This window comes from Pistacia vera, unplaced genomic scaffold (assembly GCF_008641045.1).
Source record: "Pistacia vera cultivar Batoury unplaced genomic scaffold, PisVer_v2 Contig566, whole genome shotgun sequence".
NCBI classification, from domain to species: Eukaryota; Viridiplantae; Streptophyta; class Magnoliopsida; order Sapindales; family Anacardiaceae; genus Pistacia; species Pistacia vera.
This window is the reverse complement of record NW_022196408.1, coordinates 1185038-1319926: the sequence shown is the minus strand read 5'-3', so window position 1 is coordinate 1319926 and position 134889 is coordinate 1185038. Positions and strand designations below refer to the sequence as shown.

At 35.9% G+C, this 134889-nt stretch overlaps 8 protein-coding genes across 9 annotated transcripts; 2 read left to right on the top strand and 6 right to left on the bottom strand.

Annotated features, from left to right (window-relative positions):
• The first annotated feature begins 3762 nt into the window (after positions 1 to 3762).
• LOC116108604 (putative ABC transporter B family member 8) lies at positions 3763 to 9942 on the top strand. Its single transcript, XM_031394846.1, has 9 exons — positions 3763 to 4086; positions 4198 to 4252; positions 4573 to 4751; positions 5014 to 5471; positions 6586 to 7126; positions 7209 to 7388; positions 7514 to 8800; positions 8894 to 9309; positions 9405 to 9942. Exons 1-9 carry the CDS (start codon positions 3835 to 3837, stop codon positions 9754 to 9756), a joined length of 3720 nt encoding a protein of 1239 aa, XP_031250706.1. The 5' UTR covers positions 3763 to 3834; the 3' UTR covers positions 9757 to 9942.
• Positions 9943 to 11865: 1923 nt separating this feature from the next.
• LOC116108519 (pseudo histidine-containing phosphotransfer protein 2-like) lies at positions 11866 to 13196 on the bottom strand. Its single transcript, XM_031394756.1, has 6 exons — positions 13143 to 13196; positions 12631 to 12761; positions 12483 to 12551; positions 12309 to 12380; positions 12010 to 12082; positions 11866 to 11889 (listed from the first exon to the last, which is right to left on the bottom strand). The coding sequence occupies exons 1-6, from the start codon at positions 13194 to 13196 to the stop codon at positions 11866 to 11868; spliced, it is 423 nt and encodes a 140-aa protein (XP_031250616.1).
• Positions 13197 to 15999: 2803 nt separating this feature from the next.
• LOC116108536 (probable protein phosphatase 2C 6) lies at positions 16000 to 20298 on the bottom strand. Its single transcript, XM_031394774.1, has 4 exons — positions 19773 to 20298; positions 17894 to 18181; positions 17446 to 17551; positions 16000 to 16657 (listed from the first exon to the last, which is right to left on the bottom strand). Exons 1-4 carry the CDS (start codon positions 20247 to 20249, stop codon positions 16350 to 16352), a joined length of 1179 nt encoding a protein of 392 aa, XP_031250634.1. The 5' UTR covers positions 20250 to 20298; the 3' UTR covers positions 16000 to 16349.
• A 16391-nt stretch (positions 20299 to 36689) lies between these two features.
• LOC116108537 (2-oxoglutarate-Fe(II) type oxidoreductase hxnY-like) lies at positions 36690 to 40894 on the top strand. 2 transcript variants are annotated; one of them, XM_031394776.1, is made up of 11 exons: positions 36690 to 36770; positions 36859 to 37054; positions 37148 to 37246; positions 37342 to 37393; positions 37560 to 37681; positions 37788 to 37888; positions 37965 to 38023; positions 38791 to 38847; positions 39588 to 39633; positions 40317 to 40396; positions 40572 to 40894. In XM_031394776.1, exons 2-11 carry the CDS (start codon positions 36916 to 36918, stop codon positions 40660 to 40662), a joined length of 846 nt encoding a protein of 281 aa, XP_031250636.1. In that variant the 5' UTR covers positions 36690 to 36770; positions 36859 to 36915; the 3' UTR covers positions 40663 to 40894. The 2 variants fall into 2 exon arrangements, with proteins under 2 accessions (XP_031250636.1, XP_031250635.1); XM_031394775.1 differs by having other exon boundaries at positions 37145 to 37246.
• An 11207-nt stretch (positions 40895 to 52101) lies between these two features.
• On the bottom strand, positions 52102 to 56612 carry LOC116108533 (NADP-dependent malic enzyme). Its single transcript, XM_031394772.1, has 19 exons — positions 56247 to 56612; positions 55909 to 56029; positions 55712 to 55786; positions 55376 to 55527; positions 55195 to 55300; positions 55007 to 55072; positions 54779 to 54874; positions 54605 to 54676; positions 54433 to 54516; positions 54266 to 54364; positions 53992 to 54039; positions 53806 to 53859; positions 53624 to 53722; positions 53454 to 53543; positions 53252 to 53329; positions 53036 to 53110; positions 52838 to 52928; positions 52514 to 52642; positions 52102 to 52425 (listed from the first exon to the last, which is right to left on the bottom strand). The coding sequence occupies exons 1-19, from the start codon at positions 56396 to 56398 to the stop codon at positions 52337 to 52339; spliced, it is 1776 nt and encodes a 591-aa protein (XP_031250632.1). The 5' UTR covers positions 56399 to 56612; the 3' UTR covers positions 52102 to 52336.
• A 2091-nt stretch (positions 56613 to 58703) lies between these two features.
• Positions 58704 to 74099, bottom strand: LOC116108518 (probable RNA-dependent RNA polymerase 5). Its single transcript, XM_031394755.1, has 19 exons — positions 73557 to 74099; positions 73289 to 73460; positions 73078 to 73218; positions 72783 to 72852; positions 72010 to 72175; positions 71679 to 71877; positions 71511 to 71598; positions 71234 to 71374; positions 70737 to 70811; positions 70547 to 70618; positions 68937 to 69043; positions 64443 to 64591; positions 63918 to 64140; positions 63182 to 63410; positions 60399 to 60544; positions 59755 to 59920; positions 59501 to 59645; positions 59200 to 59366; positions 58704 to 59086 (listed from the first exon to the last, which is right to left on the bottom strand). Exons 1-19 carry the CDS (start codon positions 73879 to 73881, stop codon positions 58850 to 58852), a joined length of 3018 nt encoding a protein of 1005 aa, XP_031250615.1. The 5' UTR covers positions 73882 to 74099; the 3' UTR covers positions 58704 to 58849.
• Positions 74100 to 91389: 17290 nt separating this feature from the next.
• LOC116108548 (golgin candidate 1) lies at positions 91390 to 103862 on the bottom strand. The gene is made up of 20 exons (XM_031394785.1): positions 103510 to 103862; positions 102994 to 103074; positions 102284 to 102333; positions 101506 to 102195; positions 100494 to 100571; positions 100167 to 100370; positions 99774 to 99830; positions 99582 to 99656; positions 99430 to 99501; positions 98463 to 98525; positions 98257 to 98355; positions 97699 to 97776; positions 97431 to 97499; positions 96120 to 96167; positions 95939 to 96034; positions 95707 to 95783; positions 95015 to 95060; positions 94840 to 94938; positions 91961 to 92005; positions 91390 to 91461 (listed from the first exon to the last, which is right to left on the bottom strand). Exons 1-20 carry the CDS (start codon positions 103535 to 103537, stop codon positions 91390 to 91392), a joined length of 2127 nt encoding a protein of 708 aa, XP_031250645.1. The 5' UTR covers positions 103538 to 103862.
• An 11820-nt stretch (positions 103863 to 115682) lies between these two features.
• On the bottom strand, positions 115683 to 116761 carry LOC116108554. The gene has a single exon (XM_031394792.1). The coding sequence runs from the start codon at positions 116630 to 116632 to the stop codon at positions 116009 to 116011; it is 624 nt and encodes a 207-aa protein (XP_031250652.1). The 5' UTR covers positions 116633 to 116761; the 3' UTR covers positions 115683 to 116008.
• Between the last annotated feature and the right edge of the window lie 18128 nt (positions 116762 to 134889).

Below are 134889 nucleotides of genomic sequence, written 5' to 3'. Positions count from 1 at the left end.
TGAATTCACGAGTTTTAGCTTATTATTATCAAAGTATGTTGGAGTTGGACCAATCTGGTGTCCATATCCCACCTTCCAAAGCTTTATTTTCATATATTCAATTTCTTTTTCTGCTTTTATTGGAAATTAGAAAAGCCATCGATGACCACCTCTGCAGGTAGTAGTTGTTCTTTTACTTACCAACTAAGAAACATATAAAAATTGGAAATGAAGCACTTTACCTAACCAACTATTTAAAAAAAATGCTTCTTCTTACTAGGGATTGCCAATATAAGTGTTTGAGGTTGACTGTCTTACTTAATGCCTTCAAATTTAGCATGCGGTGACCACATTATATGTAATATCAAAACACCAATTTATATAATAGCATTAAGGAATATTATGTGCGTATAAGTTAGGCAGATAGGTAAATAAATGAAAGGATTAAAAAAGAAAAACCAATACATGAAACATGTGTTTCACGTGGTTAACATAAAATGTAAGATGTCGGGATTGTTTTGACCAGTTTTACCTCAAATTATTTAGCTTTTTCGTAGTGGTGATCATTTTAAGATGTTAAATAATAATGCCTTTAACTTAAACCGCGTTACTGAACCTCCTTTTGATAGTACCTTAATGTACAAATATAATTAACTATTAAACCCACTTATGTTTTAAAATTAATTAATTTATTAACCTATATTATATGTGCTGTCTAATCCACTGAGTTTAAGCCGAGAAAGCCGGCCCTCAGCTTCCCTTTTTATCACGTTTATGGTGTGAACCGAATGTGATAATGATGGATTCGGTTCACTGTTTTTGTAGTTCGATCCAAATTCCAAATGAACATGTTCTAAAATAAAATAAAATTCCACGTAAAGTAGATAATTAAAGGTTCTTGTGTTAATCTTTTGTTTCCATTGACTAGAATAAATTTAATTTAATTTCTTAGTTATTTTAAACAAAACTCCTGTTTATCATGTGATTGATTTCCAATTGTTATATCAAAAATCATTATAAAATTTAATTAACTGAAAATTAACAGACTTGATTAATAAACTATTAATGGACATTAATATTGTTGAACATCATCTTCATCCTTTGAATTTTCATTAGACTTTAAGACTTCTATGATACAGATCGATGAATAGGTTGATTTTGATAGATGCCAAAATGAAGCTGATACATAAAATAAAATATAGTCACCCTAAAGTAAAGAGATGTTGATGGGCCTATAATGACACATTTTCAATGTTAACATCTTATAATATTTTCTTGTGGCCATATTTCATGATATAGACCAAGAACAAGATTCATGATCATGATCCCTTGTGTAAATTCTGCTTCTGATTAAATCTATTATTCATGCTAATCTGATTAATCATAATGGTATACTCATGTGTCCTATTAAAGTGAATCTTTATAGTAAAATGATAAATAACAGATGTTATTTTACCATTTTAAAATTAAATTAAAATACTTGTTTAGAAAGATTTTTAACGTATGTCCTTTATGCGTACATTAATACAGTTGAGAACTGTCAAATGTACAAAAGGAATAAAGAGAAGAAAATCAAATTGTTGTAGAACATTGTCACTTTTTTGAAAATAAAAAGCTATTGCTTTTGTGGGTGACCATAATTCAACGGTATCTTCGTTTCAAAGGTATCCTGTTTTTCCTTTGATTTTTCATTAGAAAATCTCAATAAATGTATATATATACGGGTCATGCATGTTCATGGATCGATCTACATTGAGAAAAAAAAGAAGTTAATTTAGATATTCATAGATTAATCAGGAGGGTGCTATATCAGTGCACAACTATATCATATATTTCATGATTGATGGCATGCACATGTATATGATGTATCAAAGTTTTTCTCCTTGTCTTGGTCTTAGTTAATCAATGCATAATGATAATTAATTTAAATCCGACATGATTTATGAAGATTTATTCAACTAAGAATTTATACCGGGGCAATTCATATATAATAACAATTAATTAATAGGAATCTAATTCGTTATTGTATCCTCATTGAAAGAAGATATGTAAATGCAGATTTTGCACATTTTCATTGCTGGCTGGTAAGGTCAAAGTTTTATGTGGAGATGGCCTTCATTAAGATGCCTGCTTTAAATTAGCATCTAAGACCACAAGAATGGAAATGCATACGAAAATAAAAGCTGGATGCGAATAATATAATGGTTCTTCTGGATGCAAAATATATATTTGTCAAAGGAACAATAAATATTGCAGATATTAATGAATATATTTTCTGTGACAGCGGCTCCACCAATTAGAACAAGGATAATATATATGGTAGCAGTAACGGCATCTTTAATTTGTTGGAGTTAAATTTGCTGAATCAATTAAACATTATAACTTGAAATTAATTGGAAGAGGCAGAAAGTACAATTAGATTCCGGAATCCAACAAGTAAAGATGACCTGTTTAGTACTGTTTCAATGTTCCAAAACAGGAAAATAGTTGGTAATGAAACAAAAATTAATAAAAAGAATTATGGCCCTTAATCAGCAGTGTAAAGAAGACGAAAAAAGATCCTATCAAGAAGATTTCATATCTCCTTAAGATCTCAAAATCTTCAAGTATCCAACCTTACGATGATGATCTAAATTATCAATGGACCGCAAGGAATATATAATTATAATGATGTAGGTGATAAACAAACAAGAGCAGAAGGCATAGCCAGGTGTCCATGGCAACATGTTGCCGTTTTCTTTAAATCTATGCATTATATATATATATATATATATATAAAGATTCTCTATTTATATAAAAAGAAAAAGGATGAGGATCAGAAATGATATTAATTTGGTGCTCATGTATCGTTAACTGTGATTTGCTATTGTACTATGTATATTCTCATTTCTAAAACATCGAACAAAACTTATGGAGAAGATATATCTGAAGAGTGAAAATGGTTGTATGAGACTGCGAGAGAAATAATCGATTTCAGATGTCAAACATATACAGCTAATAACGTAATGAAAAGACAGAAGAAGATCTGTGCATGCAACTTGAGATAGGAAGGAATATGCTTTCATGGATATATATTTTTTTTTAATCTCTACCAATATATTGATTTTTTTTTTTTCTCTTTCTATTAATTACTTTACGTTTCTTTTGGGATTCTTTTTAATTAATTTCTTCAATTTGTTCATATATTATAGAAAAAGTTGCTATCGAATCCCTTCTTTAAAAGGCTAATCTTTGAATAGCTAGGTATACGCATGGAGAAGAAAAAGCAAAACTCAGAGAGAAATATATCTACACCCAGTAGAAATTAAATAAACAAGTTGAGAGCTAATTAATAGATCTATTTCTTTCTCTCGAGTTTTGATTTGTATAGAATAATTAATACAATTTCTAGGGCTTGGCAAATGAATTGAAATCGATCTTGGAATGCCCCAACAGTTCTCCTTTTTTCAAAAGGACCATTTCAGTGGTTAATATAAAAGTAAGACATAAAACGACATGTGCTCAAAGCAATCTCACATCACAAATAAGTAAAAAACTAACAAAAAGTAAGAGAAAAAGAAATGCACAATAACAAAAATGGCCCATTTAAAAAATGATTTATCATGGCTCGATCGCTCTGATGGTGTTGAAAGTGACAAGCACCCATTATATAAAAATAATGTCTTTAACAACCCCACATAAACCTTAATGGTTGCTTCATGGAAAATCATGACATTCAGTACATCCCCCTCCTTATAAATATATACACTCGAGTCAAGTGTAGTGTTGATTGTTATCTTTTATTCGTAACCATTTTTTTGTTTCCAAGTAGACCAGTGACCACTTCTTTCTGCACTAAAAGTTTTCAAGTAAAATATGAGTAGTTCTTCAGAGATGAGAGAGCAAGAGAAAGGAGAGATCAGAGGAAAGGAGAGTAAGAATAGTATAGCAATAATTTTAAGATATGCTGATTGGACAGATATTTTGTTAATGATGTTGGGAACTGTTGGAGCTATTGGAGATGGCATGTCTACAAACTGTTTACTTGTCTTTGCCAGCAGCATAATGAACAGTTTGGGATATGGTCATACCCAAAATCATGATAGTTTCATGGACGAAGTTGAAAAGGTTAGCCGTCAAGTCGTCAACACACTATCTCTCACTCACTCTTTTCTTTTTCTTGTTTCAACTAACTCTTTCTCAGCCACGTTTTTTTTTTTTTTTTTGATCTGGTAACAGTGCAGCTTATATTTTGTGTACTTGGGATTAGCAGTCATGGTGGTGGCTTTTATGGGTAATTTTTAAAACTTTTATTTGGTTTTTCTTTTTATGGATCTTTGATTTAATTTGCTTTTTGAGGATAAGGGCATGTTTGGACACTTAAAGCTAATTAGATCAAGAGTCCTTTGTGCTCCAAAGAGCATTGAAGAACTCAAGTTGGTAAAAAGGAGACAACAACTGTCATAAGGAAACGAGGTCATTTTATGGAACCCTAGAATGCCCAAATTTTGAGTAAACTACTCATTTCAATGCTATAAAACAAAAACCCTCGTATAAATTTAAGTAAAGAAAATGGCTCCGAGACTAATGAATATTTATAATTTGTTCTCACAGAAGGTTATTGTTGGAGCAAAACCAGCGAGCGGCAGGTGCTGAAGATCCGCTACAAGTATTTGGAAGCTGTTCTGAGACAAGAAGTCGGATTTTTTGATTCACAAGAAGCAACAACTTCGGAAATCATTAACAGCATATCAAAAGATACGTCTCTCATACAAGAAGTTCTCAGTGAAAAGGTAAATATTTTGTAATAGGAAAAGGATCTTAAGCACCTTTTCTTGACGACCCAAGAACGTGATATGACTCATGCACTCTATAAGAAATAAACATTTGATTGCAATCAATTGAATTCATGAGTTTGATTTCCAGATTTTCTGTGAAAATCAAATGGATTCATCGGGCCTAGTTCTATGTTCATCTTCTTCTGTTCTTCCATTTAATGGTTTAAGATATCTGAGTCCTTAATTATTTTGAAACGTTTTCTTTTATGTTTTGCAGGTGCCCATGTTTCTTATGCACGCTTCTGTGTTCATCTCAGGACTTGCATTCTCCACATACTTTTCATGGAGGTTGTCTATAGTAGCCTTTCCAACGCTACTTCTCCTGATAATTCCTGGAATGATTTATGGAAAATACCTTCTTTATCTGTCGAAGAAAGCCTACAAGGAGTATGGCATAGCAAATAGCATTGTAGAGCAGGCTCTAAGCTCGATTAAGACTGTGTATTCATTCACGGCTGAGAGGAGAATCGTTGATAGATATTCAGATATATTGGATAGAACAACGAAACTGGGAATTAAACAAGGCATAGCAAAAGGTTTGGCTGTGGGGAGCACAGGGCTTTCTTTTGCAATATGGGCTTTCCTTGCTTGGTATGGAAGTCGTTTGGTGATGTACAAAGGAGAAAGCGGCGGAAGGATCTATGCAGCTGGCATTTCCTTCGTACTGAGTGGACTGTATGTGCTTAACTTTCGTTATATATATAAATCAATCTTTCTAATCAGTAGATTCTAATTATATATAAATACAGATTGCTCGTATGTAAATATAATGAGATTCGGTATAAAAGCCATCTTTATATATTGATGAATCTTAAAGTAGCTAGATTTTTCTAAATGATTTTATCAATAAACAATATAGATGCTTCATAAAATACTCATCTTCATCATCATCTTATTAAAGCTTTCTTCCTCTTTAATTTACAATTACATGCCATTGAAGCCTTACTACAACTATACTTCACTATTTAATTATATAACTAGCTTTTCAGCCTTGTAATCATTTATATATGGATTCATAATTGAAACCTTCATCTTTTATAAATCGTGAAAAGAAGAACAAATACTGGTATCTAGGACTTGAGGATGGGACCTCCATGCTTAATCCCCTAGCTAGCTTGAAATTCATTTATTGGGTGCCTCTGTTTGAGGTTTAGTTTTTAATCCTGTAGTATATTTAAATACACTTTGTTGTAGAAAGGTTCTTCCACCAATTAACATATACAAGTTCCATGTTCCTTTAAGCAAAGATCTAAGCTTCTTCTACAAACTCCTAAAGGTTTAGTTCATATGCTCTTATAAATTCATTGCTCTATGAGTCATATTCTGTACTTTGAAGAGATGGAAACTAGCTATATTATTTGATATAACGTTTTTCCCTTCAGCCAAAAATATCGAGTCTCTGGATTCTCATAAAAAGCAAGTATTTTGAACCTTATTTTGCCATGAAATGTGTCACTTTAAAGGAGAGACTTTATTAAATATTATTTTTCTTAGAAGGAAATTAATGGCATTTAGTTAAGCAAGAGGAAAGAAGAGATTGAAATTGGAGTCATCATTTATGCTGCATTTGCGAATATCTTTAGTTATTGTAGTCAAAAGCATTAATTATTTGGTGCAATTTTTAACTTAAAAAGCTTGATTTGAATTTTCAACCCTTTCTCTCCTTTGATCCAACGGTACAAAGTATTGATGTAATACTTTTTGAATAAAAGAGACGTTGATTTATTTTTGTAAAAAAGAAATTGATGTGTATTTATTCTAAAAAAGAAGGTGAATATGATGCATGCAGATCCCTTGGAATGGCACTTCCTGAAGTAAAGTACTTCACAGAAGCTTCAGTTGCAGCAACAAGAATATTCAACAGGATAGACAGAATTCCTGAAATTGATGGTGAAGACACAAAAGGACTTGTATTGGAACAAATTCAAGGAGAAATAGAATTTGAGCATGTAAAATTCACCTACCCTTCTCGTCCTGACTCAATTGTACTGAAAGATTACAGTCTCAAAGTTGAAGCAGGCAAAACTGTAGCTCTTGTTGGGGCAAGTGGAAGTGGAAAATCAACTGCAATTGCACTTGTGCAGCGCTTTTATGATGCAGATGATGGAATTGTGAAGATTGACGGTGTAGATATCAGAAAACTGCAGTTGAAATGGGTTAGAGGGAAGATGGGTCTAGTTAGTCAAGAACATGCGTTGTTTGGGACTTCAATAAAGGAAAATATTATGTTTGGGAAGCTTGATGCCACCATGGATGAAATCATTGCTTCAGCCATGGCTGCAAATGCTCATAATTTCATAAGACAACTTCCAGAAGGTTATGAAACAAAGGTAAGTGGCTCTTAAATTTCATCATGAGTAAGTTGAAGAAAATTTAGTCTTCACTAATTAAGATAATCAGCTGGTGTAATAGGTTGGTGAACGTGGAGCACTTTTATCAGGTGGACAAAAGCAGCGAATTGCTATTGCTAGAGCCATCATTAAGAACCCTGTGATTCTCCTACTTGATGAAGCAACAAGTGCTCTTGACTCTGAATCAGAAAAATTGGTGCAAAATGCCCTTGATCAAGCCTCTATGGGAAGAACCACACTGGTAAATTTGACTAATTTAACTGATATTGGCTACTATATATTACAATAAATAGGTCATTTATAATGTTTGTATACAGATTATGCAATTGCATCATTTTTCTTTTTAACAATTGTTTGATATGTCAGGTAGTAGCACACAAGCTTTCAACAGTGAGGAATGCAGATCTTATAGCAGTCGTAAGTAACGGTTGCATCGTCGAAATAGGCTCACCCAGTGAACTCATCAACAGAACAAATGGCCACTATGCAAAAATGGCAAAAATGCAGAGACAATTCAGCTGTGACGACCAAGAACCAAACCCAGAAACGCATTACTCATCAGCGGCAAGAAGTAGTGGTGGCCGGCTTAGTACATCAAAATCGAGCCCGGCTGTGTTTGCTTCACCACTATCCGTTATTGATAGCCCACAGCCGGTAACTCACGCGCCACCGTCCTTCTCTAGGCTTCTCTCTTTAAATGCGCCTGAATGGAAGCAAGGTCTTGCTGGAAGCCTCTCAGCTGTAGCCTTTGGCTCAGTGCAGCCTATTTATGCCCTAACCATCGGTGGCATGATTTCAGCTTTCTTCGCAAAAACCCACCAGGAAATGCAGGCTCGAATTCGTACATATTCCTTAATTTTCTCTTCTCTTACCTTGATTTCTCTTGTTTTGAATCTTGTGCAACATTACAATTTTGCTTATATGGGTGAACGGCTAACGAAGAGAATCAGGATAAGAATGCTTGAAAAGATTCTGACATTCGAAGCCGCTTGGTTTGATGAAGAGCAAAATTCCAGTGGAGCTTTGTGTTCGAGATTGAGTAATGAGGCTTCTATGGTCAAGTCCCTGGTTGCAGACAGAGTATCCTTATTGGTTCAAACTACTTCTGCCGTTACCATTGCGATGATTTTGGGGTTAGTTGTGGCTTGGAAATTAGCAATAGTTATGATTGCGGTCCAACCTCTCACGATTCTGTGTTTTTATACTCGAAAAGTATTGCTCTCAAGCGTTTCAACCAATTTTGTGAAGGCACAAAATCACAGTACTCAAATTGCTGTGGAAGCAGTGATTAATCATAGAATTGTGACTTCATACGGAAGTTTGGGAAAGGTTCTTCAACTTTTTGATGAGGCTCAAGAGGAACCCAGAAAGGAGGCAACGAAAAAATCATGGCTTGCTGGAATTGGTATGGGGTCTGCTCAATGCCTAACTTTCATGTCATGGGCTCTGGATTTCTGGTATGGTGGTACTTTGGTGGAAAAGGGAGAGATTTCAGCAGGGGATGTGTTTAAGACATTTTTCATATTAGTAAGCACTGGAAAGGTTATAGCTGATGCAGGAAGCATGACTTCTGATATAGCCAAGGGCTCAACCGCAATTGCATCCGTATTCAACATTCTTGATCGCCAATCTCTCATTCCAGGCTCTTCACATGTAAGTAACATACACTTTATCCAATTTTACTCTTTCAATTGAAATGGTAGCCTCAAGTATTACTTTGATAGATGGGTTTGTAAATTTTATCAGGCAGGGGAAGGGTCAAGTGGAAGCAAGTTAGAAAAAATGGCAGGGAAGATAGAGATGAAAAGGGTTGATTTTGCATACCCAAACAGGCCAGAGAACCTTGTGTTGCGACAATTTTCCTTGGAGGTGAAACCAGGAACAAGTGTTGGACTCGTAGGAAGAAGTGGGTGTGGAAAATCAACCGTTATTGGATTGATTCAAAGATTTTATGATGTTGAGAGGGGGTCAGTGAAAATAGATGGGGTAGATGTAAGGGAGCTAGACGTTCAATGGTATAGAAGATACACGGCGGTTGTCAGCCAAGAGCCAGTGATATATTCAGGCAGCATTCGGGATAACATCATGTTTGGGAAGCTTGATGCTTCAGAAAATGAGGTGGCGGAAGCTGCTAGGGCTGCAAAAGCTCATGAATTCATTTCGTAAGTATGCTATGCAAGCTTTTAGTGTTTGAAAATTAACCTAATCTAATTGTTTTTGAGCTAATTTTTTACTACATTATGTTATTTTATTGTAGATCACTAAAAGATGGGTATGAAACTGAATGCGGTGAAAGAGGAGTTCAATTATCAGGAGGGCAGAAACAAAGAATAGCAATTGCAAGAGCTATAATCAGGAACCCAACAATACTGCTACTAGATGAGGCAACCAGTGCTCTGGATGTGCAATCTGAGCAGGTTGTGCAAGAAGCGTTGGACCGAATTATGGTGGGAAGGACAACAATTGTGGTAGCTCATCGACTCAACACCATAAAAAAGCTTGATTCCATTGCCTTGGTTGCAGATGGGAAGGTAGTGGAACGAGGAACCTATGCTCAACTCAAACACATGCGCGGTGCCTTCTTTAACCTCGCCAGCCTTCAATCATAGAGATACAAAAATGGCAAATGGGGAGAGCTTGTTGTTGAATTTATGTCCTATATATGCCAGATTATATTCCAAACCTCCCAGTTAAAATACCTGTATAGTGGTAATTATATCAGTGTAATTACACTAAGAGTTGTGATGAGCAGACTGGACGGTTGTTAATCAGTACTAAGCTTCAATCTTTCATAACCCATTTGTCAATGATTTGTTCAATGTTGGAAAATTTATTAATTATGGGCTAACATGAATTATATTTTGATTTAATCAAACCGGAAAAATACATAGTTCAATGAGATATCCTAATAAGCTTATGTGATAATTCCAAAATTTGTCTAATACACTCATTTTGAATAATCTAGGTTTGACGACTAATATAGGTTTGAGACTATAATAGGCTTCAGGGTTTATTAGGTCTTTGATGGGCAGACCCAATAAACTAATATATAAATTGGTTAGGTCTCATTTTTAAACGCAATCTGAATAATTTAATTAACCCATTTGTTAGTCGTATTAAGCGTGTGTTATTGGAAAGAAAGACCTACACTTTTTGGACATATGAAAAACTGTCGCTTCTTCCATAAGGTATCCAAGAATGACAAATCATAAATAAATCAGGTTTGTCTTAAACTCTATACTCTAAATTCAATATTCTATAATCCATATATTCATCTTTTGGCATATTGATAATCATATTGTTTGATTTATTTTTGATAGAATAATTTATTAACTTTGTAACAGACAACCGATAAGTTGTTACATTAAAAAGGATTTGGTAAAAGAGTAAACGACACATTCCCACCCAAGGTTTGACGAAATCCCAGTTGGTACCTCTGATTACATTTATTCCAGATTCTCACCCTTAAAGTGACGGCAAAGTAGATCGCCGCCTGGCCCGCCTCTAATAGTCCTGCAGCGCACGTTAGCAGACGGCATCCCTAACATTTTTCGCCCTTTTTCTGGCAATTCTTCCACCCAAAATCACCCTTGTCACCACCATTTGAACCTCCATCCTCCCCTTTACAAAAAAAAATTACACTTCACAACCCCTCATCACTCGTCGATCGCCAGCCACGACAGTCGCGACATGCAACTAGTTTTTGCCGATTTTTAGCCGTTTTGAACAGCGAAAACCTCAACCACCACCACCATTTGCTCCTCACATCCTCCCTTACAAAACCCCTAACCTTCCTAGCCACGACAAATCATCGTTTGTCTTCCACCACTTCACCAGAAAACGATCGATGAACACAAACTCTCGGTCAGCGAACGATGACTAAACGGTTGCTAAGGACATAGAGGTTTTATAAAGTTGGAGACGTTGGTTGCAGTGGTGTGTCCAATTGGATTTTCGCCATCGGAATCGACCGGCATCCGGCAAAGAACAGCGAAACCCTAAGCCTAATGATGCTGGCGATTTGAGGGGTCAATGAATCAGGAACTAGAGGGGTTTTAGACGACAGACTACGTGAAAGGTGATGGAGGTGACCAGGGGGTTCGACACCATCGAAAACATCCCAAATCAGGCAAAAGTCGAGAGGGTGTGAGTGACCAAGGGTGTTATTGAGATAATTTAAAAATAAAATGGTAAGTTATAATTCCACTAATTTAGGGGTTAAAACATAATTTTTTAATTTATGGTTAAGGGCATTATGATAATTACACCCTTTATACCCTAAAAATTGGTAATAGTATTATTTTAAAGATGGAAATTTTGAAATAAATGTAACTAGGGTAGCAATCGGGATTTCGTCAGACGTGAGAATATATCGTTTACTCTTGGTAAAATGAGAAGGTTTTCATAACAGAGATTGAAAATTTTATTATAACATGGAGAACTGACACAAAGCACCCTTCAGTTCAAAATGAAAACTGAAGCTGACAAGACGCTGAAAGAAACGAAGTACGACTCGACGTTATCCAAAACATAGATAACCTTTTATTACATAACAAGACACAGGAATTCAGTTTACCAGAAACCACCTAGAAAATCTAGTTGTCAGCCCATTACAAATCTAAATTCCAACAGACTAAACTGGAAACCAAAAACATAAAACAACACCAGCATAACTGAACTTCAAATAAGCCGACTGTCACCGCGGGCTCCCGATTCCTTCATGGATCAACTTGTGCCACCAGCTAAGAAATTCATATTATAATATTAAGAAAAATAAAAAGTTAATCAAATGATGTTTCATTTATAATCAAAATTAAGCTACATCAAATTAAAGACAACTGTGTTTATGGTTAAACTTAAACCTCATAGTAGGTCTCGAGTTTGGCCTTGAGAGAGTTGATCTCCATTCTTAGCTCCTGCAAGGAGGCCCTGGCACTGCCCACATTCAACCCAACGTCAATAATTTCATATGCAAACTTATATATATATATATATAATGAGTTGAAAGTGTTTTTGTTATTTTGAAAATAATTTTAAGATGTAGACATGTTAAAGCATTTCATTATTTGAAAACTTTTTCAAAACAATGTCAAAACTACTATATGTCTGTTCATACATATTATGGGATAACATTTTAATTAGATAAAAGTGAGAAAATCACCCTTCCATATCTCCTTCCTTGCAATCTTCTCTTGTTCTGTTAACTGCAATCTTGATTTTGTTGGCACCAATGCTGCAATTTATGACGATCAAGAGTAAAGTTTATGTATATTTTTATATTTATTTAAGATGATTTTTGTAAGAATGATCTAAAACATTTCTTGTTTTCATTTACCTGGCGCTGCTACCTTTGAGCTGATGAAGGTACCTGTCTAACTTAAGGTAATCGACAGGAGATTTGTTCCTGTATCATCGATCAAACCCATTATTAATTGTAGTATTTTCATTATATATAGAAGAAAATTTGATATTGTTAAACTTACATTTCTTCCTCAATGATAGCTAAATGGTTGAAGGAATCACTAAAGAACACGTTGACGACTTCCTCAACGAAATTAGGATTCTCTTCGTTTTCCAGTTGTTCGAGTTGAATGAAATAGTTATCCAGAATTTCCTGCAATAAGAAACGTAGAAATCTTCCCTTATTAACTTGGCTTTCATCATTTTAACTCTTTTATGTGTGCGTCAAAATCATCAAAATTCAAATTGCATGTTCCTAAATAAGACAATAATTACTTTTTCCAAAATAAAAAGCAAATGCATGCATTTAAATCATATGACAAAATCATTTATGTAACCTTCACATAAACATTAATGTAGTATAAGAATTTCCATGAAAAATATGATAAAGATAGAAAAGATAATTAATTAATAAAGGTGACAAATTTTATATAATCTATCCATTTTGCTAGGAAGATAAACACTTCCAAAAATCTAATTTTCTTGTACTAAAATGGCTGGCAGGAAATTGAACCAGTGAGGGAGAAAGAGGAACCTCATCGAAGAAGGATTGCCTCATTGCAACAATCTGTTCTTTCAAATCCGCCATTCTGAAAGAAACAACGGAATCAAAATAATTTTAGCAGCGTTAAAAGGAGGAATATCAAAAACAGAAAGTGATTAAAAACAAATGAATATTTCAAAGCAATTTCTTCAACTCAAGTTAAGAAGAACTGGAAAAAATTTACTTAGAGAGAAAGTGATTGAAGTTTTGGATACAAAAAAGACGAGCCAAATGGGAGTATATAGAGCCAAGAAGAAAACTAACAAGAGTCAGCCTATGTATAAGCATACCATTCTTCATTCTGAACACTCAGATTACAGTATTGATTGTTAGAAATAATCAGTTGTAGACAATATAAACTTGTTACTCATATTACGTTAACGATAGTGGACACGTTGCACCATAATAACCGAGTGATTTGTGATTAAAGGAAACTAATAACTTGATTTAGAATCGTATTAAAACTAATGACACGTGGTGAAGTAAGCGGTTGACGCGTAACCGTTAGCATTGTAATACTTTTTTATACTAAAATATTGAAGTATTTCTCTGTAAGTAATGAACTTAGAATTTTAAATCTTTCTCAAAAGAGTCTCAGATTTTATATCTATAACTGTAGATATTGAATTTAATGAATTGGATTCTCTAAAATTTCCATGTTATAGTTAAACAACATAGAGGAGATTACCTTTCCAAACCTTAAATCACTCTGTGGATTATACTCTTATATCACTAAATACCACTTACAATTGAAAGTTTTAATGCCAGTTGTAGCTTGCTAGTTGTTTTGGAAGATTATGATAAGTAGTGGTATTAGAAATAATAATATTATACGTAATGTTGTAGGAAAGTTGTTATATTAATCATAAAATATAAATTTTAAAAAGAACTCTTAAAATTTGGACTTCAATTCTTCAGAAAACGAAGAGTTCATTGAAAGATCAAACTTTTATTTAATATACTAATCCCAATTTTAATATATTGAGTGAGATTTGATTTTAAGACATCTTGTTAATCACAAAATATTTTAAACAACTAACCACTAGTGTATTAATACTTGAGTCATTTCTATTTTCAATTTCTCTACTCGATTAATTATTTTCAGTGATCTAAAAGACTACCTATGTGTTAAATGATTTTCATTTCAATTTGAAGCAAAAACATTGTTAACAAATTAAGAAATTGTGTACAGTGAATATATACTTGCGTACTTCTTAAAGTGTTAATAAAGATAGTCACTGAAACTTTTATCTGATCGATAGTTTCAAGATCTCGAGAGATTAGTTGAAATACACGTAAACTAGTCCGAACACCCCAGATCATAAAATATATATATATATAAGTGACTTTTCCTAATCAAATAATAGTTTAATGACGTTTTCTCACCCACATCCTTCTAAAATATCATTTTACTATCTAAATTTATATTCCGTTTTCGATTCTGACATCGTTACGACCCTACACCACCACCATTCTCTTCCTCAATCATCACTCATCAAAACCCCTAAAACCCTATTCCCGTCGACCCCGTTAATAGCCCGCAATAGAGCGATTAGGGTTTGCACAACCACCCCTCCCAAGTCAAATTCCGATCAATCTTAATCACCAAAACCCAACCTTCTACCATTAAAAGACTCATCGACCTCCCCTCTTCAAAAACTTTAATAGTCTGGATCGAGTTTACTCTCTGTTTATTGTCGGAATATAAATTTAGGTATTAAAGTGATATTTTAAAAATCTGTGGGTGGGAAAGTTCTTAAACCATTATTGGGGTGGGAAAAAGTCATTAACTCAAATATATAAACGTGATTTGCGATAGTGTTTGCTCCCAGTTCAAAAATATTTACGGCTGTGTTTGTTTTGTTATTTCTACACTATCCTATCCCTATCTTATCCAAAATATATATTTGTTTCCCTATTCTGAAAATTCAATTATATTTTATTCAACAATTTTTAAACCCCATATGTTTGTTAATTTAACTAAACACAAAAAAAAAAAAAAAAGGTTTAGAAATTGACCAAACACCCCCACCCACCCACATTTGCCAGATTCTGGCCACCACTCTTGGGAGGTGACTGAAATCTAGTGTAATGGTGCACTACCAGCTAGATCTGGCTGCTAACACGTCGATTTAGCCATTTCCGATGGATCTGGCTAAAAAGACCAGATCAACGACGGCCAAATCTTGGTTGTCATCGACGACCAAACATGACCATATCGACACACGATCGGTCAGATCCAGTCGATTGTGCGCCATTACAACGACTGTCGATCACCCTCCGACGATGGTGACTGACTGCCGACATTTAATGAATGGGTGAAGATGTTTTTGTTCATTTTTAATGTTTTATTGTAAGAGTGTTTAACTGAATTAACAAACCTAAATGGGTGTTTTTGCTAATTTCCAAATCATATCAGATAATAATCACTAAACTCAATTTTTTCAAAAATTCTATCCACATAATAAAACAAACACACATTCCAGATTAAAAATTACTGTAGAAACCATTTATGCAACGGCTGTCCTAATAAAAAAAGAGATATTCGACACCAAAATAAATTAATTAATAAATATGAGAAGAAAAGGGACAAACTACAAAGCTTCGTTGTCGCAGCTTCTCACACAAATAAACTGTATATATAAATTAAAAGACCAATATTTTCTGCAGATACAACATGCTTTTTTCTCACCAATACCAGTTTAAAAAAATAAAATTATAGTACTATATATAAATAAAGAAGAAATTAATTAATAAATCCCTTCACGCTTGAGCTGAAGGAAGAATTGGAGCTGAAATTGGAGAAAGAACACAAGACAATGGTTCAGAAGAAAGATATTTAGCACCGTTTTTATCCTTCTACCATGTCTTCATATTCATGTATATACTGGAACACCTCTAATTTGTTTTTAATACTTGGTATTTAATTTGCCTTGACCAAACCGACAAAAATTGAGGATTGATCTACCGTTTTGTAGTAACAATCCTATTACGTTTGTTACTAAGAAACAGTGTTATTTGGCGGTCAGCTCTGTACAGGTCAAGAATGGCAGCTGAAGGAGGAACATGCTGTCCTATGGGGTGTATCGTCACTATGTCATCCTGCAAACCTCATCTCTGAATTAACTTCAATGGGTCAAAGAGAAATGGATTTGAAGTAGGAGAGAGAGAAAATGGTTGCATTACTCCCTTTTTTTTTCAGTGTCTTTTCTGGCGCCTTCTCCTAGGTTTTAGATCAACAACAATGATAGAAATGTTATCAGAACTGTTTTTTCCATACGCTATATCCTTGAGATTATCAGCCACAGCTTGTGCCGGAGAAACCTCTTCATTTATCATCCTGCGTCTCCGTCTTAGCATGCGACGAGCAACCTCTCCAACCTCTTCGTTTGTCATGACATCCCAAAGCCCATCACTTGCCAATATCAGACACTCATCCTCATCACTTCTTGTCACGAAAGTTATCTCTGGCGCTGGAATTATCCATGGCCTTAAGTACCAATCACCTGCCCACACCATTAACTAATAAGTACTATAAATAACAACCCAATCATCTCCTGTTCACAAGTCCCATTTCTTTAAAAATAGAATAGAAACCAGTAGCATTTTAATGTTAAGTGCTCACAACCCAACAAACAAACAAACAAGCCTATCATGGACGCACGTTTCAATTTCCTACTGTAATATATAGTCCATCATCTGAAATGATAAACCCAAGCAAAAATTATCAGAGGCTTCAAGTAATATGAACCAACAACTAAATCCCTATTAAAACATATGGTCGTACTTATAGTAATGGTGGTTTTGTTGACAATAATCTTCATGCATGTGTTTTAAATTTGTTGTTTATTCATTTTCCTAAATGTCAACAAAACGTAATTAGATTTCCTGCAATGACAAGAACCACAAAACGTCCACATGACCACAAGATGATGCAAGGGAAATAAGAAAATCGGGGTCCAGGTGCCAAAGCGTAAGACACCAAGGAGAAATGCATAACACTATTAGAACTTAAGGTATTCTAACACGCTTATGAACTAGCTTCTCACATTATTATGAACTAGCTTCTCAAATTATTAACAGTCACTTTGTTTTGTCTTTTCCAGAAGATCACTTAAAATTTCAACACTAATGGTAAAGGAAAGAGCTTAGTTATGCACATCCTGATGATGATGGTGGTGGAGAGAGCAAAAAGTTATATGCTTTTTATCAATGATACCATGGAAGCCAAAGCTTCCAAAATTGCTGAGCAAGAAATCTGAAAAAAGTGTGAGGAATAGAGTAAAAAAGAAACCTATAGCTCTGGACATAGCAAGAACTCCAAAAACCCTAGCACCATTCCAGTTTATGACTTTCCCTCCCTCTCCTTCGATTCTCAAGAGTTCGTCGTGCCTATCAGGCTGTAAAACCAACAAGAACAATATCTTCTCAGCTCTATGAATAAAACATACTTCCGAGAAAACCATAACTTGTCAATAATTACTAAAGGGGCTTCTTCATTCTTTTTAAGCCCTTCATATATATGTATAATAAAATTCATACCATGTACTACTCCAGGCTACATTTCCTTGGACCAAAATATGTTTTAGGTATTAAAATTGTATTTTTTTTTTTTTAGTGTGAACATACAACAGTTAAAAGAAGTGTGTCAATAAAATAAATCCAGCAAAAACAAGTAAATAAGAATGGAACATCCTGGAAAGAAATTAAAGAGAGAGGAGCAAAAAGAATTTTGATATGACCTTCTGATCGACGGTCAAGGGTATTGTTTCAGTCCCGCGACACAGCACAGCCCTTGAGTCGCCACAATTGGATGTAATAATCTGACAACCGGATAGAACCGTAACTACAGCAGTTGATCCAACCATTTCTGGTGCTATAGCTTCCGTAAGGACCTCATTGTCAGTTCTCTTAAAACCACTAGAAAATGCCATTTCCCATTTCTTCTGCCACCCACATCCATCAAAGGCTTCTCGATCCCACTCTTCAGCTATCACCTCGTGCATTCGCTCAGCACAAAATTTAGCCACCTGACAGTTACCATCAAAATTAAGGGTAGCATCAGATGTAAATAAAAATTTCCCAACATTAATGTTTCCTGGTCATTTAACCAGTCACAAAATGAGCAATGCTGCACTTAACAAGTGTATATCCTATTTTGCAGCCAAAAATGATAAAATAATTATAAAAAGAATAATTATATAATTTATGGTATCCTCTTTATCATTATATCACATTTTTAGATCAGTTATAATACCTACAATGCAAGTATAGCATTATCGTTACAAAAATTTAATTACAATGTCAAATAGAAGCCCACAACAAATGATTCAATTTAGGGCTCTCTTGAATCCTAGGATTCGAATGGGATGATTTTGCTAAGAATAAAGATACAACACCAAGTTATTTATCTATTCCGAATAACATACAGCAACAACTCCAGAATACATACCCAAATCCACCAGATGGCTCTACAATTGGATGATTTCAACCATTCAATTTGTTTTTCAAAATTAAAGAAAAAAGAATTAAATTTCACTCTAATTATTAATACTTTGATAACCTGTCCAAGCCTCTCTTTTTAGCAAATTAGAGCACACATTGTCTACTGATTAACTCCAGTACTGTGTGAATTTATGTGGGTTAATAATGCCGAAGGGAAAAATGAAAATATTTAACCTTGACATGTTTGGTGAATAGGAAGCCACTAATCAAGTATACAGTACACATGAGTACATAATTTATCGCATTTATGAAAGATAATGGTATTTTTGCTTTCTAGTCAATCAACAAAGATATTTTGATGGTGTGAAGGCTATTGGGTATTGACACGTTTCAGCACCATTACCTACCACTTAGCTGTATGAAAAATGACACGCAAACTTTAAAATCTGCAGTTCCTGCCCACCATTTAAAGGAAAATAAACTAAAAAAAAAAAAAAAGAAATACAACTTGCTTTATAACTGATGCCAGCCAGGTGGCAAACAGACGAACTGTGATCCCATCATAAGTCATAATCTTCAGAAACGAAACCAGTAAACGTGTCGCAAGATCAAAGGTCTAAACCCCACTAGATTTTATTTTCCAACAAAGAAAGGAAAGATCATGATCTTGTCTGAACACCATTGATTTTTCTTTCATTTTCAACAGAAACTTGATGACAATTAATTTCTGCTTTTTTTATAATGAATCAGACGGTGATGATACGTCTGTAACGACGATTATCACGCATAGTAGTGACGTTACACATACCTCACATACAGAACTTTCCTTAAGGTCACCGGCTTGGAACTTAAAATAATATCTGGACGGCTACCAAAAACACGTGTCTATGAACGGTCCTATAAAATTCTCCTATACAGCCACTGTTACTATTACACGTGTCTTCACTATTCAGAATAAATTATTGCACCCTATCTAAGGAGATAGAATAATTTGATATATGAACTAAGAAGCCCAAAGAAAATACAAATATATACAATAAAAAAGAGTAATGCTACCTCCAAGAATCCAGGTCCTATAGTTTTTAATTATTCATTTCTTTTAATTGAAAGGAAATGGTAAATACTAAATAGGAGTGGTTAAATTTTGAATTTCACAAACATCAGGAAAGCATTTACCTGCGAGCCACCATGGCCATCATAGACGCCGAAGAAATGGACGGGAGAGATCTCAGCAGATGTTCTGGAACCGGGAGCCGTACAACCACCAACGTGATCGCACGTGCGAGACATGAAGGCTGGTCTAACGGCGATGGCGTCTTCCATCTCTCTCCGTCTCCCAATCACGGAAGCAAACCCCCAGTTAAGTCCTTGATTATTCCTTCCCACACACTTTGGCCTCGCAGTTACCATCGCCGTTAACTCATTGTTGGAAAGAACGGGGTCCACCAGCCTAGGGATTACCGCTTCCTCCACCAGAATAACCGGGATCTCGCCGGAACTAGTGGAGATGTCTCCAGAGCTAGAGGTGCTTCTAGAATCTTCAGTGGTGAGTATGAATGATAGGCTTGAACTGGTAGAAGCGAGATCAGTGTCAGGGAGTGAATCGATTCGGTCGAGTTGATGCTCTTCTTCTTCCTCTAATAAAGGTTCCATGTAGTAACTAGTAAGTGGTGAGAGAAAGAGAGAGAGAGAGAGAGAGGGGAGAGTGAGAGAATAGAATGAGATAAAAGAAGAGAGAAGGGAGTGATAATAGAGTGACACGTAATATAGAGATATGAGTCGATGACACACGCATTTGAAATGAGGAAAAGAGGCATTGATTGTAAGTCGTACTCATTCGCTTTTTGAAGCACCGCCACGTGTCTTTTCCTAATCCGGCGCTGCCACGCTGGTGTTGTGGTCGAGGTTGGGACACCGATTTATTATTTAATTTGGTAAAGTTTCTCTGGTGGCCTGTGTTCAATTAACAGTATGTACCCGCAATCAACGCATGATGTGTCAGCTTGTGGGTGAATAGATACTGAATTGTGTGATCCAGTTGTCCAGCATTGTCTGCAAAAGATCTGGGCGGTGATAATTAGGATAACTTTTTCCAGTGAGTATGATGTACTAGATTATAGACGATATGGAGACTTTATTATGTGGCACGTTGCGAGGGAGTGGGTCCTATCCGTTAGGTAGAATTAGATAATCTGTGTTAAATAGGAACAGTACTTACCTACTGTGAAGTGCCACGTCCAAAAGTTTCGTATCATTAGAGAATTGAAAAGAAGTCGGACGGCCAGTATTAGCACATCATTTGCCAACACTTCATCACGGATTAAGAGAGGGATGGTGATCCACGGCAAGCAAATGGGACCCACGATAGACACAGAATCGGTACTCCGGTGGAAGGGTCCCACTCATCACTATCAAATCAGTAGGGTCTTATGGGATTCCATTAGATGAAATGGCACTCCGTTAAAAAGCAAAATAGGAATCAACACCTGGGATCCGACCCCACTTTTTTAATTGGCCACGTATCACTCCATCAGGGGTTGGTTCTTCGGTCTTCCACAAGACTTGGATAAATGTCTTGAAAGGAGAGATTCCTTGAAGTCCCTTAATTACGGTGTTATCCTAGCCTTATGATTCTCACATTACGTGTCAACGTAATAAAATAATTATTTTAAAATTTATTAATCTATATAGTCATATTTAGTTTCAGATTTCTCTTTCTTTTTTTATGTTAATTTTAAAATGTGTGGGTTGGAACCAAAGATTCGGGAAAATCAGAAATTAGAATAAGTTAATCACGACACCTAATCCAATTTTGTACTTAAAGCTGGAATGATAAATAGTCAGCTTGCTATCTAACTTTGTAGACAGAAGAAAATAAGGAGATGTTGCGTGTGGAATATCGTATCTAATCTAGAGTTGTTTTAAGGGGAGATCTTAGCGTGGCTAATTGTTGATTAGTTACTTGTTGCCGACAGAAGTTGGTAGAAGAGCAACTTAGTTGTAGCCACAATCAATCTAGGACTCCCCTGATTTTATATTTATTTTAACTTTTTTACTTCCTCAAGGTTGTTGAATGCACCAAACTCTTTTTTGAACCATCTCTAAAATTTTCTGTTTGGTTAGATTCTAAGTTTTTAATGGGTATGTAAATGTAGCCATAGTGTTTATCAGTTTATGTGAGAAGCATTTGACTCCATTTGCTTAAGTTTTTAAAATAGTATTCAATACTTCAATAGTGAATAAGATTTAATCAAATAATATACGATTTTGAGAATGTGTTTAGTGCATTTTTGGAAAATATTTATATTATTTTTTAATCTCTTACATTTGTTAATTTAACTAAACACCTCCCCACAATAAAAATTTATAAACTAATAAAAACACCCTCATCCACCCAACTATTGCCTGCAGCTAGCCACCACCGTCAGACGATGGTTGAAAGTTGCCAGAATGGCGTACGATCAGTCAGATCTGACGGATCGTGCGTCGATGTGACCTTTTTCGATCAGATCCATGGCCAAAGATCTAGTCGTTGCAACAATCATATCTTAGTCGTCGTTGACGACCAAACGACTACCTAAAATCTAGATATGACTATCGTCAACGGCCAGATCTTTGGCCGTAGATCTGGTCAAAAATAACTAGATCGGTACACGATTGGCCATATTTAACCGGTTGTGCGCCATTCCGGCAACTTTCGACCACTATTCGGCGGTGGTGGCCAGCAATAATTGGGTGAATGGGAGTGTTTTATTAATTTATAAACTTTTATTAAAAAATGTAATTGTTAAATATTTTGAGCTGAATAGTATATAACTGAATTTTGAATTAAATAGTTAATATTAAAACAAATATGTATTTCACTAGATTGGATAGGATAATAGGGAAGGATCGAGTTTGAAAAGTATACCAATATATATATATATATATATGGTTTTTAACCCCGACCTAATTGATAAGTGTATCTCACTTATATATGTATTTTTTGTTTTAACAAGTTTAGCCTTATTTGAAATTATTAAAAAGACTATAATTTATAAATACACTCAGGGACGAACCCACCCCCTTTGAGGGTATGGCATACCCTTAAATGTAAAAATAAATAAATAAAAAAAAATAAAAAAAAATTAATAAATTTGGGAAAAGCTAAACTACTGTAGAGAAAACCTAACCTCTGAACACAAACTCACGCTCGCTCTTCTCTTTAACTTCAACCTCTGAATTCTAAGGTATTTGCTCTTTCAACTATTTTGTGCCTATTTGGTTGCCCAGAAAATAGGTTAATTTTTCTACTTTTTTTTTTTTTCTTTTGATGTGTTAGGTTTTTTCACTTTATTTTTGTGGTCTGAATTCTTAGTTTTTTTTGTTTAACTTTTGTTCTGTGTTTCATTGATGAGAAAATGAGATAAAGTTTTGTTCATTATTATTTTTGTAATTGTCTTTATCTTTTGTAGTTTGCTCTAAATTCTACGGTTTTATTTTATTTTATTGAGCTGTTTTTAGTTTGTTAGGTTGATGAGAAAATGTGACTAAGTTTTGTTCATTTTTTTTACAATCCTTTTGTTTTGTATTTTGCTCTGAATACTACGCATTACAACCAAAATGGTCTACGGTAACACTGGATAGTAACACTTTTATTTAAAGTGTTACGTAGACTATTTATGATAACACTTGATGTTAAAATGTTATAATAATAATTTTTATTTGTAACACTTTAACTTTTTATAACACATTTTATATTAATAGTAACTTTTTTTTTTTAAATGTCACTAATATATGTCTACCGTAGCAATTTTAAAGTGTTACAATAGACTTAATAATATAGTAGTTTTTTTATAATGCTACCATCTAATAAAAATACGATAACATTTTATAAGTATTACTATAAACCCAATTATTTACCGGCAAACAAAATATTATTCCTGCCAATATGAAATGAGGTTGATTTTGTCTCCTTTTTTTTTTTTTTTTTTTTTTTTAGGGGTCAAATTCATATTATTAGGGGTTTACTTTGTCACTTTGTATTCATGTAGGGACCAAAAAATTGTTTTACATATACCCAAATATTAACCGGGAAAATACACTTAATACCGCCATTTTTCATTAAGGCAAAGCAAAAGTTCCCACCCATTTTCCATCAAGGCAAAGGCAAAAGTTTCCAAAGGTTTCAAATGTAAAATATTAAAATAAAAAATAAAATAAAAAATCTTTAAACTTTTCATACTCTTCGATTCTAAGATCTCACCCGATTTTACAAGTTTGTTTTTGTTCATTTATTTGTGCATATTAGTTATGTGATGAATTTGAATAAAACATGGTGGGTCATAGTTGGATGATGCGTTGGGCTCTTGTGAACTGGTCGCATGGTAGTCTTGGATTCAGAGTGTGGTTGATGTGGTTGGGGTGCTACTGGGTTGTGGTTGTGAGGGCTACTTGGGGTACTTGTGTGGGTGTTGGTTTAAGGCGATTTGCTGGTTTATGAATGAGATTTTTCCATTGACTCCTGTTATGTGGCAAGAGTGGGCTCGAGACGAAGCTCGGTATGTTTTAGCTTTTGCAATTTGTGTTCTTGTTATTGATTTCATGATCAAATTTTGATCGCTTAGGGTTTATGGTTACCGAGAGAAAGTATAAAGAGAAAAATTAAATTGATTCATATGAAAGGAGGAAGTGTTTATTGTTTGGGGTTTAAATGGTGAAAATGATGTCCAATTAAAGTTTATGTGACTTTATCTATTGAACCTTAGCTCAAATGTTCGCTTAATTGAGTAAAAGAAATGACGTTTTGGGCTTTCTTTCTTTCTATTTTGTTTTTTCGTATGTTGCAACTAGGAAGCAGTGAGGGTTGACTTGGGAGGTTAGTTTTTGATAATTTGCTGTTTTCTAATCTTTTGTTTGTTTATAGATTATGAGTTCCCTCTTGCCATTGCTTTAATAGACAGCCTACTTGCCCTCTTGCAAAACTCATTTCTCTTAGTATAAGCGTATTTGTTTCTCTAATGTTGAAAACCAGTAAGTGTACCTCCTGATTACAGTTACCCCCAAAGCAAACAAATAAAAGGGAGGTCAGCTAAATTTTAAGATTTTGATTTTTTCTTGTTCTACATGACTGACACTAAAGCTTTGGATGTACTTTAGTATTTTATCGCTTTGTATAGCTGAAGGTAGTTTCTTGTTGATTCTCTGCTCTAAGGCATTTCTAGGGATTGAGAAGATTTATGAAAGAGGAGTTTCTGATTATCTGGTAGGTTCTTGTTATCATTTTGGATTTTGAATTACTTTATGCATTGATTTATGGATTAAAACATAGTGATCATAAGAATTCTCACTTGTGGTATTTTTAGAGATTTTCCTAAAAATAATTTGTTGATAAAAATAAAGGGTCCGTTTGTTTTATTATTTTGGATAAGATTTTGGGAATAATATTGGGTAGTTGAATAGGGGAGTATTACAAGGTAAATTTTAAAAATTTACAAAAAAAACAGCCTAGGTTTTCTAATTTAACTAAACACCCCAATATATAAATTTTTTGTAAAATGACAAAAACACCCTCACCCACCCACAGTGCCAGATTCCGGCCACCACCGCTGGAATCTGGTCAGAAAATGGCGTTACGACACATATCAGTTGGATTTGGCGGGTAAGGCATCGATATGGCATTTTCCGACCAGATCCACCACGAATCTGGTCGGAAAAGGCCAGATCTACAGCCAGATCTGGCCGTCGACGGCCCAAAAGTTCAGATCTGGCCATCAACAACGGCCAAAGATATGGCTGTCGTTGACCGTCAACGACGACCATTTCTTTGGCCGTCGCTGACAGCCAGATCTAGCCTTTTCTAACCAGATCCACTGTGGATCTGATTGGAAAAGGCCAAATGGATGAATTATCGGCCAGTTCTGGTCGTTTATAGGCCGTTGTGATAGATTTCGGCTACCACCGATGGTGGTTACGGGAATCTGGCAAGTACGGGTGGGTGTGGGTGTTTTTGTTAATTCTTAAACTTTTTTTGGGGGTATTTAATAAAATTAATAAACTTAAGGGGTCTAAAAGTAATAAAAAATATACTAATAATTCTCAAATAACAAAACAAACAAGTATTTTGGGAATAGGATTGGGAATATGGGTAGAAATAATACAACAAACGGAACCAAAAAGTTCAGCTTTGCGAATCTATGACTTTTGACTGGCTGAATTATTCCAATAAGTAATTACTAATGACAAAATGGCTCATTAGTTTCATTTGTATGGTAGAGATGTTTGTAGGTCTTGCAATTCAGAATGGATATCAACGGGTCCGTTTGTTTTATTATTTTGGATAAGATTTTGAGAATAATATTGGGTAGTTGCATAGGGGAGTATTATGAGGTAAAATTTAAAAATTTATAATAAAAAACCCCTAGGTTTGCTAATGTAACTAAACACCCCAATATATAAATTTTTTGTAAAATGACAAAAATACCCCCACCCACCCACAGTGCCAGATTCCCACCATCACCGTCGAAATCTGGCCAAAAAATGGCGTTATGACGTAAACCGGTCGGATCTGGAGGGTAGGGGGTCGATATGGCCTTCTCTGGCCAGATCCACCACGGATCTAGCCAGAAAAGGCCAGATCTACGGCTAGATTTGGCCGTCGATAGTCGCAAAAGTCCGGATCTGACTATCAACGATAGCTAAAGACATGGCCGTCGTTGTCGGTCAACAATGGCCATTTCTTTGGCCGTCAGATCTGGCATTTTCCTGCCAAATCCATTGTGGATCTGGCCGGAAAAGGCCAGATCGGTGAATTATCAGCCAGTTCCGATAGTTTGTAAGCCGTTGTGATAGATTCCGACCACCACCGACGGTGGTTGCCGGAATCTAGCAAGTATGGGTGGGTGGGGGTGTTTTTGTTAATTTTTAAACTTTTTTTATGGGGGTATTTAATGAAATTAATAAACTTAAGGGGACTAAAAGTAATAAAAAAATACTAATATTTCTCAAATAACAAAACAAACAAGTATTTTGGGAATAGGGTTGGGAATATGGGTAGAAATAATAAAACAAACGGAGCCAATATTCTTACATTCGTGATAGTGTTTTATGACACATGGTTCCTTTTTGATGCACCATCAAATGTTTTCACCAAATTGTACGATAACTTCTTCGAAATGGAAATCTATTTTTTGAAGTGGCAATACATTTTGGAAGTTTCAATTGCGAGTTGTCATCTTTTCCCCTACTGTTTGTGGCAAATTAAGTTCTTTCTACTTCTAGTCAGATTTTGCATATATGTGGAATCAGGGGATAAAATATTAATTCCTTTCTTTGGAGTTCCTTTAACTAAGTAGTTCTTTAAAATTGAATGACTAAAACTAGTTCTGACGCAGTTTGTCTCACTTGGGTGTGACTACTTGAAATTTGTGCAAGAATATGATCCATCTGTACATGAATTTTCACCTGTTGGTATTGCAAAGGCAAGAAATCTTTTCAAGCGTGCTATAACTGCTGCTGGTTTGCATGTTGTTGAAGGTAGTAAAATATGGGAAGTATACAGGGAATTTGTGCAAGCCATTCTGCTTACCATAGATGAGACCAACATTAAGGTGAGAATTTATAATATATATATTAGAAACTTATTAGAAAAAGTGCCTGAAGGGGATGCAGTCTATTAATCAATTTACTTGATTATTAAAGACCAACATTTACTCGTCTACAAATAATGCAATTTGAAAGTTTAATGCATAGGTATTCTTCGTCCACAATTTGGTATGTGTTTTATCCAATGTGGTTTCTATGTTTCACTTTCTTCTTAGGATTTACTTTTCTATTACTAACACTATATATTTATGCACATGGCATGTTGTGGGCCTCTTTGCTGGCATGAATTACTCATCCAAGCGTGCTTTAGTAGACTACTGAGTTAAGAAATTCGTGTTTGCCTATATTCAGGCTGTACATCAGAATAGGTACGTAGGTGACCTGGAAACCTTTTTTTTTTTTTTTTTTTTTTTTTTTTTTTTTTTTTTTTTTTTTTTTTTTTTTTTTAAGTTTTGTATTCTCTATATTTTTTACCAATTTGCTAGTGCATTCAGATTTTCTGAATTTGATTGCTATTTGTATGAAATAGTACCATTTATTGTGCAAGCTTCTTACGGTCAGATCGTTATATCTGAGAGGCATCCCATTTTTTGGATTTACTCCTTTTAACAATATTATTATATTAGTTTTTTTTTTCACTATTGTAAGAGAGGTTCATCCACTTCTCTTACCACAATAATCCTTATGTTTCCTTGTATGGTTCTAACTTTGGTTGTCTTACACTATGTAGTGAAGTAACCAAGGTTTCCAAAAATGGAAAAGCTTTTTGCTTTATACTCTTTCATTGGCTAGGAATGATTTTGTGATACCTTATTCTTTATAACTAAAATTTGATGAGCCTCTAAACCTGGTGTTTGATAAATGAGACTTTGCTGGTGGAGAAACGTGATTAACTTTGTAATTTGTACCATTTTTGTGCCATTGATGACAATGTATCATTAACGAGGCTTTAGGTTTGTTTCTTGTTTATTACAGTAAAATATGTATTTCTCATGACCATTGTTTGTGCCTATGTTGACAATATTTCATTAACAAGGCTTTAGGTTTTTCTGCTGGAACTGTTATCATAGTATCCTCTATTATCATAGTATGCTTGTGAAGTTGAAGATTTAAACATATTCTTTTCCTCTTTGTTTTACATTAAATATTTGGGGTGCTTTTGTCTTGATCTTTTCTTGAATTTACAATATATATGTGTTGTCATCTTTGAGAATATACATGGAAATTGAAGATGTTTTTTATATTAATGGTTTTGTAGGTTATGAAAATGCAAGAGTACTTTTTTGGTAAAGCACAATTGGGAATGGAAGATGATATGCATGATGGTTTTTGTTGTTAGAATTTTTTGAATGATTGGAAAGTATTAACTATTGTTCATAGTTAAATTTCCAATCATCTAGGTATTATAATGTAAAAATGATTGGTAGATATTTGTTAGGCATATGTAAAGCTTTTTGTATATGAAAGTTTATATGTTGCAAAATATGACATGATATATGAAGCTTTTTGTATTAGATTTTATGGATGTAAAAGATGTTGTGTGCCTATTTATTAGGCATATATGTAAACTTTTTGTATATGGAGATTCACCATCAATGAAATGTTCTTTGAAAAATTAGTGTATCATTGTTTATAATTTGTATTATTAAAATAATAACTGTAACAATTTTTATATATGTTATAATAGATATATTGATAACACTTTCAAAATGTTATGAAAAATAATTTTGTAATATTTACTAAATACAATTAATGATACTTTGGTAGCACTTTTAACATGTTACTAAAAACTCTTTTGTAGCATTTTAACAATATTAAGAAAAACAAATCTACAGTATTGTAAAAATGTTGCAAAAAACTAAATTATAATAGATTAAGAATGTTACGGAAAACTTATTTATAGCTTTTTGAGAATGTTACAGAAAACTAAACTATAATAAGTTAAGAATGTTACATAAAACTTATTTATAGCATTTATACAGTGTTATCAAAAATCATTCATAACTATGAATAAGTGTTACAATATACTTAACAATAACATTTTATGGCAGTTACTAAAATGATTAGTAACATGCAAAAGTGTTACCAATGCCTACTTTTTAGTAACATGGGTTGTCACAACATTCTTATAAATGCTACCAATTACTTACAGTAACACTTTTTGCATGTTATAGTAGGTCATTTTTCTTGTAGTGACGATTTTTTTTTTTTTTTTATTTATTAAAGTGTTTTTAGTATGTTAGATTGATTAGAAAATGAGACAAACTTTTGTTATTTTTTTACCTCCTTTCTATTCAGTAATATTGCTCTGAAATCTAACTTTTTTTATTTAAGTATATTTTTTGTTTTGTTAAATTTTTAATCTAGATGGTTGAGTTTTGATTTTAACAATTGGATTTGGAGTTATATAACTTGAAGTTTGACTATTTCTCTAGTGATTTTAATCCATCTCTTTGTAAACTCTTATATATTTTACTTGTATTATAGTTGTGATTGAATTCTAAATTTGGGTGAAATATTTTTGGTGAATTGTGATTGTTGTAAACTCTTTTAATTATATTGAATTTAAGTAAATCATTAGATTCCCATAGTTTTTTGCTCTCTTCACATTGAAAAGGTTTTTCACGTAAAAAATTTATTGTGTTTCCTTGTGAATTAAATGTGATTTTCAACACATTTACTCAAGCTTTTGTGTCTCGTAGATTTATTTAAGTGGAAAAGTATTATGTTTTTACATCATTTTCTTTCAACTTCTTGATATTATATTTTTTATTCGCCCAAAGTTCGGTAGTTTTTTAAAAGTTTTCACTAGTTAATTAACAAACAATTATGGAGCCACAAAGGCTCCCCTGGGTGAAAATAATCTTGGGTCCGCCAGTGAATACACTCATACTTATTAACAAATTTTTGTTTTAATTTTTAACATGTAATCTTACATAAACCATAACTCATTTAACCTTTTGTTTTACTTCAAATATTTGTTTGTTGAAGAAAATATAATAATAAAACTATTTGTTTGTTGAAGAAAATATAATAATAAAACTATGGAAAAAGTAATTACACAATATGATGAACTTGATCTCAAGAAGAAAAAATAAGTTCTAAATTTGAAATTAGGAAATTGGGCGTAAAGGTATGAACAAAACTACCCAATTAAGTTTGAAACTGGGAAAATTGTGTAAAATGAAAAACCTAATTAAGTTTGAAATTATGGAAAATAAATCTAATTAAGCATAAGAAGGCTATTTCCGATTTTAAATAGGGTTTAAGGAGATTTTTAAAATTATAGAAGACGTCTATTTAATAACAGTGGATATTACTGTGAAACAAAAGGGTTCACAAATCACTCACTATCAAGGCCACCACTATGAAACAAAAAGGAGACAATAACTTGATATCGGGTCTGGGTCTGCTATGATTGGTCTATAATAAACTCACTACAATTGTGGGCTTGATTGAATGAGAATATGTTGATGCAATGCAGGCCTGTAAAAATACTAACATTAGGGTTTACCTTTGAAATGGGTCATGTCTAAGAAATCCAACGGCTATCCATACCACCAAAATAAAATAAGAATAAAGAAAATCTCATTAAATCCAATATATATCATTATACATTTAATTTTTGGGAAGAAAAATATATTCAATTAGGTGAAGGTGCCAATTTAACCTCATATTATTCGGTCTAACCCAGATCAAACGAATTAGCTTCTAGACTCAGAAATATGTATTTTCCACAGCTAGCTCATAAAGTTTGCACCGCTGTATAGGATGCCTTACGCAGGATCTCTACACGGACTAAAATATAAAAATACATATAAGAATTTTTTTTCTTTCTTTTTTATTAAATGCCGATGGATAAGACGTTTGATTTTTCAAAAGATAACAAGAGGGCATGGGCATTGACTGGATTATAATTCAACTTAATACGTGCGTGCCTAAGTAATGCCGCCGCACCATGCCAAATCAAAGGTGACAACATCATTTTTCATCCACTTCCATTCTACTTATAAGTTTAATTTCTGAAAATATATCATCTTACTTCTAATTGATTTGTGGTTTGAGCAGCCAATTTATTTTTATATCCATTCAACTCGTTGAACAATATAAATTTATACACAGTCAAATTCCAACAAAATCAATATCTACTTTTAGATAATAATAAAAAAATGCTTTTGTTGGCTGCTTAAACTGGTACCCTGGGCCCTGGCTGGCTAGTATGGCTGAAATACCATTTTGCACTCTATGTTTCGTGGAAGAACCCTTAGCCTCCCCTGGTTTTGGAAACTGACAATGTGGCACTCATTATTAGTCTCCATCAAACTATATTTTTCATTGTCCAGTTTTGACAGTGAAATACTCTTTTTACCCTTATTTCTGCATTGCCCCAATTAATAAGTATTGTTGATGCGTGATTTTGACACCAACGAAGTGCATGTATGAAACGCTGAGCTAGCTCAAAAGACATACGTGAATATAAAGAAAAGAGGATAAATGCAATGAGAAAAGCGTTTTTAAAGTGGTTTGGATGCTAAGGAAGCAAGTCTTACGTCCACTGTTATATTATTAATGATAGGGGTCAGGTCGCGTGAGCTGACTGACCTTCAAGTGATAGTACAAGAAAGAGAATGCTTTTGTATTACAGAGAAAATAGCTAATCAAGAGTAAAAATGAGCGAATCCTTTGAATGAGAGAGGAACTCTCAATTTATAGTGGGATGCATTGAGTTAATGATTACTGAATCTGTGAGTTGATGAGATTATCCGTGTAAATCCTTCTTTATGTCACATTGCTCACCTTCTATAGTGATTTGTGCGATTTGGCGCAGAAATTGGACATGTGGGATCACCACAACTTCTGGCTGGTCTGGCGCACACCCACTATTCTGATAGAAGCAGGCTGCAGGTATACCCATGTTCTGACTTTTGCACGCTGATTGGACCTTACATCAGCCCTATATTTTTCAGGCATAACAAGTATTAAAATCCAAAATTAATGATAATCTCGATTATTCAACTAAGAACACATAAATCTCAACCACATATTAAGAAGAACTAACAATCTTATACCAAACAAAGACAAAAACTAATTAATAATGATCAAACTATTAGTTTAAAATGGTAACCTAGTTATCATCTAGATTAATCTCCACAAAATTACCTCTCTTCATCTCAATTAAACAAAATATATTAAACTATATTCATCTGTTCAAATTAATTGAAATACACAAAATCATAACATATTCATCCACCACCTCCTTTAAACTCACAAAATTATATACTTATAACAATAACAATAATAAACCATGAATCTATAATAAAAACAACCAAAAGAATACAGTAGGCAAACAAAAAAGAGTCGTTAGAGGTTTAAGTGGAGATTATAGATGCAAACTGTTTAGCATGGCAAATTGGCAATGGGTGTATCAGATGAAAAGCCCAAAAAAAAAAAAAAAAAAAAACTACGCATTCCCAATTCATAATTTCTAAAAATTTTCTTTAATCCTAGAAACCATAAATTAAATCAGGGGGCGGATCAAAGTACATTGAGGGTGGGCGATGGCTCACCCTCAAATTTTTTTTTTAAATATTAATATGTAATTTTTTTTCTTTTTGTGACAATTTCGACAAAAAAAACAAAATATAAATGTTATATGTGATTAGTTTTTATTTTGACCTACCCTAACAGAAGTTTCTGGATTCGTTACTGAATAATCAATGCTTAGTCTCAACGAAAAGAGCGACTTGACTATGAGATAATTTGGTTTTATTTTTTTTTAAATTGTTTCGTGTTTAGGTAGGGTTAAATTAATTTTTAAGGTTAACCTTATACGTGTGAAGTAAAATTACATTAATATCTATTTACTGTTAAACTTACCGTTTGTCTTTCTGAAATAGGTGATACTTTGATAATTTCTAAATCTAGGGTTGGAAAAATTTCACGAAACATGGGGTGGGAAAATGATATTCAGCCTATATTATTAAAAGCCAACTTTGCTGGTTCCAGAAATAAGTGTCAAACTTATTTTAAAATCTATATTACAAATCAGTTTCGAGTTTAAAGCTTTTCTATAAAAAAACCCAACCAACAGCAAAATCTATTTTCATTGATCCTATCTCTCTCTACATTCTCTTTCTCTCAATGGCCACTCCATCTTCAGCTTCTAATATCATTCTAAACTATCCAATCGATCAAATTTTCGACCTGGACGAGGCTTTAACTATGACTGCAGCAAACACTTGGTCCCCAGAAGAATTGTCAAAGGATTCAAGCCATCGAATCACGGAACCGAACACCAGTTTGACATCAAAGTTGCAAACTGTATCAACTGCAGGCGTTTGTGCGGTGTGCATGGAAGGTTTTGGGTCGGAATTTCCCGGTAAGCAGGTCATATGTGGGCACGTGTTTCATGATATTTGTATCGCCATGTGGGTTTCCAACTGCAATTCTTGTCCTCTGTGTCGGAGTATTTGCATAATCTCCGGCCAAGATTAACCAGAAATCCATCAGTGTTTCTTTCAAGGTATGTTTCGGTTGAATAAATATAATATTTTATTGTTGTCAATGAAAGTGACCCCCCGACTGTTTATGAATGCACAATAAATGGGGAGCATTATTTTTTTGAAGTCAATACGTGCTACCTTCAATTTCGGTGTACTATTATTTATAATTATGTTTATTATTCCATTAAATATCCAAAATACGAGTAAGGGGTTTCAATCAAGATATGTCATGAATATAATGTGCGTTTGGTTAAAAGAATGTTGAATTACTCAAAAGTTTAGGGTATATTTGACTTATTATTTTTGTCTATATTTTTAATCTTATTCTTTAAATAATATTTGACACATTATTTCAGAAATATTATCCTATTTTTTTAATTACTTTTAGACCTCATAAGGTTATTAATTTCATTAAATACCTCCTGAAAAAAAAGTTTAAAAATTAATAAAAATACCCATATGACCCATACTTGCCAGATTCTGGCAACCACCGTCGGTGGTAGCCGGAATCTGCCACAATGGTGAATTACCGACCGAAACTGGCCGGTAATTCACCGATCTGACATTTGTCAACCAGATCCACAGTGGATCTGGTCGAAAAAGGCCAGATTTGGTCGTCAGCGACGACCATATCTTTGGCTATCGTTGACGGCCAAAGATGGCCGTCATTTTGGCCTTTTTCGGCTGTCGATGGCTACAGCAAGCCGTAGATCTGTCCTTTTTCGGTCGTCGATGGCTACAGCAAGCCGTAGATCTGGCCAGAAAAAGCCATAACAATGCGTTACGACACAGATCCGACCAGTCTGTGTCGTAACACGATTTTCTTGCCAGATTCCGACTGTGGTGGCCAGAATCTGGCACTGCGGGTGGTGGGGGTATTTTTGTCATTTTATATATTGGGGTGTTTAATTAAATTAGTAAACCTAGGGGCTTTTTTTAAATTTTTAAATTTACCTCGTAATACTCTCCTATTCAACTACCCAATATTATTCCCAAAATCTTATCCAAAATAATAAACCAAACGCACCCTAGAATATCTTGAAGTTTATTGAGAATCTTTAGGAAAATGTGTTTGGTTAGTTGATAGATATATTATATTAATATGTTTGGTTGAGAGGAATAAATTAGTGGTTATGTTATTTAAATTACTAAATTATCCTCTAATTAATTGGGGTGGGGGTGGTAACTTGGGTGGATTGCAATTTGTTTTGAATTCAAGAGTAATTTTATCAAAAAAGTTAATTAATTAGGGTAAAATAGTAAAAGCCATATTCATGTAAATTAATTTACAAATAAGAGTATTATTGTCCAAAAATTTTATTAATAAATGATAGAATTGTAACAAAAAAAAGATTATTTTGATAATTTTACAATACCTAAGAAAATTGAGGTAATCAGATTACCTTCAATATTACCAACAGTAACTATTATTAGTATTTAAAGATTACTAAAATCTTATATTACTTAACAATTAAATATAATAATCAAGTAATATAAGATCACATAACTTAATAATCTCATATTTGGTTTAATCCTCGTGAAAATTGCGTGGGAATTCTCAATTCTATACCACTGAATTGGGCTGAGTTTAAAGGTCTCAAGACTAGCATTAATATGGCCATATGTATGAAATGATATTAATTGGATCCAACTACTTTTAAACTCAACCTGGAAGCATTGGGCTGAATAACATCGAGCCATTTTTCTGGCTTGGATCCATCTCATAACCTAGCTAAGCCGTCCCAGCAATGCATTTTTACAGAATTTTGTCATCCACTTATTTATTTATCAACTAGTATGTGATATAACACCAATTCAAAAGATGAGTTTATGAATTGTAAATCCCCTTTTTTTTTTTTTTTTTTTTTCAGAAGAGTGTTTTCCATTTTTTAGTTATTTATGTGATTTTAAAAAACAAATATAATAAATGAATGAACATGAAAATTAGTTATTTCAAGTTGTTGAAGCTAAACATATGTTAGTAGGCAATACAAAAAAAAAAAAAAAAAAAAAAGGGTAATCTCCTTTTTTTTTTTTATTATTATTATGATCGGAGGTTTTTGACCGCACCCCAAACTCATTTTTTTATAATCGGGAGTGCTTAGGCCAACTTAAACGCACCTCAAACTCGAAGTTAGAATCTCTTGAATAATTTATTCAAGACAAAATTCTCTCGAACCTCTCGATCACCCAGAGATAATTAAGTAATCTCCTTTTTCACAGAATCCCCACCTGGCCACCTCTCTTCGCTTTTTATTCTATATCATGAGAGACTTTAACTCTCCTTATCAATCAATAAACTGGTTTCAAAGGTTTGCACATTCTTCTTCTTCTACTTAATTATAAACCCTCCAATTCAGTTTCTTATTTGAATTGAAGATACATTTTTCTTTGAAATGGTTAATTGAGACAATTTTATATCTTGTTTGGGTCAATAGTGGGTCTCATTATCTCAAACGTAATTATTGCGAAAAGATTGATAAATTCAATGATAATGACTCGTGATTGATTCATGTGTTGGTTTTAAAAAGAAGGGTGTTTGTGTTTTGATCTCCCACTTGAACGACATAAAAAAAGGTGGTTATGGTTACAATCCATTTGGCCATTTCTAGGAAAATTACAACCAATTTACTCTTTAATGTACATTCTTTTTCAACTAGCTTCTGCTATTCTCATTTCCTAGAAACACAACAACGTGTCGAAGGGTCAAAGACTTGCAAAGAATAACAAAACCACTCAACAAACCTACCCTCACCATAATCTTCAAATTTTAGAATATAAATTATTCAAACGAATAAATGGAGGGGCCATGGCCATCATAAGCAGGCAGGCAACGCTTAACCCCACGACAACGCTTTCATTACACTCTCTTTTCTATAAATTTTCATCTTCAGCTTCTCATACTCTGCTCTTCACCTACAAAAAACACACCACCTCACTAACAAGAATTACCAAACCATAAAATGGAAAAACAGGGACCGGTTAAAATGGCGCTGAACCATGTCCCGCCACTGACAGAGTCTCGCTCCTTAACTGCATCGATCTCTCCAGCTCTGACATTCCCCAATCCTTTTCTCTCCTCAAACAGGTCCTCTTCATCTCATTTTTAATAAAAACAAATCAATCCATACATTTTCTTATTCTTTTTAATTTAATTTGTGTATATGATTTTCCAGGCATGCTTGGATTGTGGATTCTTCTACGTGATTAATCATGGGATAAGTCAAGAATTCATGGACGAGGTTTTTGGTATGAGTAAAAGGTTTTTTGAATTGCCATTGAATGAGAAAATGAAGCTTTTAAGGAACGAGAAACACAGAGGTTACACACCTGTTCTTGATGAGCTTCTTGACCCTGATAATCAAGTACATGGTTAGTTGTTTTCCCTTCAACTTCTTTCTTTCTTTTTTTCAGTGTCAATGAAAGTTCTGATCGTTTATTTTTTATATGAATTTTTGGTAGTAGGAGATTATAAGGAGGGATATTACATAGGTGTTGAAGTACCTGAAGGTGACCCTGAAGCAGAAAAGCCCTTTTATGGTCCAAATGTGTGGCCTGCACCAGGTCACTTTATCAATTCACTGGTCTGGAGTAAAATTTATTTAGATGACTTTTGTCTAGAAACAATTTTGATTTTTTGAATATTTTGCTTTTCTTAGATGTTTTGCCTGGATGGAGGGACACAATGGAGAGATTTCATCGAGAAGCTTTGTAAGTTGTGGCAAACATATAGAAATCTTTTAATTTACATGCATATGAGTTAATTTTTCCTGTCTGGTGTTAGTAGAGTTTCAGATACTAAAGGCTATTTTACAGTCTATTCATTTCTGTTTTCAACTATTGAAATATACTTGATCTATTATTTATGTGCATTCAGAGAGGTGGCTAAAGCAGTTGCAAGGATAATAGCCCTTGCACTTGATTTAGAGGTTGATTTTTTTGATAAGCCTGAAATGCTTGGAGAGCCTATTGCTACCTTGAGGCTACTACACTATGAAGGTGAAATTCTAAAATTGGAAGGCCAATGAATTCCATTATAGACCTGACACCATTGCGCTATTAAAATGACTTCAGTGTTGTTAATTTATTCTTTTCTTTCGTTTAGGTCGAGTTTCTGATCCTGTGAAAGGAATATATGGAGCTGGGGCACATTCAGACTTCGGTTTGATTACCCTCTTAGCAACAGACGATGTGTTAGGTCTTCAAGTATGAATAATGCCCTAAAATGTGACCATATTTTTCATTTTGTATTAAGCTACTGACAATTTTAGATTAATCATAGATATGCAAGGATAAGGATGCTAAACCTCAGATATGGGAATATGTAGCACCAGTAAAAGGGTGAGTCAGGTTAATATATGTTTATTTAATTGTTAACACTCTATCGGTGATTAGTGTATTACTGCATGTTGAATACTCTTTCAAGATTCATGATTAGTTGTCATGATCAGATTTTCTGCTAAGAGCCCCTTCACATCTCCTAGCAGTAAACATCCAAAGGGAACATAATTAAACCCTGGGCCCTGAAAACTATTCTTCTTCTTGGTTGAAGAAGTAGTTTACCGATGTAGCACTATATGTATCGTACTTTAACCTTTCTTGTTTTTCATCAATTATGTCTTCATTTTGAGTATCCCTTCCATGAGTGATTTTTTGTTATTGTAGATAATTTTTTTCTTAAATTGTACTTTGATCAAATTTTCCTTTTTGAGATTCTTATTTTTTATTTTGTAATAATCTGGTGGAGATCCCGTATATATATGTACTGCACTGGTTGTGATGCATACCAGTAATTCTGTAAATCATGATCTTTCTTTAATAAAAAATCCTTTCAATATTCTGTTAAATTTTGGTTTACAATGTTTGGACTCCAATTCTAGTACTTTCCCTGTTATCTTTCTAGGTGGTGTATCTTTAGATAGTTGTAAAGACTAATGTACAGACATTAAGGCATACATAATACTAAATGCATTCTGTTAATACAATGTGATGTTTTATCAAAATGCATACTGGTAAGAATTTTAGATTAAACTGCCTTGGTGACAGTATAGTGACAGGCTTTGTATTTTGGGGTAATGACATCCTTTCACTATGGCTTATCTTTACAGATCATTTATTGTGAATCTTGGTGACATGCTGGAGCGGTGGAGCAACTGTATATTCAAGTAATGGTTTAGATTATTCTTACATTTTATTCTTTACAAGATATGAGTGAATTTACGGCTTCACAAGGCATTCAGGCCGACTTACCTGTAGTTACATTAATCATGAATAATAATTAACCTTAAACTTTGTTTGTTTTACATTTGGGTGTCTGGCTCTTATGGCCTTTTTGTGGTTATGGTCATCGCTTATGTTGCAATTCCTCTACTTATGACATTATATATATATAAATGTGACTTGTGAATTGCTTTCTCCCAGCAATTTATGTTAATATAAATTGTGATTTATATTGCTTAATTTGTTGCATTGCCTTCTCATTTGTCTATGAGAAAATTCAAATGAGAGATTTGGTATTAGGCATTATGTTGCTCCAAGTGTAATTTTTCAGTAAAATATTCTAATATTTTCATGTAAAAATCTTTAAGAACCAAATTTTCTGCATTCACCTTTGCTCTATATATTGAGCTATGCCAAATAATTTAGAGATATTACATACTAATGCTGTTGTCCTAGTTATGTGCATGAATTTAAGGGTATAAAGAAGTGGAGAAAGTAATTATTGCTGAGTACACCACCTTGTCCACAAGTGTTGTCGTGGTTATATTATTGCCTTTACTCGTTTGGTAGGTTGAACATAAGTATGGATACTTGTTGAAACTATAATTTTTGTACCTCTTCCTTCTGTTCTGGTAGACTGGCAACCATCTTATGACCTGCCTTTATTTTCTGTGTTTTTGCCCAGGTCCACTCTGCACAGAGTCTTAGGAAATGGCCGTGAGAGATATTCTGTAAGTCTACTTTCTTTTTGTATATTTATTTTTCCAGACTGTGAGCCCTTAAAATCTTTTAGATGATCTATAATTGCAATGTAACATGTTCTGGAATGTATTTATATGATAAAAGTTTTGCACCAAAAGTTTGTTAGTTGATCTCTATATATGCTTTTCTGCATGAGCATACAACAATTAAACTTTGCTTTTATTCACTCAAGATGCTTTCTACTTTAACTATGTGGAGGTTGTGCCAAACATAACCAGTTGAAAATTTCCTTGTTTCAAGATTTGGGTCCCCTCTGTTTTCATAGATGATGATAGAATTAGTTGTAGCTACCAGAAGGTTAAATTGGGTTCTTAAAACTTCAAAGTTTCTTATGCTACTTCTTGTTACTTGCTGAGCCTACTTCATTTAATTTAGATTATTAGTGAGAATAATAACACATGTATGTCTTTGTTTTCGAGGACAATTTTGATGACTTTTAACTGCTGAGAAAGGGTTATTGCAATAGAGGACATTGTTAATTTAGTGAGATTATCTTCCCAAGATATGGATATATCTTTTCCTGACACCTATATTTAATTTCCTAAACCTCTTTTTCATATATATTTTTTTAAATTTACTTGGTATTTTTTCCCCCTTTTTGATCATCCTATTGCGAAAGTTATGTGCCTGAATTTCTACATTCTGGGGACAGATTGCGTACTTTGTGGAACCTAGTCATGATTGTCTTGTTGAGTGTTTGCCAACTTGCAAGTCAGAGAAAAATCCTCCCAAGTAAGTTATGATCCCAAATATTTTTTTATGGAACATGAAGAATTTGATACCTTTTCTGTTTGTGATGTTGGCATTGACCTCTATTGCTCTGTTGAGCATGTTTAGATTTTGTTACTGAGCTAGACATCCATTTTGTGTGCATTTATTTTGACTTTCTAATGCTGCATTTGGCCAGGTTTCCCCCAGTCAAATGTGGAACATACCTGTGCCAACGCTATAAGGATACTCACGCTGATCTGAACGTATACAACAAACTCCAAAATTGAGTTTGCTACAGGAATTCCATACAGAAGTCCAGCCGTAAAGGCTCTTTCAGATGAAGTGTCACAGAATAAACCAGGGGTGCTTTAACTTAATTATGCAGTTGTATTATTAATTAAGGATAGACTGTGATTCCCCAAGAAAATTAGATAAGAAACAGTAGAGTTCCTTCAATTGAATACCTATGAAGGATGGATAAGTTATACGAAGTAGAAAATAAATTGTGCCCTTGTGATATCATGATGTGTCTGATCCAGACTAACGGAATAAATTTCATGCCCATAAAGTTTGTTCTTGAAAATAGCAATACAAGATATATGGAACTTTGTCAAATTGCATCATCAAATGTTGGCCAAGTTTTTGAAGAGGAACATTCAGAAACAAGTTAATAAAGTAAAGTTTAATGTCATTGATATTATTATTATTTTTTTCGGTTGATTATTTTGTATTATAAAATGACCAACTGGTTACTGGTAAAGATATTACTATCCATCCTCCTTATGTCCACTCTTAGCCGTTAAAAAAAAATAAAAATCTAACTGTAACTCCCTTTCCGTTAATCTCTGTTAGGATTTTAAAGCGCAATAATCTTGTATCATCTTACTTTTACATAAGAAATAAACAATTATCTAGCATTTGAGTTTGAACCCGTTATATTTCTTAACTCCTCTAACATTATTTTATATTATATATTTTAAAATTGTCCCCTTTAACATGAAATCTTGAGTTCATCCGTTTCTGGGTTAGCTTGTCATAAGCTAATAAAATTTACATGGTCCAACTTCAACAAGGGTTTGGGTAAGGTTGCCAAAACGTAATGAAATTTGCATGGTTCAACTTTAGCACGCTTTGAGTTGGGTTGTCGGAACGTAATGGTTCAACTCTTCAACTTAGTAGCAAGATAAGAAAGTGACAACCTAATCTACAATTATTAGTTGTACAATGAATTGTTTAAAATGTGTTTATACCTAATTCCCCAATAATTTAACACAAATTGCCATCATATTATTATTATTTTTTAAATAATGGAAATTGTTATGCCTGGGAAATCAAGGGTTGACGTAGGAAATCACGTGATGGGGTGTGACCTGCTCTTGTCAGAACGGTAAACACACGTCAGGCCTACAAGACGCCGTGGAGCTCCCATGTATCTATTCCCTGCACCAAATCGCGTAAAATCAGCTTGGAAGGTGGGCAATGTGACGTAAAGCCGGATTTAGCCCTAACATTTACACCAACCCACGGATTTAATGATGATTACCTGCACTCATCTCACTATAGAAAGGAAAGACCCCTTCATTGAGGGGATTCGGCCTTTTTACACTTTGAACTAGCTTTCTCTCTCTCTTGTATCTTTGTATTTACTTTTCCTAATCATTTGTAAGTCAGTCCGCTGTTGCGACCTGACCCACAATACTAATACAACAATCAGTGGACGTAGGACTTGCTACCTTAGCATCCGAACCACTTTAAAAAGCTCTCATTATTGCATTTACTCTACATGTTATTCATAATCACGTGTGTCTCTTGTCCAACCAACGTTACGCACGTGTCAATTAGTTGGTATCAAAATCGCGCATCAACAGTTTGGCGCTAGAAGGAGGGCCCAGATTTAGTGTTCATCCTTCATCAGGAGAATCTTCAACCTACTGGTCCTACAGCAACAAATGGCCCGCCAATATGAACCTGAGCAAGCCAATCAGTGCACTGAGGGAGTTCCCCTAACCCAGGGGGATACCTTTTCCAGGATACTTTCGGTTCCGCAAAATGCTGCGGTGGATATCCCAGCAGCTTCGCAGCTTGACCCCGCCATCAGAAGCTACCTGGAGAGGTTCGACAATACTCTCCAGACGGTCAACCAAAGGCTAGACCGTTTGGACCAAGGCGTGCCATCTAGAATAGTCGGGGCGGTGCAACCGCCAAAAACGCCTGCAGGTCGTGCGAAAGCGCGGCAAAGGGAAATAGCCCGTGCCACGAGCACTGCAGCGCGTAGATGTAAGGGTAAGCAAGTGGCAAAAAGCAAGCCTACAGGCTCCAAAGGGCCAGCGAACACAAACCGTGCCCCAAACAGGGTGCCAGCAAAGCTGAGACTCCGTGAAAAAGTGAATCCCGAGCTGTCCCATGCCACGTCGTAGGTGAACTCAAGCAAAAGTGCTGGGCGGGTTGATTCTTATCACCGCTAGCAGAACGATCCCGATCGCTATCATGAGGGTGATCCCCACACCTCGCGGGGCGGTTCGTACCACCGCAAGGGTCGTGAAAATACCCCACACCATCCATCGCCTTCACACTCCTCTAGCCAGCGTGTGTCGAGAGCGGTCGGAAGTGCCGGCTGAGGCGAAGAGGAGTTTGACCTCCGGACTTTCCTGAACCGTAATTACGAGGGCCGAACTCGCATGGGTGAAAGCAATCCCCAACTGGCTCCGTTACCACAAATCGAGGAGTTGCAGCTAGCTCTAGACAGGCTGAGAGAGCAGCAAAACGAACAGGCCCAGGTCGTCTTTGCATCCCCCTTCTCTCCCGAAGTGTTAGCTGCTCCACTCCCACCAGGGTTCAGAATGCCCGACATGCGGCCGTTTGATGGGAACCATGACCTGCAAGATCATCTGTATGAGTTCAAAGACCTGATGGAGCTCCACCAAGTTTCAGATCTTGCAAAATGCCGTTGTTTGGTCGTGACTCTAACTTCCCATGCCAAACGATGGTTAAGGTCGCTCCCAGCGGGATCGATCAGTTTGTGGCCTCAGATAAGCACGACGTTCCTGCGGCATTTCCAAGCAAATCGAAAGTTTTCAATGCCTTTGAGCTATCTCAGCAACATAAGGCAAGAAAGGGATGAATCCCTATAATCCTACATTGACCGTTTCCACAGGGAACTCAACAAGGTGGCTCATGCCCCCGAAGAGTCCATCCGAACACTTATAATAATTGGAGTTCGCCCGCAAACCGACCTGTAGAGAGAATTACAGGCTGAGGACGGTGTTTCTCTCACCAGGTTTTACAACCTTGCAGAAAAATATCTCCGAATAGAGAATTCATTGGCGGCACTCCGCCGTCGCGATCACGGAACTTCGAGCAGTATGTCTGGTCGGGGAGAAAGTAGGAGAACTGATCGCAGAGGAGACATTGACGATCAACGAAAAGAGAAGAAACCCCGCTACGAGCACAAAAAGTCCTATGCTCCTGTTCCCCATCGTGATCGCGACAAAATCCAATACACTCCGCTGAATGTGTCCATCTCTGCAATTCTTGACAAATCCGAGGAGGCCAGCCTGCTCGGTGAGCCGGAACCTATGAAAACCCCTGCTACGGCTAGAAACAGCAAAAAATACTATCGCTTCCATCGGGACAACGGGCACCACACCGATGAGTGCTGAGCTCTAAAGCAAGCAATCGAAAAGCTCATCAAGAAAGGGCACTTCAAGGAGTATATTGATGACTCTGCCCCAAAAGAGAAGAACTAAGAGGAGCAAGGGAAAAAGCGTCGTGATCGCAGAGGGTACAGTAGTGTTAACATAATCTTTGGAGGGCCACACCTCGCGGGAAACACACGAGGTGCGCAGGAAAGGTACGCTCGCGAAGCATATCACGACCCGATCAGGGTAATGAACACATTGCAGCGACCGCAAAAGGCTCGAAAGGAGGAGCCGATCACCTTCTGCGAAAAGGAAGCAGCTCGCCTGCATCACCCTCACGAAGACGCCCTTGTGATCACGCCTCTCATATGGCACCATAACATCCGCAGAATGCTCGTGGATAACGGAAGCGCTGTGAACATTCTGTTCCAGACCGCTTTCGAAAGAATAAACCTGGACGAGGCCAACCTGAAGCCCGCCTCAATCCCTCTCTATGGCTTTACAGGGGACCATTTAATCCCCAAAGGGAGAATCCAACTCCCGATCACGCTAGGCGACTATGACGAGGTAACTAAGGTAACTGAGTTCTTGGTCGTGGATTGCCCATCCGCCTTCAATGGGATCCTAGGGCGACCTCTGCTAAGAAGCTTCAAGGCAGTAACTTCCATATACCATCTCAAGATGAAGTTCCCCACCCCAACGGGGATAGGGGAAGTGAGCGGATCGCAAAGCGCATCTCGCGACTGCTACATAAAAGCGGTGCAGATGGCAAGTAAAGGAAAGGGTGTTCCGCGAAGTGCGCCCCGCCAGGCCATGGCGATCAGTAGGATCGAGCCGCAGCCTGGCCTAGCAGAGGATAATATGGATCCTCGAATTCAGGAGACCTCTTCCAGCGGCCTAGTTGGGGACTTGTCTGAAGTATCAGTCGACCTAAAAAAGCCAAGCCGAGTGTTAAGGATTGGGAGCAGTCTCAACCCTCAGCTCGCGTCCGAACTGATTAGCTTCTTAAGAGAAAACATCGATGTGTTTGCCTGGTCGCATGCAGATATGGTCGGGATCAGCCCGAACATTATTTACCATGCGTTAAACTTCGACAGCGAAGCCAAGCCAGTTCGTCAGAAAAGAAGAGCAATGGATCCGGAGCGGTATGCTGCATTAAAGTCAAAAGTGGAGAACCTCCTCCGAAATGGGTCCATCCGAGAGGCACTCTACCCAACCTAGGTTGCAAATTCGGTCCTGGTAAAGAAGCCAAATGACAAGTGGCAGACCTGTGTTGATTTCAACGACCTCAATAAGGCTTGCCCGAAAGACAGCTTCCCTCTGCCGAGAATCGACCAGCTCGTGGATGCCACTTCGAGGCACGAGCTGCTAAGTTTCATGGATGCATATTCGGGATACAATCAGATCCCGATGTATGGGCCAGACGAGGAGCATACGTCTTTCATCACAGACCGGGGGCTATACTGTTACAAAGTGATGCCTTTCGGCCTCAAGAATGTTGGCGCAACCTACCAGCGGCTGGTTAACCGGATGTTCTCCGACCAGATTGGAAAAACAATGGAGGTCTATATGGATGATATGCTGGTCAAATCCCAGGTCGCCTCAGAACATATTGCGCATCTCGCTAAGATGTTTGACATCCTCCGACTGTACAGAATGAAGCTGAATCCTCTCAAGTGTTCATTCGGGGTATCGTTAGGAAAGTTCCTAGGGTACATGGTTAATCAGCGAGGGATAAAAATAAACCCCGAGAAGATTCAAGCTCTGCTCAATATGGAGAGCCCGACCAGTAAAAAACAGGTCATGTGCCTAAATGGGCGAATAGCTACCCTTAGCCGCTTCATATCAAGGCTGACAGATCGCTGCCTACCATTCTTCAACGTGCTAAAGGCTAACAAGAAGTTCGAATGGACACCCGAATGCGAACAGGCGTTCCAAAACATAAAAGAACACCTCGAGAAGCCACCTCTCCTCTCTAAGCCTCTTCCACAAGAAATCCTGCTCCTCTACCTGTGCGTCTCTCAGTTCGCGGTCAGTGCAGCTCTAGTATGGGAAGAGGAAAAGGCGTAATGACCAGTGTACTATGCGAGCAAGCGTCTGACGGATGCCGAGATGCGGTATCCAGAAATGGAACGACTAGCCTATGCTCAGCTGATCGCATCCAGAAAGCTGCAACTTTACTTCCACGCTCATACGATCCACGTAATGACTAATTACCCCCTCAGGCAAGTCCTCCAGAAACCAAAAGCCTCGGGTAAACTACTCAAATGGGCCATGAAATTAAGCCAGTTCGACCTGAAGTACAAGCCCAGGACGACCATCAAAGGCCAAGCTGTTGCTGACTTCATCTCAGAATTTTCCTATCTTCCAAGCGAGCAACAGCTTGGCGAAGCCATCCGGGAAAGTATTCAAAACCTGTCGACCTGGAACCTCTACATCGACGGGTCATCAAACAGAAAAGGGCCGGTGCGGGTCTTCTCCTTGTAAACCCCGAAGGGGCTCGAATTCATGGTATTCTCCGGTTCGGATTTAAGGCGACCAACAATGAGGCTGAGTATGAAGCCCTGCTCGCTGGGTTGCGACTGGCCAAAGAAATGGGTGCAACCGCAATCAATGTCTACAGCGACTCCATGCTAGTCGTCAACAAAATTTTGGGGGAGTATCAAGCCAAGAAAGAAAACATGGTCCGCTATCTGAAAGAAGCTAAGGCCGCTCTCGGGCCGTTCAAACACTTTGAAATTACTCAGATTCCCAGAGATAGCAATTCTGTAGCAGACGTCCTGGTAAAAATAGCCTCGTCGTTGGATTTAGAAGCTCTAGATAGCATTCCTGTTCGATTCATTGATGCTCCAACTATCAGTTCAACCGAATAGGCCGTAAATGTGACTCAACCGGACTCCTGGATGACTTCCATTTTCTAGTACCTCAAGGACGGGACCTTGCCAGACGACAAAGTCGAGGCAAGGGTCCTGCGAACAAGATCTGCTCGTTACACACTCATCGGGGATCAACTGTACAGGAGAGGATTCAGTGCCCCTCTCCTCCGATGTGTAACCAGTGAAGAAGTAGACTACATCATGAGGAAATTCACGAAGGGATCTACGGTAATCACACAGTTGCTCGATCTCTTGCGAACAAGGTTGTTCGTCAAGGGTATTATTGGCCCTAGATCCAAGAAGATACCTGCAATTTTGTCAAGAAATGTGACAAGTGTCAGCGGTTCGCGACCATTCCGCGAGCCCCCTCTTACGAGCTGATAGCGATGTCTAGCCCCTGGCCATTTTCATGTGGGGGATCGACTTTATCGGTCCCATGCCTTGGAAGAGGAGTCAAGTATGCCGTGATCGTGGTAGATTATTTCACAAAATGGGTGGAAGCTGAACCGCTGGCCGTGATCACGACCAGAAAGCTGAAAGACTTCGTTTTTAAATATATAGTGTGCCGCTACGGAATTCTTCACACCCTCATCTCGGATAATGGAAAGCAATTCGATAACGAGGAGTTCAAGCAATTCTGTGACGAGCTAGGCATCCATAAAAAATTTGCCTCAGTCGCCAGACCGCAAGCAAATAGCCAAGTCGAAGCTGTCAACAAGACCATCAAGCACACTCTAAACGCCAAACTTGGGGCAGCCAAGGGAAACTGGGCTGACGACCTCCCCGAAGTCTTATGGGCGTACAGGACAACCCTGAGAACTTCCACCTCAGAAACGCCCTTCTCGCTAGCCTATGGTTGCGAAGTGATGATTCCTGTGGAGGTAGGAACCGGTTCTCTTCGGAGAGACTTGTACGATGAGGTTGAAAACAAAGCACTTATGAGCAAATCTGGATTTTGTTGAAGAGCACCGCAGCAAGGCTTCAAGGATAGCAGCTTACCAGCAGCGTGCGAAGAGATTCTTCGATTCAAAGGTCAAGCGAAGAGACTTTTAGGTCGGTGACCTTGTGCCAAAAGAAGTTCTCCTCGGAACCAGGGAGCCAAGCGCGGGGGTATTAGGACCGAACTGGGAATGTCTGTACCGGGTCGACAAGGTGATCAGACCGAGGACTTACCATCTTAAAAGGCTGAACGGTTCCAAAGTACCCAGAGCTTGGAATGCCGAGCACCTCCGGCCATACTATCAGTAATCCCGAACTCAGCTCTCATTGTAAATTAGGTTTTGATTTTGTTAGTTTCCTTTTTATTGTAAATTATTATAATGTTCGCTTGTAACAATTAGCATGTAATATTGCCTATGTAAACAAACTAAAATAAAAACTGCACTCATGTATGATTAAGCGAACAGCAATTGAAAGCAAAATGTATCTCATTTATGTACAACAAAAACTGTTAGAACCTATTAATTCCTATGTAGTCGGTCTCATCACTATGCCTGGTCAGTGGGGGGATCCTTTGAAGCAGGACCCGAACCCTCTGCCTGGTCGGATCTTCGGGCGGCTGCCGCCGCTTCATCATCTTCCCTCGCCAAGATCTGCAAGGTCTCTTGCCACTCCCTTGGGAGGTCGGACATATCCAGATCTGGATTCTTTGGTCGCAGGGTATAAATAGACCCGATCGCCCAGTCGGCGGCCTTATCCTCGAGCTCCTCTGACTGGATCCGCATTTCTTCAGTCAGGGAAGCAACTTTTCCCCGACTCTCCTGGAGTTCGGCCTCAAGAGCTAGCCTTCCCTTTTCGGAGGCCTCCCTCTCTTGTTCTGCTCGCTGAGCCCGTACTAAGGTTGTCCGGAGCTTTTGGTCCTTCTCTCCGACCTCTTTGGAGAGTCTAGCGGTTGTCCTCTGAAGCTCTTTCACTTCCTTCGCACGTCGCTCAAGCTCCGTCTTTTGAAAGTCGACTATACACATAGCGGCCGTCTTTTGGTTCAAATATCTGTTCGCTACCTCATCAGACAGCGCTCTTTGTGCTTCGACGTCCTGCAGGCTCTGTTTGAGCTTCGCAATCTCCTCTTTCAAATCATTTTCCCCCTTCGCGGCCCCCGTCGAGCTTTCTCCATGGACATCCTCATGGCGAGCAAAGCCTGCGAACAAGAAGTGTTAGAATGAAAATGACGGACAAACTCTTCAAGAACAGTTCGTTTACCTTGCTTAGATGCTGGAACGATGTGGTCATCAGGTCGTCGCCCTTATCGACGAACTCATCGTATGACTCCGATAGCCCATATTCAAGTAGAGAGTAGACTATCGACTGCAGGTATTCGGGCAGGTTCCCCAACGAATCCAGCATTGGTGTGTCCTTTGCCTTGTCAGTAGCAACCGTCTCGTCCGCAGGTTCCTTGCCTGACCTCCTTCCGGCGCCCCGCCGCGAACTCAGAGGTTCAACCTCTGATTCAGTCTCCGACTCATCGGCCTGAATCTGCTTCCTCTTCTTCCATTGTTGGGTCGGAGCCTTCCGCCTCGGACGAGCAAGCAATGTCTGAGCGAGCTGTTCTGTCCTGGTCATTTCTTCCACAGGACGGGGTTGGGAAGGCGCCGCAGTTCGCACTGGTTGTGCCGCTGTGGAGCGAGCAGCTTTGGCCTCCCTGGCTCTCCTCGATCGAGGGAAGTTGAATGGCGCTCGCCGGGGCCGCTCGGACTCTTTCGGAGGCATGGTCGCTGCATGCAAGTACGTTAGTAACTAAACAAAAATTATTATTCTACGACCAGAAAGGAATCAGCGTCCAACTTACATTCTGGGGACTCTAAAGACGCGTTGTCGTTGAAAAAACCGTACTTTCGTAAGTTCGCGGTCGTCATGAGCTTCCTCGCGTCCCGACTTTCTTCAAGGAGAACCCCAAAAGACACAATCCTGTCCGGGTCGGTGAGCAGGTCCAGGCTGGTCGTCTTGTTAACTGCAAAAGAATGCAGGTCGTTAGAAAAAGCGGGCGCACAGTTAATGAATCTAGTGAAGGGAAACCTACTTGGTTTCTGAAAGCGGCAGTAGCCATCGTAGCAGAAGAAGAAGAACTTCGTCTCGTAGGCCCCCGCGTTGTTGGGATAGCTATGTATCCCTTCAGCGATGGTAGATCGCCGAGACAAGTAATAGGAATCTTTGTCCTTACTCCTTTTGAGGAAATACGAATAGCCGAGATCCACCGCTATTAGCTCGCCCAAGCCGCTCTCGCGGCACGCGATGTACATCGCAACAGCGATGACATACGTGTTTGGCGTTAATTGCATTGGTGCGATCCCGAAGTGATCCAGGACCGACCTAATAAAAGGGTGGAGAGGAATCGTCCCCCCACCCTTGAAGATCTTTTCGGAGATCGCAGCTAGGCCATCGGAAGGATGCCGCGACGACTGGGTGGCGTCAAGGAACACCTCCGCACGAACGTCAAACTGTCTCTTTATCCTCTCGAACTCTTCTCAGGTGAGAACTGAGAAGACCTCAAGGGATTCGTCCATGGGAACATCCCGTGAAGACGAATCAGCTCCTTCTTCGGATCTAGACGCTGAGGGTTCCATTCCATAGTCTGCAACACCGACAGACAGAATGTCATTTTAGCCATCGTACGTCACCCCGTACGGCGGCTTGGAGCAAATTCCCTAGAACCTAACTGTGGCTCGAGCCGCCATTCACGGCAAGAATCCAACTCCGGCGTCGCGTCTCTGATGAAACATCAGATGACCCAACGCCATTGCATCGCAAAAAAAAAAAAAGAGGAACAAGAATAGAAAACCCTTACCTTTTGGGGGACGTGATCGTGAACGGTTCTTGCTTCAGGTGTCGGAGAAATGTCAATTGGAAAAGAAAGGCTTCCGGTTTGCAGAGAGTTTTCGCTCGAGGCAAAAGGAATTCTGGTGGCCTCATCTGAAAAATCTGGGTTTTTATATGGACTACGAACCGGCGTTTACCACCCCTCGGAATCAAAACGACGCCTTTCTCTCTCTCTCCACATTAAATGCGCCCCACGCCGCATTTATTGTTGTGATAAGATTTTTCGTTTCGGGTGTGTCATGCAATTAATGCTCTGCCAAAGCAATAGCGCGTCAGCACACAACGCATTTAATGCGCCTGGCAGACGCCTGACACACGCAGAGTGCCTGTCAACGCAAAAACGACCTCATTAAATCTCCATCCCTAAGGCACGATGAGGAACGCCCGATGAAGCCAGGACGCTTGGGCAATGGCTGTCAGGTCATTCGGACGAGGTTCGCACGAGATCATGTTCGCAAAAGGTCCTATCCCGAGCTCCTTTCATTCAGGTCGGAATGGTCAGAACCTCCAATCGCGGCATGACTTAGTTTCCAAGGTTTGATCCTCAAGCCTTAAAAACTAGGGGACTTCTGTTATGCTTGGGAAATCAAGGGCTGGCGTAGGAAATCATGTGATGGGGTGTGATCTACTCCTGTCAGAACGGTAAAAACATGTCAGGCTTGCAAGACGCTGTGGAGCTCCCACGTGTCCATTCCCTGCACCAAATCGCATAAAATCAGCTTGAAAGGTGGGCAATGTGACGTAAAGCTGGATTTGGCCCTGACATTCACACTAACCCACGGATTTAATGATGATTACCTGCACTCATCTCACTATAAAAAGGAAAGACCCCTTCATTGAGGGGATTCGGCCTTTTTACACTCTGAACTAGCTTTCTCTCTCTCTTGTATCTTTGTATTTACTTTTCCTAATCATTTGTAAGTCAGTCCGCTGTTGCGACCTGACCCACAATACTAATACAACAATCAGTGGACGTAGGACTTGCTACCTTAGCATCCGAACCACTTTAAAAAGCTCTCGTTATTGCATTTACTCTACATGTTATCCATAATCACGTGTCTCTTGGCCAACCAACGTTACGCACGTGTCAATTAGTTGATGTCAAAATCGTGCATCAACAGAAATCTTTTTAAATGGTACATAATTTATTACAACAGACAAAACAAAGCAGATAAGGGAAACCCCAAAACATGACTTAGGGCAGAAGGAAAAGAAAAGAAGAAAGAGATTCATATGTACCGGAGCATGTTTTACCATCTTATTAAGCCAAATATGAAAAATGAAGACAGGAAAAAGAAAGCTCTTGAACTTCTGTGCAATTTCACATGCATATGTAGGCATTGGCATCAGCGTTTGTTTGGGTATCTGGGTGGATATAAATATTTGTCAAAATCTGGGGTGAAATTTACAGTAGATAGAATCCATTCATCTTATTACTCGTAAAAATACATGAGGATTACAAACACGTTCATAACACACCCCATACAGCACAACTTATTACATTTTGATGACATTGACACGTTCATAACACACGCCATACAGCACAACTTATTACATTTTGATGACACATTATTTTTTCTTAGGGCAATATGAAACACAGCTTCAAAACACAGGTCACAAGTTTAGATAAACATTTATCGGTAACTTCTGTAGATGGGAGTATACATGCAACTTTCAGCATACTTTACAAGATTCTGTGGACGTGGGAGTCGTGTAGCCAACCCTACAAAAAGAGAAAAAGGAAAACGGACGTTTCAGAAATAAGCAGTTAAGCATTTATACAGCAAGTATCTGCAACACGAGTCACTTACCCAGTTCATACGCCTTCCCAGCTACATTAGCAGCTATGCTGGCTGAGATTTTTCTGATGTTAGAAAGTGGTGGGTAGATAAGTCCCTTCTCATAGATCTCCTCTGTAACTTGCTTCGCCAAGGCTTCCGCTGCCAGAGGAGATAACATTTTACAATTAGTTCTTTGTCAAGTTCTAAAAGTTCTCTGTTCTCCACTTAATTCAAGTAATCGTCAACAGACTTTAGCTGTTGCACTTATACTATATCATTCTAATATGATAAAAAGAGAAAGAAAAACGTAGACCAGTTTGCTCCAAGAATCATTCTGATATGAAGCCTACTTACAGGCTGCCAAAAGCATGTCATCATGTACACGAATTGCTCCAGAGATGACCAAACCCAAACCAAGTCCAGGGAAAATGTAGGCATTGTTGGACTGGATTCACAAGGAAAGAAAAAATTATGTTGGAAAAATCATCATGAATAAACAAAATCATCATTACAGAAAATTGCTACAGATACAAAGTAATTAAGATTATACACCTGGCCAGGCACGAAAACTTTGCCATTGTACTCAAAAGGATCAAATGGACTTCCACTAGCAAAAATGGCACGGCCCTTCAAATCAAAAACACAGGCAAGGAATGTAAATTAAGAGTCAGCATACTTGCATATAAAAGAATCAAACATATTCACCAAGTTGTATCCTCAAATAATTGTAACCTTCAAACACATTGCAGAAATAATTGTTAGTTTTACCTCACTCCATGTGTAAGCTTCTTCAGCAGTACATTCAGATTGCGAGGTTGGGTTGGAGAGAGCCAGGATGAGAGGTTTCTGCCAGTAATTTATCCACAGCAATGTCAATTTCTTCCAGTAAAAATATACTTTTGAAAAGAGAATGAAAATGAAAATGTCTTGCAAGTCCAAGGAGAGAAAGCAAGTGAACATGATAGAGTACCTCATTGAAAGAGGCCATGGCCTCAATGATTTCCTTTGTAAAAGTTCTTCCAACTCCAGATGATCCAATCAAAACTGTTGGTTTAATTGCCTGAGAACAAGATAAAATTAAACTAAGGACCCAGAACCACTCAGAAAATTGGAAATCAAACAAAGAAACAGTTTCCACACCTTGACAGCATCTAAGAGACTGTGGACAGGTTCATGTTCATGAGCCCAAGGCTTCTTAAAATGTTGAAGCGAATCTTTACGAGAGCTGACAATCAGTCCCTGAACAGAAAACATAAATGACACTGAAGTAAAAGGGATAATGTATTTATCTGGCAATGAAGCTTGATTAAGCTCTCTACTACCTTTGAGTCAACAAGCCAGATCTTCTTGCGGGTCTCTTCCAAAGGAGCTTTTACCTGCAAAAGGCATATGAAACTTTATAAATCAATCAAAAATATCACTCATTAACATGTCAAGGACTACTTCAAATCCAAACAGGACAGTACCAAAGTTCAATACTGTATGCACATGATAACAATAAGTTGTACCTGCTTGGACATCTCAAGGGCTATAAGTTCTGCAATACCAGTCCCAGCCTACAATAATGGTATAAGAAGCAAGATAAAGTAACTTGATTGATAGGATGGACAACTGGAGATCAGAGGAATCAGTAAATAGGTAACATAGGCAAAAAGGCTGGAATATAAAACAACAGAAATCAGAAGGCAAAATGAAAAATTGCACATTGTTCATGAAAGCAAAACAAACAAAGTTTCGTCATAAAGTTAGTTATTTTGCATCTTGTCAATGAACATGTCTTACTTCCCCAGCACCAAGGAACAAGAATGTATGCTCGGCCAGAGTGCCACCAATCAACTTCAGTGCGGAAACTATTCCAGCAAGAACAACAGCTGCTGTTCCCTGAAACAAAAGAGAAAATAGTTCAGAAAAGTTCTTAAGCTTCACAATTTGCAAATGCTACATCTTACCTGTATATCATCATTGAAGACAAGATGAGTTGTGCCATATTTTGCTAGCAACTCAAAAGCATTGTGGTTTGCAAAGTCCTCAAACTGCATAATTCAGTTTCAAAGAACTAAAATCAGAAACATGCAATGAAATTCATGACCTCCAAAAGGTGAAATATAATTCATATCTAACCTGTATTAGAACTTTTTCTCCATAGTTCTGCTTGACAGCACTCATGAACTCTTGTAGAAGTTCAGCATATTCCTGGAGAATAGTCAAAACTGCCTCAGTACTAAAGTTAATTTACGGTTCCTCAATTCCAAATTATGAAACTGACTTAAGCAAGGTACAAAGACATTATGAAACCTCTCCAGTCGCTCTCCTTTGCCTGAGCCCAATGTAGAACTCATCCTTCAACAATTTCTCATTATTTGTACCAACATCAATGGTTACAGGTAAGCACTACAAAGAGCAAGCAGATGAGAATTGGTTATGACAGGAACAGGGTAGATTTGCAGGGCAAGATTTGAAACTAAGATTTCATGAAAGTGACAATAGAAATAAGCAGAGATATTTTATCCGAGAAATGCTTACTGCAGAAGGACGAACTCCTCCAAGTGCTGCGTATAAAGACAATTTCCCAACAGGAATTCCCATTCCCTAAAACATTTCCAGCATGGTCATGTCAAATAAAGTTTACCTTTACATCCTCATTAAATTCAATTGTACACTTGTTTCATGATGTAATTCAACAAAAGAAAATTGATTATTGACATAATTACCTGGCAGCCAAGGTCCCCAAGTCCCAAAATCCTCTCCCCATCTGTAACAACAATAACCTGAATACTCCTTTCAGGCCAGTTCTTCAAAACCTCAAGAATCTTTCCCCTGCATAATTATTAAATTTAGGCCAGATCTTATCCACTAACGTCGCTGAACTACCAAAGAAAAAGAAAGTCTTACTTCTCTTTCAGACTTATGTATAGACCCTGTGGGCGCCTGAAGATGCTTCCATATTTCTGGCAAGCTTCACCAACAGTTGGAGTGTAAACAACTGGGAGTAGTTCCTCAACATTATCAATCAGTAGCTTGTAGAACAATCTTTCATTCCTCTCCTGTTAACCTCAAAACATAGAACCACTCAGTCGCTATTTTCCCAAATTGACGGGACAATTTAATATCATAGAAGGTTTATGTCTAAGCTTTATTCCAAAATAAAGTAAGGAATTTAGTCATGAAAAAGATATACCATCATCAGCTATGAATCTAGATTATCTAAAATGTGGGTAAGTCAGGTACCTGAAGTTCCATCAAGGCCATATATTTTTGCAGTGGAACTTGATATTGTCGAATACTGTTCATAAATTTCTTCTCCTGATATTTAGAATCTTAAAAACATTAGCAACAACACTAAATGAAGCTAAAATTAAAATTTATTTAGTTGATACAAGGTCCTGAACAAAAGAGGTCAAGTGAAGTGAAGTGATTATCATAACCTGAAGCTGTTGATTCAAAACTACTGGAGGCAAAAGGCCACGAAAGTAGTGGGCATCTCTCTCTTTCTCGGTGAAAGCAAGCCCTTTGTTATGGTGTGGATCCCTCAACAACGAGTATCCACTGCATCACATTCAAAATTTCAACCAAACACAAAATTTAGTAATATTACCATTACCACATATAACCAATATTGGCTATGTACGAACCTTTTTATTATCTAAAAATCTAAAGTAAGCATTATAATATGATAATAATAATGAATTATGAAACCAAGAATCCATCAGTTATATGAAACTTCCGAAATACAGAAACAAGACCAAAACTTGGAGTAGGTAACCTGGCAACAGAGATAGTCCAGGGAGTGACAAGTTGATCTTCGGTGGCGCGATCCTCACCATAGACGTCTTCAACGCCGCCACCGACAGTGGAATTGGGGTCCATGTCGAGAACTGAAGCGCCATCTCTCATCTCCTTCATTGTGCTCTCCATTTTCAAATCACAAAACCTACAACTGCTTTACTAACTCACTGACTCTTCTCTTCTGCTTCAACAAAGCAAATCAGATACTAAATTTTATAACAAAAGAACGTCAACTTGGTTCAGTATAGTACTATTTCCTAGGACATGAACCGACTGGCGACTGTACATACAAAAAAAAAAAAATCAACGTCCCTGTCAATGTTCCAGTTAGTCAAATAGAAAAGTGTAACTCTACGAGCCCGCCACGACATTAAAGTAGTTTATCAATATTTCTTTAAACGAAAAATAATTTATTTTTTATATACCCGTTGCGTTAAATAGATAAGTCATAAGTGGGGAGGGTCATGTTTGGTGGGGGAGGAGGTTAAATCTTTTACGAAGAGAGCTTTTATTCGGTGTGATAATTGCAGAGTTTGCGCTTCTGCAAAGAGACACAGAAAAGTTTGTTACTTTGGCGGGCACAACGCAGAAGGGATTTTTTTTTTTTTTTTTAAGACGTCGAATGAGATAAACGTTTTGGTTTTTGAGAATTAAATACCCAATACCATCAAGCAGCTTTTTATTGCAAAAACAATTACAATAAATAATATTTCTATGTCTGAATTAATTATTTTTTAATGATAAAAAAAAAAAATTGTAGAATGAATCATCATGAATTATTGAAGGGTGATGGTGACAGGGTGTATAAGATAAGTGACTTTATTTAATAAATCAAACTAAATTAGGCATGTCTTGTGGAGGCTTTGACTTAAGGGGACCCGGTTATACAAGGCATATCCATTTGCTTTTAATTTGTCCACAGAATAAAATATGCGGCTATCATGGTGCTTTTACGATCAGGTCCCTCTTGAACTGAAATGAATTTTCATATTTTATTGTATAACACTCTAAACATATTTCTTTATTTCAAATTTCCTGAAATTTGTAATGTTTTATGCTTGTAGACGTCCCCTGTAATGGGAGGGAGTCACTTGACTCTCCTGAACCTTGCAAAAATTTTCTTTAAGTGTATATAATATATCAATATAAATTATATACCCTTTAGATTTTAAAATTTTCACACAAAAATATTTAAATAAATTAAATTAATCCTTCTAAATTTTGTAAAGTTTCCAACAGGTGTCTCTCAATATACCCACTTATATAGTTCCAATATCAAATATTTGATCAACTCCAACAAGTTCTTGACCTAATTTTACATTTCTATTGCATTGTTTTAAAAACCGAACCGGAGGGCAACCCGCTCTGATGGCCGGGTCACGGTTCAACCGGTCCAACCGGTTGGATCGTCGGTTGAATTGATGGTTTGACAGGTTTAAAATCTAACAAAAACACACTTGATAATTACCATCAGACCCTATAGGTTTGAAATCTAGCTAGCACAACCCTGGCCAAATGCAAATCGACGATCGATTGGGAGAGCAGCGGCGACACACCAGGGAGGGTAGATCGGATGATGGGGAGGGCGAATCGACAGCTAGCAAGTAGAGGCATCGCCAGAAAATGACAGATCGATGGTGGAAGTCAATGGTCGTGATGGTTTTTTTGGTGAGATGACTGGATCTTCGTGAACGACGGCAAGGGAGCTTGGGAGAAGGTAGATCGGTGGCTGAGGAAGCCTGTCGATGCCGGAGAAGGTTGATCGACACCGAGAAATGGAAGAAAAATCACGCGGCGAAGGTGGACGACGAAACGTCACGCGACGGCTAGAGATGAAGCATGACAGCGCCGGAGAAAGTCAGAACTCAGAAGGTGGTAGAGATGAAGCATGACAACGCCAGAGAAAGTCAGAACTCAGAAGGTGGTTTCCGACAATAAGGAAAGGTGAAAGGTCGCCAGAAAAGGGGAGGTCATTGCCGATTTGCATTTGGCCAGAGGACGTGTTTGCTAGATTTGAAACCTTCAGGGACTGACGGTAATAATCAGGGGTGTGATTGTTATATTTTAAACTTCAAACAGTTAAAAAGAGTGACCCGACCCGGAGAAGGCCCCGGGTCCCGGTCCAACCAGTTGGACCGGCCGATCCGGTCCGATTTTTAAAACAGAGTTCTATTGTAGCTTAATTTAATATCATTGTTTGTGTTAGCTCTATGAAGTATTTATTAATGAATTTCCTTCGATGCTTATGCTCATTAAGTATAAAAAGAATATTATAAATGATTCTATTTTTTTTTTTTAATGATTGGAGATATCCGAACTAACAAAACCTATTATTAAACCGTACCACACTTTTTACTGGTTATAATTTCATTTATAATCATGTTGTTATTTCCTTCCCTATTCAGCTTTATTATTTATTCATTTCACTCAAGGAAATAGCAACAAACCCTTGAAGAAAATGATGATTGATGAGGAAAAGATTTCTAATATGAATACACTAGGGCCCTAGGCTATTATATTACACAAGACTTGATTTGATTTATATTACAACAGGGATACATTATTTATAGCAACATTTTTTCAGCCAAAGATTTCTTTAAGTACTGAAGGTAAACAAACCATAGTTCTTTCGCCCTGTTTCATAGCATAAAGTTTGCATAGAGCTGAACCTGCAACTTTCCAAGCAAAGCTACAATAACCAACTGCTGCCAGTCTCTTAGCATAGTCATAAGCCACGTTATATATGGCAAGAGCCTCATCATAGATCTCCTGTACCTTCCTTGTGCTCTGTTCAAATTCCGTCGCCTCATATAATATCTACCACCAAAATGACAGATAAGCAAACTAGCGACGGAGAAAAGGATTTACAGCTATTGAATTTTATACTGGTAAGGATTAATGTTATACAAAAATTGGAGTAGAAAAGTAACCTTTTTATATTTTTTAATGACTTCATCGGCGGCCTCATCTTTGTCTTCCCCACCATTCTGCAAGGCCGCTCTCATATCCTGCCTATATTGATCATATAGTCCATTCCATTTTTTCTTGCATTCTTCGGGGACTTCATCATCATTGAAATAGGGAAGTTTCCAAACTTCTAAACAGATTTAAAACCAAAACAATTTTGTAACTCCTGCTCATTAAAACTCATACATGGTAATTCAATAATATGCATCTACTATCTATTATCGCCATATGATGTATAAATCTTCAATTTGAAAGAACACTTACCTATCACGGATACTCCTTGTGCCACATATGATTTCACTGTATTGTAAATTTTTCCCAAGACAGATTTGGATTCAAAAGAACTTGAAGCATCCCTTCCCATGTGACAAGGAAACATTTCTGCCTTCAATTCTTGTGGAACTTCTATCTGTTATGTAGTGGGGAAAATGTGTTACTGATAACTTCATATAGGACCAATATTTAAATTAGAGGATCCCTGGTAGGTCAAGGATCATGAATTTAAATTAACAACTAACCTTTCTACCACTCTTCTTTGGGGCATCCAAAGATTCATAGTATACATCAATCAACTGGCAAATGTTTTTTTTCATAAGAGCTTTCTCAGCTGCACTCTCATCTCCTAGTGTTAGGAGCCGATCCATTATTGCTAGCCAACTATCAGCTGCCTGACCTGTTGCGTAACTAAGGGCAAGCCAAAAGTACTTCAATCATTAGCATCATGGATTTTAAAGGAAAAGGATTTTGGATGCTTACACTGAAATTCCAATATAATAAAAAACTTATTGGGAACCATTGCAAAGGGATTCCTTCCTGGGTTCCCAAAATAGTTTTCGTTCAGAAATGGGGAAATCACAGATTTAAGCTAATGAAGTTTTATTTTAATTTTTTTCTAAAATGAAAAATATATGGCTAAGGTCCAGCTTTTTGACGCCTAACAATTTTTAAGCCTTAAAGAAACAAATCTTTTGACGCCCATAGTTGAACTTTTAAAGGGGTAACAAACTGTTGATTTTGGAAAGGAAATTTCAGAACAAAAGATCAAGCCAATCTAATCCTTATCTGTTTACTTCTTCAATCAAGCCCATGAGAGTTGCATTAGCCAGAATTTGATCATTACAACGAAAAAAAAAGTTATTGAAGAACACAATCAATTGCACACCTGGGCCGAAATCTTGTACTCAAGAAAAGCTCAAAAAGCTCATTCTCCAATTCCTCGGGCGAAAGGTCACTTGGTCTTTTAGTGGACATGTTATTTGTTGAAGGATTAGATGTCCATGGTTCACTTTCCCTGAAATGTTTCAAAAGCTGAAGAGATATGGGAATAAGTACCAGATTATTTAGATCACCAAAATTATATCAATCATAAACAAAATCCAGAATTAAACACAGCTTTAATTTCAAATTTGTGCAGATATCTATTCAGCACTGGTACAAGACAAGGAAGAAGCAAGATGGACCAAACATATGCTACTGAGTGTGCGTTTGGTTAACAGAATGTTGGATTACAAGAAAGTTAGATTACCTTGAAGATTACTGGGAATCTTTAGAAAAATATGTTTGCTTAATTGGAATAAATTAGTGGACATGTTTTATTAATATGTTTGATTGGAAGGAATAAATTGGCGGATATATTATTTAAATTATTGAATTGACCTCTAATTCAATATTATTATTATATTATTTTTTAATATTGATTATTATTTGGATTATATAAACCACCTGCATTTAAAAACTTGGCAAAAACAATCCCATAAAAAAGTTTGGAAAATCAACAAAGCACCCCCACAACCCAACCACTACCGGCCGCCGGCAACCATCGCCCGTCGTCGGGAACCTAACGGCACACGGAAGGCAAGAAATGGCCTCCGTGCGCCGTATGGCCATTTCTAGCCAGATTCTAGTCGTTGACAACCAGATTGATGGCCGTTAACGGCTGGCCGTCAACGACCAGATTTGTCATGATCTGGCCATTTCCGGTCAGATATCTGGCTTGAAATGGCCATATCGACGCACGACAACCATTTCTAGCCTTCTATGCGCCTTTCCGACGGTCGCGGCGGTGGTTGCCGGCGGCAGGTGGGTCGGGGTGATGGCTTGGGTGGGCTGTAATTTGTTTTGAATTCAAGGGTAATTTTGTCTAAAAAGTTAATTAATTGGGATAAAATAGTAAAAACAACATTCATGTAAATAAATTTAAAAATAAGGGCATTATTCTCCTAAAATTTTATTAATAAGGGATAGAATTGTAACAAAAAAAAAATTACCCTGGTAATCTTACAATACCTAAAAAAATTGAGGTAATCAGATTACCTCCAATATTACCAACAGTAATTACTATTGGTATTTGAAGATTACCAGAATCTTATATTACTTGACAACTAAACATGGTAATCAAATAATATAAGATGACATAACCCAGTAATCCCACATTATCTCTAACCAAACGCCCCCTAAAAACATATGAGTATAAAGATAACACGTAGGCATACATGTCTCAACATGCATTAAGTAGGTTTTTTAGCATATAAAGAAAACACAATCTGATATTTATGGAGGAAAACATTATCCCAAGGGAAAGAATAAATATTTGTATAGTTTTCATAAATATTCAAACAGTAGGCAGTTGTAAAAGATAGGTCCTGGTTTTCCAATAACATCTAAATATTTACAGTCTAGGTTATTCAATTCACCATGGTATTTAGACAACAACAAAAGAACGGGAATTGGCAAGTAATAATACTATTTTTAGCCATTGGATCAACACTCCCTGACATGATGACAGTTAGACTATTGGACATGTTAATGCTAATTAAACTGCAATTGTAAGGGGAAAAAAAGAAAAGGATATCATGAGGCACTAATCGACGATGTCTATGGCTAACAATGATGTTCAATGTAAAGCTATTAAATTTCACCTGTTTAAAGATCATGTAAAATTTCAATTTCCTAAACTGCCCTTGACATTTAGACAATGTGATAATTGATGCTACACAAAACCAGCAATGGGTGAGCATGGCTAAAACTTAGACTTGGATTCGGCAGGTACCCAAACCGCCGGTTCCGGGTAGGAATCGAAACCGACCCTCACAAAGTAGGCCTTGGTTCTAGAAAATTGGGAATTCCCAAGTCTGGTTCTAGTTCCTGAAGTGCTAGAATCGGGGACCGGAACCAAAACCTACATTCGGGTACCCTGCTGCGAACCAATTTAGGAACTGAGGGTGTATGTGTTAATTTTGTGAACTTCTAGGGGTGTATTTTTCATTTTTTTAAATTAATAGAGGGTAATTTTAATTTTATAGGGTACCCGGGAAAAGAACCAGAACCTGTATTTCTGGTTCTGGTTCCTAGCAATTTCAACGAGTATCCAGAACTGCTCACCCCTAACTAGCATGAACAAACGATATGGAAGAAGTGAATAAAACAAACGCAGGAAGTAAGAGGTTGATAGGAATTGAGCTGGGCATTGGTCCTTTTGTGGGCTTTGGGTATAACTCTACTTGAAAAACCAACTTGTCAAGGGAGGATGCCCAACTCCTTATAAACCATATGCCCACTATTTTTCCTTTCAATATGGGATCTTAACATAGGTCTAAAATCACTCTAGAATGTTTGATAGTGCAATGAGGATCAATGAGCATGGTAGAAATCTCCAAATTAATTAAGTAGAGATTTACGAAGGATAATCTACTACTTCAAGTAGAGCTGAAAGGTGGTTTAATGTTTAAGTAATATTTCCCCGAGTACTCGACACCTCAGAACATTATGAAGGCACTGATGAGGTTTATCCTTGGATACAAGAGCAGCAATTTTAAAATGGAGGGGCAGCATCATGTAAACAAAAGCAATTCAACAGATAAAGAACTTAACTAAAATAAAATATGCACATAATAATTCAATAATAAAATATGCATATCATAAAGAACAAAGTGAAATAAGGCTCACCTCAGGATTCCTTGAAACGAAAAACATGTCACCATCAAAATCCCCCCCTGCTATCTCATCTGCCACAGACCGTGGACCTTTGCAAGGAAAGAATATAGCATACTTAGCATTTCCGACAATGTCATCCAATTCTTTCACGTGTTTAGCCTTCAAGACATGGATATCTCCAAAATGTAAACCAGGATTGCGATAAACTAAAACCTTCTCCCAAGAAACTTGGCCATCATTCCTATATTACAGACAAACTTAAATGAGCACTTGCGACTTGATGCAATCTAATCAAAACATCACAAACTTTCTTTACTTGCCTAGGTCAAGATAAAACATGGATAAATCTTGGGGAAGAGAAAAAAAAAAAAAGATGTGAACTATAAGGAAACACATAAAATATATCAACTATTGGAACTGTCTGTATGCGGACACCAATTAGTCTGATATGTGCACAAAAAAGTGTGAGGGGCATTTACAGAACAGCCCCTCCTCTTCCCTTCCATCCTTTTAAGACAAATCAATTGAAACAAGGGACTGCAAGTAACTTCTGACTCCCAAAGACAGCCTAAAACAACTAAAAATAGCAGATAAAACATAACAAATATAGTAAAGATCCAATATAAGGTCTAAGGAACTCTAGTTTAGACAGTAACAATTATAATTGCATCAAAGAATGCCCTAAGCAGTCCATATAACGAAATGGCAGGCTTTGAGTCAAACAGAAGTGTGCCATGAACATACGTACAGTATGATGCAAACTTCATCACTCTTCAGGATTCCAGTGGGGTCGACTGTCCCCATTAAGTAATAACTTTCAGTTACAGGAAGCTTTCCACCTTGAAGACCCTTTTTTTCCTCCTTCAGGAGTATAGACAGACGATACTTCAAATATGGTTCATCAAGACAAATCCCAGATAAAATCATTCTTGCCACAATGAATTCATCCATCCCACCATAGTTTAGGGAAACTGCATTCATAGAAAAACAGCTTAAAAAGTCCGCTTGAAGGAGTTAAAGGAATTAGGAAAAGCTAAGGACACAGCAGAAAGGAGTTAATGGGACAAAAAGAATCGACATGTGCGTCAATGTCTAGAAAGATTGTGGCAGGGAAATTTTTTTTATAACAGAATGCTGAACAACCCTTAAGAAGATGCCAAAACAAGAAAAAAAAATATGGTCAATAATTACATATATGATCTAAAAGAAAGAAAATGCCAGGGCAAAAAGAGTTATTGCAAACAAACAGTGGCATTGCTTATGGGAAAACTACCTTTTAAGGCATTCCGTTTATTGGAGAAGACACTGTGCGCATCTTCCAAAGCATTTCTCACTATATCCACAAAAAAGCTTTCTGGGACCCGTCCATAGTTAAGCAATGCAATTAAATTCCTAGATAGAGACGGCTTTCCTGGTTGCTTGCTGGAATGTGAAAGGTAAGTTACAAATCTTAACCAAAAACATAGGAAAACCAGCAGGACATCTGACTTCCTCACAATATGTATATTAGGCTGCATTAAGCCTTTCATAATCATGCTAGAAAACCCAAATTAGTAACACCAGTGTAGGCAAACTTTATCCAATGTTTATACTTCACATTTAAATGAACGAGATCCAGACTACTTCTGTCTAAATTATCAATTCAAACCAACAATTGAAACTTTGCTTTAAAACCAATTATGGCAATTGAATTTTATGATTTTCATTGGAAAACAGGCTCAACGATTATATGCTTTTCTGAAAAACATATATATCATGGTGTTGGAAATTCAGATTTAATTGAAATCCCAGGATTCTTGTATTTAGCAATAATTATAGGGATAGCAGTAATCATAGGGAGTAATTATAATCAATAAGCTGTAAATTAGTAGTTAATTGTTTCATGATTTCTGGGGATTAACTTCCTAGAATAACAATTCATTACTGTATAAATTCTTTGTATTTAGTCATGTTTAATAAAAATTAAGAATTTCATAATTCTCTTCATGGTATCAGAGCTTTAGGCTCTTTTCTGGGATTAGAAATCTCATCCTACAAGCATTCATTGCCAAGATCCTTTGTGCCCTGCTTGTATCTTGTATTTTTCTTATTCTTTTTCTGTTTAGCCTTCATTGCTAAAATATGTCTTCCACAACTGAGAAAACCACTACCTCCCAGTCTGAAGCAGTGACTCTTAATCAAACAACAAGAGAGCTACCTACTATTCAATCTGCTTACAAAAATTTCTCACATACCATCCTTGTCCTAGCAACTAAAAAGTATCTATCGCTGATGGATCTCTGGCCACTGTTGCTGGCCAAGGAGACATTATTCTAAGTCCATCCATAACTCTTAAAAAGGTACTACATGTACCTAAGTTATCTACAAATCTTGTGTCTATTCATCAACTTACAAAAGTTTTAAACTGCAGTGTGGTGTTTTCTCTTATTTCTTATACATTTTAGGACCAAGTTACGAAGAGGATGATTGGACATGCTTAGGTGAGACAAGGTCTTTATTATCTTGAGTTACCCAACAACCAAGTGAACGATGGGAATAGACCACCTTTCTCTTTCTTGTCCAACAACCCTCATTCCAATAATGACCAAATCTGGCTTCATCATCTTAGACTTGGACACCCTTCCTTTAGTATTCTTCGTGTTATGTTTCCATCCTTGTTTAAGAATGTTAATGTAAACGAGTTTTACTGTGATGTTTGTGAATTTGCTAAACATCAACGTGTCTCCTTTCCTTTGAGTAATAAAAGAACCACGGTTCCTTTTTCTTTAATCCACAGTGATATTTGGGGTCCATATTGAGTTCCCAACATCTCCGAGGCTCGTTGGTTTGTCTCGTTCATTGATGATTGCACTCGAGTTTCATGGGTTTATTTGCTAAAACAAAAATCTAATGTGAGCACCATCTTTTCTATTTTTCATAAAATGGTCAAAACTCAATTCAATGTTGGAATTAAGAGGTTGAGAACAGATAATGCTAGAGACTATTTCAATCGAACTTTATCTCTATATCTTCAAAAATAGGGAATTATTCATGAATTTTCATGTGTGGACACACCCCAACAAAATGGGGTTGCCGAAAGAAAAAATGGTCATCTTTTAGCCTCTGTCCGTGCTCTTTTGTTTCAAAAGAATGTTCCAAAAACTTTTTGGGGAGAAGCTACCCTCACTGCCTCATCTAATAAATCGTATCCCGTCCCGGGTCCTTGACTTTAAAAGTCCAATGGAAGTGTTATCTCAGTATTTTACAGATTTCAATATGTCAACTAAGTTAGCCCCTAAAGTTTTCGAATGTGTATTTTGTTCATGTTCACTCTCATGGTCGGAACAAGCTTGATCCTATAGCTGTCAAGTGTGTCTTTATAGGATATTCCTCTACTTAGAAAGGATACAAATGCTTCAATCCTACCACTAGAAAAACTTATGTGTCTGCTGATGTCACATTTGTTGAACCAAAAAGTTGTTTTTCCAATCCTTATCTTCAGGGGGAGACATCATCTATGGAAAATAAGGATTTTTTTTTTAGAGAACCATCCATGTTAGTCAAAACATCTCCCATGCAAATTGAACCCAATCCTAAAACTGAAACTAAACACATATCTGCACCCATTTCTGAAGTCGAGCCTATTGAGTCATCTATTGAATCATCTCCTAATCCTTCTACAGCACCATCAAACCCTACACTCACACAGCCAGTACAGGTTTACTCAAGAAGAATAAAACCCGTGATCAATCCTGTGCAAGTTCAAGAAACCGAATTGTCACTTAGGAATGAGGTAAGTCATTTTACTATAGTATCACCTACTGTTCTTGATTTGGATCTACCCATAGCCACAAGAAAAGGTGTTAGAAAGTGCACAGAACACCCTTTATCCCAGTTTGTGTCCTTTAAAAAATTATCAGCCCCACATAAAAGCTTTCTTACTCATTTAAACACTATAGCCACCCCACAAACCTTATCTGAGGCACTTGGTAAAGAGAAATGGAAGCATGCAATAAGGGTAGAAATTGAGGCCTTGGAGAAGAACAAAACATGGGAACTAGTGGAATTAACAACTGGTAAGAGACCGGTAGGATGCAAATGGGTCTTCACAGTGAAATATAAGTCGGATGGATCCATTGAGAGGTATAAAGCGAAACTAGTAGCCAAGGGGTATACACAAACCTATGAGTGGATTATCAAGAGACATTTGCACCAGTGGCGAAGATGAATACAATAAGGGTGTTGTTATCTCTTGCAGCAAATTATGATTGGACTTTACAACAGTTCGATGTGAAAAATGCCTTTTTACATGTAGATCTTGAGGAGAAAATTTATATGGAAGTTTTGCCTGGCTTTGGCATAAATCTAGGCAAAAATAGAGTGTGTAGATTGAAAAAGACATTGTATGGGCTCAAACAATCTCCTCGGGCATGGTTCGGAAGATTCACTAAAGCAATGTTAAATATGAAGCACAAACAAAGTCAGGGTGATCATACATTGTTTATCAAGCATTCTGCTTCAGGGAGAGTCATTGTGTTGATAGTTTATGTGGATGATATTATACTGACTAGAAATGATCCAAATGAAAAGGAAGCTTTTCAGAAATATTTAGCAAAAGAATTTGAAATCAAGGACCTTGGGAAGTTAAATTATTTCTTAGGAATAGAAGGCTTTGTCCAAGGAAGGAATCTTTATTTCATAGTAGAAATAAGTTCTTGATTTGCTAGAAGAAACAGGTAAACTCGGTTGTAGACCATCAGACACGCCTATTGAGCCAAATCATAGACTAGTAGAGTCTATGGAAGGAAAACCAGCTGACAAAGGCATGTACCAACGACTTGTTGGTAGGTTAATCTACTTGTCACACACACGGCCTGACATTGCATATGCGGTGAGTGTGGTAAGTCAGTTCATGCAAAACCCTATAGATGTCCATCTCCATGCAGTATACTGAATATTGCAATATTTGAAAAGCAATCTAGGAAAAGGGATTCTCTTCAGAAAAAGCACAAATATGGAACTAGAAGTCTACATAGATGCTGATTATGATGGCTATGTTATTGACAGAAGATCAACATCTGGGTTTTGTACTTTTCTTGGTGGAAATTTGGTAACCTGGAGGAGTCAGAAACAACTGGTGGTAGCAAGATTTAGTGCTGAGGCAGACTTTCGTTCGATGGCAAAAGGTATTTGTGAGTTGTTATGGCTCAAGATTATCCTAGAGGACTTGATTAAATGGAAGAACCCAATAAAGCTTTTGACAATAAGTCTGCAATAAACATAGCTCATAACCCAGTTCAGCATGACAAAACTAAATATGTGGAAGTTGACAGACATTTCATAAAGGAAAGGCTTGAAAGTGGATTAATTTGCACTCCCTACATTTCTACAGGGGTCAATTAGCAGACGTTTTAACTAAAGAATTGACAAGTTCTGCATTTCAAAGGATTATAAGCAAGCTAGGGATGGAAAATATCTACTTCCCAGCTTGAGGGGGAGTGTTGGAAATTCAGATTTAATTGAAATCCCAGGATTCTTGTATTTAGAAATAATTATAGGGATAGCAGTAATCATAGGGATTAATTATAATCAATTAGCTGTAAATTAGTAGTTAATTGTTTCATGATATATGGGGATTAACTTCCTTGAATAACAATTCATTACTGTATAAATTCTTTGTATTTAGTCATGTTTAATAAGAATTAAGAATTCCATAATTCTCTTCACATGGCAGTAGTGATACATACAAAATGAAAATAATATGAAATAAAAGTAGAATGAAGAGTACCTTGTATTGACTATTTCCAACGAATTGCTTGTCTGAGTACCAGACAGATTTGGATCTGCCTCAACTTTAATCATTGAAGGTCTGATCTGAATAGTTTGAGAAGGAAGCTGCAAAATTCAGAAATGATAACAGCATTATTTTGTCAAAGTAATACAACAATGAAAAAAACTCTAGTCATAAATAAGAGCTCAATCATTCATAGCTGATGATAGGATATTCAATAAAAGCAAAATCTTGCTTATCAAAACAAATGTTACAAACTTTTATCTGGAAGTAATGAGAATAGTTTATTAAAGGTCACATGAACCCTTCAAAAACACCAAATATTTGAAGATCCCCAATCACAAAATGAAAATACAATCCACATATGATTTTGGATGACCAAATATATTGTAGATAGTGATCAGTCTATCAAAAAACTTCAATATGATAATTAACATCATAAACCTGTGATTCATACCTTTCTTAATCATGAATTGACATTTTAACTACACAAGGGTCATGTTTTACTTTCGGTTTTAATTCTTAACCCAAATTAAAACATTTAAATCCAGTAGAAATACCCTAGATGTACAATCCATTTCAGGAAAGACATTTTTGCTAAAAAAGATACAAATGCTAAGGTCCACAAATTGTACTGGCCTGTAGATCGATGGATTTAAGTCTAATTTCATCACTTCGGACTGTTTTCATCAAAGGCGCCCTCAAAAGCAAGTTTGTTTTAATTGAGTTTAGCTCAATTATAACTTTGACCATTTATCTTTAAGGAAGAATGATGAGACCAGGATGATGCGGGTGTAGGAAAGGAGAAATAAGGTAGCAAGTAGTGGATAGAAAGGAAGCTGGCAGGAAGTTTCCAATATTAGTAGTATGTTAAGGATGGTTTTAGGTTGGGATAGGCGGCAATTGTTGGTTGGGACAGCAAAGGAATTTAGTTATGGAGAGAGAGCTGGAGGATAAAAAGAGAGAGAGAGAGCAAGACTGGTTTTACACAGAGAAGAAAATAAGAAAAAAAAGGGGGAGGAGCTAGCCCTCGAAGTCTAGCATTATTTTTCTTGTTTTGAGTCTTGTTGTTCTTTTGATTGTTGCGTCGTTCCTTTTGGGTTACCTTTGTTGCTATTGTTATCTGTGTTGCTGAATATCAATAGAGAATTCCATCATCTTTTCTTGTTTCTTGGTTGTGGAGTTGTTACTGTTTCATTGTTTGGTTGAATATTGGAAGGGGCTCTATCAAAGAACAATAAAAATAAACAAAGATATAAGAGTTTCAATGAGAAGTTTATATGAGGTTTTCCATTACCAGCTTTCAACTAACTTAATCTACATCACTAACAGGGCCAAAAAACTGATTCTAATATATTGCTTGTTAGTTTATACAATAAGTGTAAGATTTTGTTAATTATTTACTTATTCTTCACTTAGTAACACATAAGATCAAGACCTAGTCCATTCCCATATATTCTTACTACTTGAGCTAAACCCGAAGAGCATGTATGTATTAGAAAATTATATAGGAACTAAACTCAATCCCTCAAACAATTATCAATACAAAAAATGGAATTAAAGCACTAATATTCTTCTTCTAGAAAAGCAAAATGGCACATTTATACCTTCTTGTTCACCAGCAGAGTTCCTTTGACAGCACGACCTTTGTGGAAGAGACGGACCTGCATTAGCAAAGGCTAGAAACAAGGAAAAGAGAAAAAATAACATATTCTAAGTTCTACAGTGAACATTGGAAATAAATTATATAACTAGTCTTTTTTTTTTTTAAAAAAATAAAATAAGTGATACACGTACTGGTACCCCACTGTGAGATTCTTGCTGATCCCCCTCACAAAACTTCCCTTCAAATTCTTTCCCATTAGCAAATCTCTAATGACATTGAAAATACTGCAAATCAATAGACAAGTCTTGCATGCATAAGATTAACAGAAACATATAAAAGTGCCACCTATAAGTTAAATTCAGTTGGCACATGGTCATTGTGGCAATATATACTTGCTGGGCTATTGCACCGGCTATCTAAAGTATTAGTTCTAATTTCTCAATCAGCAGAAATTGCATCAGTACACAAAGAAATCAACATCAAGGCCTGACTTACAAGTTTATCGACAAAATTATATAGATATATAAATTAGCAGAAAAATGGCTGATAATTCTAAATATAACAAAAGCATTTCAAACATAAATGCTCGTAAAACTTATATTCGGGTTGATATTTTACATTCATTGCAAAATCTTCTATGAGTAATCAGGTACCTAATTCATTGCAGATCAAGCTCCAAATTACAAACCTCAATGCTGTCATCATTTTTGCACTTCCCTTTAAAGATATTATTTGGGCATTTCAGAGCCAAGTCCTCTGATATAAAACCAGTTCCATCTGTATGTATAAGAAGCTTCCCATCTTTATAGACAGGATTGTCATCTTGATCCTGCAAATGGGTTTAAGAAAAAGAAAAAGAAAAAGTTGTGTGAGCAAACAAATAGACCTATACTTAGTCTATTGTCTTCCAAGTTTATTGAAGGCAGGCAATATATATGAATAGAGAATTAAACTACAGATCATACATAGCAAGGTATATCTTCAATTGTCTCAACATTTACTTTCGAAAAATCCAACTCCAACTTCATAGTCTTGGACAAAATTAGAGAAAGCCTGAAATCTCAACAGAGAAAATTAAATTCTATTATCTAGAGAACACACTTATATTGGGTCCTAAAAGGCTTACGTATTACCGTGACATATAGTTTGCCATATTTGAAACAGTGTGAACGTGCATAAATAAGGCTCTAGCTTCACAGACTGTTTTTCCAGATAAAATATAACGTTGACCATTGTCAATGGTTGCATCAGATTCCAAGCGCACAAAATAACACTTGACAGTTGATGATGTTGGGTCCTTCTTCTTTTCTTCTTTTCCTCCATCTTTAAACACTGATCAGTAACCATATTGACATAGAAAAAAAAATTATTCAATGATTTTTACCACTCACTAAACAATTTCACAATTATTTATAGTAAAAGTGAAAATAACAGCACAAACATTAGCGCAATGACAAGACTCACCAAAAAACCGGTAGCGACGCAGACCAACAAGGATCCCTTCTCTTCCAATCTTTCTGTATACATCATAATGGCTAGTAGAACTGTCTTCTTCGAACTTGACCATGAGAACGTTGTCATCTCCCAGTTCTCTTTGTAAGTGAGTTTTTGTTTGATTTAGATAAGGGCCCTGAAATTATTATTTTTATTTAAAAAAAAAAAAAAATGATATATCTAATCTTCAGTTTTCTTTAAAAAAGAATTGAAAGATGTTAAATAGGATTCTGTTGATAAATAATAATATGAGCAGTAAATCTGAGGATCTAACGAAAATTATATGAGAGATGATTATTAATATTAGTCACTGAGGCGATGTGTGGAGTTCAGAGAATTAATACAGGTCCATCTTCTGCAAGATAAGAATAAGTACATAAATAAAAACTAGGCCAGCAATAAGCCCCAGAATGAACTGAAATCAAGGAAGCTGAACTGCAGTATGAGACTTGCAATTCAAAAAATTCCAATTATATTGATATAGCACATATAAACGGTCTTTTAGAATTCTAGAATTATGTCTCATAAACATAGCACAGATATCACAACCCGTGATCTAGATTCAGCTTAATATTGTGTGCCTCAATATTGAGCAGTAACCTAAGTAGACTTAGCAAACCAGTAGACCAGAAATTCAAGTTCTCTGTTTTTATATTCAAAAACACTTCCATTCTCATAGAAGTAGTCACAGTTAGTGTCATAACGACAAATATGCATGGATATGATCAATAGGACAAACGAACCTTGAAAGTATAACTGCCATCAGGGGATACATGACAATGATAGATGTGTGTTTTTCCAGAATCCCAGACACTGCATAAGAATACAACAAGCTAATCAGCCATGCATTTGATGCAAAGAAGGGAGCACCCATATCCAAGAAACAAAAATTGATGGAAAGCCATTTATATCTCAACAAATCAAACAACTCAATTTCCTATCCCGCAATTCGAAGAACAAAGCAGATTTTATTAACATTCTGTAGATAATAATTATATAAGAGAGAGAGAGAGAGAGAGAGAGAAGGTAAGGCATTACCAAGAATATGATATGGGCAGTCGGTCTTTCTGGTCCATATCATTTCCGAAAGCTTTCCAAAGCTCCAACTCAAATCTGACCATTGATAAATCTTTCAGCTCCAGAATTTTATCAGCAGTCATTGCGTCTTCCAATTTTTTCCTGTTAAAATAAAACAATAATGAAAAAAAGAAAGCAGGTAAAGATTTGAAAACCAAGAGCAGTAACTTACTTCCCGATGTAACTTAAAATAAGAAAAGCCTTCCTGAACTCCAATTCTCCCAACGCAACGTACTGAGGAATCAATGCTCGGTTAACTTCGATGCGTGAACTCGTACTCGAACTCAAAGGGGAGCCTCTTGGGGGCTCCGGAACTGGAGGGTGACTCACACCATCATTTGGGCCTAACAAAATTATTAAACACTCAAAATCAAAATCCAACTGCTTAAAATAACAAATTGAACAAAAATAAAAAAATAAAAAGGAAAGTAGCTGAGAACCTTGAGAACGATTCATGAAACGGACGACACTGACGGGGCTCCGATTTTGAGAGTGTGAGGGAGAAAGACAGGGGCGTTTCTGGGGGGAACCGTTTGTGTTGTTGTGGCGTTGGTTGATCAAGTACTTTATGAAGCCACTAAACGAATAACGAATTGTCTGGCCGGCGATTGTACGGAGAACATTGAGAGCTTCTTCTTCGCCGAGAGAAGCGAGTGCGTGTCTTGCTTCGGCATCAGGTGGCTGTTTTTTCTGGTTCGTACAGATTTCGTGTATCAACTGCTCTACAGAATGCGGAACAGGAACTTGTGCATTCGAATCGCTCATTTTCAAAGTAGAACACTAGAATGTCACTCCAAAGTTTTTTCAAATTTGCAATGCAACTGAATATGGTTTCCCGCTATTTAAAACTGTGGTGAGTGGTGACTGGTGAGTGATGAAGGAAGCTCAAGAGGAAGACTCCGTTGGCGCACTCTAGTTTGACACGTGTAATTGTTTTAAAAATGGTATTTAAAAGCCGAATCCGTATGGTCAATTATAAAACAGGGTTTCATAAAATGCATCCTATAGAGTAAAGGATTTTGCTTGGTTGAGAAAGACAAGAATATACATATGCTTGTCTTTCTCAACCAAACAAACTTTCCCAAAGAAAAGAGTAAAGTCGATTAAAAGCTTCTTTCTCATCTCATATATATATATATATATAGATGTTGTAATTTAGTGGTGATATTAAGTAATAATACAAGAAAGATAAAATAAACAAAATAGATAACAAATACTAAAATGAGAAAATTGAGAGATGCGAGTAATATAATTTTCTTTCTCAAAACTTGGATTACTTTGAAATGAAAATTGATTAATTAAATGAAAGGGATGAGGGGTTATTTATAGTAAATAGACCCCTCCACTTTTCACCTTCTCAAGTACAGGCGGTGGATGTCCACCAAATTTTCTACAATACTCCCTCTTGAACATCCACTGCTTACAAATACGTGTATTTAACCTTACTCAAGAAAAACCATTTGAAAAAAAAAAAACCTAAGAATACAATTGTAACGTGAAGTTAGACGTACTTCATACTGCCTCATTTAAAACCTTGTTAGGAAAACTCAGTGGGACAAAACCTGACAAAAAAAAAAGAGTACAGTGCACATATGTCTAGTATAATACACTTTTATAAAAACTCCCCTTAATCGATGCTCCTCTTGATCAATGCTCTCTCTCATAATGGTAGAATTAATTTAGTAACTTATTGAGCCGTCACATACCAATGCTATACACTAACTTTTCAAATGTTGATGTCGGTAAGGACTTAGTGAACAAATCTGCCAGATTTTCACTAAATCATATTTGTTTGACATCAATCTCTCGATTTTGCTAGAGTTCGTGAGTGTAAAAGAACTTCGGTGAAATATATTTGGTTCTGTCTACTTTGATATATCCTCCCCTGAATTGGGCAATACATGCCGCATTGTCTCCATTTATAATTATGGGAGCATCTGAGATACGTGGCAATTAGCATGTACTTTCAATATGATGGATGACAGATCTTAACCATATGCATTCTCGGTTGGCTTCATGAAGAGCAAGAATTTTGGAGTGGTTGAAGGAAGTGGCATCCAATGTTTGTTTTGTAGAGCATCATGATATTGCAGTAACATTATAAGTGAAAACATATCCTATTTGCGAGCGGGCTTTGTGAGGATCAGAAAGGTATCCAACATCTGTATAGCCAACTAATTTAGGATCATTAACAGATTTCCTTGGATAAAATAATCTTAAGTTTTTTGTTCCATGAGGTAACGAAAGACATGTTTGATCCTATTCCAATGTCAGTGAGATGGTGCAGAGCTAAATCTTGCCAACAGATTCACTATAAATGCTATTTTTGGTCTTGTATATTGTGTCAAATATAATAATGCACCTATTGCATTTAGATATGAGACTTTAGGACTAGGTACCTTTTCATCGTTTTCTTTACGACGAAATAAATCTTTTTAAGATCAAGAGACCAAACTACCATTGGGGTACTCAAGGGGTGAGATTTATCCATATAAAATCATTTAAGGATCTTTTCAGTATAATTTGATTGATGGAGCAAAATTCCATCTGAACAATGCTCGATCTGCAGGCCGAGACAATACTTTGTTTTCCCTAGATCATTTATTTCAAATTCTGTTTTTAAATACTCAGCAGCTTTTGTGACCTCTTCAGGAGTTCCTATTAAGTTCATGTTATCGATATAGACCGCCACAATTGCAAATCCTAATTTTGACCTTTTTATAAAGACACACGGGCATACAGGATCATTGATGTATCTTTCCTTCATCAAATATTCACTGAGACGATTATACCATATTCGTCCTGATTGTTTCAACCATATAACGATCTTTGCATTTTTATTGAATACATATTCCTTTTATTTGCTTCTAGCACTTTGAATCCTTTAGATATTTTCATATAGATATCAGTATCTAGTGTACCGTACAAATACACAATGAAAACGTCCATGAGATGCATATCAAGTCCTTCTAAGATTGATAAACTAATCAAGTATCGAAATGTGATAGCATCCATCACTAGTGAATACGTCTCACCATAGTCAATTCTAGGTCTCTGTAGGAAACCTTGAGCCACTAATCTAGCCTTATATCTAGCAATCTCATTTTTCTCATTTTGTTTCCTTATGAATATCCACTTGTATCCTATGGGTTTCACGTTTTCAGGTGTTTGGATTACAAGTCCAAATATATTACGTTTTGTTAGGGAGGTTAATTCTGTTTGAACTGCCTCTTCCCATTACGGCCAATCATGTCTTTGTTGACATTCATCAACAAAACATGGCTCAAACTCATCATTCATAATTTTAGTAGCTACTACGTATAAGAATATGTTATTGACAATAGTTGTCTTATGATTGCATATTTCTCTAGAGTAAGCATAGTTTGTAGAAATTTCTTCATTTCTATGTTCTTGTATTCCTTTGAAGATTTCTTCCTCTTTAGGGGCTTGAGTCCTTTTAGGGACTGTTAATTCTTCTGGAGTTAGTTTAGAAGATGTGGAATTGTCAATTATTCTAGTATTATCAATATTGGCACCTATTTGATTTTATGCCTTTTGTTTCCTAAGAACAGTATCATTGGCTCCAGGCCTACCACACTTCTAGCATGTAACAGATGAATCGATCACTGCCCACATGGATTGTTCATTGGTAACATCAATCCTTGCTGGTGTATTGATAGCAAAAGTGTATGATCTCATTATTTTTGCTACATCTGTAAATGCATTAAGCATTTGATTGGCAATATTTTACAAATGTGTTATTATTTGCACTTTAATTTCAGATTGAGATGTGCGAGGATCTAAAACCTTACTTTAGGAGGCTTTACCTTTCCCCCTAAAGGAGGAAATATTGTCTCATCAAAATGGCAATCCGCAAAACGTGCAGTAAATAGATCACCCATCAGAGGCTCAAGATATCTGATGATGGATGGTGAGTCATAGTCAACATATATTCCCAAACGATGTTGGGGTCCCATTTTGGTTCGTTGAGGAGGTGCAATTGGAACTTGCACAGCACAACCAAAAGTTCTTAAATGTGATATATTAGGCTAGTGTCCAAATACAAGTTGTATTGGAGAGTATTGATGATATGCAGTAGGTCTTAGGTGAATTAACACCGCAGTATGTAAAACAACATGAGCCCAGGTAGACTTCGGTAATTGTGTAAGTAGTAGCAAAAATTCTTGCAATTAATTGGATACGCTTTATAAATGACTCTACCATACCATTCTGTGTATGTACATGTGGTACCAGGTGCTCAACAACAATTCTTATTGCTGTACAATAGTCATCAAATGTCTTTAACGTAAACTCACCAACATTGTCGAGACATCTTGCTTTAATTGGGTAATCTGGAAAGTGTGCCCGTAATCTAATAATTTGTGTCAGCAGTCTAGCAAAGGCAACATTATGGGTAGATAGTAGACAAATATGTGATCATCGTTCGGATGCGTCAATTAGTACCATAAAGTAGCGGAAATGTCCACTTGGTGGATGAATAGGTCCAAATATGTCCCTTAAATTCTTTGTAAAAATAATGGGGATTCGACACCAACTTTAGTGATGGATAGCTTAAGTGTTAATTAGCCTTGTGAGCAAGCAATACAAGTACTCTCATTAGGTGATAGAATCTTTAGATTCTTTAATGGGTGCCCATGTGAGTTTTTTATGATCCTACGCATCATAGGAGATCCTGGGTGACTAAGACGGTCATGCCAAATTTTAAAAAGTTTAGGATCAGTGAACTTTTGGTTCATGACTACATAGATTTCAATATTCTTCAAGAATGTATAATATAACCCTGATGAGAAAGCAGGGAGTTTTTCTAGTACATGCTTCTGGCATGAAATATTAGCAGTGATGCATCGAAACTCTCCATCTTTTTTACTTAAAGTTTCAATATCGTATCTATTGAGTCGTATATCTTTGAAACTAAGCAATTTTCTTCTGGATTTGCTAGAATATAAAGCATCATGGATACTTAATTTAATTCCGCTTGGTAACACAAGTGTTGCTTTTCCGGAGTCCTCAATTATGTTTGCAGATCCTGATATAATATTTATTTTAGCCTTAGTAAAGGTCAAGCCTGAGAAATATTTTCTTTTCCAAAGGATGGTATGCGTTATTGCACTGTCTACTATACAAATGTCTTTACCATTACTGGATATCAATGTCTCAGTTTCAAAGTCCATCCTTAAAAAGAGTTTTACATTATTAAGGATGTTTACAAAACTTCATCTTCATGATATGGAACTTCAGGTCCAATTTTTGTCTCTGTTTTACAAACTTCATGTTTGTAATTAGTATTTAGAACTTCAAGTTCTAAAACGATATTTATTTATAGAACTTCAAGTTCATTTATCAAATATAATATGGAAGCACAATTGCTAACATTGGTTATCAAAAATATAAAGAAAACAAATCTAATCATAAAGGTTGTATTTAACAAAATAAATAGATCCGACCATGAAGGCAGTATTAAATAATAATAAATAGATCCAGTCATAGAGGCAAAATTTAACAATAATAAATAGATTTGACCACAGAGACGAAATTTAACAATAATAAGTAGATCCGACCATAAAGGTGGAATTTAATAGTAGTAAATAAATCCGACCATAAAGGTGGAATTTAATAGTAATAAATAAATCGACCATTGAGGTGAAATTTAACAGTAATAAATAAATCCGAAAATGGAGGTAGAATTTGACAATTATAAGTAAATCCAACCATAGAGGCAGAATTTAACAGTAATAAGTAAATTCGACCATAAAGGTGGAATTTAATGATAATAAATAAATTCAGCCATAAAGGCGGAAACAAAAATTAAATAACACTTATAGGGTTAAAAATGCGTATTTTAAGTAGGCGTGCATTGTTACACTTGTTAAGCTCTTCGTGCTGATAACTTATTATAATTTAGTGGTGTTATTTAATAATAATTCAGGAAATATAAAGTAAACAAAATAGATAATAAGGACTAAAGTGGGAATATTGAGAGATGTGAGTAAAGGAAAATGATAGAGTTACCGAAAAGTTTACACCGAATTTGTGCACTGAATGACTTGGCAAAATCCTGACCGTTGATTAATATTAACTGATAATAAATTAACGGTCAGGATTTTGCCACGTCATTCGGTGCACACCCGTCGATAACTGTAGTATCACTCGTGAGTAAATACGGTGTATATATATATATATATATATATAGATATATAATATATAATATATATATAGTATATATATATATATATAGGAGATGAGAAAGAAGCTTTTAATCGACTTTACTCTTTTCTTTGGGAAAATCAATGGAAGTTTTAAGCTCAAGCGTTGAACACACATTAACTTAAGATTAAAAAAAAAAAACTCCTTTTTATTTATTTCATCAAGATAAAATCCTTACAAAATAATGAAAATTAAAATCTAGGGGTCTGTTGGTTCATTATTTTAATACTTTTTTGAATAATATTTTGAAAAAAATTAAATTGGATGGGTATTACGATGTAGGATTTAGAAATTAACAAAAATATCTCATAGTTTATTATTTACTAAACATCCCTATAATAAATATTAAAAGTTAACAAAAAAAAACTCCCAATTCATCCATTAAATACAGATATAGCACCACCATTGGAGGGTACTGCGGTATTTTGTAATTTCAAAAAAAAATATTTAAGAGTGTTTAATTAAATTAAAAAATTTAAAGAGTTTAAAAATTAAAAATATAGAATAATATTTAAAAATAATCAATTTTATTATTTAATTTATTGAAAAGTATTACACGCGTAAGAAACGGAGCCTACCTGTTTTCAATGTATCATATTTATGCTTCCATAATTGTTTTTTAATTCTGAATAAAGTGTATATAAAATAATAATAAGTTAAAATTATTATGAAATTTTGAATTAAAAGGTTATCTCAACGCAAGTTAGGTGCTACAGTACAATGAAAACTTCTAGTGCAAGTAGTGCTAGAGTACAATGAAAACTGTGTAAGGAATCTCCAAAGCGAGAAAAAAAGTTTATACATCAATCAAATCAAACTTTATCTCAAAAGGAAGGGCATGTGATGTACTCAGATAATATATAATATATATATATATATATATATATATATATATATGTTTGAAGGGTCTGTTTACAGAATTGTACAAGCCATCAGTGACGGTACTGTCAGGTGAGGGTTGAAGGATCGACTGTAAAATTATTGCAGTGTAAAACACACATGGAGAAAAATAACATGTAAATGATAATTGATAAAGCCAATTACTTGTGGATTGAAGCCAAGATATTAGAAAGAACTTGTTGAATCAGACAACAATCCTTCGTTCCATTAATTCTAAGTAGAAGACTAAGAATGAAAAGAGGATGGGTGGGAGGCAAAAGAAAAAGGTCCAAAAGTAAAAGTTGCTACGATTTACTTTGAAAAGTAGTACAGATAATGCTAATTTTCTAGCGTCGCAAACAGACAAGAGAAAAAAGTTAATCGGGAAAGAAAGTTTGGGAAAAGTAATGACAGACTGATTTTACAGGTGGCCATGTACCTAATTTTCTAGCGTCGCAAACAGACAAGAGGATAAAAGGAGTAATGTTACCTCATCACAAGCTCATTATTGCTCACACCATCCCCAATCCATGGCACCAAATTGGTGAAAGTTTTCAGATTTTTTTTTTTTCATGAAACACTATTACAGCTCTAATCTACTGTAACAAATATTATATTTTTTAGAATATTTTTTTAATTGTAATAATTAATTATTAATTTATTTTATTAATTATTTAATTAAATATTAAAAATAATATTTTTATTAAATAATAATTACTTTAAAAATTATATTAATTTAATAAAATTAAGCATTTATTTACTCAAATAAACATTACATTTAATATAGAAAATATTACGTCTAATATAAAATGATACCAAAAAGAAAAAAAAAGACAACAACAACAACATAAAAGTAAAATTCAATATTGATAGTAATTTAATTTTCCAAATTAGTATATTCTTCCTACAAATGATCAATTAATACATTTCGAAGAGCATGATGAGCCTCTTATCCTTGATTTATTTATGTCGAGCAAAAAAATTTTGAAATCGAACATTTTTATCTACGACAATTTCAACTTTGGGAGTTGACGCTTCCATTTTAGAGGATCCGAAACTAATTTATCGAAATACTAAATTGTTATTTTAGTTTATGTTGTTTTTTTTTAATTTTAGTGTTTTTAAATTAGTGTTAATTTTTATTTTGCGTTATTATAGTTTAATATTTACATTGAATAAAATTTTATTTTTAATTTTTCATCACTTTTTAAATTATATAATTATTATGAATTTATTATTATAAATAGAGTAAACGACATATTCCCACCCAAGGTTTAGCTAAATCCTAAGTTAATACTACTGGTTTCATTTATTCCAAATATCCACCCTTAAATTAACACAGTCAGTGACGGTTGGGTTTGGATGGATGCTATTACCAAACTGCCCTTTACCCCATTTCAAACCACCACAACACCACCCGAGCTAGCCAAACCACCCACAACCCATTCCAAACCAACCCATCCAAACCACTACCATAGCATCCAAACTATACCCATTCCAAATCCCACAGCCGGCCAAACCACCACCACCACCACACCATCCCATTCCAACCACCCCATCCCAAAACCCCACAGCGTCCAACCCACCACCACAGTCAGCCAAATCACCCCATTCCAAACCAATAGCAACCACCAAAAATCACCATTTCAATAAAAAAACAAAAAACATAAAACAAAAGCAAAGCAAAAAAAAAAAAAAAAAAAAAAAAAAACCTAGGGAGAGGGGGCTTAAATCGGTGTTGAAAGGTGAGAAATCGGGGACGGAAAACATGGGGTTATTGGAGAGGGCTCTTTGATGAGTTAAATGGTGGGCTCGATTAAGATTTTTGGTGATGAGGCTGCCGGAAAGTGGTTGGCGGAGTGCGACAGTTGAGGTGAAGGGTGACGGCGAAAAGGGGAGTCAAGGTGGTCGGGGGGGTAGTGGGTTGGGATGGTGAGGCGCTAGGGAGGAGGAGGTGTAGAGGGAAAAAGAAGAAGATGGGAGGAGGATGCAGAGATAACGAAGAAAGTGAAAGGGAAAAGGAAGAAGATGGGAGGAGGAGGCGTACTGGGGAAAGAAATGGGAAGGGAAGAGGAGAAAAGGAAAAAAAAAAAAAAAAGAAAGAGAGAAAGACCAATCTGCCCCTTTACTGTTAAAATAAAGGAAATGGTGTTAATTTAAGGGTGGGTGTTAGGAATAAATTAAACCAAGCGTATTAGCTTGGGATTTCGCTCAACCTTGGGTAGGAATATGTTGTTTAGTCTTATAAATATTAATATTAATAATAATCAAATTAACTTAAATATAAATAACAAAATTTAAATTAAAAAAAAATTTGCTCCCACTACAGTACCATGCCAAATTGGTGTTCATGAACAATGCTACACCAAATTTGGCGTGGCACTGTAACGGGGCACCAAATTGGTGCAACAAATGGCGCTGGGTTGGAGTTGAAATTTGCAAGGGCTATAGATGCCCTCAGTTCACAAAATAGGTTCATCTATTTGTATGATTTTCGTTTGCATGGATTCTATTATCATTTATTCGTTATTGGCCCGTTCATAAAATAGGCTTCACCTTCTTGTATAAATTTCATTATCTATTTGTGAGCATCTTTAATAGTATTTTTTATTTTAAAGAACATGTTTTATGTAAATAAAAATGATCTTCATTAATTTTTAAATATAAGGAATAAAATTTACATTTAAATCTAATAAACTCTTTAAATTAAATTTAATAAATTTAAGAGAGAATTAATAATAAAATACATAGACATTTGTAATTTATTAAATAAAATTAGGACAGAAAGTAAAATTTGACTCTCTAGATGTAGAGAGTCAAACTCACTCTTTAATTTATATATAAAGAATAAAGAATTTATTAAAGTTTTATTTATATAGATAATTTTTTTATAATAAAGAATTTAAATTATGTAAAAAATCTATAATAAAAAATTGAAATGATATAAAATATTCGTTTAGACATACTATAATTAACTTTCACATAAAAAATTGTAAAAAAAGGCCATGGGAGATTATTGCGGATAAAAGTTGCATGTAGCTAAATAGAAGACTTTGTCAAACCAAACAGAACCAAGTTTGACCAGCAGTCCCCAAAGTTCATCAATTATTTATCCGGTTTAGCTGGCACTTTTTCCTTGTCAGTTAGTATTATTTATAATATAATATTATGATAGTTTTTAGAATAATTTTTTTAAAAAAATTAAAATGAGTAGATATTACGATATAGGATTTAAAAATTACTAAAAATATCTCTTATATTTATTTATTTACTAAACATCTCTATAATTAAATATTAAAAGTTAATAAAAATACCCTAAACCCACCCATTAAATACGGACAGCTGACCACCACAGCCGGAGGGTGGCCGGAGTGTTTTTACAATTTTTTAAAAAAATATTTGGGGTATTTATTTAAATTAACAAATTTAGAAGGTTTAAAAGAAATTGAAAAATATAGAATAATATTTTGGAAATAACGACATTTTACTGTTTAACTTTTTTGGGAATACTAATAATAGTATTCCCAAAAACGAATTATGATGTCTTTCACGAATTTTGTGTATCAGAGGTTTTTTTTTTTTTTTTTTTTTTTTTATGTGTATTTTTTTTTTAATATTAAAAATGATTGGAAAATGTGAAACATAAAAACATATTCCATATGTTTGTCAAACATTTGAAAATATGAAAAATAAAAACGCGTTCGATATATTTATCTAAAAACATAAAAAAAATAATGAAAAATATAAAATTTATCACTTCACACAATCCATAAACCTTTTCAAATTATTACTTTGTTCGTTTTAAAGAAATTTTCTCAAATATATTAATTTCTCTTGTCCGTTTACAATTTTATGTAAAATATTTTTGATTTAAAATAAAAATGCTTGTTTTAGTAGAGAAATAGAAAGAGAAGGAAATAATTTCTTCTAAAATGAGCTCGAGTCACTCACATGCCGAATCAAGTCGAGTTTGAGCCTCTCAATACTCGGCTCGAGCAACTCGCAAGCTTACCCGAGCTCGACATATCAACAACTCTAAATATTTTCTTCTCTTTCTCTCCACTTTATTCTTTCTTTCTTTCTTTCGTGCTTTCTTTCTCTCATCTGTTGACATAACCTGAAATCCCTAATTCTTCCTTTCGTTTACAACCCCAAATCAGGGAATTCAAATCTAGGAATTTGATAATGAGGTTGAGGTTACTCTTCCTACGCCTAGAAACCCAGTGTCTCTAGAGTGGAATAAAGAAGTTCAACCTATCATATCAAGGAAAAATATACTGGAAGCAGATGACACTGCTAGTGATGCTGGGAGCAACAGTAGTAGGAAAACAGTCGGATATAAATCTGTACAAATTCCAGTATATGAAGACGAAGCTCCAAGCACGAAAATGATGATGAGTTATGAAATGCATTGTTATGCAATAGTTCAGGTAACTATTGACACTTGCATTCATGCTAAACTGTGTTTTCCAGAATATGAGGAATATACTCTGGATATTCTTGTAGACACAAGAGCAAGCAAATGTATTACAAGGAAGCAATGTTTTCCAGAGGAACTTTGGAAATCATTGGAAAAACCAATCCTAAATACAGTTACAGATGGAGGTCAAAGTATGATCACAGATGTGGTTGAGAACGTGGTTGTACTATTAAACGAGAAAAAATTTACTCTAAGGGAAATCCTAATAGTGGATTACTTAGAAGTGGATTTTATTCTCGAGAATAGCTTTCTGCGAGGGCAAACAGAAGTTAGACCATTTGCTCAGGATAACGACCACATTATCCTCGAAGGTCATAAAATCCCTATTCTTGCTAAACTTGAAGTTTCAAAAGTTAGAGATGGTTTTAGACTGGTGAAACTAAGGTAAGAAGTATATCACATTGTTTTCCAAATTTTGGAAAAGGAAAAATGGTGGTTGGAAACTTCTGAAGTAGAAGAAGTGGATGAGGCTTGTAATGTTTTCTTTCAGAGATTGTATCCTAGTCAACATACAAATCAGATCACACGGGGTATATCGCAGGAGGTTGGTCCCTCTGGAGCATGCCCTAAGAGCACGGATAAATCAACACATAAGGAGATAATCTTGAAGGTCGAAAATAAAAGTCAAAAGAACTCTTTAAGGATTGAGGAACTTGTAAAATCTTTTAAAGAGGAACTTTCTCCATGCTTTGATGATCAACCATTAAAGTTATGGAAAAGGAATGGTATATATGCTTCGCTTAAATTAAGGAAGGATAATGATACGATAACTACCAAATCCTATCCTTATACTCCTGATGCAGAGGAGGAATTTAGCAAGCAAATATTGGAATTGCTGGAAAAGCAATTAATACGCGCCCACACTCTTCGCCAGCATTCATGGTCATGAATAGAGCTGAGCAGGAAAGAGGAAAGGCGCGGATAGTTATCGATTATAGGCAATTAAATGATAAAACTATTGATGATGTCTATAAGATACCAAAGAAATCTGCTTGTTTGAATAAAGCTACATTTGGAAAAATCTTCTCAAAATTTGATCTGAAGTCAGGTTTTTGGCAGATTAGAATGGAGGAGTCAAGCATTCCTTTGATGACTTTCGCCTGTCCGAAATGATTGTTTAAATGGATGGTTCTGCCTTTTGGGCTTAAGCAAACACCATCGATATTCCAGAGGAAAATGGATAAGGTTTTTGGAGACTTATCTAACTTTTGTGTAGTTTATATTGATGATGTTTTGGTTTTTAGTAAAACCAAATAAGAGCATGTAAATCATCTTAGACTAGTAATCAAAAAATTCCTTGATAATGGAATGATTCTATCTGAAAGAAAGGTAGAATGATTTAAGAACAAGTTGAAGTTCTTAGGCGTTGAGATAGGTGAAGGAGGTATTCAACTTCAAGAACATATCTCAAAGAAGTTGCTGGGATTTCCAGATGTGCTGGAAGATAAGCACATGTTACAGCAATTTCTTGGATTAGCCAATTACATGCGCGAGTATGTTCCTAATCTCGCTAATGTAATCAATGGCTTGACACTTAAGCTTAGTGATAAAGTGCCCTAGGATTGGACACTTGAAGACACTAATTGTGTTATGCAGACCAAAGCCTTGACAAAACAATTAAAACCTTTAAAATTCCCGAAAGATGAGGATGTGCTTATTATAGAAAGCGATGCGTCTCACTTGTACTGGGGAGGTGTGCTTAAGGCTAAGGGTACTGATAATATTGAATGAATTATTCGATATGCGTCAGGAAAATTCTCTCCTGCTGAAATAAACTATCATGTTCATGAAAAGGAAGTTTTAGCAGCAGAAGAATGTATTGATCGATTTCAATTGTTCGTAATCAATCAGAAATTTACTTTAAGGACAAACTCTAAATATTTAAAAACTTTTATGAAACTGTCTTTAAAGGATGACAAAGCTAGACTAATCAGATGGCAGATTTGGTTTGCAAATTATAGAATCAAATTTGAATATATTTATGGTAAATCTAACTTTGTTCCTGACTTTTTATCCAGATATTTCTTTGACGAATTATAGGGTGTCGGACAAGAAGGAAACTAGAAATCACTTCTCATACTCCAAGTGTAGACAACAAGGACACTTGAGAAGGAATTGTCCCTTGAAGATAACTTCAACTCCAAGGGTTACTGCAAAAAAGGAGAAGACTGCGAATAAGCAGGTGATCTCTACTCCGAAGCAGGTTACTGCGGCAAAGCAGGAAAGAGTCGAGATTATGACTTTGATACTTCGGAAAGAAGAAACCCAAAATTTAAACGTTTGAAAGGTACTTTTACGAAGGAAATTACTTCTGAAAAGGAGGTTACTCCTAAGAAGGAAAAACATAAGACTTAGAAAAAAACAATAGTTTGCTGGTCTTGTAAACAAGAAGGACATGAGCGGGCTAATTGTCCACTGCCAAAGACAAAACCTTCTGAGGATTCATCATCAGGCGTTGCAAGCGTGATGACTCCACACACTCCACAAAAGCGGTTAATTGACGCGGATATTTATGAGAGGTTTAGCTTTCTAGAAGGCTTAAGATTAACTCCAGCTAGTCAAACACTCTGGGAGGATTTGGAAACCCAAATTAGAATCGCATTGACGACAGGTCAAGAGGAAGTACAACTACAGAGGTGTTTAGAGAAGCTAGCAAGAAGGTTAGCATGGCTGGAAGTGGATAAACTATTTTATGAAGATGAGGCGTTTAGAGGAACTGCTCTGTTTTATGAAGCAGGAATTCAAAAACTCAAGGTAATGAGAAAATGTCATTTGTTTGACATGGTGAATCTCAAACTCGAGAATCTGAATAATCTAATAGTGAAATTAGGAAAAACTGACTTGGTGGATTTGGTCCAAGGATTAGCAGTTTATCCTAATGACACTATGGAATTGTACGTTCCATGGAAAATCTTTAGAAAAGGTTATTGCAAAAACCTTTTGGATAAAGGATGGATCGATACAATGGAAATTGAAGTACAAGAAGCAATGGTGGACCCGAATATGCCAGATGCGGTTAAGCAAACGCTCTGTGTATTGAATCGAAATGTCGACACTTTTACTTGCATGATTACATCCTCATTGCAAGCGAGCTATAATGTTCAACATGTACAGATATGAGAATTTCTTGTAGGAGAACCATGGTACCGAATTATGCTAGAAAACGAGATAAAAATGGGTTCTTATGCACTAGAAGAAATTCAAAAGAAAGAAGAGGAAGATTGGATCAGGCTGCATATTGCAAAATTGCTACTAGTTAAATCCAAATTGGAGGAGCTTGTTAAAGCAAATACTACTGTCCATATCCATAATGGGATAGTGGTAGTATTACCAGACAGGTATGCGACAATCCAGGATACACTCTTCAAGCATAACCAAGCCCAGTTAAAAACGTTATTAGAAGGGTTTGATTCAGCCCATCTATCAAAGCAGGCTTTAATGGAAGGTATTATTGATCTTCTGAGGATGGTCTTAGCCCACGACTAGGAGATTTTATTGATCTTATAGAAGTGGATAACTTCAAAGACTGATAAAATCTAGAAGATAGAGATTTGGACAACCAAAAATGTCCAACACATAATACGCTAACTTGTATCAAACAAGCGGAAGATAATACGTGGACATTCAGGATTTTGCCGACATGATTCAACGATCCAGACTAAAAGAAGGCATTGGATTCTGTCCTTTATAATAATTATATTTTGACTTTTGTATTTTGTTTTATTTTTTGTAATAATTATGTTTTGTCCTTTTGTAATTATTAAATATGTAATAATTTGTCTTTGTATGACATATGGGACACATGTGGACCCCAATGTCATTATCTTTATTTTGATTTGTTTTGTCTTATTTTACATATTCAATTCATTTGAAATCCAGACTTCTCTATATAAAGAAAAGCTTATTCAATTCATTTGAAATCCAGACTTCTCTATATAAAGAAAAGCTTATGTATATTTTGAATCAGAGAAAAATTAATAATATTTTCAGTTTGTGAAAAATTCATTCTCTCAATCTCTTGCTTTACTTTTGAATTGCAAACTCGAAAAAAAAAAAAAAAAAAAAAAAGCTTCATTCAAGAAGATTGATAGCCAGGTATGAATTAATCTTTAAAATTGAATCTATGTGTTTTTCTCTCCAATTAATCAACTAAGAGCCGAGCCACTGTTTATTTCTCTAGTTGCAGTAATTTTGGAGTTGTAATATCTTTTCTCTCTACCAAATTTAGGGACATTTGCATATTAAATTGTTTGTTCTATTTATTATCAGGTTGATCAAGGTTTTACTTTATGTTGCTCACGATTGGTTTCGTTAGACTTTTGTTGTTGTTGTTTTGATTCTTGGTTTGTTATATGTTCAAGGGCTTTGATATTGAGTTTTTTTTTTGTGAAAATTGATTTGGGATTTGTAATTGTAGACGATAAAATCTACCCGAAAATATTGCTGAGATGTTGAGCCATTGAGAACCTCGAATTCCTATAGAGAGACACGAAAACGAACGTGAAGTACTTGGGGACACTGGTGTGATGTCTGTCGTAAGCACTATGATGCTCTAGTGAACAAGGTTATGACGAAAAATTGAGCGGAAATAAGGGTAAGAAAGTTACCGTGTTTCAAGGCTAGGCAAACTATCTTCAATGCAGAAGGGTCAAAACTCGATTCTATGGCAAAGGACGGCTAAAGGCGGGGGAATTATGTGAGGCTTGCGTTTAGAATGCTTGGATTCTAGACTTTTTCTTCTTTTTCCTCTTCTTTTTCTTCTTTTTTAAGCCACTGACAACCTCGAATTCCGACAGAGAGGCACCAAAACGAACATGAAGTACTTGGAGACACTGGTGCGGTGTCTATCGTAGGCACTCCGATGCTCAAGTGAGCAAGGTTGTGACGAAAAACTGGGCGAAGATAAGGGTAAGGAAGGTTACCATGTTTCAAGGCTAGGCAACTATCTTCACCGTAAAAGGGTTGGAACTCAATTCTACGACAAAGGGCAGCTAAAGGCGGGTGAATTACGTTAGGCTTGCATTTAGATTGCTTGGATTCTAGAATTCTTCTTCTTTGCCGCCACGCCTCTCTCCACAATCTGCCACCAATTGTGTTCTGATTCATCAAAAGCCATGAATTAATAGAAAATTCTAAAGTTCATTTGGAAAATACCTTTGCCGGAGACCAGAAGAGGAAGAGATTGGTGAACCCACGAGACAAATTTCTACAAACAACTGGAGATGATGAATTGGCAAACGGTAGAAATCGACGAACTTTCCCCCAAATTTTACTCGCGTTTACACTTTACATAACCTAAATTAAATTTCAATTGAATTGTAAACTATAAAAGATGTCCCCATAATTTATTAAAAAAAATTATAACTTGATTCCAAGTTTCGGTTTTTGAAGGGGGGAACTGAAACAAAAACCGTACAATGATGGTTCCCCCACTCCAGGAACCAAAACTAACCCTGTGAGGGCTGATTCTGGTTCCTACTCAAAACTGGAACCCCTATTACCTGTCAGTTTTGGTTCTAATCGGTTCTTTTGCATACTCCTATTTATTACACTCCTACCCACATGTAGTACGTTACCACTCTTTTCTCCTTTCGATTTGAATAAAAACGTTAAACAAACAAATATTTCACGATTTTCTAGATAAAGAAAACGAAAATAAAACGCTAAAGTCATAAAACGAACAAGGCCTTAATCATATCAATGTTAATGTTACTTTTGTTGTAATTTCAATACAGACAACTTCCCCTAAATAGAAGTTATGCGTGAATGAATTTGTTATTTTTTTTTTTAATAACATTAAACAAAAAAGTCGAAAATAAATCTTCAATAATAAAAATCATTATTACATGGTAAATTTGTGTAAAGTTTCAATTTCAGAGGATTGTTTATACTATGTATTATTAAATAAGATTGAGTTGTAATTCCTTATAATTTAATATGAGATATTATGAATATTGTTTAATTTTATTAAACATTAAAAATAATACCGAATAAATTCATGGAACCAATTAATTGTAATAATCTTACCGGATTTTGAATCTGATATCTTGGCATTCTGCTATACGACATGGGCTCGTAAAATTTAGGAAAATATAAAAACTTCATAGACCTTAAATAGAAAATCGAAACTCAACGTTCAAGAATTGAAGCCAACCCATAACAAATTCTGAAGAAAATCTTTTATGGAAGGAATACACCAATCCTGATGCACTGTGAATGTGCAGCCACTTATCCTACTAAAACAATAAACTATTAACCAATAATATAATGCTCCGGTTAGCAACTGACCTTCATAAATAAAAGAATATTCCATTCACAATACAGAAGCAAGTTTAAATCTACAAAGTTACAACATAAAATTTCTTACACTATTAAATTATCATTTTACCGTTAATAATGTATGAATATTGGCATGTAATTCCTAGATGACAAGCCCACACATCTACTTGCACCTGAATCTATTTTGCCATTTCGGGCCGCAGATTTTTTTTCCCCAATTGTGAAATGAAAAGAGAAAACAATGACAGTGACAGTGACGGTTCCATCTTTCAGTAATTTTTACGCTTTCACAATCTTTTCCAAGCTTTGTGTATTTGTTAAAAAATTGAATACAACATTCTCGCAGACATGAAATCAGTAAATTCAAAAAGCTCAGTAATACTGACTTCTGACCTGTAGGGCATATTCAATCATGGCAAGTTACCGGAAGTGAGACCCATAGATTCTGCAAATTCTCTAGCAGCCACATTATCCGCTTGTACCTGCATTAATTGCAAATAACACATAGTTGGTGTCCACATAAAATTAAATGATGTATACTCAAGAGTATTGGTGTCGGCATAATATAAAATGATGCATACTCAAGAGTTATCCAATCCGTAATGGAAGTAACAAAAAAAAAAAAATCCCAAAAAAGGAAATACTAGTTTTTCAAAGTTGAATCCGAAATTTTTTAATTTAAAGTGATATAATAATAACAAAAAAAAAAAAATCCCAAAAAAGGTAAAACTAGTTTTTCAAAGTTGAATCCGAAATTTTTTAATTTAAAGTGATATAATAATTAATTGGAATGGGAAAAAAATTGATAGAATGACATACCAAGTGACATGATAGTGTCAATCAATTCACATTATTTGGGAAAAAAATTAGAGACAATTGAGAAGAGTAGCATTACTCTATAATTAAATTGGCATGGTTTCAGATTCATATAAAAACACCCAACTAATAACAACAATCGTAAAAATAGCCAGTTAGACATACCTGAAGGCGATGCAACAAATACATCAAAAAGAGATGTACAAATACCTGCAGAAGATTCCTCATTATTGTTATCATATAATTTATATTCATCGATATATATATATATATATGTTTGAAATAGATGTTGTAACTAAAAGGTGAACCACTCTTACAAGATAGAAAAGCAGGATTACACGTGCTGTTGGATACCGCCAAAGAAATCTTGTGGCCCTGACGGCCCCTGAGTCCAATAGTTTTGCTGCCTTCTGCAACTGCATGAACAGGTTGAAGCAAAATGTTAAAATGAAAAAAGGCCGAGTAAATCATGAGATACAAGATCAGGGATACCTGTACACTCGCTGCAGCCATGTGTCGGTGATGCAAGGGGAGTGGCCTGCAATAACCCGATTATAAGAAAAAACAGATTGAGGTGAAGTCCCAATACAGATGCAGAGACATTAGTGAACATATGTTTTCCAGATGAGGATGTACAGGTGGGTGGGTGGTGACATTTTAGTTCACTTTGATTTCACTCAGTTAATTTAATACCAGTAAAAAGTCCATTAAAAATAGAAATGTGTCTGCAGACCTGGAGAGGGGGCTGAATCAGAGGAGAAAGATCAAGACAGGAAAAGCCAACTAAAATTATTATATCATGGGCTTCAAAAAGTCCAAAAGTTGCACAAGGAAGATTCTAAGTCGTATCAAGTACCAGAGAAAGGAAGAGAAAATGCCACTACAGCAGAAAGTAGTAATGCCAGAAGATGTTATCGAACGACAACACTGCAACTAATCTAACTGATTGAGATTATAAAGAGCAGCCAAGGAAGCATTATCAATCTCACTAACATTTAGTTGCTTGGAAGTCTCAATCAGAATTTTCGAATGGAAGAAATAGTGCCAAATCCAAGTGGACAAGATTAAGCCTTTGCACAGTGCATCCAATAACTACCACCAAGTCATACTTCTAGCTTCCAACCCATTTTAAAAAAAAGTCATTGAGACCAACATACAATGAAATTCAGAAACAAGTAACATACTCAAGTGTCTTCATTTCTGTGTCTTCCTCCCAAGAAGACCATGCCCGGCGAGAAACTCTACTTCTTTCTGCCTCAACCTGATCAAGATAATGTTGACATCAAACAAAAACAAATTCAAAAAAGCAAAAATACTCCATACAATATGAGAAGCAAATCAACAGAAAAAAAAAAAGAAAAAAGAAAAAAAAAGATGATTACTTTAATCAAGCAGCATAAAATGCCAAAAACAGACCTGTGCTTCTTGAATACGTTTAATTTCCTTCTCCAATTGGAACTCTGCTGCAGCTTTTTCACTAGCCATGGTTTCTAGCTGTGTTTGCTTGTAGTACTGCATCAGATGACGATTATAGCTACAGAACTTTAAACATAATTATGGTACATTAACTGACTAGATAAGTTTAAGTTTATCTTACCAAGAGATCAGTTAGTTCACGGTAGCGTTTCTCTAGATCCATATGCTCCTGTTACAAGGCAACTAGAACCAATAAGATGACACTTGAGTAAACCATACAAAATCCTGCCAAACCCAGAAACTGATAAGGGAAATCACATGAACAATTGAATTTGACTTATATTTACTCATGTTAAATGTTATAGTTGATTGAAGGATAACATGATAAAATTAAACATCTACAACGGCATTTTTCAATTTCAAACAATAAATCTCTTGCTCCCTTCAAGGTTAGCACAATAAAAATAAAAAAAGAACCAAGCTTCAAATATCATTAATTGATTTGAGCCAGAAAACTTTCACTCTCTCCCTAGAACAAAGACAGGGAACTTGGTTTATGATGACTCATGATGCGAGAAAAAGCAAACAAAAACAAAGAACTTGATCTATGATGACTCATGATGTCGAAGAAAAGCACAACAAAATCAAAGAAGAAACTAGTCCTATAGTAATTCAACATTTTAAGACAGCAAAGGTCTCTCTCTCAATACAAAATTCAAATGCATACCTGAAACAAAATTAATACCTGTTCAAAAAAAGATTGGGATCACTTGATACAAAAACGTTTGCCTTTTATGATATAAAACCTATGAATTCATAAATATTTTACTTGTTCGTCACTTGGAGACCGCCAAACAACTGAGTGTCTCTTTTAGCTTCCAATTATAAGATGTTTGCACTCAAGGATATAAATAATCAGTTTTTATCCACTCATGATCATGCAATTTCTGCATCTGCAGATCTTCATTATTTGTATTTATTTATTTTGGTTAAAACTATAATTTAAAAAGAGAACAGGAAAAAGGGGAGGGGGTGACTGGCTCAGAGTCATTCCAACTTACTTATCACAAATCCAGAAAGAGTTAACTAAGTTACCAGCACAAGCAGATGTTTGTTATAGAAATTATTTGAACCTACACAATGCACTAAGGACATTTTAAACATAGAGCATTATGGTACATTTCAACTTTACAAGTTCATCACAACTTATAAAGAGAAATTGCACCAGGCAGTTAGTTGAAGCTATAACTAAAAACAAGGCCTAAACTAGACAATTGACAATGGTGACTTCAGCGAAACTACAAAATACATAACACTTTGTCAAGGTATTGGGCATTAAAAAAAAAAAAAAAAGTTCCAGGAAAGTTGGCACTCCATTGTCATGATGTCACAGATTCCTAAGCTGTTGGTGCCCCTAATTCAAGAATCAAAATGATTGATGATAAAAATAAACAAGGAAAAGCAAAGGCCTCAGATAAACCAGAGTGGTCACCTCTCGCGAATAATGCTCCGCATCCCTCTTCATGGCAGCCATTTCGACTCTCATTTTTTGCACTTGGGAATTACCAAAAAACAAAAAAAAAACAAAAAAAAATAGATGTTGTAACTAAAAGGTGAACCACTCTTACAAGATAGAAAAGCAGGATTACACGTGCTGTTGGATACCGCCAAAGAAATCTTGTGGCCCTGACGGCCCCTGAGTCCAATAGTTTTGCTGCCTTCTGCAACTGCATGAACAGGTTGAAGCAAAATGTTAAAATGAAAAAAGGGCGAGTAAATCATGAGCTACGAGAGCAGGGATACCTGTACGCTCGCTGCAGCCATGTGTCGGTGATGCAAGGGGAGTGGCCTGCAATAACCCGATTGTAAGAAAAAACAGATTGAGGTGAAGTCCCAATACAGATGCAGAGACATTAGTGAACATATGTTTTCCAGATGAGGATGTAAAGGTGGGTGGGTGGTGACATTTTAGTTCACTTTGATTTCACTCAGTTAATTTAATACCAGTAAAAAGTCCATTAAAAATAGAAATGTGTCTGCAGACCTGGAGAGGGGGCTGAATCAGAGGAGAAAGATCAAGACAGGAAAAGCCAACTAAAATTATTATATCATGGGCTTCAAAAAGTCCAAAAGTTGCACAAGGAAGATTCTAAGTCGTATCAAGTACCAGAGAAAGGAAGAGAAAATGCCACTACAGCAGAAAGTAGTAATGCCAGAAGATGTTATCGAACGACAACACTGCAACTAATCTAACTGATTGAGATTATAAAGAGCAGCCAAGGAAGCATTATCAATCTCACTAACATTTAGTTGCTTGGAAGTCTCAATCAGAATTTTCGAATGGAAGAAATAGTGCCAAATCCAAGTGGACAAGATTAAGCCTTTGCACAGTGCATCCAATAACTACCACCAAGTCATACTTCTAGCTTCCAACCCATTTTAAAAAAAAGTCATTGAGACCAACATACAATGAAATTCAGAAACAAGTAACATACTCAAGTGTCTTCATTTCTGTGTCTTCCTCCCAAGAAGACCATGCCCGGCGAGAAACTCTACTTCTTTCTGCCTCAACCTGATCAAGATAATGTTGACATCAAACAAAAACAAATTCAAAAAAGCAAAAATACTCCATACAATATGAGAAGCAAATCAACAGAAAAAAAAAAAGAAAAAAGAAAAAAAAAGATGATTACTTTAATCAAGCAGCATAAAATGCCAAAAACAGACCTGTGCTTCTTGAATACGTTTTATTTCCTTCTCCAATTGGAACTCTGCTGCAGCTTTTTCACTAGCCATGGTTTCTAGCTGTGTTTGCTTGTAGTACTGCATCAGATGACGATTATAGCTACAGAACTTTAAACATAATTATGGGACATTAACTGACTAGATAAGTTTAAGTTTATCTTACCAAGAGATCAGTTAGTTCACGGTAGCGTTTCTCTAGATCCATATGCTCCTGTTACAAGGCAACTAGAACCAATAAGATGACACTTGAGTAAACCATACAAAATCCTGCCAAACCCAGAAACTGATAAGGGAAATCACATGAACAATTGAATTTGATTTATATTTACTCATGTTAAATGTTATAGTTGATTGAAGGGTAACATGATAAAATTAAACATCTACAACGGCATTTTTCAATTTCAAACAATAAATCTCTTGCTCCCTTCAAGGTTAGCACAATAAAAATAAAAAAAGAACCAAGCTTCAAATATCATTAATTGATTTGAGCCAGAAAACTTTCACTCTCTCCCTAGAACAAAGACAGGGAACTTGGTTTATGATGACTCATGATGCGAGAAAAAGCAAACAAAAACAAAGAACTTGATCTATGATGACTCATGATGTCGAAGAAAAGCACAACAAAATCAAAGAAGAAACTAGTCCTATAGTAATTCAACATTTTAAGACAGCAAAGGTCTCTCTCTCAATACAAAATTCAAATGCATACCTGAAACAAAATTAATACCTGTTCAAAAAAAGATTGGGATCACTTGATACAAAAACGTTTGCCTTTTATGATATAAAACCTATGAATTCATAAATATTTTACTTGTTCGTCACTTGGAGACCGCCAAACAACTGAGTGTCTCTTTTAGCTTCCAATTATAAGATGTTTGCACTCAAGGATATAAATAATCAGTTTTTATCCACTCATGATCATGCAATTTCTGCATCTGCAGATCTTCATTATTTGTATTTATTTATTTTGGTTAAAACTATAATTTAAAAAGAGAACAGGAAAAAGGGGAGGGGGTGACTGGCTCAGAGTCATTCCAACTTACTTATCACAAATCCAGAAAGAGTTAACTAAGTTACCAGCACAAGCAGATGTTTGTTATAGAAATTATTTGAACCTACACAATGCACTAAGGACATTTTAAACATAGAGCATTATGGTACATTTCAACTTTACAAGTTCATCACAACTTATAAAGAGAAATTGCACCAGGCAGTTAGTTGAAGCTATAACTAAAAACAAGGCCTAAACTAGACAATTGACAATGGTGACTTCAGCGAAACTACAAAATACATAACACTTTGTCAAGGTATTGGGCATTAAAAAAAAAAAAAAAAGTTCCAGGAAAGTTGGCACTCCATTGTCATGATGTCACAGATTCCTAAGCTGTTGGTGCCCCTAATTCAAGAATCAAAATGATTGATGATAAAAATAAACAAGGAAAAGCAAAGGCCTCAGATAAACCAGAGTGGTCACCTCTCGCGAATAATGCTCCGCATCCCTCTTCATGGCAGCCATTTCGACTCTCATTTTTTGCACTTCCGCCTGCAATTAAACCAGCAATCAAGTCATACCAAAAAAATCCTTAAATTAGCCAGGAAAAACAATGTAAAGTTGAAAATTTATTTTTTGATAGGCAAGTTATCTTATTTATTTAATCGAACAAACTCTGGCATAGAAATCTCTATAGATATTAGCATAAAATCTCAAAACCTATTTTAGAAATCAAGCAACAACTACTTGCCTCCAAAGAAGAAAGCTTGCTCTCAGCATCTCTCTGGCCTTGGCGTGCACGTTCCACTTCATCTTGCCATGCCTGCATCTTAATGTTTAAGACTTCTCAGTGATACTAATGTAACAGATCCCCAAGGGGATAGCGGGATAGCCTAGGCGGTCAAATCCCCCTCAGACCAATTTTTCTTTTGTTGGGGGAAGGATAATGTAACAGATGACAGCATATCATAACTAGTATCACTTTTGGTACACTATACATCAGAATTATAAGAACTTATTTTTAATTGTTGAACTTGAGCAGATCAAACTGGAGACACAGACCCCATAATAACATAGAGCAAAAATAGAAAATGAGGTTCATATACAGTAAATTCTAATTTCTAACAATATAAAATTCTAGAAAAATGCATTAGTTCATGAATAATAATTATTAGTCATAAACTGAGGAACTGGGAATTATTTCTTCATAAAACATCAATTTTCCCAGGAGTACGAAAATCTCTTGCTACAACTTATATCCAAAGAATTCAACTTACAGATTTCCAGTTCACACCGTTTCATTATTTACCTGAATCACTTGATTTGCTTCATCAGGGGACTTCTTTTGTCCACGGCGAGCACGAGCTTCCATATCTTGCAGTTCTTGATTTAATGTTGCACATTCAAGCTGATGGCATATAGTGATAATTATTCAGGAAGTTTCAAACTGTAGATTTATCAAATAGGTGGAAAATAACCGTTTACAGAATGGTTATTAACCATGTGTCTACATACCTCAAGTACCGCTACCTTCTGCTCAAGGTCCCCCACCTTTGCTGTCCTCTCATCTGCAACTCTCTGAATGGGGAAGCATTTATAATATTCGATGAAGATAATATAAACTAATGCCAAAGAATAGGTGTCAAGTTCTACTGAGAAAAATAATAAATTGAACCATTTTATTTCCATCATCGTGACATTCTGAAATTCCAAAGTCTAGACAACATCCATTATGAAGCTAACACAGAATAGACTGTTGAATATGCTTAACAGAGACAGAGCAGCAGGAAGAATCAAACTGACTAGTAAAATGATCCTGAGACTGCAGAGGTTCATCAATAAGGAAACACTGAAAGGTGCAACACCAGTTGGAGGATATGTGATTAATTTTCCGGTTCTTTATTAAGATGGCATGAAAATAAATAAAGATTACCAAACTTATCATAACAAGTTAAAAGTTCCTATCAGTCTGTTAAAGATATTCTGATTATAAAATCCTTGTTAGTCATATACATGTGACAAATATTAACCTATAAATTAAGACCATATTCATACTTAGAATCTTCACTGCAGTACATAAGGCAGTAAAACTGAGTTACTTCAATACAGAAACTACTAAAAGCAGAGCATTGGGAATCAATTGAATGGGAAAATTTGCATGTATTGCAAGTGACAATTTCTCCCAATAATTAAACATGTAATTTTGGGATCTAAAATGATCCATATAATTTCTAGGGAGAGAATAGTCTATGTTCAATTTCCAACTGCATGAAATATGATAAGTTGAGGCAATCAACGTCTATGGATAAAAAAGCAAGACGTCTTGGCATTCATAATAATGGTAAAAATAGCCAAACACATAAAGTGCATTTGCATACCAAACCTACATTATTCACATTCTAGCGAAATAAGCATCCTTTGGCAGGAGAATCATGCACTATAATGAGGAAATGAGCCATAGCATGATAAATTCTTACATTACCTGCACCCTAGCAAGGGCTGTCGATGCCTCAACAGCTCTATGTTCCAGTTCCACTTCCCTTTCCATAGCAGCCTGTTTCACCATATAGAGATTTTAAATTGTGGGAAACTGACTGCAAATACATACATAAACAAATAGTCACCGGTCAGAACCATTTTGGTAGCATTATGTGCAGCACGTTCTTCTTCAGCTCTCCTTTCAGCAGAAGCAAGCTCCTCCCGTACAGCCTAATAAAGAAGTATAATCCTTAGTTATCTAATAGTCTGAAACAGAAAGAATGCTTACAAGGATATGCCAGTATTCATATCACAGATGCAATAAGTATGAAAAACCAACTAATTTACCTGCATCATCCTCGTCTCTGTTAATTCTCTATTTCTCATTATGGACTCCATGTTCATCTGAAAGCAATCAAGTTTATAAATGTCAAAACTAATTTACTAGATGGTAAATAAACATACAAAGAAAAATATATAATTCTAATTTAATATAAAGATAATACATAAAAAATTAAAATAAATCTTTGAAAGAAAGGACCCGTTCTCATGTGCACTACATAGTTTAACATTCCAAAATTTAAAAACAATTCTTAGATGAACCATTTCAAGCAGATGTATAAGATGCAGAATGGCCAGAAGTTTGATGAAGAATTTCACTCCGCGTAGACAGGATAAGGAAAAAGTGAAAAAAAGGATCATGAATCAATAACTGAACTGTACATGGGAAACATTACCAACCTGCAGCGAAGCCAGGTTTCCTTCAGATAAAGCAGCCTGTTTCTTTAGTGTATCTATAGAACTGACAAGCGCCTCAATTTCTGAGTTCTTCGCTGCTAAAGCCTCAGCCATGTTTGACTCCACTTTAGTTACTTCACTTTTAGAAGCAGATAATTCTTGCTGTAGCTGCTTTATTTGAGCCTCAAATGATCTACTCAGTTCTCTCTGTTAAGAAGCATTTTAAAATTATAACCAGCACTTCTGTGATGAAAGGAATAACACGTACAAACAAAGGTAACTTGAATGATCACTCAAATGATAAGATCGAAAGCAAATATGATGATTCACCTCCGCAACAAGAAGTTCCTCCAGCTGTGCATTTTCAGATTTGTACTCTTGAAGACGTGATGAAAGTCCAGCACAAACCTGAGCATTCATCAAATAAAGATTAACAGAAATCAAATTGCCAGGCCAATAGGAAAATAGGAAGGCTCCAAAACTTAGTCCTGGGATTAACCTAACACCTCTAGTTCGCACTTTCATAATAATAAATTAGTAAAGAAGTTCCTCGGTGGTCATACAAATTAATGTCTAATTTAGACCAAAAGCGGAGAGGAAATGAAGAAAACATGGAGGATCAGTTTGGAAGTAAGAAGCCCTTTTGACATCTCTTCATCTGCAAATAATTCTCAATGTGAAAACACACAGAAAAGGGGATGATATTTGGAAAGGAAAAAAGTGGATCTTCAGCATCCCAAATGAATTGGGCTTATTTAAAAAAGGCCATGTTCTTTGGAAGATCTTTAGGTCTGAATAAAGATTCCTTCAAAACAATTTGATTGCAAGGTCATTCCAAATTGGTAAAGTGTATTATGTATGAATGACTTAGGATGAACAGATACTATTAGTATAAACAAAAATGGAGAAAGAAATGGAGAGTCAACCAATAGGAAGTGATAAACGAAACTCAATTTGCTTTTATTATTTAAGCCATAAAGAGTCAGACAAAAGAACAGTCCAGATTATTTCCTACTTAATGCGTTGAAAGTAAAAAAACATGTGAATTCAGTTAGTACCCAACCAACTAACAATTCTAATCCAAGATGGACAAATTAAACAACAATTTCTACCCTGTAAAGCATTTTATCTCAGAAATTTTCAGTTCTTAAAAATAAACAGTCCACATAAATCATCACATTCTTACGCCCCTGCTCCATATTCACCAACTCCCTTTGAATAAAATAGTAATCCTTCTGTTCTTTAAAACAGTTCAGATAGAAGACTAATCTTTTCCAACAAACAACTGATTGTCAAATTCTTTTGTTCCTAAAAACAAGGTACATGAATTATGAGATCTTACCCGAGCCAACCTTGCTTCTTTTGACTGGCCAGTGGAAATTGCAGTTTTCAGCAATCCTTGAGCCTCCTCAAGTTGGTCCTGTACCTTCGTAGGCGGACTATCCATTTTGTGCTCCTGCTGCTTCTTCTGAGTCACAACAGTATCAACCTTAGAATCAACATCTTTCAATGGACTTCCACTATCAACAGGAGGCTCAACAACTACAGATAGAGATCTCTCATTATCTGTCTTCAGAGGAACATCAGCATCTTCTGATTTGATTTTTTCTCCAGCATCATTTGAATGATCTTCATTGGCAATCCCAATTTCTTTGGGAAGCAATGATGAAGGAGATTGTTCTACATGAACATCTGAAGCATTCTCATTGAGGAGCTCACCATTTGAAGTTGATACAGCAGTGTCTGCATCAGTAACAGTTACAGGAACTTCTGCAAGATCAGCATCATGTTTACCTGAAGCATTTGCTGGAGGCTCTGTCAAAGGAGTGCTGGGGGCGTCTTTTTCAATACCTTGCTCCTGCTCATTATTTGGGGTCTTACCACTAGGGGTCCTCTCATTTTCAACTGCTGAAGGAGCAGCCCTATCTCTGTCAGGTGTTAAATCTAACTGGAAATTTGTGTGAGCCTGCTCCTGTGCAATATCACCTATATTTTGAGATTCATTCGTGGAGAGTCTCTTTTGAGCCTGCAACTACCTATGTGTGAGTTAATGCACTTAATCACAGTCATTAGACATGAATAAACTTTAGACCACAACAAGATAGAAATATTCATGTTACCTTTGTCCTTGACTTTGTCCTCCTGGCTTGAGATCGTTGTCCGTTGGAAGCTTAAAATTAAAAAGAGAAAGATCAATGGTAAGACGACATGAAACAAAATATATTACAACACAAGAAAGTCAAGGCAACTTATATCTAGGCAATACAAAATACCACCATTTCTGCAATTACAATGTCATACATAAATTGAGTCACTTTTAACATTTCGTAGTATGGATGAAATCATATTTGTAACTCGAATGAAGTTTTTATGCTTTAAAATTAAAAGAAAGCATTAATTTTATATCAAAAATTCACCTTTCAACCAATTCAAAATTGTTTGAGAGCAATTATGGCTAAATTCAACCCAAACAATGAAGTTTGCTAAAGCTAGAGTCAGTTATACATGGATATTCAATTAAAAGCCAATGCTGCTTTGAAACTCAAAGCAAGTCCAAGCAAACATAAATTTCCATATTCACTAACTCCCAATTGTTTGCAGCCCTCCACAATCAATATGTCAACTCAGCAAATAACACCCATATGTGCCAAGGCTACGATTACCGTTAAGACAGAATTGCCAAAACAGCCATCAGGTGCTGTGCCAGTTAAGTATCCCCAGTTAAATTGATGTATCCATGAAAGAATCAAAATCCATTATAAATTCCAGACATCATCTAACTGTAATATTGAGAAATATAAATAAGATTCAGCCGACAAAAGATCTATACCTGGTGTCGGCGAATCAGATTGCTCATCTGCCAAATCACTGACAACCAGCTTTGCTCTTCGGTCTACGACTTCAAACAAATCTGAACCAAGAAAGAAAAAAAAAACAAAGCACTTCCATAAAGTAATAAATAAATTTAAATAAAAGTATTTTGATAAAGAAACAGAAAATCACATCAAAGATGTAGATAGTCTATAACTTGAAGATACATTGACAGATAGCATTTGTCAACAAAGAAGTTTATAACTTTCTCAAAACTATTTACAAGATTCTTAGTACAAACAACAAATTATCAGATCAATGTAGTAACCAAGCTTAATCTGCAATTTAATATTACAAATAGGTTCGTAATCTCACCAACCAACCTCGTATTTGATAGTAGCTTAAAGCCTTAATTCATTTCAATTAAGATTCACATCTAACAATCGAACAATTTACACAATAGATAACTAAATTTTCACAAATAGATTAGAAAAAGATGAGATTAATAAATGAAAGTTGATGCTGAATTGCAGACCTTCGGCAGCTTTGAGCCACGAAGCCATTGATTCTGAATCTCGAAGAATTCGTGCCCTAGAAAATGTGGATCAACGTGACGTCCATGCACCAGCGGGAAAATATGAAGAGAAGTGTAGGTTAAATGGGCAATAGCTGAAACTGAGACAAAATGATTTTGATTTAATGCTTAGATCAAAAGCGATTCGGTTGTTTAGAAAGAATGTGAATTTGAATTTGTTATGTGTGTATGAAGACATTAGTTAGTTGAGGGAAGGGTATGTTACAAGTTAGAAAGCGAGGAATTGAGTGATCTTGCTGTGCTTTCATGACTATGCTAGTGTGATGCTTTCGCTAATCTAGGCCGTCCAATTTGATGAGGTTTGATCAGCCGAGTGTCTCCCTCTTTGGCTGTTTCGTTTCTACTTTCTGCCCTATGTAGAGTACTTTGATCCCTTCAACATGTAATTTTGTTTTGATACTAGTAATCTGATCTGAACTATGGAAAATAGGTTTTCAAATTGCTCATTATTGTAAAGAATTATGGATCTCTCACCATACTATTGCCCCCTCTTGACACATGGCAAAGGTTGGTATCAATTTGTGGCACCTAATGGCTAAATGGCAAGATTTGATTGGCTTGGGGGTGGCAAGAATTACCATATAAACCCTTCCTCTCCTTTGTAATTCTTGTGTACTAAAGTGAGACGATAACAAATTTCAGCCCCTTGGCCGTTCTCCCACTTCAGTAGTCCCTTATCTTTCATTAGTTATGTATTAGTCCTTATAATTGTCTTATATTTCGTAATTATTACAATACATTATTAGCACGACCAGCTTATCAAGTGTAACGATGCAGGCCTACTGAAAGTACTTATTTTTTACCCTACAAATGTTATTTAATTCCTGTTTCCGCCTTTATGACTAGATTTATTTATTATCATTAAATTCCACGTATTTTCAATCTCACATGTGTTCCTTAATCTTTGTTCCTACCTTTATGGTTAGATCTATTCATTATTATTAAATTCTGCCTCCATGGTCAGATTTATTTATTACTGTTAAATTCCACCTTCATGGTCGGATTTACTTATTACTGGATCTATTTATTGTTGTTAAATTCCGTCTTCATAGCTGGATCTATTTATTATTACTAAATAACGCCTTCATGGATGGATCTATTTATTATTACTAAATAACGCCTTCATGGATGGATCTATTTATAATTGTCATTTTATTTATCGATTCTTTATAACTATCACATTTTATATTTCATTTGTTAGTTTTGGATGCTTGAATGCATCCCATGACATGCATCCAGAAGATGCAGAACTAATTACATTACTCTTATTAATGAATAGTTCTCAGAAATGTCGAACCTTGTGAAGCTCCGGTATAAGGCCTTGAGACTAGATGGAAAAAACTATGATGAATGGGCCTTAGACACTACTCTCCATCTGGAATCTATGAAACTGGGTGAAGTCATTAAGGAAGGAAACATTACGTCCCTGCAGGACAAATCAAAGGCTATTATTTTCCTTCGGCATCATATCCAAGAAGGGCTACGGGCTGAGTATAAGGATAAAAAAGATCCACTCCAATTGTGGACTAATTTGAAGGAGAGATTTGAACATAACAAATCAGTAATACTCCCAATGGCTCAGTATGATTAGACTCATTTACGTCTACAAGACTATAAATCTGTCGGTGCATATAATTCTGCTTTATTTGGGATTGTCTCCAAATTAAGAACATATGGAGAGAAAATAAATGAAGAAAATATGTTGGAAAAAACATTTTCCACTTTCTACCCCTCCAATATGCTCTTGCAGCAGCAATACAGGGAGCGTAACTTTAAGAAATATTCTAAATTAATTTCTTGTTTACTTGTGGCTGAGCAAAATAATGAATTGTTGCTAAGAAACCACCAAACTCGCCCCACTGGTTCCCAACCGTTCCCTGAAGTGAACGCAACGACTAGTAGTAAGGTGGAGGGTTGGTCGAGGTCGAGGTCATGGGCGAAATAACTATCGACCCAAAGGTGATCATAACAAGAAATTTCAGTCGCCCCACCAAAAGTGGAGCAAGACTAAATCAAAAAATGAAAGAAGCCACCCACAGATCAAGAATAATGAAAACAAGTGCTATATATGTGCAGGAAATGACCATTGATCACGTACCTACCGTACGCCTAAGCACTTGGTGGAATTGTATCAAGCATCGATTAAGAAAAAAAAAAAGATAGAGACAAATCTAACTAATGCCCCTGAGTCAAATCATATTGATAAATTTGATCTGATTGGCCTTAATGTCTCAGATTTCTTTGGAGATGCTGATATGGAATATTAGAGTCGTTTTGAAAATGCCTGTGATTTCCAAGATTTATGTAACTTTTGTCATGTTTTTGAACCATGTATTTTTTATGAGTATTTTTGTCTTGTTTATACCCCTTTAAGTTATGTAAACACCCTCACTAATGTAAAAAATTGTTTTCTTTAAAGGATGAAATTAAAAAATGAAACATCGATATCCAATAATGATGGAGACATATGTATAGTAGACAATGCAACGACGCACACCATCCTTCGAGATAGAAAATATTTTTCAGATTTAACATTTACCGAAGGTAAAGTAAATACCATATCAAGGTCTATAAACATAATTGAGGTCTCTGGAAGAGCAACACTCATGTTACCAAGCGGAATTAAATTAAGTATCCATGATACTTTATATTCTAGCAAATCCAGAAGAAATTTGCTTAGTTTCAAAGATATACGATTGAATGGATACCACATTGAAACTTTAAGTGAAAAGGATGGAGAGTTTTTATGCATCACTGCTAATATTTCATGCCAGAAGCATGTACTAGAGAAGCTCTCTGCTTTCTCATCGAGGTTATATTACACATTCTTGAAGAATATTGAAGTCTATACAGTTATGAACCAAAAGTTCATTGATCCTGAACTTTTTAAAATTTGGCATGACCGTCTTTGTCACCTAGGATCTACTATGATACGTAGGATCATAGAAAACTCACATGGGTACCCATTAAGGAACCTGAAGATTCTATCACCTAATGAGAGTGTTTGTATTGCTTGCTTACAAGGTAAATTAACACTTAAGCCATCCATCACTAAAGTTGGTGTAGAATCCCCATCATGTTTACAAATAATTCATGGGGACATATGTGGACCTATGCATCCACCAAATGGACATTTTTGCTACTTTATGGTACTGATTGATGCATCGGCACGATGGTCACATGTTTGTCTACTATATACCTGTAATGTTGCCTTTGCTAGATTGCTAGCACAAATTATCAAATTACGGGCATACTTTCCAGATTACCCAATTAAAGCAAAATGTCTCGACAACGCTGGTGAGTTTACGTTAAAGACATTTGATGACTATTGTACAGCAATAGGAATTGTTGTTGAGCACCCAGTACCACATGTACATGCCCAGAATGGTATGGCAAAGTAATTTATAAAGCATATCCAATTAACTGCAAGAATTTTGCTACTACTTACACAATTACCGAAGTCTACCTGGGCTTATGTTGTTTTACATGCTACAGTGTTAATTCACCTAAGACCCATAGCATATTATCAATACTCTCTAATACAACTTGTATTTGGACACCAGGCTAATATATCGCATTTAAGAACTTTTGGTTGTGCTGTGCAAGTTCCAATTGCACCCCCTCAACAAACCAAAATGGGACCCTAATGTCGTTTGGGAATATATGTTGGCTATGACTCACCATCCATCATCAAATATCTTAAGCCTCTGATAGGTGATCTATTTACTGCACGTTTTGCGGATTGCCATTTTGATGAGACAATATTTCCTCCTTTAGAGGGAAAGATAAAGCCTCCTAAAGTGTAACGCCCAACATGGAGTTACATGATTTAATTTATGTTTTATAGCCCTTAGTTGATTTTTTGTTAAAGTTATTTTAAGAGAATATGAAGAAAATGTCTTAAACTTGTATTAAGGGTAAAATAGTCTTTTCACTCAAAATTAGTTGAAATTGTGGGGAGTGAAAAGAGATAGAATTTCATAGAGCATACAATAAAAATGAGGGCATTATGGTATTTCTAAGAAAGAGTAAGGGCAAAATGGGAAAGTATGGTTATAAAATAAAATGTTAAGGGTTTGAAACCCTTATTTCTCTCATTCCACCGCCACTCTCCTTCTCCATTTTCTCTCAAATTTTCACTCAATTCTCTAAGGATTTTGAGGGATTTTGAGTGGATTTTAATAGGGTTTTGATCCTGGGCAACAAGAGGTAAGAATTCTTGCTCTTTATCTATGATTTATTTGTATAAAAGTTGAGTTCTTATGAAGTTTATGCTTAGGGTTAAGAGAAGATTTGAATCCAACAAGAGTGGAGAGCTTAGTAGAGATTACTCAAGTATAAGGTAAGTAAATTCCACTCAAAATCCAACTTAAGTTAAAGTTTATCAATTGTGTAGAGATTTCTTTAAACATGTATATGTTAAGATTATTGAGAAATTGAGATGAGACTGATGATTATTTATGCTTGTTGTTGGATATATTTGAGTATGAGAAGTGTATGTGATGGTATGATGATGGATTGAAATTGGAAGAATTGGAGAAAACTTTTGGGAGTGTTTTTGCCGTGTAGGTATGGTGATGATACAAGAGAGTTTTTCTCTCAATTTGGATGGTTTAAGAAACAAATAGAATGATAATTAAATTAGGGTTTGTATATGCACATTTATTGTTTGATGAAATGCCTAAGAGAAGTATGAGTATGAGTAGAAACTTTAATTTGATGCAACATTGCATATTTGCATTTCATGAGTGCATTTAAGTAAGAATTCTAAGCATGAACCATCCATATGCATATATTTGTGTATGTGTAATAACTTAAGAAAGAATAAAGAAATTTAAGAATAAAACACTTTAAGAGTAAAGAGAAAGAATAAGCATTAAAGAATTAGAGAAAGAAAAAAAAAATATTAAAGAAGAGAAAAGAATAGGTTGGTGTGATGGGGAACCGTGAGTGTTAAGAAGAAATTCTCACATACACGCCACCTTAATTGAGTGGCATAAGAAGAAGAAGAGTTGTACGACCCATAAGAGTGTATGTGGATGAGGGTTGTACCAAGAAGAATTCCTACATGCACGCCACCTTAAATGAGTGGCCTAAGAAGAAAGAATAATTTGAACGGTCTATAAGAGTGCATGTGGATGAAGACTGTACTCACTCACATGGCCAAGGTTCCAAATCCATACATCAACCGAGTCCGATCGACAAAGAATAAGAAAAGAAAGAATGGGAAAGAATAAGAATAAGAAAGAATGAGAAGGCTTGAACAAGCAAAGAAAAGAAAAACAAGAAAGAAAAGAGAAGCTTGAGCAAGCAAGAATAGAAAGAAAAGAAATAGAAAGAAGAAAGAAGAAAGAAAATGCATTTTTTTTATGCATTATTGCATATGCATTTCATTCATGCATATTACCATGTATTCCACCATGGTTAGAAAGAATAGAAAGAAAGAGCAGAGAGAAGGAAAGAATAGCGAGAATTAGAAAGAAGAAAAGAGAAAGAACTAAGAATGAAAGAAAGAGGAAAATAATTAAGGAAAGAATCAAAGAAGGAGAAGAGTTAAGGGATTTACTTACTGAGCATTTTTATGCTCACCCCATTGTTTTTCCATGTTTTTGTAGAAAATAGGTGAGCAGCGGTCAGAAGGGAGTCGACAAGCGGAGATAATTGGCATTACTATCCACCGTTACTAAGTTTTTGTACTTGTTGTTTTAGTATATGTAAAGAATTATATTTTATAAGTAAAGAAAAATTTGGGCCCAACTATTTTCATATGTTAATTATGTATGTTTTCATTGTATATGTGATAAAGTATACTAGTAGGAAGAAGTCACTACATAAAGTAAGGTCTGAACTTTCCTAGAAAGTGAATTTTATGTCTCATTTAGATCCTCGCACATCTCAATCTAAAGTTGAAGTACAAAGAATAACATATTTGCAAAATATTGCCAACCAGATGCCTGATGCATTTATAGATGTAGCAAAGATAACGATATCATACATTCCTGCTGTCAATACACCAACAAGGATTGATGTTACCAATGAACAATCCATGCGAGCAGCGATTGATTCATCTATTACATGCTAGAAGCATGGTAGGCCTGTTGGAGCCAAGGACAATGTTCTTAGGAAACGAAAGGCACATAATCAAATAGGTGTCAATATTGACAATACTTGAATAATTGACAATTCTATATTTTCTAAACTAACTCCAGAAGAGTTAACAGTCCCTAAAAGGACACAAGCCCCTGAAAAGGAAGAAATCCCTGAAGGAATGCAAAAACATAGAAATGAAGAAATTTCTATAAATTATACTTAATCTAGAGAAATGTGGAATCGTGAGACAACTATTGTCGCTAACATATTCTCATACACAGTAGCTAGTGAAATTATAAATGATGAGTTTGAGTCACATTCTGTTGATGAATGTCGACAAAGACATGATTGGCCAAAATGGGAAAAAACAATTCAAGCAGAATTAACCTCCATACCAAAATGTAATGTATTTGGACCTGTAGTCCAAACGCCTAAAAATGCAAAACCCGTGGGATATAAATGGGTATTCACAAGGAAACGAAATGAGAAAAATGAGTTTGCTAGGTATAAGACCAGACTAGTGGCTCAAGGTTTCTTGCAGAGACCTGCAATTGACTTTGATAAGACATATTCACCAGTGATGGATGCTATCACATTTCAATACTTGATTAGTTAATCAGTCTCAGAAGGACTTGATATGTGTCTTATGGACATTGTCATTGCGTATTTGTATGATACACTGGATATTGATATCTATATGAAAATCCTTGAAGGATTCAAAGTGTTAGAAGCAAATAAAAGGAACATGCATTCAATAAAATTGCAAAGATCGTTATATGGGTTGAAACAATAAGGACGAATGTGGTATAATAGTCTCAGTGAATATCTTATGAAAGAAGGATACATCGATGATCCTGTATGCCCATGTGTCTTTATAAAAATGTCATAATCAAGATTTGCAATTGTGGCGGTCTATGTCGATGACATGAACTTAATAGAGACTCCTGAAAAGGTCATAAAAGTTGTTGAGTACTTAAAAAGAGAATTTGAAATAAAGGATCTGAGAAAACAAAGTATTGTCTCGACCTGCAGATCGAGCATTGTTCAGATGGAATTTTGCTCCATCAATCAAATTATACCAAAAAGATCCTTAAGTGATTTTATATGGATAAATCTCACCCCTTGAGTACCCCAATGGTTGTTCGGTCTCTTGATTCTAAAAAGGATTCATTTCGTCCTAAAGAAGACGATGAAAAGATACTTGGTCCTAAAGTACCGTATTCAAATACAATATGTGCATTATTATATTTGGTACAATATACGAGACCAGACATAGCATTTGCAGTGAATCTGTTGGCAAGATTTAGCTCTGCACCAACTCGTCGACATTAGGATAGGATCAAACATGTCTTTCGTTACCTCGATGGAACAAAAGACTTGGGATTATTTTATCCAAGGAAATCTATTAATGATCCTAAATTAGTTGACTATACAGATGCTAGGTACCTTTTTGATCCTCACAAACCTCGCTAGTAGATGGGATATGTTTTCACTCATAATGGTACAGTAATATCATGGCGCTTTACAAAACAGACATCGGTTGCTACTTCCTAAAGCCACTCCGAGATTCTTGCGCTTCATGAAACCAGCTGAGAATGCGTATGGTTAAGATCTGTCATCCATCATATTGAAAGTTCATGCAAATTATCATGTACCTCAAATGCTCCCACAATTATAAATGAAGACAATGCGACATGTATTGCACAAGTCAAGGGAGGATATATCAAATGAGACAGAACCAAACATATTTCACCGAAATTCTTTTACGCTAACGAACTTCAGCAAAATTGAGAGATTGATGTCAAACAAATAAACTCCAGTGATAATCTTGCAGATTTATTCACTAAGGCCTTATCGACATTAACATTTGAAAAGTTAGTGTATGGCATTGGTATGTGGCGACTCAATAAGTTACTAAATTAATTCTACCATTATGAGGGAGAGCACTGATCAAGAGGACTAGAGGAGCATCAATTAGGGGGAGTTTTTTTTTTTTTTTAGAAAGGTTTATTATACTTGACATATGTGCACTGTACTCTTTTTTCCTTGATCAGGTTTGGCCCTACTAGGTTTTCCTGACAAGGTTTTTAACGAGGCAGTATTCGACACGTCCAACACCATTATACAGTTCATCATGTAATTTTGTTTCTTTGCTTAAGGTTTTTGTCCCACTAGGTTTTTCCTAAGTAAAGTGAACTATAATTGTCCGTAAGTGGTGGATTTTATTTGGTGGAGATCTAAAGGGGAGTACTGTAAAGAATTGTGGATCTCTCACCATTTGACACATTTGATCATACTATTGTCACCTCTTGACACATGGCAAAGGGTGGCACCTAGTGGCTAAATGGCAAGATTTGATTAGTTTGGGTGGTGGCATGAATTACTATATAAACTCTTCCTCTCCTTTGTAATTCTTGTGTACTAAAGTGAGAAGATAATAAATTTTGGCCCCTTTGTTGTTCTTCTATTTCAATAGTCCCTTATCTTTCATTAGTTATGTATTAGTCTTTATAATTGTCTTATATTTCGTAATTATTACAATACTGATGTATATTTTATTTTATTTTGGTTTTAAGTCAATCAAATATAAAATGGATAAAGGACTCTAAAGTTGAGTACCTGATCTCACTGAGAATGCAACATTTGGTAAATGGTACTATAGTTTGGTTTGTTCGGTGAGCAGGGCTCCAGGCTAGCATCCCAGGCCCATGACTATTCCCAAGTCCACCAAAAATTTTAAACAAACCAAAGTCCAAGTTGGATAATGGATATCTTGTTTTGTCTTTTAATTTCTAGTCGAGTACAAAACCCAGTTTAGAATTAACAAAACCCATCCATACTTAGTGTTTTGAAGGCCATTGGATTGATTTTGTTTGTTTCTCACTCACTGATATGTGTCTTCTCACTGTGATAGGTTTTTCCAAATCTTTAGAAAGGAGTTATTAATGGATGTGTTCTTGATACTATTAATTTGGTTATAAAAAATACGGAATATGTAATGATAGCGTAGTTTGTACTACATGTATGCATTTATTTATTACTGGTTTTAATGTCAAATCATAGTATTGGTTTCATGTCGTTTTTCCATTTCTAATTCAAGCACTGGAATCGCATTTTGACAAAAATGTCACACCACCGATATTTTCTCATCTCCCATCATCATCCTTCAAACTGATGTATTTTCTTTAATTTGTCCGCACATGGATGCACACCTGCAAAGAATGGCTTTCTAAAGGGTTAACGACTACCTTTTCAAAAAAAAAAAAAAAAAAAAAAAAAAAAAAAATTAATGCAAATTTCTACTCGCAAACTTTAAAACAATATTTTAATATTAAACACAAATTTTATTAGTATTTTCGTTGCGATAAAGGTAAGATGATCAAAATTTGTTATAGTGAGCAAAATGATCAATAAACATTTTAGCTATAAGGAAAGAAGAAAGAAAAAAAAGGAATCACAACCAATGGTTTTTGCCATTTTTGGTAAGTCCAATGTCCAAAATCACTTCTGAAACCACCACAAAATCCCCACATCTCTTCAACAAACCCAAGTCTCCATTTTCTGTTATCACTCACCATTTCCCACCCACACCTCCATTGCGCACCCAACTCTTCAAGCCAGATTTTCAGTTGATTTCTTTGCCATAAATTCCCCCATACCCACCATCACACTCCCACAACCCACTCTACAAAAACCTTACCTCCATCACTATCCCTTGCTTGCCGATCGCCAGCCATGCACCGCGCGACCTTTCAACTTCTAGGCCGATTTTTTATCGTTATGGTGTCGAAAATTCCTCCTGAAACCACCACCAGAATCCCCATCCTCTCTTCTCCAATACCCCTAACCCCATTTGCTCGCCGATCGTCGCCGTCTTCTTCCTAGGGTTTCAATCACATTATGAACTTGGGGTGTGCTTTTCTGGTCGATTCTGCAATCGGAAATCATCCCTCACCCTAGGGTTTTTTTAGTTTTGATTAGAGAAAGAGAGAAGGGTATTTTAAAAAAATCATTGTATTTCCCACCCAAACCAGAGGCGAACATAATAGTTGGATAGTAAAGAGATATTTTAAAAGTTTGAACGTGGGAAAGTGTCATTAAGCTTTTTTTCGGGTGGGAAAAAGTAGTTAACTCCTTTCTAAATTGTTCAAATTTCCTCATCTTTGAACCCTTCATTTAAAAAACCAGAGTGGAATTTCATAAAGACAGGATCAAAATTGTTGAAAAAAATTCCAAAAAAAATGAACTCTGTGACCAAACATAAAGTATTTATATGAAATTGGATATATATCATTCTTTTAAGAAATTGGAGATAAAGATTAGAGACTTTGATATCAATAGAAATGCATGTGTGATGTGTCAATTGATATCCAATCTAGGTTTCACCTAATTATAACCTTTAGATTTACAACTTTACAATTATAAAAAATGCGTGTTATGCAAATTGAATGTTGACGTGGATATGCAGAGTTATCAAACTAATTATAATTCATTAACACAAAATATGCAGAGCCTTATCAAATAGCACTAATAAACGACCCAATTTTAGGGGGGCGAATGGTTCACTTAAAGTGTAGCCAGAGCCGAGAGGTCAAGTGTCAAAATCAATTGAAATGGATCGCCGTGGCACGTGTTATGAACTTAGCTGTATAATGTTACAAGCAAACTATATAATATATGAAAATGAAATATTGAAAAGGTGAGTGCAGCCGCAGCCACAAATTCATCAATCATTGAATGTTCTAGTGTTAAATTGATAAGCATGAAGCAAATTGTTATTTTTTAGTTATTGGATCAATTTAATTACTGAAACGCTCTCTCATTCAATTGAAGGGGCACACTTCCATCACAATCTCCCACCTAAATTTTTTTTCTTGGGTCATTTTCTCTCCTCTACCTTTTCTTTTCCATTCCAGCTTCAACATATAAAGCGACGTTGTAGTATTTCATTTTGATTCTAAAATTACACCTTGAATTAAATTAGTCTGAAGATTTGAGCTACTACTGTTAATGATCTATGGGGAGCACAAAAATCAGCTATAAATTTAATTCACACATGTTGGATATTTCATATTTGGATTGATTGAATTTAATTAATTACGTCAGAATGAATTATCAGTAGTGGGTTCATTAAGTTTGCACATTAGTAGGGATTATTTGATATATTACTCAAAATGTTTTGAATACAAATCCTTCCTCGATTGCTAATAAGGGTAATTATTAAAACTCTTATACTGACAGATAGTTCCAAGGATCCGTTCAAGTCTTGATTAAGTTAGCTCAAACTTAAATGAATCAAACAACCAACTGTCGTTTTCAAAAATTGAAGACATTTCCAGGCTGCAACTGAGGGCAACTAAGAATGAATGCCTTACCAAAACAGGCTTCACCGCATAATAAGAAGTATGCAAGAATTATTTTATCTTTTTCCAACTGTTTTAATTCTTCTTCTTAATTATACGAACAAATTAAAAAAGTTATAAATAATTTCCTAGGTACAGCCATATTTAGGGGAAAAGCTTTTCATTTAATAACTCAACCGCCATTTTTGCGTAATTGCAATTAACTAAATTAAATGAGGATATACGTTGTCTCATCCAACAATAATTAATGAACCTTTACAACTTACAAGCAAGTGCTACGGACAGGGCCCCTGACAGCTAGTAGTACTTGCTCATGCTTTTTTTTTTTTTTTTTTTTATATGGTTAATTGGATTTTTATTTAATGTTAATAACGTAATCTAAGAGTAACAATTTTTGTAAACCTTAAAATCCAAAAATCAATTAATACCAATCTCAACACAAAGTGTTAGAGGTGTATATAGGCTGATGCCCTGATCACTACGTAAATATGTACCATTGAAAAGACAACAGCAACACAATACAAACGAAAAAAAACCCTAGGGACCTCAAAACCCAGTACATTAAAGTTGTGCACTACCACCACCCCAACAAATAACGCTCTCTTTACTATTTCGACTTTAGCGTGCAACAAAGGTAAAAGCTTTTATCAAAACGAAATAAATTCATATATATGTTTTTTTCATTTAATATGTTTTTATTATGAACAAGTACTGAAATTTTAATTACTCCAAAACAGCGGTAAATCAAAATGATAAACGGTACATGATCGATCTTCACACCTGTTCAATGAAAAATTTTATCACCTATGTCCCCTTCATTTGTAAGTAAATTTACATAAAGTTAAACATGGCTGCTTGCTAATCGTACGTTGTATGTGATAAATGATCAATCAAACAAAACTCCATTGCAGCAGGTGTCACTTCAATTCTTTCAAAGGATGCAGTGGTACTGTAGTGGTTATTCGTAACGATTAACTGAGTCTGACTCATCGACCCCATGAGTCATGGTACGGTGACTCCAGTGCAGACATTCTCTTCTGTGACTTAAGGTCCTTGTAGAACTTTTTAATGAACTCCTCTGCCGCTTTGTCCACCTGACTATCTCCCTCGTCTTTTAACGGAAACGGCGAGTCTGTTATTCTCAACTGTCTCACCATGGGACTCCGACCGAACCCCGGCAATGTGGTCAAGGGGGAGGCCTCCATCGCCGCCTCGTTATTTAACATCTCGAGAACCTTTTGCACGGCGTGAACCGTGGTGACGTCGTCATAACGGTAGGACTTGGCCAAATGGTGAAGGCTGTGGTGGTGGTGTTTGCGTTTGTGGGTGTAAAAAGGGTAAAAAGCGGGGCTGTTGCTGCAACTAAATTCATACTCTTTTGGAGAAACAAAAGAGAGGGCATCATTTGAGCGACAACTGAAGGAAGAAGTATGGTGGAATATGAGGTTCCCGAAGGCCTTTCCTGCAAGTTTATTTCCTCGCTTCAGCATCAAATGGAGATCGAGCATTATTTTGCTCTTTGATATGCCTGCCTTTATCATGAAAAAAACTATGCGCACTACCCTCCATAGCTTCTTTGCGACGACTGGTGGGCTTGGCTCCATTTCCATATCTATTTGCTTCTATTTTAGTTTTCTCTTTTGTCTTTGGAGAGCGAGAGAGAGAAAGAGTAAGTTAAAGAAGAAAATGGTTATTGGTTTGTTTGGAAGGGGAGCGAGGAAGAGAGGTATTTAAAGGGCCAGAAAAATTATAATTTATTAAACAAAAATGAAAACTATAATAAGCCAAATGCATTTTTATAACAAAAACATTAGACTAAAGTATAGAACATACATGATATCTTTTATTATGTTAGCGAGTGATTTCACGCGCTGCAAATAGCCAAGATTTAGTAATTCCATTCCATGTACAAGAAATAGTGGTTGAAATTTTTTTGTAATTGATATTTTGGTTGCTCTCTGCGTGGAAGTGATTGTAACGGTCACGGAGATCACTAGAAGGTGCCTTTGATAGAAGTAATTAAATTACTCCCCTTCAATAATTAAAGATATTTAGGTTGTTAAAATTAGCCCTAAACAAGGCACAGCCAAAGCTTAGCTATGTGAGCATAGAAGGTTTTGACTCAAACCGTGCTTCGGTTCAACTCTGTCATTAATTTTGTCGGGCCTAAGCTTGACGTGACCTGCTTTTTTTGAGGTTATGAACTGGTATTACGGTAGCTGGCATTGGTGTGCAACTTTAAAGAATTTCAAATTCATTCAATGTGGTTCCTCCAATTTGCACTTGACCTGGTTTTCTGTTGGTCCACTGCAATCAACCAATTGGTTTAATGCAATTATAAAGTAAAAATTAATTTTGAAATTAGATATTTTAAGATTTAAAATAAATCCATCGTTTACTGAGGGAGACTGAGAATTTGAATTCTTACTATGACAAATAATTGAGACTGGAATGATTAAATGATGATTATTATTGTTCAATGCAATAATGGAAAGGTCAATATCAATATTAATATCATTGTTTTATTAATTTAACTCATGTAATTAATTATTATAAGTAAAGTTAAATAGTTATTGATTTGGGATTTCATTTCAGCTATCCACGTGTCGGTCTCACGTCACCTTCCAAATCCAAACTTTTATCTTTTTTTATTTTTTTCTTTACTTAGATTGAAGGTAAGATTCACAGCGAAGGGGCGCGTGGGCTTTTTAAGTTACTTTATGGAGAGACTGAAATGAATGGAAGCAACTACCTTAACACGTGGCAAACTAATTGAGGTCAGAAGGAATCTATGGCCGTACACGGCTTCATCAATCTTTGTGTACCGAAATCGTGGCCGTTGAATTATAAAGTGTGATAACATAACATCCTTTTGATGTGCAAAGTAATACAAAAACTTTATTGGACGTTGATCAGTTTTTTTGGCAAGAATCTCAAAGGGTGACATCTGGTTAACGGATTTCGGAAGTATTAAGATTGGAGGACAGGTGTCATGTAATTAACGTTCATCTTTTACTAAAGGAAATTATTAAAATTCCAATCTGATTAATTTAGAGGGCGTGTGGCATGCTGAAAGCGATGGTAGAAAGAAAATTTGCAGCTCTCTTTTCCTTCTTCCCTTTCAAGTTTCAACTAATAATTCCTGAAAACGATGTGACAAGCCAATGGATTCATATTTCATAAAAATTCGTAAATAATAATAAATTAAACTGTTAAATTTAAAATGATAATCATTATTGGATGATGTAATGATAAAAGAGTAAAATGATTAAACATGGGTTTAAATTTCTCTAAACACTAATAAAAGTGATCATGAAAGAGATTTATTTGATGATTTAATTCAGGGTTTTAAATGATCCGAAAACTTTTATAAAAAAATAAATTAAAATGCTTCTAGAACTAATAATTGTGGATGAAGATGATCCTCCATTCATTCTCTCTCTTCTCTTCTCTTCTCCTCTGTTATTGCTTTTTTTGCTTTATTTTATTTTTCATTTGGGGAAAGTGAAAGCAGCTTTCAAGTTGCTGACCCACGACTACGAGCCTGAAAAGCTGCACAAGGGATCCAAGGCCACATATCGACTGACCAAATTACCGAAGTGGTAATATTTATTAATTAAATAATAATGGAGTAAAATGTTTGATATAATTTGAAAATTACTGGATGTATAACTTTGACAGGAAATTAAAATGTTTATTTCAAGGAAAGAATAAGAAAAACGTTTTGATAATTTAAAATGCAGTATCGGATTTACCTTTAATCAGTTGACGCACATGCAACCGGAGCAGAAACCATCATAAAAAACATGATATGATTATGAAAGATTTGATGGAGAACAGTCAATGGAAATAATAACCTGATAAAAATTTGAAGTGATGTGTCTTGTAAAATCTTAGGGAGGAATTAAAACAAGGAGTTGATTAAGGTAAACGTGTTACTACGTCTGAGACTGAGAGTAAACAGAAAACAAAAGTTGACGGAGTAGCAATAGGCAAAAGCAAATTAAAGTAAAGCAAATCCATCAACACCAACACCCCACTATAATGTTTTTGCTTCTTTTAATAAATACTTTCCGTTTTTACTTTAAACATAAAAAACTATATATTAAATTTTAGTGTATTTATAGATATTACATACAGATTATTTAAGCTTATCAAAAATGGTCAGCACTTCAACAACACAAACACATCAATAATAAGTAAAGAGCTAGAAATCTTTGGAACAAAGAAAAACAAGATAGGGGACCAAAGACGCTATGAAAATCAATTGAAAAGAAGAAGTTGATTTAATTAGAGGGGAGTAAACAACTTATTTTCACCCAAATAATGGTTTAATGATATTTTCCCATCTACAGACTCTTAAAATACTATTTTATTACTCAAATTTATATTTCGCTTTTGATTCCGGTATCTTTGCGACCTCACACCACTATCATTCTCTTCCAAATCTTCACTTATCAAAACCTTTCAAACTCTACTCCCACCGACCTGGCCAATCGCCAGCAATCGAGCGATTATGGTTTGCGTAGCCGCCCCTTTCAAGTCAAATTTCGATCAATCTCAACCACAAAAATCCAACTTTCTACCACCAAAAGACTCAATAGCCTTTCCTCTTCAAAAGCCTCAACAACTTAGAACAATTTTGCTCTCTATTCGCTGTTGGAATATAAATTTAGATAGTAAAATGATATTTTAAAAGTCCATGATGAGAAAATGTCATTAAATCATTATTTGGGATTCAAAAAAGTCGTTAATTTAATTAGAGCGTGACTATGAAAGCGAACAAAGTCCACAAGTTAAAAGAGTCCCCCACCTAGAAGCCACTAATTTCAACACTTCCACCCACCTTAATAACTTTGCATTGACGTAGCTAAAACGATTTTATATAACGAAATTAGAAGATATTTGGAGTCATAAATTATTGGTGGTCCGCCAAAACGACATGTAGTTAAAGGCCGTAATTTTCCAAGTCATTGTCTTTCTTTAATTATTGCCAAAGTCTTCTTCTATGCGGTAAACCCATTCACTCAAAAGCGTTTGCGTTATCACGATTGAAACAAAAACCAATTCTTTAAGCTTATTAATCATGGTGTGTATGGTTCTGCCTTGCTTTATTGGCTTTTGATGTTGCCCAAGTGTCGCAACCTTGCAATTATGGAGGGAGGCCAATTGCTAAATTCTTATCTATTTGGGAGAGTAACATTTTCCCACCCAAGGTTTGGCCAAACGACACTGTCTCACCCTTCGTTAGGTTCGGTTATGTTTTCTGTTAATATTTTACTGAAAAGACAAAAATACCCTTAAATATTTGATTTTATAAAATTTTTATTATTTTTTAATTAGCTAAATAGTGAAATATTAAAAAGTCAAAAAATAATAATAATAATTACCCTATCTAAAAAGTTAGGAGTAAAGTTAAATATTTATTTATTTATAACATCATCAATATCTTATCACTATTATTCAATAATGTACTATATTTATAATGTTTTTCATAATATAATGTTTTTCATTTTTACTAATTAACATAAAAAATCAACATTTCTAATTAATTAAATAAACAAGAGAAAAAAATTTTTTACACTTGAACTAATAAATAATCGAATAAAGACTTTGACTTAACTAAATTTTTATTTATAATAAACTAATAAGAAATAAACTATTTAATGGTATTTTCGTCTTTTTAGTCAAATATTAACAGAAAACATTAACAGAATCTAACGAAGGGTGAAAAAGTATTATTTTAAAACTTGATGGGTGGGAAAATATCGTTTCGCCAAATCTTGGGTGGAAAAATGTCGTTCTCCCTATCCATTTATATACGTATTGGTATAAAAATCAAGATTATTGATGAAAACAAAGTGCATTTATATATGTAGATATGTGCATTTATATATGTAGATATGTGAAGGGCGGTCCATCATGTATGGTGGCCTACATAAAGAGACAACGAGGAGAAGAAAATAAGGAAGTTTATTGGTGGAATTACTCATCAATTTGTGTCAGAATCAGGATTCACAGATTTTATTTTGACCCAACTGTTTTCAACCATTACGGAAGATTGATATTTTGACATCACTTATAAATATCAACGGCAACAAATAGGGGTGGGATAATCCGGTTAATCGAACAAGATTATCAAAACCAAACTGGTTTTTCGGTTTGGAGAAAATTGAAACCAAAAACCGGACCAATTTCTGTTAAAAACCGATTGTAAACTGAACCGAATATTCGGTTCGGTTACTGGTTAACCAGTTTTCAAATTAATCCTTAAAATTCTTCAATGTTTCATTTAAGTCCCTAAATTCAAATATTTATTATTTTATATATAATTTCATACTATGTTTCTCTTTTATTTTGGTATTATTGTTGTATTCTTTGTATGAAAAATAAATTAAATTATTTATTTGCAAATACTGAATCCAGAATATGAAATAAAAACATAAAGAATTCAATTACACATTACTCAATAGTCAATACTCATTAATAAACTCAAATACATAACATAAATTTAGTTTGGCAATGTTAAACTAAACATAACATAAAATTACAAAGTAAAAAAACTTAACATAACATAAATCATCTTCATCCCACAATGTTGGTGTTAGTAGAGTCTCTTGATTACGCACTCCCCGGATTAGTTAATGGTACACGAAGAAGATCATCATCTGCAATTAACAACTATGGTGCGTTTGGCTCTCTATTTTTATCCATATTCCCAATCCTATTCTCCAAATAATGTTTGGCACACTATTCCAGAAATATTACCCTATTTTTTTTAATTACTTTTAGACCCCATAAGGTTATTAATTTCACTAAATGCCCCCTGAATTTTTTTTTTTAAAATTAACAAAAAACCCCCCATCAACCCAATTTTTCAGATTCCGGCAACCACCGCCGGTGATAGCCGGAATCTGTACAACGGCCTAAATTCCGACCATAAATGGCCGGAATTACACCGATTTGGCCTTTTCCGGCAAGATCCACCACGGATCTGGCCGGAAAAGGCCAGATCTGGCCATCGTTGACGGTCAACGACGTCCAAATCTTGGTCGTTGTTGACCGAAAACGACGGCCACATCTTTGGCCGTCGCTGACGGCCAAAGATGGCAGTCGTTTTGGCCTTTTCGGCCGTCGACGACCATAACAGGCCTTTAGATCTGGCCTTTTCCGGCCAGATTCGTGGTGGATCTGGCCGGAAAAGGCCATAATGATGCGTTACGGCACAGATTCGATCGGTCTGTGCCGTAACGAAATTTTTCGGCCAGATTCCGGCGGTGGCGGCCGGAATCTGCAACTGCAGGTGGTGGGGGTGTTTTTGTCATTTTATATAGTAGGGTCTTTAATTAAATTAGTAAACCTATGGGCTTTTTCATAAATTTTTCAAATTTACCTCGTAATACTCCCCTATCCAACAATCCAATATTATCCTCAAAATCCTATCCAAAATCCTACACCAAACGCACCCTATAAATATTAATAAATGAAAATAATAAAACATATGAAATATTATTATCACTGCAGTTAAAGAATGTAGTGACATAAATTAAGCATATGCTGTGATAACTTTAAATTCCTATTTTCTCTATCCAGTTTCTCTCTTTTCAACTTGATAAAACCCTCTTCCCGCTAATTCCATTTAACCATCCAAAACACTTCCACCCAAAGTCCAAAATCATAACACTCATAGCCCTCTTACACTCATCCATTTATCCACATATTTCAACTATCCTTGTTTGAAACACATCAAGTTACAAGTCATAATTCAAAAACCATTAACCCCAATAAGCACGTTAAGATTTTGTTTTATTATCAACATTTGCCCTTCAATGTCTACTAAGATACCAAACACTTTCTATGCACTCGATCACCAAACATTAAAAAAAAAAAAAAAAAAGGCCAGTAGTCAAGAACAAATCATTAGAGATGGGCGTTTGCCCCGGCCTCGCAGGGATCTGTCCTGACCCGACCTGAATGGGCCGGGGAATCCCTGAAAAAAACGGGGATAGGGTCGGGGATGGTCCTCAGCGAAATCCCCGCATCCGGGGACGGGCTGGGGAAGGGGATAGTGTAATCCTCGGCCCGACCCACCCCACCCCGGCCCCATGGAGCCCCGCTCGCCCCGCTTTTTTTAGAATTTTATGTTTTTTTTTTATTTGTTCCCTTTATGAGATTGTATATAAAGTTAGAGTTTAAATCATGATTTTAAATAATGTATCTAAATTTATGATATTTACTTTTATAATATTTTCTAATGTTTGTATTAAATTTATAGAAAAATAATTTAAAACGAGAGGAGGTCTGAATAATTACAATATGATTGATTACTTTGTAATTTATAAAATAATAAATACATGGGACATGGCCCAAAAATAAATTTAATTAGATTATTATAATTTACAAACCAATATAAGAATATAACAATTACTTAACGACTTACAAATTACATAAATTCAATTATCCTTGTAATTATAATTGATCAATAAATATGATGTTAAACTTAATCAAATAATGAGATTTGAGATTTGTCCCCTTCAAATGGATAATTTTATTAGTTGTAGTGGAGATAGACTTTAGTTTATGTATTACTTTTTAAATCTTAATTTGAATTTCACAATAAATTGTTGACTTTATATTTTTTTCCCTTAAATTATGTCTTTTTAATAAATTAACTACTGAAATTAAATAGTTAAAATAATACCTATCAATGTGCTAGTTTTTCACAATTAAAATAATTAAATTATTGTTATGAAAAGTTTTGATTTACACAGGGCAAAAATCCTCATTTGGGGGATAAATTCCCCGCAAACCCGTTCATCGAACCGGTCGGGATGGGGATAGGAGGGATTTTGTCCCCACGGGCCAGGCATGGTCTTGAGAAAAAATCTCGCCCGTGGGGACGTGTACACCTGCTCTCTACTACTATGCTTATAGTTCATACTATGTAAATTATAGATATAACATAGCATATGAAATAGTGGGCTCAAATTTTTCTTTACTCAATAAATATAATTCTTTACAAATACAAAAGACTATGTATTAAAAACTTTTAATAATACAAAAATCATAGAGGTGGATAGTAGTGCCAATACTCTCCTCTCCTCGACGTCCATCCGACCCGCTGCTCCTATTTCCTGCAAAACAGAGAAACAACGGGGTGAGCACAACAATGCTCAGTAGTAATACTCTCTACTACCTGTCCCCGCAACTCACTCTTTGGTTCTTTCCTTACTCTACAGTTCTTCTATTTCTAATTCTCATTGTTTTTCTCTTTCTTTCTAATACTTTTATCCTCATTAACTTTGTTTTGCTCTTTTTTTTTTCTTCTCTCTGTTCTTATTCTCTTTTCTCCTTCTCTATTCTTACTCACCATGAAGGAAAATCATGGTTCTCTTTGTTCTCGTCATACTCACCATGAAGGAAACTCAGGTTCTCTCTCTTATTCTCGTCATACTCTCACTAACCATGAAGAAATCATGTGTATGCATGTATGAGATGTACATGCAACTAATGCCAAAAGAACTGCATGTTTTTTCTTCTACTCTCTATTCTTACTAGCTCAAACTCTCTCATTCTTTCTCATACTCTCTCTCTTTCGATCTCATTCTTTCTCAGGCTTTCTCATTCTTTAATTCTCTTATTACTAAAGCTCAAACTCTCTCATTCCTTCTCATACTCGCTCTCTCTCTCTTTCTATCTCATCTTTCTCAAGCTTTCTCAAGCTAGGACTCATAATATAGCTTAACTTTTAGCTTTCTCATCTCTGTTCTCTTAATGTTTCTATTTTCATAACTCTTTGCTATACACTCTCTGGTGTATGTCACGGCCTCATCTTACCGGAGGTAGGCTGGGAACTCAACGCTTGTCGTGACTTTCTCTTTTTCTCTTTCTGTTCTTTCTATTTCTGTTTTTCTCATTCGTACTCATTGGAATGTCACGGCCTCATCTGACCGGAGGCATGGCTGGGCGCTACACTCTACGTGATTTCTGCTCATTTCTCTACGATCGGATTTAGTCATGCATGGATTCGGAACCTTGGCCATGGAGTGTACATGCTTTCTCTCTATCTCTCAAATGTCACGACCCCTTCTTATCGGAGGCACAATTGGAACCTCATGTTCCACTCTGCGTGACAGTCAGGCCTCATCTGACCGGAGGCACAGCTAGATCACATATCACCCAATCTCGGACTACTCATCACTCATAGGTTTCCCATCGCACAACTTACTCTATCCTCTTCTTTAACTCTTGGCACAAGATCTCTATCTTTCTCTAGCTACTCATCAAATGTAGCTTAACTTTAGAGTACTTCTCTGCTCTTTCTCAACTTTTTCTCAAGTTCTTTCTCAATGCACACTTAATGCATATGGATGGTTCATGTTCATTAATGCACTTAAGAAATGCCAATATGCAATGTTGCAATGATTAAGGTTCATAACTCATTTTCATGCTTCTCTAGGCATTTCATCAAACAACTCATGTGCATATAAAACTTTTTCTAACTATAACTCTATTTCCTTTTTTAACTATCCAAAAATGGGAATAAACTTCCATGGACATAATCCTTACCATAGAAGAACACTCCCAATATATATGCTCATTCTCATCTAACTTCATCTCAACTCATCACATACCACACTTCTTATAAAGGAGAAGTATCCAATAAACTCACGAATACTATCTCAATTAATTTCTCAACAAGTGACATATATTTCTATTCAAGTTCTCAAATACATACATATAACATGCATATATCATTTCTACTAAATCTCTACTCAAGAGAATTCTCAAATCTCAACTTGGGTTAGAATTTACTTACCTCATACTTGAGTAGTCTCCACTAAAGCTCTCTACTCTTGTTGGACCATAGCTTTCCTTATTCCTAAGATAAACTTAGTAAGAACTTAACCCTACATAAAAAAACTCATCTAGAGTAGGGATTCTTACCTCTTCTTGCTTAGATCACTTCTTTGTCAAATTCTAACTCAAAACTCTCAAAAATCCCTTGAAGATTGAGTGAGGAATGAGAGAAAATGAGGGATGAAGAGGCGGTGGAAATGAGTGAAATGAAGGGGTTTTGAGAACTAAACCCTTATTTGCTCATATAATATACACTCTTTCCCATTTTGCCCTTACTCTTTCTTAAAATTCACCTTATCCTTTAATTCTTACAAACTCACCCCCATTTTACACTATTCTCCATGAAATTTCCTTACATCTTACTCCCCACTTTTGCTGCTAATTAGGGTAGAAAGGTCATTTTACCCTTATGGAGAATTCTCTAGAAACCTCAAGAAACTTTTCTGCCGTCTCGTCGCCCGCGGTGATGAAGAACTTTCCGTCGCCCCAGCGAAACATTCTAGAATCGACACCGCCACACAGAACCAATGTCGCCACGACGAAGCTTCTCCTCGCCCCGCGAAGGCTGCAACTCCAAAATCTACCAAGTCTTGATCAATTCCATGGTAAACACTCACCAAACCCAAAACATAAACTCAACCAAGGCCACCAAACAACATGAACAATATCCAAACTCATTTAAGAGCAATTCATTAATCCTTTAGCCTACCATAAACAATGGCTACGTATCTCAAGTGGGGTGTTACAGGACGGGGTCGGGGACGGTCTAGGAAGGGGTAACGGGACGGGACGGGACGGGGCCGGGCCATGGGGTCCCGGCCCACGGCCCGCGGCCAACCTTAAATCATCAAATACAAACACTCCAGTACTCCACAACAAAACCAAAAATAAATAAAGAATCACCAACAATTGATTATATAAACACAAAAACTACCTTAAAGCAAACAGAAACAAGAAACACAAATCTCACCATCAAAATAAATTAAAAGCTAAAAATAGCAACTAATTATATAATCAATTACACATTACTCAATAGTCATACTCATTAATAAGTTATAGTTAGCAACTCTCCAAAAATTTAAAACAAAATATATCTATGATAACTTTAATGATAATATACTCATATATTGAAATTTGGGAACCCTTCAATCATCAAGATGAGTTAGACTACTTTCCACCCCGAAGAGAAAACCTCTACACAAAGTTGGACAAACAAGTTAGCTAAAACATAAATAATGATGAAAAAATATAATTATAATTGAAAGTTAACAAAAAGTCACCTGACTCAATTTAGAAATTCTTCCAAGCTTTCCTCAATGGTCAATGGTCCACGCGTATTCAATCCAATCTTGTACAGATAAGAGTCTCTCCGTCTTAGTAGGGAGCTAGAAATGATCTAAACGACCCTGTATAAAAGCGATTAGATGCAACGTTGAAACAGGCATAGCAACACATCTCTGCTATCATAGAGAGTACAACATATTTTGTTGAATTAGTCTTCCACCAATTGAAGATATCAAAGTGTTGTTGTTTATCCTCACAATCGTCCGCTAAATACTTATCCAACTCCTTCTATGCTGAACAACTTTCTTGCAGCCTTTTTCTCCTTACATAACCCTTTGAAGTCCTCATTAGCAACATTTGCATCATGCAATCAAGTCAATTGAAACTTAGATTTCTCACTTGATGCTCATTGTCATCCACCATAAGCAAACTTATTGCTCAAATAAAGACAACAAAGCTTCCTTCACTTGTCTCATCAACTTGTCAGCTACAACAACATCATAGGCCTCATTAACAATCCAGTCCACATATTTCAATTTGTGCCTAGATCCAGTATCTATGAATGAATACATAATGTTGATATTATCAACATTTGACCAATACTATAATTTCCCTTCATCGTGTAGCCATATTACATAAGCCAAGATCAGACTTTTACACCATTTTGAAATCTTCAACAACGCCGAAAATCTCTCCATGTATGCATTACCAGTAACTAAAGAACCTAAAGACGTAGAGTAGCATCGTAAAATACTTTCAAGAAAGTAACAAATAGTGAGCATACTCCAATCAGTACTCATAGGCAAACCTCGGACCTATCACCACTAGTAAGCTCATATGCATACTACTATCTTCCAATGCCAACAACCCAAAAGCTTTTTGAAATTTTAATGCCTCTTCAACATCAAGTATTAGAGTTCCACTTTCTACATCAAGAACCAAATGACTTTTACTTGCAATTTTTTCTTCTCCACACACACCTTAAATCTCTGTAACCTGTTGGAGAGAGACATACCTCACTTGAACGTATTCTAAATATGGGTCATCCATTTCCTTAACCCTTTTTACAATTAAACTCAAAATTTGCACAACATCTCATGTGTAAAAAATCACGTCCAATACACTTCCCTTCCAACTTGTAGTCTAGTCTTCAGATACTTACCCCAACATCATTAGAACTAGCATTGTCTACTGTGATTGTAATACCTTATAAATACCCCAATCAAGAAACACTCTCACTACTCTCCAATCACTATACCTTATGACTAGTGATTGGACAGAAATTAAAATTCTTTTCTGTACTGCCAATGATCATCAATGAAATGCGCATAAGCAATAATTAAGGTTTGAATGCTTGTCCATGTATCAGTCGTCAGACAAACTCTGTGCGAAAACACTGAAAAACTTCTTCAACTTTTGCACTCTGCAATATATATTTTGAAGCAATCTTTAGTCACGTTCTCCTACAAGGTACTTGAAACCTAGGTTGTGTCACATTCATCACGTTGCAGAAACCCCTCAGCTCCACAAAACTAAAAGGTACCTCATCAACAATGATCATTTTTGCTATAGCCTCTCTAATCAGATCTGGATTATTTCCATGACACCAATGAAGATTGTGTGGAGGGAGCAATGCCGCTTGAGAGATCACGTAATCCTTGTTGAAAAATTAGGGTCTTCCTCTTGTCTACCACATGGAGGTACTTTTTGCATCTATTTAAGTGGTTACGTAGACAACTCGTACCACTCTACTGGACATGCTAGAACCTCCCACAATAACACATGTCGCAGTCAAATCATCCTTATGCTCACAATCACTCTTAACAAATTAATAATAAAACATAAGGCACCAATTTACACATAGTGAAAAATCATCAAAATCATCTTTTTCAATCACCCATAATTATTCTAATTAATTGCTCAAAAGTGAAAAATAATCTTCTTTTAGGTGAGGTTATATCCCAATTGTCTAATTGAGCCATATTGTGTAGGCCGAACTCTAATAAAAACTAAAATGATGTCCATTTAACCCAAACTTTCAAATAGGGAAGACTAAGACTTTCACAAAAAAACAAAAGCCACATTTGCCAACTAATTCATAATCTACACCTGAATGCAGCATCAACAATGACATTACAGCCTGTACAGAAGAACTACTCTTAATTCGACCTTAATGTTATTGAACCTATAAATACCTTGCACATGACCTTATGTATATAATACCAACAATCCCATATAGATTAGCTCAATCTTAAATTCATCACAAATTTACAACTTAGCCAAGATATTATGGCTTGACCCGTTTGATATCTAAATCAAGAAAGCCAAGAACTGATCAAGAAAAACCGGTTTCAGTTGAACATCAACATACACTACTAAACCGGACGTCCCTAACCGCTTGAATCCATAAAAAATATACTCTAATCACAAAGCACCCATTTGCTATGTCTAAGCAACTATCAATCAAACCTACAAAATTCTCCATTCCCCTCTCTCCAAAGGTTTCCAAAACCAAAACCAAATAGGTTTCTTGATATTACAGATCGTCCGACCAATAACAATAAACCCACATAAAAAAAGCTATAAAAAATATCAGAACAAAACAAAAGCTGATGAAAGGAATATTTTTAAGGATCTTTAAATTTAAATACAAGAAACCCACGAAAAAAAGGCTTCTGGTATAAAATTACAAGAAAAACAACCATTAGCCACAAAATAACTCAGAATACATAAAAAACCTGAAAACTGGTGGGTATCTCATGAAATAACAAAACAAACAAACAAACAAGAATCCATTTGAATCAAGAGTCTGCTCACGGTGGGTTGCTCAGGGTGGAGTCTCTTCAGGGTGGGTCTGCTCACGTGGAGTTTCTTCGGGTGGGTCTGCTCAGGTGGAGTCTGCTCAGGTGGCATGATGGAGAGTGATGTGTGGACTGGAAGATGCCAGATCGAAGCTTGGAGATGGAGTCTGTGTGCTCACGGTGGGACAATGGGTGACTGCCTGATGGAGAGTGGAGTCTGCTAGAGTGTTCGGTGCTGGCGAACGTGCCGCGAATCAAGAAATGAAGAATAAAGATGGAGTGGTGACTGGACAGTGGAGTGACTGAAAGATTGAAGAGTGGAGTACATAAGTCAGCTCAGTAGCTCACGTGTGGATGAGAGTAGCTCACGGTGTGGAAGACTGGAACTGGAAGTGTGGAGATTTCAGATTTGGAGGCGGAGAAGAGTCTGAACTCTGAAGAGAAATAGAGGAGTGAAATTTTTTTTTTTTGCTTTTATAGTTAGGGTAAACCGGTTTTCGTTAGCCGTTTTGGAATATTTTTCAACTGAACCGATTTTTGGTTTTTTAATTTTGCAAACCGAAAACCAAACGTTCGGTTCGTTTTCGGATTATTTATCCCACCCCTAAACAAGCGCTTATTCATACTTTAACCACCATTGAATACTCTGATAGTAAAAAAACAAAAAGATTTTTTATGAGTTTAGTTAAAGTCCCCCTAAGCACTAATAGGAATGTCACAGGGGCTTTTACCTACCATAGTTCTAGAGTCCCAGAGATTAGTTGAGGTGTGTTGAAATGTAAAATAGGAAATAGAATTATTCTCTTTGTAATATGGAAATAGATTAATAGGATAGGAATAGAATATAATAGGATGTAACAATTTACTTCCTAGATTAGTTTTTGTTTTTTGCTATAAATTCATTGTACATTCATTATGAATATAACAAGAAAATATTTTTCTCCACATGGTATCAGAGCCAACTGTCCTGAAATTTAAATTTTTTCTTCTCTCTTTCTCGAAATTTTTTTTCCTGGTGATTGTTCTCTGGCAACGATCAGAATCTGGTCTAATCACACCAGACTGATCGTCTTCCCATCGTCGTCATAACCCGAATGATTTCGTCGTTAGTAGCCGCGCACGCGCCCTCACGCGTCGTTTGCTTTTCTGGCAGTCCCCCTTCGATCTACTTTTCCAGCGAGCGTGGTTCCACCGCCACAGAATCTTGTCCTCTCCACCTCGTCGGCAAATCCCTTCAAGGTGGTTTCCGTCAGCTTCTGCCTCCGATCTAGTTTTTGACAAGTGTTCTGTTCCACGAGTATTCTGTTTTTCTGGGGTACGTAAGTTTCTGCTTTTCGTCAGCTTCAAGACTCTGACCTTCTCATGGTTCCTCAAAATCACGCCTTCGTTCAACCACGTGGTTTTTCTTTTTATCTCTCCCTCCCTATCACCCACTGAGCGATTAATTGGGACTGCTAATTATATCATGGGCTGCCTTTGTTGAATTATGGTGTATTGGCCAGGTCTGAAGGATCCTTGACCACCAAGGCAGCTCGATATTACGTCAGATAGTCTTCTGGACTAAATGTATGCCTCTGACGGTGGTAGTATGTGTGGAAACTTCTTGTCCTCTGCCAACCTTTTTACAAATCTTTCGCTTTTGGTTAATATTTGAGTCAGGCTATCAACTTCTCTATACAAATGACGCTTCAGTGTTATATTTGTTGTGTCCACTTAGGCATCTTAAACGAGGCTATGAATGAATATGTCAACTTTCCTTGGTAAGATGGCCTCCCTTAAGACAGAATTTAATCTGCTGTTACCTGTTGTTAAATCTGCAATAGAAGATTGGCTCAAGGGCAAGTTCTTTATGGTCCTGACACTTGGACGCTTGGTCCAGTCTTACACCTGTTCGGATCAAATTCTTTCTGGAGCCACCGTGCCTTCCCTTGAGAAGTGTTTGCCAAATTACTTCGGGTTTCCTCCCTTACTACTGTGCATCATCCGCTGTGACTCTTTGGTCCTTGTTTCTCAGTCCCACACTTTTCAAGAACAGGCGATCGAGGAAGTGGCAGAGGAAATCGGGTCCAAGTGAGTTAACTGTCACGGTGGGGGCATACCAGAGAGAAATGTTTAAGTTACATGGTGCCTACCCGAGCTTGCTAATTTGCCAAGCTGATCACTCTGATCTTCATTCTGAGTCCTCTACAGTGCCAGCATCAGCCCTCTTTAACTCTCACAAGGTACGGGATTTATGATGATACTTATAGTTATCAGGCCAGTAAGCAGTCTTCTTCATCCATTGCCTCCGTCGCTCAAACGGTAATTAGTGCTTGCCTTTCTCAGTCTTCTGCTTAGGACCTTGGTCCTAGTCTTAGGTGCCTCGGATCATATTTCTAACCCTTTTACTTACTCAGATTACAAATATTGTATCTTTACCTCCTGTTACTTTAGCCCAGGGTCTAAAGCCGATGTTCCAAGCTATTGGATGTGCCAAAACCCCTCCCCTCCTTAGCATTAGACTCTATGCTCTATCCCAAATGTCATTTAATCTCGTGTCTGTAGTAAAACTTACCGGCTCCTTAAATTGCTCTATTCGTTTTGATACTGACTCGTTGTTATACGGATCGCGGACAGGGAAGGGAATTGGCACAAGATGTGAGTCACAGGTGTCTCTATCATCTCCATATCCATCTACAGCATGCTTGTCTTTCGAGTCTCGGATCTCCTTCATAATCGTTGGGCCTCCTAGTCTTTCAAACTTCGAAATGATCCCAGGTCTATCTTAAATTATCATCCTTGAGTTTGTGAGTCGTGTCAGCTGGAAAAGCATACTCGTAGTTCTTTTCCCAAAGCGTGTCAATAAACGGGCTGGTCGTCCCCTTGAGTTAGTGCATTCATATTGTGTGGGGTCCCTGTCGTGTTAACTCTACTTTGGGTTTAAATTTTTGTTACATTTATGATGACTTCTCGAGCGACTTGGTTATTCTCAGCGCTCTCGTTCTGAATTATTTTCCATATTTTTCATTTTGTGCTGCAACTTAAGACTCAACACAATACTACCATTTAGTATATACGAAGTGATATGCTCGCGAATATTTCTCTGTTTTTACAAAATTCCATGACATTTAGGGAAGTCTTCATCAGTCTTTTTGTGCTATAGTCCCCAACAGATGGCATTGCTGAGCGTAAATGACACCTATTGAAACTGCTCGCACTCTTCTTTTACATAGCACGTTCCTTTCTGGTTTGGGCTGACGCCGGTTCTAACGCCTGTTACTTAATAAATCGCATGCCGTTTTGTCTTACAAGACCAGTTCCCCACTCCATATTATTCCTGATACTCATTATTTTCTTCCCCCGTGTGTCTTTGGGAGCAACTGTTTTGTTCAACATTTCCCTCTGGTCAGAATAAACTGTCACCAAGTCTACGAAATGTATTTTTTGGGTATCACGTCTCAGAAGGGCTACAAGTGTTATTCTCCCGACCACACATCGCTACTCATTCTCTGCTGATGTTACGTTCTGAGTGCTCTCCATTTTTTCCTCTCCTCCAGTGGAGTCGTGATTCGGTAGTGGATGCTACCATTCCATACGTTGCTTTCCCACTTCGTCTGTTTCGATACCTCAGTCTACTACTAATACACATCCTTCCTGTCGACATAGTCTGGTCCTTTTACAGGTGATCCTGATGTTCTTGTGTTGTTCCTGAGATCCCTGTTACTGCAGGTTTGTGCCTGATTCCTCCAATGCCACGGTCTGTCTCAGCTGATGTAGTTTCCCATTGCTATTCGTAAAGGTATGCGCACTAACAGCAACACCTCATCCCATCTACAATTTTTTTGAGTTATCATCGTTTATATTCTTCATATTAGCCTTTGTCTTCACCCTTCTTCTGTTTCTGTTCCTTGCAATGTTCAATGAGGCACTTTCTCACTCGGTGGGGTAAGGCAATGGTTGAAGAAATGTCTGCTTGCATCATAATCAATACTGGGAGTTAGTTTCCTTACTCGGGCCATTCCATGTTGGTTGTCGATAGATTTACACTGTAAAGGTTGGTCCAGATGGTAAGGTTGATCGGCTGAAAGCCCGTTTGGTGGCCAAGGGATACACTCAGATCTATGGGACAGATATTTTGGCACTTTTTCTCTTGTGCTAAGATGTCTTCCGTCCGGTTGTCTTTGCTATGGCTGCCATTCGGAACTAGCCTATGCATCAATTGGATATTAGAATGCTTTTCTCATGGTGAACTTCAGGAAGATATTATATGGAGCAACCTCCTGGTTTGTTGTTAGGGGGGGTCTGGTTTGGTATATAAACTTGCGTCGTCTCTATATGGTCTAAAAAGTCTCCCTGCTTGGGTTGGACGATTTGCACAGTTATCCAAGAGTTTGGTATGTTCGATGTGAGTCTGATCACTCTATTTTCTATAGACATACATCATCAGGACGTGTATCTATCTGGTTGTCTATGCGATGATATTGTTATACAGGAAGTGATCCAAAATGGCATTGGACAGTTATAAGCAACAATGTTCAAACACTTTCAGACGAAAGACTTAGGGCTACTCAGATACTTTCTCTGGCATAGAGTCGCTCAGTCATAACATGGGTTTGTATTTCTCAGAGGAGAAGTATGTACTGGATTTCGAGGAAACCATGGGCAAATTGCAGGACCAATAGACTCTCCTAGGATCCTATTTAAAACTTTCACCTGGGGCGGGAGGGCCTCTTACTGATCTTGGAAGGTATCGAAGACTTGTTGGAAAACTTAACTATTTCACTATCACACGACACGGATATTTCCTTTTGTTAGTGTTGTGAGTCAGTTCTTCACCCCGTGTGATGTCATTGGGATGCAGTGTCCCAGATTTTGAGGGTAATCAAGGGGCCTGTGTGGCTTACTGTAGAATGGGCCTTCACATATGTTCGGTTTCGGGATGC

Bases quoted from the DNA above. Each gene is read 5' to 3' on its own strand.
- LOC116108604 (XM_031394846.1), top strand. From the start codon at position 3,835: ATGAGTAGTTCTTCAGAGATGAGAGAGCAAGAGAAAGGAGAGATCAGA. The intron at 7,127-7,208 runs GTAAGTGGCTCT...CTGGTGTAATAG, and splicing joins CAGAAGGTTATGAAACAAAG to GTTGGTGAACGTGGAGCACT. The intron at 7,389-7,513 runs GTAAATTTGACT...TTGATATGTCAG, and splicing joins CTATGGGAAGAACCACACTG to GTAGTAGCACACAAGCTTTC.
- LOC116108519 (XM_031394756.1), bottom strand. From the start codon at position 13,196: ATGGCGGATTTGAAAGAACAGATTGTTGCAATGAGGCAATCCTTCTTC. The intron at 12,762-13,142 runs GTTCCTCTTTCT...TTCTTATTGCAG, and splicing joins GGCAATCCTTCTTCGATGAG to GAAATTCTGGATAACTATTT. The intron at 12,552-12,630 runs GTAAGTTTAACA...TCGATGATACAG, and splicing joins GCTATCATTGAGGAAGAAAT to GAACAAATCTCCTGTCGATT.
- LOC116108536 (XM_031394774.1), bottom strand. From the start codon at position 20,249: ATGGAACCTTTATTAGAGGAAGAAGAAGAGCATCAACTCGACCGAATC. The intron at 18,182-19,772 runs GTAAATGCTTTC...GGTAACTGTCAG, and splicing joins ATGGCCATGGTGGCTCGCAG to GTGGCTAAATTTTGTGCTGA. The intron at 17,552-17,893 runs GTCATATCAAAA...TTGGTTTTACAG, and splicing joins CCTTGACCGTCGATCAGAAG to CCTGATAGGCACGACGAACT.
- LOC116108537 (XM_031394775.1), top strand. From the start codon at position 36,916: ATGGACGAGGTTTTTGGTATGAGTAAAAGGTTTTTTGAATTGCCATTG. The intron at 38,848-39,587 runs GTAATGGTTTAG...GTTTTTGCCCAG, and splicing joins TGGAGCAACTGTATATTCAA to GTCCACTCTGCACAGAGTCT. The intron at 40,397-40,571 runs GTAAGTTATGAT...GCATTTGGCCAG, and splicing joins TCAGAGAAAAATCCTCCCAA to GTTTCCCCCAGTCAAATGTG.
- LOC116108533 (XM_031394772.1), bottom strand. From the start codon at position 56,398: ATGGAGAGCACAATGAAGGAGATGAGAGATGGCGCTTCAGTTCTCGAC. The intron at 54,677-54,778 runs GTTTCATAATGT...ACTATTCTCCAG, and splicing joins AAAGGAGAGCGACTGGAGAG to GAATATGCTGAACTTCTACA. The intron at 53,860-53,991 runs GTACAACTTATT...TGCCTTTTGCAG, and splicing joins CCCTTGAGATGTCCAAGCAG to GTAAAAGCTCCTTTGGAAGA.
- LOC116108518 (XM_031394755.1), bottom strand. From the start codon at position 73,881: ATGAGCGATTCGAATGCACAAGTTCCTGTTCCGCATTCTGTAGAGCAG. The intron at 73,219-73,288 runs GTAAGTTACTGC...TTATTTTAACAG, and splicing joins ATTTTAAGTTACATCGGGAA to GAAAAAATTGGAAGACGCAA. The intron at 60,545-63,181 runs GTGAGCCTTATT...ATATCTCTTCAG, and splicing joins TCGTTTCAAGGAATCCTGAG to CTTTTGAAACATTTCAGGGA.
- LOC116108548 (XM_031394785.1), bottom strand. From the start codon at position 103,537: ATGGCTTCGTGGCTCAAAGCTGCCGAAG. The intron at 98,356-98,462 runs GTATGTAGACAC...ATATGCCATCAG, and splicing joins AGAAGGTAGCGGTACTTGAG to CTTGAATGTGCAACATTAAA. The intron at 91,462-91,960 runs GTATGTCTAACT...CAATTAATGCAG, and splicing joins ATTTGTTGCATCGCCTTCAG to GTACAAGCGGATAATGTGGC.
- LOC116108554 (XM_031394792.1), bottom strand. From the start codon at position 116,632: ATGGAAATGGAGCCAAGCCCACCAGTCGTCGCAAAGAAGCTATGGAGG.